This window comes from Strongylocentrotus purpuratus, unplaced genomic scaffold (assembly GCF_000002235.5).
Source record: "Strongylocentrotus purpuratus isolate Spur 01 unplaced genomic scaffold, Spur_5.0 spur5_scaffold_2, whole genome shotgun sequence".
Lineage (NCBI taxonomy): Eukaryota > Metazoa > Echinodermata > Echinoidea > Camarodonta > Strongylocentrotidae > Strongylocentrotus > Strongylocentrotus purpuratus.
The window spans coordinates 33759714-33870899 of record NW_022145605.1 but is presented as its reverse complement, the minus strand read 5'-3'; the positions used below and the strand labels follow the sequence as shown (position 1 = coordinate 33870899).

General features: G+C 37.7%; 5 protein-coding genes, 1 long non-coding RNA gene and 1 other non-coding gene across 9 annotated transcripts; 5 read left to right on the top strand and 2 right to left on the bottom strand.

The window, feature by feature from the left end:
* Positions 1-8216: 8216 nt before the first annotated feature.
* Positions 8217-40808, top strand: LOC100889723. Its single transcript, XM_030992258.1, has 18 exons — positions 8217-8427; positions 11751-11898; positions 12534-12668; positions 13900-14040; positions 17858-17984; positions 22095-22268; positions 28011-28094; positions 28989-29132; positions 29964-30073; positions 30649-30810; positions 31740-31831; positions 32370-32637; positions 33456-33586; positions 34644-34750; positions 35347-35449; positions 35912-36054; positions 37292-37469; positions 38268-40808. Exons 1-18 carry the CDS (start codon positions 8245-8247, stop codon positions 38391-38393), a joined length of 2556 nt encoding a protein of 851 aa, XP_030848118.1. The 5' UTR covers positions 8217-8244; the 3' UTR covers positions 38394-40808.
* Positions 40809-44588: 3780 nt separating this feature from the next.
* On the top strand, positions 44589-44661 carry TRNAK-UUU. Its single transcript has one exon. It is a non-coding gene; the product is annotated as a tRNA-Lys (tRNA).
* A 1217-nt stretch (positions 44662-45878) lies between these two features.
* Positions 45879-58230, top strand: LOC586291 (developmentally-regulated GTP-binding protein 1). 2 transcript variants are annotated; one of them, XM_030992255.1, is made up of 12 exons: positions 45879-45990; positions 47736-47859; positions 49055-49099; positions 49510-49640; positions 50072-50141; positions 50923-51022; positions 51942-52094; positions 52672-52774; positions 53822-53934; positions 55840-55962; positions 56804-56899; positions 57737-58230. In XM_030992255.1, exons 1-12 carry the CDS (start codon positions 45952-45954, stop codon positions 57741-57743), a joined length of 1104 nt encoding a protein of 367 aa, XP_030848115.1. In that variant the 5' UTR covers positions 45879-45951; the 3' UTR covers positions 57744-58230. The 2 variants fall into 2 exon arrangements, with proteins under 2 accessions (XP_030848115.1, XP_030848116.1); XM_030992256.1 differs by lacking the exon at positions 57737-58230 and having other exon boundaries at positions 56804-56903.
* Positions 58231-65499: 7269 nt separating this feature from the next.
* On the bottom strand, positions 65500-68752 carry LOC105442321 (toll-like receptor 3). Its single transcript, XM_011674306.2, has one exon. The coding sequence runs from the start codon at positions 68519-68521 to the stop codon at positions 65795-65797; it is 2727 nt and encodes a 908-aa protein (XP_011672608.2). The 5' UTR covers positions 68522-68752; the 3' UTR covers positions 65500-65794.
* Positions 68753-70946: 2194 nt separating this feature from the next.
* LOC767501 (AP-1 complex subunit beta-1) lies at positions 70947-96866 on the bottom strand. The gene is made up of 18 exons (XM_030992254.1): positions 96759-96866; positions 93189-93352; positions 91869-92004; positions 91107-91352; positions 90139-90263; positions 88911-89046; positions 84000-84154; positions 82583-82799; positions 81655-81833; positions 80994-81195; positions 79944-80200; positions 79002-79287; positions 77807-77947; positions 76942-77087; positions 74983-75197; positions 74191-74277; positions 73601-73755; positions 70947-73065 (listed from the first exon to the last, which is right to left on the bottom strand). The coding sequence occupies exons 2-18, from the start codon at positions 93329-93331 to the stop codon at positions 72991-72993; spliced, it is 2901 nt and encodes a 966-aa protein (XP_030848114.1). The 5' UTR covers positions 93332-93352; positions 96759-96866; the 3' UTR covers positions 70947-72990.
* A 320-nt stretch (positions 96867-97186) lies between these two features.
* On the top strand, positions 97187-103072 carry LOC755835. 2 transcript variants are annotated; one of them, XM_011674394.2, is made up of 3 exons: positions 97187-97557; positions 99840-100959; positions 102817-103072. In XM_011674394.2, exons 1-3 carry the CDS (start codon positions 97309-97311, stop codon positions 103002-103004), a joined length of 1557 nt encoding a protein of 518 aa, XP_011672696.2. In that variant the 5' UTR covers positions 97187-97308; the 3' UTR covers positions 103005-103072. The 2 variants fall into 2 exon arrangements, with proteins under 2 accessions (XP_011672696.2, XP_001192066.2); XM_001192066.4 differs by having other exon boundaries at positions 97188-97584.
* Positions 103073-104094: 1022 nt separating this feature from the next.
* LOC115926830 lies at positions 104095-108157 on the top strand. Its single transcript, XR_004065286.1, has 2 exons — positions 104095-104337; positions 104620-108157. It is a non-coding gene; the product is annotated as an uncharacterized LOC115926830 (long non-coding RNA).
* Positions 108158-111186: the final 3029 nt, after the last annotated feature.

Here is a 111186-nt window from a genome sequence, read left to right as displayed (position 1 = left end):
GGCATTTCCGCCCATGCACCAGCAGAATGAAAGCGAAACTTGAGCATAAGAAAATGCCACTTGGTAATATTATCATGATCATGGGAGGATCTTTTTTTCCCCTGCCAATTCATCTTTATTAAATCTTAAAATTGAGATTTTATATTCCGACGGGGACACGCCCCCTGGCCACGCCCTTCACCGGGAATCCCCTCTATAAACAGTTCATTGACCTTCGTTTCGCGTCCACCCATCCGTTCTATTTTTGGATCCGGGCTAACTCGGCCCACGGGACTACTCGGCCCAGCTGGAAAAACTGGGCCGAGATGTCCCGACCTGATTACTCGATCGAGAGATACCAATGTGTATATGTTTGTGCTCTTTGTGACTTAATAATGCCCTTTCCAACCTAAATCTTTAATGGAATTGTGTTAAATGATACTAATGAAGACAATCTATGACTTATCTTTAGGTTAAATGACCCAAAAAATGACATTTCGGACAATTTACTCACAGCTCGCAATCCGCATTGCCGCACGTACATTAAATGTGCGTTGTATCTACTCGGACCACTGAAATTCGAGCAGTGTTTTTGTCGGTAAATCACTGCAAAAATATCATTTTTATCTCGTATGAAGGTCTATTTTTTATTCCTGACACAGATTTCATTATTGAGAAGTCGAATATAGTACATTTTAGACGAGATGGTTGATGTTTGTTCACATTCTTTCGTCCTGGCCGTAAATTAGCAGACTACTGTCTAGTGCTACCGCAGCAGCTCAGCTCAGTGTGCAGCTAGCCGTACAGCGCCGCCGGCCGGGTCGGCGGGGGAATTCACTGACTCGTACCGGGCCGCTGCACTGCATTGCATGATTGTACTGCCCAATTTGATCGAGTGATGTGAGTATAACTAATCAAACTAGATCTATATCTACTGTATTATCATTATTCATTCCGAGTAGAATATCCAATTTGATTTAGTGAGTAAACTAGACCTATATCTACTGTAGCTACATCAGACATTATCATATTCTAGTCATTCAGAGTAGAATATCCCCGGTGGGGTCACCATGGTCACTCCCCTGCGAAGAGTGACACGTATGACCGTTACCACCAATGCATATAACCCCCTTTTGCGGTCAATTTCAAGGACATTTTGTGAAATTTAACCCCCTTTTTTACGTCAAAACTAGGACAAAATCGTACTTTGGAATACCCCTATTTATAAGATTGTAAGGACACTTTCGCAAATTTACCCCTATTTACCATATTTCAAGGACAAGACTCGGCTCCGAGAATTTTTCTTCCCGGTTTTCTCTTTTCCCTTCCCGGTTTTCTCTTTTCCCTTTTCCTGACCCCTATTTATCAATTTCGGGGACACCTGTGCCCCCCTATTTTCTTTATTTCGAGTAATATTTTGTCCGCGGACATTGCTTGAAATTGACCCCTTTTTCCGCGATTTTGGTAACGGTCATGCGGTCCGGAAGTCACATTGAGTGACCCCACCGGGAGAATATCCGATTAATGAAGGAATGGAATTTTTCTTTTTTCATAATCAGATAATCATATTTTACTCCTAAAAGTTAGAGACTTGATAAATAGCTAGATCTAACGTAAGGGCCTAGCCTAGTACTCTAAGCAGGGGCAAAATAAGGTGATTCTTCAGCTCACTGAAGAATCGCCTTCTTATTTTTTTGGAGGGGGCTGCTTCAAAAAAATTCTACGAAAAGAAGGTATTGGCTTCAAGTTTTTTGTATAAATAATGCAGCCCCCACCACCCCCCCCCCCCAGGGCGCGACAAACCCGCTTGCCCGACGTCCCGGGGCAACCAAATTGAGCCGTCGGGCAAGTAAATCAAATTATCACTTGCCCGATTCGGGCAAGTGATACTTTTACAGTAATTTCCTAGTGTCCAAGAACTCTACCATTCACCCGTCAACTTCTTACCCGTCGTCAAAATCCAGAAGCAAAAAAGCGATCGTTCCGATTTCGAAAAAACTTCACAGACAGCTAGCCAGCTCAGCTAGCTCAGCGCGCATGCAACAATGACACTTCAAGCCATGAATGCCGCTCCGCCTCCACGCACGGCCGGCCGTGAGCTAGCTAGAGACAGCTAGCGCGATCGTACCAGCTGCGAGCTTATTCGCGCTCTCTCTCTCTAGCTCTGCAGGCCGCACCGACAGGCCTTTGCTATTCTCTGATTGCCGATTGGTTGAATCACGCCAAATATGACGTCATTATTCTAGGGAAATGAACACGTGCGAATCGGAATGGAATAAACAACAGGGATTTTCTAGTAAGTACAAAAAGTCAAATGTTTGATATTTATTCATAATGACTGTTAATGATTGTGAACATATTATTTAAAACTCGCTGCTCATATAAATCAGATGAATGTGAATCTGATTATTTATGGAGAATCAATCAAATGCGTTTTTTAACCTTCAACCATCCTTTGTTGACCATTTTCTTTGACGGTTTTTGTGCTAAACGGTTAACCGTTAAAAGTATACGGGCGGTTTCGTTTAACCGTTTAATAATAATCTGAAAAAGTGAAAATACAGTATTTGTAATAGTGCTGTAGCTCGGAACCCCGCTGGTCTTCAGACTGTCGGGCTGAGCATTCCCAGCCCCGGACTATGGCACAAATTGGGTCATCCTGATAAACAGAGACCAGTAATAAACAACATAAAACATGTCTTATTATTCCTCATCTGAATTTGATATCATGATTAACCTTGCAAAGTTACTCTGTGAAGATAGCTGATCTGTGACGTGTTTATATATGCCTTTGCAATGCAATGTTTGCACATGTCAGGGAGAGAGCTCCCTGCATGTATCATTGCCATATGAAATTATGTGGAAGTGTGTATCACACACCCAAGACACACCCTGCAATGAGCTGATCCAAGTTAGTGACCAATCAGGAAGGTTCTCTAGCTATGTGGGTGGAGTTTGATACCAGCATAAATTACAGGTTGGTGACCGCGCGTGCTTTCACCGTACCCAGTTCAGTGGGAGGTCAAGAAGCCACGCCCACATGTGTGCATGTGACAAGCATGAGCTCTCCATCTGTGTGTATGTACAGTGTATTTGGGCGCCGGAGGTTTGTGTGTACATGTGTGTGTGACTGAGAGAGCATGCATGGGCTAGCATGTCCCTGCATGTCCCTGCATGGACGAGGCAGGGACACGAGAGAGTAAAGAAGTAAAACAAGTGAGACTAGATAGAAAGGGTGGCTGTGTTAATCGGCTGAATTGAAGAATGATCAAAAACTTAAATTACTCACAATATCCAAGACTTTGTTTATTGATATTTCTAAAACTTCAATTATTATTGTTATCAATATTTTTGTATTTTATTTATATATGAACATTATTTTAGGGGGCGAGTCGGCAAGGGATGGATATTAATATTGAGAGAGAGAGAGAGAGAGAGACTCGGGGGAGAAGGGATGTGAGAGGAACTGACCATCGAATGTGTAAACATTTAGAAAGTTGTGAGCTGAGAGTGCAGTAATAAGAAAAGGTGCATGAGCGATGAACACATTGCAGAGAGAAGGGAATAAAGAGGGTGAGAAAAGAGAGAAGGGGGCTGGTTGTTTTATTGTTTACAAATTCATTCATGGGGATTACTGCTGCCAGAAAGCTGGCGCGCAGCGGCCAGGGTGTAACATTACACTGCGGTTTCTTTGATTATCTTTATCATCGGCTATTAGCACATTCCAATATGTATGCAAATAACGGTTAACCGGAGCGAGAAATGCTAAACGGTTTTGATGAATGCGGTCGGATAACCGTCGGTTAAACGGTTTGACTCAGGCCTAATATTAGGTTATTATTCAGTACAGTTACACTGTACATGTATGTGCATTAATTTGCTATCTAAAACACTAACTTATCATTACGAGATAATAAATGCTTTAACCTCGAGTCCTTTTTCGCTTTAAAGTTTTGGGCAAGTGGAAATATTGTTTGGGCAAGTAAATTGAAAACCCACTTGCCCGACAGGGCAAGTGGTGAAAAAAATTCTTGTAGCACCCTGCCCCCCCCCCGAAACAAACCAAAAAATCCTCTTTTTGTTCCCTTTTTCTGGGAATCAAAGAGATATATACAAAGCAAAGCAATTAAGACATGATATTGCAATGACGTGCCGGTGCATGGAGGGGCAGGGGCAGAGGCGGCCCTCCCGGGGGGTGGGGGCAGGGGGGCACAGTGCCCCCCCCCCACTTTTTCAGATACCCCAAAAGTGCCCCTTTTTACATAGAAAAAGTGCCCCTTTAATTTTGTAAAAAGTGCCCCTTTTCCTTTGACAAGTGCCCCTATTACTTAGTAAAAGTGCCCCTTCCCCCTTTTCACCTCTGACGAGTGCCCTTTTTTATTTTTGACACGTGCCCCTTTTCCTTCGGCATGTTCCCATTTTCCTTTGCAATAAGTGTCCATTTTCCATTCTCATAAATCTTGAAATAATCTTGAATAGGTGCCCTTTTTAATCTTTTTTTCAAACATGTCCTCATTTTTATTTAATTGTTCTAACTTTGTTTATTTATTTAGGTTTTTGTAACTTGCATATATGAAATAATACGTAAAAATGCACAACACAAGGAATGGTGTGGCGTGTCATCTGTACTGGTTTCTGCATGTTACAATTTTTTTTTGGGGGGGGGGGGCTGGGGGTTAACAGATTTATAACTGATATCTGTGTACCTGTATAAATATGTATACTATAAATAAATAATAAATAAAAAAACAAAATTGCATTACCACAACGTGGCATAAAATTAATACACGATTACACCTGCTTATCATTTGTTATTATGAGTCTGCTTAACGTCATATTGTTGGAATTTGTATCTTGGAGTCGTAAACAAATAATGTTTATTGTTATTATGTGTGTTTTTCAAACACGTCCTCAATTTTATTTAATTTTTTTAACTTTGTTTATTTATTTAGGTTTTTTTTGCCTTGTAACTTGCATATATGAAATAATACGTACCAATACCACAACACAAGGAATGGTGTGGCGTGTCATCTGCATGTTACAATTTTTTTTGGGGGGGGGGGGCTGGGGGTTAACAAATTTATATCTGATTTTGTGTACCTGTAAATATGTACATACTATAAATAAATAATGAATACAAAAATAAAATTGCATTTCCACAACGTGGCATAATACATAATGGAGACAATGTTGATGATGTAAGGGATGGAGATGATGAGAGGGATTGGTGAGGGATGGAGATGATGAGAGGAATGGAGACGATATTGATAATGAAAGGGATGGAGACAATGTGAGGGATGGAGGTGATGAGAGGGATGGAGACAATGTGAGGGATGGAGATGATGAGAGGGATGGAGACGATGTGAGGGATGGAGAATTGGAGATGATGAGAGGGATGGAGACAATTTTGATGATGTAAGGGATGAAGACGATATTGATGATTAGAGGGATGGAGATGTCTCCATCCCTCCCGTCTCCATCCCTCTCATCGTCTCCATCCCTCTCACCATCTCCATCCCTCCCATCATCTTCATCCCTCACACTGTCTCCATCCCTCACACCGTCTCCATCCCTCACACCGTCTCCATCCCTCTCATCATCTTCATTCCTCACACCGTCTCAATCCCTCACCAATCCCTCTCATCAACAGCGTCTTCATCCCTTTCATCATCAACATTGTCTCCTTCCCTCTCATCACCTCCATCCCTCACCAATCCCTCTCATCATCTCCATCCCTCTCATTGTCTCCATCCCTCTCATCATCTCCATCCCTCTCATCATCTCCATCCCTCTCATCTCCATCCCTCTCATCATGTCCATCCCTCTCATCATGTCCATCCCTCTCACCATCTCCATCCCTCTCATCATCTCCATCCCTCTCATCATCTCCATCCCTCTCATCATGTCCATCCCTCTCACCATCTCCATCCCTCTCACCATCTCCATCCCTCTCATCATCTCCATCCCTCTCACAATCTCCATCCCTCTCACCATCTCCATCCCTCTCACCATGTCCATCCCTCTCATCATCTCCATCCCTCTCATCATCTCCATCCCTCTCATCATCTCCATCCCTCTCATCATCTCCATCCCTCTCACCATCTCCATCCCTCTCACCATCTCCATCCCTCTCACCATCTCCATCCCTCTCATCATCTCCATCCCTCTCATCATCTCCATCCCTCTCATCATCTCCATCCCTCTCACCATCTCCATCCCTCTCATCTTCTCCATCCCTCTCATCATCTCCATCCCTCTCACCATCTCCATCCCTCTCATCATCTCCATCCCTCTCATCATCTCCATCCCTCTCATCATCTCCATCCCTCTCACCATCTCCATCCCTCTCACCATCTCCATCCCTCTCATCATCTCCATCCCTCTCACCATCTCCATCCCTCTCATCATCTCCATCCCTCTCACCATCTCCATCCCTCTCATCATCTCCATCCCTCTCACCATCTCCATCCCTCTCATCTTCTCCATCCCTCTCATCATCTCCATCCCTCTCATCATCTCCATCCCTCTCATCATCTCCATCCCTCTCATCATCTCCATCCCTCTCACCATCTCCATCCCTCTCACCATCTCCATCCCTCTCACCAGAAAAATGCAGCTGTTATAGACCTCTAGATCAAAAGTATATTATTGTTACAAGGGAAATCAACTTTATTCTTTGTAATGCCTGTGTTTTTAAAAGCACGAAAATCATGAAAAATTATAATTTCATTTCAATATATATTATTGTTACAAGGGAAATCAACTTTATTCTTTGTAATGACTGTGTTTATAAAAGCACGAAAATCATGAAAAATTACAATTTCATTTCATTTTAGATCTAGAAATCATGATGGGAAAAAGTGTGGCGAGTTGTCCGAAAAGGCTGTGACGAGTTGTCCAGGGTATTGTGGCGGGTTGTCCAGGGTATTGCGGCGGGTTGTCCAGGGTATTGTGGCGGGATGTCCAGGGTATTGTGGCGGGTTGTCCTGGGGCGGGTTGTCTTTGTGGCGAGTTGTCTGGACCCCGATTCGTTGTACCGTTCTCGACTCTTTATCCTTATCTGAATTCAGTTCCGCCCCCCCCCCTTCCCGCGCGGAAGCTTTGATGTTTCATTAAATAATTAGAGAAAGAAGATGATTCATTGTACCGTTCTCGACTCTTAATCCTTTTTTTTCCTACGTCCTCTTCCTTTTTCTTTTTTCTTTCTTTTTTTTTTGGGGGGGGAGGGGGGCGACCACCCCCACTGCTCCCCCCTCCCTGGCTACGCGCCTGCCCCTCCAAAATAAAAAAAAAGAAGGCGATTCTTCAGCTCACTTCTCTTACAGTACTAGGCTAGGCCCTTACGAGAGATCTAGCTATTTATCAAGTCTTTAACTTTTAGGAGTATAAAAATATGATTATCTGATTATGAAAAAAGAAAAATTCCATTCCTTCATTAATCGGATATTCTACTCTGAATGACTAGAATATGATAATGATGTAGCTACAGTAGATATAGGTCTAGTTTACTCACTAAATCAAATTGGATATTCTACTCGGAATGAATAATGATAATACAGTAGATAGAGATCTAGTTTGATTAGTTATACTCACACATCACTCGATCAAATTGGGCAGTACAATCATGCAATGCAGTGCAGCAGCCCGGCACGAGTCAGTGAATTCCCCCGCCGACCCGGCCGGCGGCGCTGTACGGCTAGCTGCACACACACTGAGCTGAGCTGCTGCGGTAGCACTAGGCAGTAGTCTGCTAATTTACGGCCAGGACTAAAGAATGTGAACAAACATCAACCATCTCGTCTAAAATGTACTATATTCGACTTCTCAATAATGAAATCTGTGTCAGGAATAAAAAATAGACCTTCATACGAGATAAAAATGATATTTTTGCAGTGATTTACCGACAAAAACACTGCTCGAATTTCAGTGGTCCGAGTAGATACAACGCACATTTAATGTACGTGCGGCAATGCGGATTGCGAGCTGTGAGTAAATTGTCCGAAATGTCATTTTTTTGTCATTTTACCTAAAGATAAGTTATAGATTGTCTTCATTGGTATCATTTAACACAATTCCATTAAAGATTTAGGTTGGAAATGGCATTATTAAGTCACAAAGAGCACAAACATATACACATTGGTATCTCTCGATCGAGTAATCAAGTCGGGACATCTCGGCCCAGTTTTTCCAGCTGGGCCGAGTAGTCCCGTGGGCCGAGTTAGCCCGACTCCCTATTTTTGTGATAGCCCTGCCTCCGAAACTGCGATGATGGCACAGGAAGACGAACTGGAAGATGAGTGTTGGGTCACCGTCATTGTCTTTAACCGACATCAGAAGAAATGTCTTCTCGTCAGAGATGAGCAAGAGAAATGTGAGTGGTGGTTGCCTCATGAGAAATTGGCTGTAGATTCGGCGAGTTTCGTCAAAACGGCAGGTGCCTTATTACAGGTAAGATTTACTCAGTCCCAGTCACTGCATTTTGTGTGTGGGAAGATTCGATTGATGTTTTCTTCTTCTCCCGCTGTAATAAAGATGTACACATAGATCTACTCAATACCATTATAACTAGCTGTTATATAAATAGACTACATCTTATTTTCTTTAAACAATAGGGGAAGTCAGCCTTTGTATGAGTAATGGAAGGCTCCTTACTCCTATCATGTCATGGATTGATTACCATCAAGGGTAGAGTGCCCAGTATTCAGTCACTTAAGGCCATGTAAAATTGATTTCATGTTGATCGTCCCCGCCCGCTTCCTTTTTGGGGGCCGCCTCCTATTTTTTGTTATTTGTTTTTTTTTTTTTTTTTTTGAATTTTTTTTTTTTTTGAATTTTTTTTTTTTTGAATTTTTTTTTGAAAGAAAAAAAACATGAAAAACACTGCTAAAATGGCTCTATTTCTGATTTAAAAAAAAAAAATTGTCGGCGGCCATCTTGAAAAAAAATAGCCTCGACTGTCAGGGAAAATGTACCGAGCGGCCATTTTGAGCGGCCATTTTGGAATATCAAATATCAAATAACATGGTACACCCTCCTCCTCTTTTTCAAAAAATCTGGACGATCAACATGTAATCAATTTTACATGGCCTAAGGGGAAATCACTAATATTTTGAATTTTTACCTCTTTAATTTGGCAATCTACCCATCAAAAGAAAAGAAATTTATTCCTCTAACAGGATTTTATAGTCACTTAAAATATATAATAATGATATAGGCCTAAGCAAAATACTTCCGAAAGAAGACGGGGCATTTTTCTGCCCAGAATTCGGTCGCGCCGATTAGAATTCGGTCACGCGATTTTGTGCATGGTATCTACGTTGCCAAGGAGGGAAGCGTATTTGCAACTATTTTTACACAATTGCTTGATAAAGCACTGAATGTCAATACGTTGACCGAATACTGGCCGAGCGATACCGCATGGCAAGGGTATCGTATAAATACTGTACCTCTCGCACATTGGCAAGTGCGTCATTTGCAAATTCACTGCGATGTGGTGAACACGGAAGGGATTCTCTTCACACACATACTAAATTCATTGCGACAGCACACGTAGTTGTTTCGCAATAGACTTCTACATATGGCTATGCATGTTAGCGCATGTGCTAAGAGAACGCGGAAGTGCAGAAAGTTGTGCGACACTGACCAATTTCGAGCTAAGTTGGAGATCTTTCCGGGGCTCTAAATCTGATTTAATTTTGAGAGTTAAGAAAAGTTGTTCAGCTGCCTGATTTGTGCAAGTTTCGTGGCTCTTAAATTATTTTTTAAATTACAGCTGTTGAAACGGCTGTCTGACCAAATACTGGGCGCGCTACCCAATTTATTATTTGTTTAAACAAACTTTTGTCATTTGTTTCCCTAATTGGCTTTTAAAAGTTTTTGTCTTATTTTTATTCTGAGCCCATTGTGTGTGATGTAAATGTTGAGAGACAGTAATATGAATTATGATATATATTAAATTCAAATGTTTTCATTCATATTACCATTTAAATTTTTATGAGGCCCTATTTAATTACTCGTACAACGGTGAACAGTATTGACCTCGTACCCGAATTAGCGCTAAATCATACAATTTTTCACACACATCCTGCACATCTCATGTGTAAAACGAATGAGAGAAAAGAAGAGAAATGTACAATGAATAAGAAGCGGGACTTCGCCAGGACCAACAATAGATTTCCAATTAGAATTTGTTTTAACATTGGCAATTGAATTCAATGATTGTATTTTGCTGCTATTTACAGTAGGTGTCATCAATTGTCACTAAATTGCCGACTTTGAGTGAGTTCTAATGAGTTTTGCACAGTGTAAATTTGAGAATCATAGATGGTGTCTGAAATTTTGTTTCATTAAAGCCCCTTTGCACTAGTTTGCCAGGAGGGATTAGACCTCCCTGCATGGTCATTGACAGGTGGTTATCTCATCAAATCAGCTCTCATTTAACATAAGAAAAAGGGAATCATGGGCAACCAATGGGTACCGCTTAGGCATTGTTTGCTACATGTACCTGTATATAGAGGGTGCAAGTAGCTACGAGTAGTGCAGTCCCACTTTAAACACAAACTATAGCTTACACTATGCCTTTAATGAGTGAGCTATAAATAGGTCAAAGTAAAAATAGTTTCCTGTCCAAACCAAAATAAATGGAGGATGCTGGCTTTTTTGTATTCAACAAGTCCAGTTGATGTAAACATAGTGCGTGAGATTCAACACCTGGAAAAAAAAGGATATTTTAGAGAGCATGCATGGATACATGTATTCTCCGGATAATAACAAATAATATTTAATTTTTATATAGCGCTTAATACAAATGTCTCTAAGCGCTTTACAAATATACTATGACCCCGGTCATTGGATTCAGTGCTTGCCCGCACACGGATGACTTCGATATAGTTCATTATGATCTTTGAGAGATTGCTGAATGCTGGTACTGTGGTAGTGGAAATCTTAAGGATTTACATCATTTTATTGTTTTGTCACAAAGAGAAAGAAGAAAAAAGAAATCCTTAGCATGTCTCAGCTGAAACAGATGCATTTGGAGACAAGAACTTAGAGATTTTTATTTTTTTTTAATTTGGCCTACTGTGTAATAATTATTATCTTCTGAGTCTATTCAGAAACATGCAGAGTAAACATTGTAATCAAATTGGGAAAGGTTTTAAGCAGCGATGATTCATGATAATGAGTCCATTATACCATCTACATGTATCTCCACTCGAGTAGAGCCGGCATGCAACTATCATACAAAGCATTGCAGGCTAAACACGTTAGTGCTCACAGCCTCAACAAGACATGCATCGTTTGATTTATGATCCAATGAAGCTCCACTATCCTTGTTTTTATTTTGATAAATGGGGGTCATTGTAAGATTGGTTCTTGCTTGCAAATGAAGTCTGAGGGACTCTGAGTTTAGATGACTTACTTGAGCATGCACAAAGAGTATTAAACGCAACTTTACCTCTAAGGTATACATGTACATGTAAATGAGCAATGCTGCGATCGTATTGCACGTTTCTCAATGAAAAAACTCTTGAAATACATGTTCATGTATTTATAGTTTCAATAAATTGTTGTACTTGTAATTGTATTTATTTATTTAACTATAAAACAACATCAACTGAAAACAATAATAGCATATCAATTTAAAACAGTAAATAAAATTATGGTTCGGAACACCGAAAAGCAAAATGCTTGTATCATAGTATCCTTTGTTGAGGCATTTCATCAACAAAGTTTTCAATGTCCATTTTCTGAATCTTCCCCATCTCGTTAAGGACCTACCGGTGCAGGCAACATTGGAAAGTGTGTTGAAGGTCACCTTCTCGGTTGTGAATAAACCAGACTTTCAGAGGGAACTCAGAAAGAAGAGGATCTTTGTTATCAGTCTTCTTGCTTCAGTTGAAAACACAGATGATGTACAAGGTACGAATACTCTATATTCAGTTCTAGCATACCCCCCCCCTATTCAAGTCAACCATGAGTTCTGAAAATAGAAAACTCATTGAAATAAAACTTGAAGAAAACATTGACTTTGTTTCCATGTGCAAATAAAGTTTTTTTCTCCATTATGGCCAGATTTTGCAAGGATTTTAAGCAAATGAATTGTTAGTTAAATCTTGGAAATGCAGTAGAGTAGGATTGGCTATGCTATATATGAATTAATCTATTGTCATCACCATTATTATCATCATTGTTATTACTATTTTTGTTGTTGTTGTTGTTGCTGCTGTTTTTTTATTTTTTTTATAGCCAGATTATTTTACAATCAAATATAAAAACATTCAAATAACAATAATAGTACCGGTATGTAATATAATTGATTTACATAAAGAATGACAACTTAAATACACACAAATAGAAAATGCATAGTTGAAAGCTTGAAAGTATCGAGGTAAGTAAAAAAATAATCAAGATAAATGCAGAGGCCAACTGTTGTTATTATGATCATTATTGTAATTATGATTATTATGATCATTATTATTATTAGTAGTAGTAGTATTGTTATTATTATTATTTTCATTATTAATTATGTTGACTATTAATTGTTGTTATTACAGCTGTCCCACTATCCCCCACCAATGATGCAAAGTGTGCACAGAAGTGGGCGACCTTAGAGGAAGTGAAAAGCCTCGTATTGAACGGTGACCTCCGGGGAAGGGAACCTTTGGAACTCATGGAGGTCATAGAGAAAGGTGAGAAGGTCCCTCAGATAGGATGTAAAACTGTGATGCAAATGATATTCATTGTGGAGTGTCTGAAAGAATCTACTACACTATGCCAGGGCTTGACAAAAACAGGGGCCTGGTGCACAAGGCCCCCAACTTTTGTTTGGACCCTCCCCCTCCAAAATTTGTGAAATTCAAACAGGGGCATAATGTAATTATGTATGCATACATGTAGAGACCCTAAGAATGTCAGATCAGGGGGGTGTTTCACAAAGATCCTAAGTAGAACTTAACTCTAAGTTGGACTTAAAAATTATGGACAGCCATTGGAGTCTTAATATTCAAAAGCAGAAATTCAAGTATTTTAGACTTTTTATAAATTCCACATCCAGAACATGAAATCTCCGTGATGATAGAAAATATGAATGATTTGAATAAACAATTAATGCCTTTCAAAATAACTTTTACAAAATATTTTCAAAGATGCTAATGGCTTTCCATAATTTTTAAGTCCAACTTAGAGATAAGTTCAACTTAGAGATAAGTTCAACTTAGGATCTTTGTGAAACACGCCCCAGAACTATCTATAGTGAAAAAGTTAAAGAAGAGTCTTGATTAAGCTTTTATAAGTTATTTCATTTCAAAAGCCAGTTTTATTAGTGGTTATATAAGTTCCATACATGTGTACACAAAAGCCATAGACTATTTACATTATTTACAATAGTGTGATAAAGGTATGCCTAAAATTGTAATACATACATGTATATTCACGAGTCTACCGTTAAAGCATATTATTGATTCATGTACATATAAGTGTGTCTTTTAATGCAAAATACCCTATTTATCTATCACATTCACATGTAAGAATAATGTCTTTTGCAGATATGATATAAAAAATGTCTTCTCATTTTCAGGTGCATTTAGGGGTCTACAAAAAATTGGGGGGGGGGGGGGGGGGGCAAAGGAAATAATTAGAGGGACTTGATTTTGTTATGTTCTCACGATATGCCACATGGACTGCCAAAAAATGGAGGGGGGGGGGGGGGGGGGAGAGGCATATGCCCTTGTCTTGCCTACTTTCTACCACTGTTTAAAGAACTTCAATTAAGATCTTTATGTAATAAATTACAGTAATATAGTACAGTGTTTGAATATACATGTAATTGAAGCCATTTCATGGACCAGCCTTGAATGAGAATGATTTTTATTTTAAAGAGCAATTTTTTGTAACATTTCTTTAATTTTGTTTTTGTTTCAGGAATGGAATATCCACTGTCATTACTCAAGGAAAGGAGCTTACTTCAACTCTCTAATGATAAAGAGAGTGGTACTCACCATCATTCAGGGACAATGTCTGCATTCAAGCAGATGTTAGAAGCTGTCAAGTTTGGCCCAGAAGGTGAGTGTTTACCAGTCTCATGTTGATCAGCTTTCAATAATATCCAGCACTGTTAAATAAGAAAGAAAAAAAAACATACAAAAAAAAAAAAAAAATTAACGAACCAACCCCCGAAATGGTCATTTACTTTAATGCCGGTAGTGTTATAAAGCTAACTTTCAATTTCAAGATATTTTTTTAAGGGATTGGGTAACTTTGTATCAAATTCTGAAACAAAATCCTGGATTTAGCTCATGCACAATGATAATTATAAACTTTTAAGTCAGTCAAGAACCCCATGACTTTTACGAGCCGATCGCCTGTCTGATTATCAAGATATTTATGATAGGAAATCAAAATTTCAAAATTTGTTTTTATAACACTACAGTCTATTGGGGAAAGTATGTATTTGCTTTTTTGTTCATATTTGGACTGTCTAAATATTACCATGTGAAACAGAATTGTGTACACGATAACAATTCACAGTAATTAATTGAAAATTTTGTCTACTGAACTTACACAAAATGTATGCACCATTGAACAAGTTGTAAATTAAATATGATACAGTACATGTATTTTAGTAAGTTAAACAGATGCAGTCCCTCTTTGAAAATTAGAATAGAAATTAGAAAACACTTTACTTTTGGTGTCTACTGTCTAGACAAGCCTGTAGATTGCCCCAAAGCTAATTTAATATTGTAGAGGGTCGGTGCAATAAAGCATTAAGCCACTGTCCTTCTCTTTCATGAAAATGAATCCATTATAGAGTGGTGAAGTGTGACGTCATCAAAAAATCAATTTTTTTTGTTGAAATTTCTCAGTTTTTTTCTTCATTTTCCGAAAGAGCATCGAAAATAATGTCCAAGTGTCGAAAAACAATTTAATATGTTAAGTACTGGCTGAGATATAACCATCCAAAAAAAGATTTCCTATAGGAACTCAGTGTTATTTTGCTCTGGTTCATAACATTAGGGAAATGTTAATTTCTGATATTTTTTAGTACAGAGGAAATTGGAGTTAACCTCGCAAGATACGTCACAAAGTTGCCAATTTTGTGTTTCGCAAATCCATAACTTTCTTATTTTTGATCGAATTTGCTCAAACTTTCACTGACCTATTCCTCTAATTTTGATGCTTCTATTGAAACCTACTTAATATCAGGGTGGACTTCCCTTTTAACAGTGATTACATTCAAGTTCAATTCAAGTCGATTCCAGTCAATTCAATTCAATTCAATGTCATTCAGTTTGATTCTATTAAATTCTGTTCAATTCAATCCTAACTTTTGTTATGTGTGTTTTTCTTGAAAAAACACACTTGTGGGTTAATAGCGCTGTGTTGCACCAATGCCCTTTAATTGACTGCTCCAAAGTTAATTACCCGCTCCAAAGTTAATTACCCACTACTGTGTACATGTGTCAATAACTGCTCCTGGATTGAAACGCTATTAATACTCATTCACACGTGAGGCTATGAACTGCCTTGAAATCCATCGGCACAAAAAAATAAAATGACATCAAACAATATTTACATTTCTCTTTAGTGAATACTCTCAAGGCTTGTCTATATCTGCATTTTGGGGGTTGTTGTATAACGTGTTAAATGAATAGCAGCCATGTACAACAATAGATCTTACGTATTCATTGAACTTTGTGAGATACAGACATGAGATGTTTATTACACATACATCATTTAAAAAAAATCATACTTCAGGGGTGGATTTTACGATTTCATTTGTTTCGATGTCTTTGCCTGTAGTTGCATGCTTAGCAAATACTGATGAAACGCCAGAATGTGAGAAAAATGAACGATTTGTGCTTGCGGTGTGAATGCAGCTTTTGTGTGTGTGAACAATGCATTATCGTCGTGTTTGAATATTAGGTTTCACACGAGGTCTGTTTGTTATGTTGTTATGGTGATCAATGTCAACAATTTACAATTTTCATCGTGAATTTTCTTCATAGTTGATAGATTTCACAATTGATTAGCTTCCTGTGTTAGATTTGGTTTCAGCTGTCTAAATTTTAATGTTGTTCTTCAGACATTATTATGTTTGGACTGAGCTTGTATAATTTCTCCTTGAAATCCAGAATGGATTAATGAAAATGTAATACCTCTGCCCAGTAAGAGAAAGTGAACTAATAGAAAGAGAGAAAGAAATTTGGAAACAGAGAGAGATAGACAGATAGACATATAGACTGAGAGAGAGAGAGAGAGAGAGAGAGAGAGATAGGGAGAGAGAGAGAGAGAGAGAGAGAGAGATAGGGAGATAGGGAGGGAGAGTGAGAGAGAGAGAGATAGAGAGATAGGGAGAGAGCGAGATAGAGAGAGATAGAGAGAGAGAGATAGAGAGAGAGATAGGGAGAGAGAGAGGGAGACTGAGAGAGAGAGAGAGAGAGAGAGAGAGAGATATGAGACCTGACTACATAGAATTATAGTCTCTTCTGCAAAGGGATAGAAGAAGGGGGGAGGGCAGGGACATTTTTATAGAATTATTTGCAAAATGACTAATATGATGTGCTTGCCTATTCTTTTTTATATTCTGTGTCTTTATGTCACTCTTGTCTCCTCTCTGGCCTAATTCTAATGGGAACTGCTCACATACAAAGAGAAAGAAAAGAAGCAGTAGGAACCAAAAAAGAGTGGTATCCCTTTTAAAAGAAATTGACTGAAAGGCTATCAGTCCCCAAAAGACCGGTTCAAGCATTGGACCAAAAATATCCACACATCTTTTGAAAATTGAAAAGTACCACTTGGTCCATTTTAGAAGAGAAACAAAAATCAAAACTGATAAAAATGCTTCATGAATATAGGCTTGTTTACTATTTTACTTCCACCCATGTATCATTAAATAATGACATATAATATTCATGAGGACATGTTGTATGTGCCTTAACTCTTTATCTGTATGTTTTCCTGTGTTATTTATTGTGGTAGAATTCCGATGGTATATGGCTCAGGAACATGGAATGTTAAGACAGTAGAAAAACATATCATGAGGAGACCAGAAAGAGCCACGGTACAGAAGATATGTGGTGTGAAATTGTCCGATAGAAAGAACAAAAGTGAGCCCATGGAAAGGATGGGTCTGCGGATGTCTGCCAAACTGGGGTTGAAGTGGTAAAAAGTGGATTGAGATGGATGGGTCATGTGTTGAGAAGGGAAGATGATGGACCTGTGAAAAGAGCTTGGGATCTGGAAGTGGATGGCATTTAAAGAGGATAAGGAAAACCAAATATTTCATTGAAGATATGGCGAAAGAAAGAAAGCAGTGAGGTTGGTCTAAATGAGGAGGATGCTCGAGACAAGAAGAATTTAGTGAAGGGAGGGAGTTTCATCATGGCGCAAAACTCCTCCTAAGACGGTAAATGCTGACTTTAATAAATAATTATCATGATAATGATGATAATGCCACAAAATTAATCTCCCTGTTTGACTTCGTTTTTATCATGGAACAGATATGCCAGGGAGATGTGACGAAAGGCTTCAACATTTAACTGTTCCCAGTTCAAGACTAATCTATACTTGTCTTAAAAGGGTTCTCATGGAACTAATCTAGACCAGAAATGGGTATCGGTAATCTTGCATTTGAAGCCTTTGTGTCAGACAAAGCGATCCTTCCGTCAATAGATGCCCACTGTTTTATGCAGAATTGCATATGTGGCAAATGAGCGATAGTGCAGAGAGGCAAGCGGGTAATCGAAGTGTTAATATCTGCAGATTGTATCTCTATGAAGTGGCTTCTTATGATGATGTTTCTGGTAAAAGTTATATGATTAATAACTCTAGAAATCATCATTAATTTTACATCTCCTTCCTACTCAATCATATGTTGTAGAACAGAGCTACCTCCTAGCTGTGTACTGTGAGCGGTGTTCCCCTTGTCAGTCTATGAGCCAAGCAGTCTTTACAGAGTATATGTGTGAGAAGGGACTCCCACCAGTCTCTGGTCCAAATCTATTCAGGTAAGAGTAATGTATTGTTGAGCTTCCAATGATAATGATAATATGCAGTTCTTGTATAGCGCATAATACATTATATGCACTTCCAAAGAGCTTTGGAAATTATTACCCTCGCTTTAGCTCCGGCAGCCGTTATCAGAGCACAGTGCATTTCAAGGGATCCTACCGGTACCTATTTACCTCACCTTGGTCAAGTGTGGCAAATGTAGATTAATGGATCTGATGGGGAGAGGGGGGGGGGGGGGGGAGGCAAGGGGCACATTCAAAACTCAATCTGCCACATCTATAATTAAAGGACACCTCACCGCAAGGAATAATTTCAATTATTCTGAAAGGTTTGTTGTATTCTTACCCATTAATCTACAAGATTTCCCAGCAAAGTGTATGCGAGAGGTATAAAGAAAAATATCTCTAGCATAATGTATAGTTTGTCAGGCATTAATCACCATTTCCTCGATGACGTGACATATACTATTCGTAGCCGTTTGTTGAGTAAATGTATTCAAATTTATGGATGCTTCCTTCCCATTATCATGAAAATGGCTTTGGCCATGTCATGGGAAAAGGCCAAGAATATATTATATGTCCCTTGTACATTTTTTGTAAGGAATACAGGGAATAATTTTCCTGGTATCGCATCGCAATTTGCTATGCATTTTTGCATGACTGCTATACAAAATATCTTTTGTATAGCAGTTTTCTTCCATAGAAATGTACAGAATTTCATTTGAAATATTTATCCATCGGCTGAAATTGCTAATAAAAAAATTTGAGGAAAATTATTCCCTGGAATATTGTACATCATTATGCAGGAATGAATTAATGTCATCTTTCAGCATATACCGATACCTATTCTTTAGGGTGAGGTATCCTTTAATTACATGTAGAGTATTTTTTTGAAAATGTGCTTATATTGTCTGTTCCCCTGCTTGTGAATACGTTTGCTACATATTAGCTACATAGATTTCCTTCCAGTCCAGTGCATTTTCTAAAAACATGTCACTCAAAATGTATCTCCTTCTGACGTAAATGTAGAAACTGCTTGTTAGATATTGAAAATAGAGTATTGTATTGGTTTGGTTTATTGAGATAAAGCAAATCATTGAACATGCAGCTAAACAGCTAGAGTTGTTCAATTTACAGAGTAAAAAGGACACGGCTTAAAAATACATTGATAACACATTAAAAGATACTGACATCTGAACAGGTATTGTGTGTATCTACATGAGATTTACAAGTTTCATTGACAACATAAAATAGCCATTTGTTTTGAGTAAACCAGAAATTTGAGAATGAATAATTTACAGGCTTATTGCAACAATGACGGAGTAGGTTAGCCCACAAAGACTGATAGGGATAGTGATCTCTAAACCATAAAAGATATGAAGGTTCCCAGTTAAATTTTTTGTATTATAAATTTGTTGTATTATTTAATGCAAATAATGAAAAAAAGTGGGTAAAAGAGAGAAATGATGAAAAGAGAAAAACGTTGTAAATTAACATTACTTATATATATATATGTCTTGATCAAATCACGATACATAATTATACATGTAGGTTATAAAGTGAAAAAATGAATGCCCCCGGGGTTGTATTAGAAAGTAGACAAAACTTGAATGTTTCATTATCAATTTTTGAGTGTTCATTAAAAAATATTTTGATGAGAAAAGCTTTCAGTGAGTACAAAGGCACACATGCATTCATGTGGACATAAAATGAATCACCATGGAAACCAGTTAAAGGTATGTAATAAAGAAACCCAGACATAAAATAGAGACCAGTCTTAAAGCATGCATGCATATCATAATCGAGGAGGAATGTGGGAATTGAAAAATACTATGAGAAAAGAAATTTGTTGCATTGGCTGTATTCGTACATTCACATAATGCCCTTTCCAATAAAAGGAGTGCTGAGATAATGCTTGAATAAACATGCATATGTACGTGCGTACACTTCAAGCCAAGAGTTATCACACAGCAGATGAAACCATCTCGGTGAATACACTTCAGTTTTCATCTAAAGAGGAGGGAGCATTGAGTGAAAGTGCAAATACGGAAACCATGGCAACGTGTTGTATCATGACTTGGATTCTGAAGGGAAAATATGATATTTTTCCCTCCTCAGTCACCTTTGCTTTAATACTGTCTGACTATTTTCACTAGAAAAGTGATGTGGATATTGTAATGCAACAAATGGTTTTGAGTAAAGGTTCTAACTGTTTTCTCATTTCATATGAAACGTACACAGTGAAAACCTAATGACTGCTCAAGGGAGACAAAGAGAGTGGTCTTTGTAGGCAGGGGGTCTCTAAATGTATAGGTTTCTTTAGCAATCTTTCAATAAATTTTTTTTACATGGGAAACAGTTATTGCGGTCTTGGTTGCTAAAGCAGAGTTATTACATTACTTGTAAAAAAAATCAATGGTTCAATACACAAACAGTGAAACCTTCTTTAGTAACAACCTGTATAGAAAGACCACCTGCTCATACTGACCTAATTTTTAGCTTTTAGTGCTGGGATTATCAAGTGCATATTATTTTTTCGGATAGATGTCTTTTTTTTCTTCATTTAATATCATAGTTTGCCTTTTAAAAGTCATTTTAATGCCTAAATTACCCTCCTTTTCATCGGAGAGGCGCCTGCAGTGACCTCAAATGTGTCATCACCTAAACTGGGCTTTTTCCTGAGCGCTCTGAGTCATCATTTTTAAAGCTAGATTCCAGAATTATTGATGATTCCTAAGAAAAATCATTGTCATGTTCGGAATCTCCGTCAAAATTATTCTTTTTTTTTCATTTCTTAGCCTGTTTTGGTTAGAATGGCCCTAAAAGGCAATCTAACCTTTGTAAAAATTTCATCTGTATGAAAGCATGCAGATAAATAAGAGAAACATAATGAAAAATTAATTATGACTGTTTGAAATAGAGAAACTGTCTATGCAAACGCAAATTGCCAATTTGATCCCTAGATTGTTATATTCAAGGACAACTTTTCCCCCTTTGTGTGTATAGACTAGAGAAATAAATTTGCCTTCTCCATTGGGGCACTAGTCAAAATATATTGTGGGTAGCATATTATTGAAGGTTCTATAAAAGTAAAAACACTCCTGTGTCATACAATTTGAAAGTTTTTTTAGTCATTTTGTGTTTGAAACAAATGGTAAATTTGCCTTGCACCTCATCACAATGACACTGCCAATTCAGGGGGGAGGGGGTAGGAGAGGGGAGCAAGAGAGTATTTTCTATTCTCATTTCTTAATGGATGGAAGAAGTTGATAAATGTGACATGACAGAATTGCCCTTTATTATGCATGCAGTCGGGATGTGTAATGTCCTTGCAATATTTTGACAAGACAAATCGCTTCCTCCCCTTTATGATGAGAAAGATGCTGCATTAATCTCTGTCACTCTCTGAAAGTTATGATGGTGAACCGTGAAAGTGTTTTTTTTTTTACTTGAACAAAAGGTACCTTTTTATTATAATACTTGTATTAAATATGCAGGAAGAAAAAACATGTACATTTAAATGGCACATTGACTTGTCATGAAATATTAATTTACGTTGAAAGTTGAAAAAAGCTCAAACCTAATTTTCATAGTGTCTTGTTGTAGGCTGCAATGTAATCACTGTCATGGGGATTGAATTGAATTGAACCGGTAAATGATGTACTATCTTGATTACTCTAAAAATGTACCCAAATTTTCATTCAGATACCGGTATGCAAAATGGGAAGTCAATTCACATAATTATATCAACAACTACATAAAGCCTTTTGCGTTCCAGAAGCATCTTTAAGTGACATTCTATTATTCTATTAAGTACTATGTCATGTCCAAATGTAGCTTATAACAGGTCTATAAATTAATTATTATTTATAATCAGGGTTGATTTGGTGTACCATTTCTTGGTCTTCAGGGCTTTTGATTCAAAGAGACAAGGTTACCTAGATCCTGAATACTTCATCAACTGTCCTATGACCCTGTAACCCTCAGCACTTGTCTTTTTAAAGGCAGTTTATGATACTCTGTCATGTTTTAAAAGGGTTTATGTCAGTCATTAATTATACTCATTGTAATCAGGATTAAATTGGTGTACCATTTCATGTCATTCAGGGCTTTCGATTCAAAGAGACAAGGTTACCTAGATCCTGAAGACTTCATCAATGGTCTTGCGGCCATGCAACCCTCTGCACCCCACGGAGGCCTTCCTGCAGAGCTGCGATGTCGCTACATCTTCAGGTACTATGACCAAAACAGGCATGGCAAGATGGAGTTTACAGGATTCAAGTAAGATTTTATCTCTCCTCTCTCTCTCTCCTTTCCTAGCTATCTCACTCTTTTTCTCTTTCTCTTTCTCTTTCTCTATCTCTTCCTCTTCCCCCCTCTCTCTCTATTATAAATATTATTTATTTAGAGCCAAAAGAGTGCCAATTCATTAAAAGTAATAAGAAATTTAAATTATCAGTGCCCTTTTTATTCCAAAACAGATGATATACATTATATGAATTCATCTTTATATCAAAGGCACAGGATATAAATACAAGCCAATAATTTACAAAATAAGTAAATTGTGTGATTGGAATTCTTTAAGCATCTATTGAAAGCTGAATTATTTCAATTGAATGCAGTTTAAAAATGGTTTCTCAGACACCCTATTTGCATCGTATGCCAGTGTTGTGTCGTGACATTTTGTAAGCTTCCAAGATCAATACTGCTACCTTTCAATGGGAAGTCGCCTGCATGTAGTTACAATAGCTTGCGAGAATGCGTGTCAATTCGCACGCACTCGGTCAGAAAATTTGGTATGATTTGATTAAACGGAGAAAACCCAAGTGCCAAGAGAATGGGTGTGAGGTGGAGAAGGATATATTAATAGAAATTTATAGGGATTGCTGTTGACGTATTGTATCTTTGGATAGTTGATTCATTGTGTTGTGCTTTCTATGTACATGGTTTTTGCTACTTTGTAAGAGTTGCATGCAACTTGTTATGTGCAGATTCATGGAACTATCAATAGTGTAGTTAAAGCTAAACTTTAGTACTGGTAATGCGATTGCATTGTGAAAGAAAAGGTGTGAAAGGATCAGAAACAGTTGATCATGTAGCATGTAAGTATTGGTGTGCACTGCAAGGTTCTGGAGTCATCAAAATCATAATAAATTTGACCGAGTCTTGTAAAGTAACAAACACTCACATAGAAAGCTATATATGGGACAACACACATCGTGTCGGGGATGGTACTACCTTGGTTTCCTTGTCTTTCTATGCTCATTACTCAGCCAGTATACATTTTCTTCCAAAATTGTTTGGCACATGTCATTTATTTGTAATCTTGAACATTCAGTGTAAGTTTCGTTTGATTCTGTGAGAATTAATTTTTTTTTTTTACCAGTACTGGAGTTTATCTTTAATCACTACACTGTTTTAAACTTAATCATTCCCTCACAATTTTCTCCTTTCTCTTTCTCTTTCTCTTTCTCTCTTCCTCTTTCTCTCTTCCTCTTTCTCTCTTCCTCTTTCTCTCTTTCTCCATTTCTCTTCCTCTTTCTCTCTTCCTCTTTCTCTCTTCCTCTTTTTCTCTTTCTCTTTCTCTCTTCCTCTTTCTCTCTTTCTCTTTCTCTCTTCCTCTTTCTCTCTTCCTCTTTCTCTCTTCCTCTTTTTCTCTTTCTCTTTCTCTCTTCCTCTTTCTCTCTTCCTCTTTCTCTCTTCCTCTTTTTCTCTTCCTCTTTCTCTCTTCCTCTTTCTCTCTTCCTCTTTTTCTCTTCCTCTTTCTCTCTTCCTCTTTCTCTCTTCCTCTTTCTCTCTTCCTCTTTCTCTCTTCCTCTTTTTCTCTTTCTCTTTCTCTCTTCCTCTTTCTCTCTTCCTCTTTCTCTCTTCATCTTTTTCTCTTTCTCTTTCTCTCTTCCTCTTTCTCTCTTCCTCTTTCTCTCTTCCTCTTTCTCTCTTCCTCTTTTTCTCTTTCTCTTTCTCTCTTCCTCTTTCTCTCTTCCTCTTTTTCTCTCCTCTTTCTCTCTTCCTCTTTCTCTCTTCCTCTTTCTCTCTTCCTCTTTCTCTCTTTCTCTTTCTCTCTTCCTCTTTCTCTCTTCCTCTTTTTCTCTTCCTCTTTCTCTCTTCCTCTTTCTCTCTTTCTCTATATCTCTCTTCCTCTTTCTCTCTTTCTCTATATCTCTTTTCCTCTTTCTCTCTTTCTCTATATCTCTTTTCCTCCCCTCTCCCCATTTTCTCCTCTCCATCTCTGTCCTTCTGTCTTTCTCTCTCTCTAATCAAACGATTACACACACCACATAATTTATCTTTTCATCTCTTTTATGCAGAATTTCTTCTCTCTCCCACTCTATATACACAAAAACAAGTCCCTCTGTCTGTCTCTCTCTCTCTCTCTTTCACACACACACACACACACACATAGTAGTTTCTTACTTTATATTTCTACCTCTATCTATCTTTAACACTATCTCTTTCTTTGTTGTGTGTCTTATGTGTTTCTCTTTCTCCATATTCTCCTCTCTGTCTCTCTCCCTCTCTCACTGTGTCTCTCTCCCCTCCCTCTCACTGTTTCTCTCTCTTCCCCCCTCTCGCTCTCTCTCTCTCTTCCCCCCTCTCTCTCTCTCTCTCTCTCTCTGTTTCTTTCTCTCTCTGTCTCTCTGTCTCTCCTCTCTCATGATATCACATGCTCCAACAATATTTGCTTTGCAATCAACTTCTAATATTATTTCAGTTCCTTACGTCAGCCCTAGAGTTAGACCCAAGACTATACCAAAACCTAACCCTAAACGTAGTGTAAACCCTAATCACACAAATGACTCTCTTGACTGTGGTATAGAATCTTGTCTATATTTTTTTACTGTAGCAATTTCACTCTCAATTGATGAAACCTGCTTTTATACTACTGTTTCCTGACCAATGGAAGATGGTCTGAGATCCAGTGTAACAAACACACATTCAAAATGGATTATAATTTTTCTTGGGCTGTCACTAAAGGTCTGTTCACACAATTGCATTTATTTTTCTGTTTATCTCAAGTTAAACTTAGGGTTGAATTTATCTGTAAGTTGGACTTAACAATTATGGAAAGCTGTCATCATCTTTGAAAATATTTGGTAAAAGTTATTTTAAAAGGCATAAAATGTTGATTCAAATCATTCATATTTACCATCAAGGAGATTTCATGTTCATGATGTGGAATTTCTGAAAAGTCTAAAATACTTGAATTTCTGCTTTTGAATGTATTTCATTCTAAGGCTATAAATGGCTCTCCATAATTGTTAAGTCCAACTTAAGGTTAAGTTCTACTTTGGATCTTTATGAAACACCCCCCCCCCCCCCAGGAGTCAAATTAATTTTTTGTCCACGGGGGCTCTTCCCCCCCAAAAAGAGCCCCCGTGAGCCTTTTCACGGGGGCTCTTTTAGTACTGACGGGGCTCTATTTTATACAAATATCCATTGAATTGGTACCTACGATACTCCTCAAATATTTGCTATTTCATCATTATCATTTCAATCAGCATTTTCCCTCTTACAAATTTACAAGCTACATGTACATAGCTGTTACTGGCCTGTGTATATAATATATACGCATACAACACTGATCTTTATGATGTCTTTCATGTGACATATCTTCTTCTCCCCTTGCAAACGAGAAAGAAAACAAGGTCATTAAAAGGGATTAAGCGACAAATAATGATTGTGATTCAGATTGATGCGAATATTTGTTTGAATAAGCACTGCTATTCACCCGAATCTTCTTTGTACAAAAAACTTTTACAAATCTCATCCATGCTTTCTGAGTTGTGACGTTCCATTCAATGTAAAATACTCATTATAGAATACACTTCTCCTAATCTGAAAGTGATCTTACAACACAGTGGCAGATTTGCATGGCTGAGATTTGTAAAAGTCGTTTTTACAAAGAAGATTCTGGTGAAAAGCATTGCTTATTAAAATAAATCCTTGCATCAATTTGAATCACAATGATTATTTGTCACATGATCCTTTTATTAAATAACCTTGTTTTCTTTTTTGTTTGCAGGGGGAGAAGAAGCTATGTCACGTTAAGAAATCATAAAGATCAGTTGTATTATGCGTATATACATATGATACCAGAACAAATGTTGATTATCAGAATGTCATTTTGAAATACCTCTATACAAATACCACATTGTCTTTAGCCCGTATCAGTATTAGTATGATCCAATATAAAGCTATTAATCTTTATTTACTTCAGTATAATGCTTTTCCTTAAAAATAGTTTTGCTATTTTTTTAGGGTTGAGACGCTAAGAAATGGTTTCAAATGTACATTACACGAACCCTGAACCATTGCAAAATGATGGTGGTCTCTCTCTCTCCCTCTCTCTCTCTTTATTTTAATCATGCATTATCAACTACATATAAAGCAGCAACCAAAAACTTAGGGTTATCTGAGATAGGTGAAAGTAAGAGTAAGAGAAAGTCATGCTAAAACGGCGCTTCACTCCCCCCCCCCCCCTGAAAAAAATCAAATAGATTAGTAGTCCTCCTCTCCAGCATCTCCCCCCCCCCCCCCCCCCCCCCCCCCCGCTTTAATGTCACATTTTCACTTTGCAGCCCAAGGGGGCCGGGAGGAGGGGGTTAAACCCCCTAACCCCCCCCCCCCCCTAGATCTGCCCAAGTTACCATATCATTCCACGACATCTTGGTCTTCCTCTTCTTCTCAATACGGACTTTTAGATTTGCGTAGACGTGGACGTGTTACGTCCTTTTAAGGCACTGGCAGCCACACGTCACGTCCTTTTAAGCACTGGCACTGCCTTAAAGGTACTATGTCCCTTTTGCAGCCAACCTCAAATGCTGTAGAACTTTGCAGGAATTATGAATATGTCATGTATGTCCTATCTGTGAAATTTAAACTTTAGCATTGTCCTCATATTCAAATTATGCAAGGAAAACCGTTTACTTGCTAGACTTCACTGTCAGACACTATTGAGTGACTGACTGGCTTTTTTTCTTCTTTTGTAATAACATACATGAAAAGAGTTGTAAAGGGTACATGAGTATTTGTCTACATCAATAACCCACTTCTTGTGATGGCCAAGATTAAACTGATTGAATCTTTGCGTAGCATAAAACGTATGACCATTCGGTACAATTGTCTGAAAATCAAGACTATTACTTTTGGGCTCTATAGCCCTAAAGTCGATTTGACAACTAATAGTCGTTATTTTCCCACTTGAAGACATTTTCAAGCCCCACCTTTTTTAGGGAAGTTCTATATTAGTATTATCTTTCAAATGCAGTTGGAATTTAACTTTTTCATTTTTTTGGCCTGCAAATGGGACATAGTCCCTTTAAAAGGAGGTCACACGTTGCAGTCCACGTTCTCATCGTGCAAATCTAAAAGTCCCTGGTCGAGTTTCATTATTTGCTGGTCATTTGAAATCACCAGATTTCAGCGGGTTAACGCTTTCACAACGAAAAACTTCTCCATGACCATGTTTCTGCCCTTGCGCGATCGCCTCCAGCTCCAGCAGACATGGCGCGGCAGCGTGCACACGTACCGCTACTAACGGCGCAGTAGGCCTATAACCACTGATGACGGCAGCACTGCACTGCGAGCTGAATCGGTAATAACTAGGCCTACTCATAAAACGAGAAATCTTGCACGCTAATCTAAGTTCCATTTCATTGGTTTAAGGTTTGAAAATTGAAGCTCAATATTGTGTTAAAGTTATAACAGAAAAGATAATCCTTATTTTATAATTCCACGGGGGCGATTTTTAATTTTGCAATCGCCCCCATGAGCAACCTGACGGGGGCGATTATGTAGCTCACGGGGGCGAATTGCCCACCGCCCCTGTGTATTTTGAGCGCTGCCCCCCCCCCCCCCCCCCCCCCCCCCCGCCATGTGTTATAAGATACAGGAATGTGAAGCATGATATTGCTTTGTAAAAAAAAAACAAACACCCTGCCATGGTTGACTGTGCTATGTATGAACGAGCCTTTGAACTTTTTTACTTATACTTTTTTTTTCTTCCCATATTTGTATTTTCAGACAGATGGTATCGGATATCAGACAACTCAAGGGTCAGCCTATTGATCCAAAGACACTTCAGAAAGAAGCAGAGACTTTAGCAAAGTAAGTATTATTTTTTAATTTGCTGAAAAAAATCCCAATAAACAATTCAATACCATAATTTGGTTTCATTTATATAGCCAAGTTAGCCACAACAGTGTTAATTATACTGCCCTCTTGCAGGCAATGCAATTATTATCACCACAGCATTGCCAGTTATCCAATCAATATAGAGCTGTTTCATAAAAATTTGTTATCAATAACAAGTTATAATAAATGTTTGTATACATGTATATTAAACAATAAACATGATGAATATTTTCATTCTTTTTGACGGACAAAAAATAAGAGGAGCTTGGTAGGTTTCTGTGCTTGATGAAAGTTACTTTCATTGTTTCACATGCAGGGATAGATGCTAATGGAGAGGGGGGGGGGGGGGGTCCAAAACACTTTTTTGTATGTCAGAGACTTATGTGGCGTTGCAAGAAAGTTGCAAGAAATTGCAAATCCCCCAAATCCAGCGTATTCTTGCGATTAATTGCAACTCAATTTTCTTGCAATGCCCCATTAGTAGGAGAGATAGAGGGAGAGGGGAGAAGAAAGCTAAATCTAGTTAACTTAATTTAATTGTTAAAACTTAATCCTAACAAAATCCTAGGAAATTTAGGAGACTAGTGGGGCGTTGCAAGAAAATTGAGTTGCAATCAATTGCAAATATCAGTTGCAAATTTGGCAATTTGCAATCAATCGCAATTTTCTTGCTATGCCCCATTAGTGTGTATTAAATCCCACTTTTTCCCCCTTGTTAATCTTTTTTTTTTTTTTTGCTTTCTTGCTTGTCAGACATTTTAGGGGCAATTGAACCCCCACTTTAACAAAATCCTTGAGCTGCCTTTGATAATGCCAGTAACATCCCCCCTCCCCCCCCCCATCTCTTGTTGTTCATTCCTTGTACAGGGTGTTTGGTAATGAGCATAAAGTGTCACTCACCCTGATGGACTTCTTGAGTGCTGTTGGTCAGCTCAAATTCCGAGGAACCTCAGCCTTGTTCCGGCTTCCTCAGTCCAGTATACCAGATAAATGGGGCTTTGCTGCAGATGAGTAAGTCATACATGTTTGTTTGTTTGTATGTTTGTTTGATTTTATTTCTGCATTCAAAAACATACACATTCAAACTCAAATTACCAAATTCGAACAATAACTAATACAATGAATAACATGTTTACAAAAGTAATTAAATAGAAAATCATGTACAATTATATCATACAATAAATTATATGAAGCATACAAATAAGATAAGAAATATATATAGTAAATATTTTTCAATAAATTAGAGAGGTAATTTAGAAGGCAGGAGACCACCATCGTGTACTTGCTCATTAAGATTCTTTTATTTGTAGTGCACGTTCACTATTTCTTCAATTGATGAAAGTTCTCTCTTTCTTTCTCTCTCTCTGTCTGTCTCTCTCTCTCTCTCTCTCTCCCTCTCCTTTGATGCGATATTTCCATATTTGTGTATTTTCTTCTTTATCCTTCATTTCTCCTTTTCTTCTGTCACATTCATTTCTCACCTCTCCTTAGCTCAGCTATTTAATGAGTTTGTGTCAATATACACTAAAAGCAATATCTAACTTATTTTATTCAATCAAAATACTCTGGTAGGAGATCTAAAACTTTTAAAAAGAGGGAAACTTCTCTTTTAGCATATTTAATAATTTGTCTGGCAGAATCTTCCATCCTGCTTTTACAAGCTGTTTGTGACTATTTGGAATAAAATTTAACCATTTTTATGTTTTTACAAAAAAAGAAAGAGATTTAATAGTACCTTCGATACCACTCTGCACTAAATGAGCATGTAAATGCTTTCTTTTACCCAACATTCATCTATTCCTTTCATTATTTTTCTTTTCTCATTCTTTCCCCCATCATCAGGTCTCCTTCTGAGTCTGGAGAGGAGAGTGGCGGTGAGAAGAGTCAGTCAGTCAAGAAACAGAAGAGAACTCACAGTGTTAGCATGAAGTTTGGTAGCCAGCCAAGTGATTGTAAGTACACTCTTACTCCCAATTCAGACTAGTAGAAGTCATTGGTGTATAGTTCAGGGGAGGCACGTACCCAGGGCAGGCAGCCCTTGAAGAGGGCACACCCCACTCCCCCCCCCCCAAAAAAAAGGGGGTAACGTCCCCGAGAGCCAGTATAGAAACAGCTATGCTTTGTCCATATATCAGCAGTCCATATATCTTTTATAAACCGAATTTACAAAAAAATCCACAAAGAACTCTTACCTTATCCTTTTCTTGAGCAATGTCTGTAAATGTTCACTGGAAAGTTGCCTGAATTTTACGATCATTCAGGAATCGCACACGTCACACTGCAGTGTATGGTATCCGCGCTCGCACAAAGAAACTTCTTACCTTACGTGGCCCCTTACCCGGGGCAACGGGCATCTTTCTCATTAACTATTGACCGTTAGGCAGGCATGGCTAAAATCACGACTCCAATTTCTACCAATCAGATGACTAGATTGATTCAACATACTAAAGAGAGGTATATAATTCTATTTAGCCTCTAGCCTTAAATATTCTGATAATCCCCATTTCTCTTTCTTTTCCTCTCTCAGTGTGTGCATCTGGTGACAGTGAGACCGATTCTGTAGCAGCCATTTTCAAATCTCCGGAGGTCAAAAGGTCAATAGGTCAAGAGTATGAGCTAGCGACGCATGCTGTCAAGGTCAAGAGAAGCGGGACGCTTGCGGACGTCAGAACATTATGGGAACTAGCAGGTACATGAATGTTTGAGTATACTTATGATATACAGCAGTAAGTGCATTAGTAAGAATTACCCACAGAAGGTACCTTTGGAAAAGTCTAACACGCCCGAGGCGACAGTCGAGGGCGTTTGGACTGTTTTGAAGGTAGTGTGGGTAATTTTTTTAATGCCTGAACCATAATGTGTATTATTTGTTTTATAAGATGATATTTTTTTTGTTTTATAAAATGATGTTTTATAACATGATTTTACTAATGACCGGTCATTAGTATTTGCTAAAGACCAGTCATTAGTAAAAATTAAGTGCCTGGTCTTGTGTACGTTCTCAACCAATCATTTGATTAGGATCCACTTCATCGTCTTATAATATAAATTAACCATGGCAAGGAGAGCATGATTTTTGTTCTATTTCTCTAGAATTATATATAGTTGGATTGAAATTCATGAAATCATAGTCACTATATTTTATTTCATTTCTTTTGAAATGGCCTCCCCCGAAACAGCATTGTTCATGTCCAGTTAGCCATGTATAAGAGTCATGAAATTAATCTGATTTATATAAAGAAAATGTATTTATGGATGTTTCCCAAATGATCAGCCTTTCCTGTGATTATAATAGTTAAGAGTGAAAGTTATTCAGGGGGGGGGGGGGGGGGAGTGAAGTGCTTTTTAACATTATGTCCTCTAGGCCTTTCCTTCTAGCAAGGGTTCTTACTGTTCAATAATCTTATTCAAATTTGCAAACATTAAACATGATTTTTCTGAAAAGATAATTTATTGATGTTAAAGTGAATATTTAATATGTTAAATAACTGTGTCATCTGCACCATGATGGGCATACTTTTGAATGTAAACCATAGGGAATTAATAAATGATAAATCGTGACGTAAATGGAAGTTTTGGACTGTATATTGCAAGTAGAAATATCACTTACATATCTAGATACCGGAGCTGTCTCGAACAGCGTAGGACCTCATCTTGACGGCGACAAGAATAGGATGCAGAGAATATCGTCAGTGGACTCATTTAACCAGGTCAGCTTGTCTCCTTTCTCTATCATATGATCACATCATCATGACCACTGTCAGTTGTTCGACACAGTTATTTCTTTTCTGGGGACCTAGTGGCCTAGTACCAGAGCGAAGATTTAAAAATGCTTGTAACCTGAATAATATTGGCTTCATTGCAAAGGGAATGTTACAATCTTCCTAGTAGTTCATATTTACTTTTCAAAAATTGTTGCAGAATTGACTAACCTGCTATGAAAAGTGATAAAATTGCTCCCCATAACCATGTTACCATAACCCTACTATTGATGAAATAAAGCCTGTAGCAAGCAGTCTTGGCACGAGCAAATATCGGGGCAACCCAGTGACCCCACTATCATCATTTCTTATTGCAATACCGTATTTAAAAAGGGGCATAATACACATACACATGTACTAATGTATGTGCTATAAGGCATTAAGATGTGAGGTGTAGTATGCTTGAGTATATGATTCAAAGATGTGGTCATTGTGAACAGGCCTTCATTCTTGCATTGATGTAGATATGAATAATTTCATCTTTCAGAGATCCCATCCCAACGAGATGCTGACAGGTCTTCGTTACTTTGAGCGTTCCGTCAAAGGCAGTCCTGTTGTTGATGGTGGTGGTGACGGGGAGACCAATGCGGGCAGGGCCAATGCAGCCCCCATCAAGGCTAAGGACAACTTCAGCTGGGGGACGGTGGAGATGCTGTCCCTGGCCAAGTGTCTGCTAGCCCTGTGTCGGGAGGCTCAGAGGGTACTAGCCAATGAACCTAGACTTATCAAACTGAATGCACCAACATATATCTTAGGTAATTTTGATAGGCCTGTTTGTTTCATAATAGACCTGGGGGGTGTTTCATAAAGCTGTTCGTAAAGTTGCGCATGACTTTACGAACGACTTGTATATGAAAAGCCAAATGCGATGCTCAATCATTATTGATTATTATTTATTAAGATTAAACTGTGCAGATGTAGATTAACATAACCAATATCAATGCAAAGTATATTTTTTGCCATAATTTAATTGAGGTTATTGGAAATATCAGAAAAAAATTTGGGCATCCTATCTGGCACTTCATATACAAGTCGTTCGTAAAGTCATGCGTAACTTTACAAATTGTTTATGAAATACCCCCCTGTTTTGTTAGTCCTCAGTATGGTACAACTGTCTGTGACTCCTACGTAGGATCATGGCTTATGAAAGGGTAATGATAATATGAATCTAGATTTATATAGCGCTTAATACAGAGCACCGCCTCTAAGTGCTTTACAGATATTATTACCCCGATCATCGGATTCAAGCACAATTTGCACCATCGCCACTCCCTGGGGAGTATTCCTACCATGGTCAATATAAGGTCCTCTAGGTAATTTACTAAACACAAGTGCTTTTGTCATCCAACCGGATCCCCATTTCTCTCTTGGGTGGCAAAGTGAGTGGCAAATGTAGATTAATGCCATGCCAAAGGACATATATGCAATGCCATGTTAGTGGCATGTCAACAGCAAAAATTGTGCTGCTAGAAGTGCAAGTAAATACCATTCATCAAGCTACATGCATGTATTTTGAATTACACTTTCTTGCTTTTATCCATGTTTTCTTTTGCAATGTATTTGTTTATTGAAGGTGATCTCCATGGTAACTTCCATGATCTGGTCTGTTTTGAGAAGGCTCTCTGGAGGATGGGGCCTCTCCTGACGCCCTGCTCGTTCCTGTTTCTCGGTGACTACGTAGACAGAGGGGAACATGGCGTAGAGGTAAGAAACATTGCATGTGAAATTCAGAGGCGTAGCCAGGATATTTTGTTGTTGGGAGGAGGGTGGGGGTGGGGGGTCCTTCTGCATGGAAAGGGATAGGCAACACACACAAAATCGGATTGATAATTGGCATTTCTGTTTCTTTTAAACTTCCAGCAACAACAAAAAAATATTGCAGTCTGAAAAGATGTTTATTGATGCTGTAGAAAAGATGTACTGGTAATTGATCTTTGTCCCAGAAGTAAATCGATTGAAATCAATTATAGGAAGTTATGAAATACATCAAGAAAATTTCTAGCGATTTTTCATTTGTACAAACATAATGAAATAAAACAAATTTAAAATTATCCATTCATTGAGCAACTTGTTTATTTTTCAATTTGACTTATTCTTATTTTTTTTTAATTTAGTAATTCAGACATCAAAATGAAGCAAATGATGTGTGAATGAAATCTATACCATGGAAGGCGGTTTAAAAAAAGATACAACTTCTTTTTTAACTACACATGTAGTTGTGTATCTAATTGATTTCTACAATTTATATGCTATATTAACCATGTCGCTGGAGCCATTGTGGTTATTATTTTAACTATGGACCTATGGTATGAGAGTCCTGGGGGGTGTTTCACACAGGTCCTAAGTCGAACTTAACTCTAAGTTGGACTTAAACATTGTGGAGAGCCATTTGTAGCCTTAAAATGAAATATATTCAAAAGCAAAAATTCAAGTATTTTTTTGATTTTTCAAAAATTCCTCATCAAAAACATGAAATCTCCTTGATAATAGAAAATATGAATGAATTTAATCAACATTTTATGCCTTATAATTTACAAAATATTTCAAAGATGCTTATGGCTTTCCATAATTGATAAGTCCAATTAGAGATAAGTTCAACTTAGGATCTCTGTAAAATATCCCCCTAGACTTTCCCCGATTTTACACAATACTCCACAACTACTTTCCTATGATGCAGTACGGTATTTCTGCCCATTGGTAATGATCACGAACAGATAAACCTCTAATTCTGTGCTTTTTTTTTACATGATCTTCATGACAGGTGATAGCGTATCTCTTTTCTCAGAAGATACTTGCTCCGGATAAGTTCTTCATGATCAGAGGCAACCACGAGCTGAGGCCTGTGCAAAAGATGTTCCATTTTGAAGCGTAAGTGTATATGTCCAAGCAGTGGAGTCTAGTCATTAAAGGGAAATACAGCATTGATTGCAACTTACTGAAGAAAAAAGCAGAAAAATCAGAGAAGCTTACTGCATTGCGAAAGTGTGAATGAAATCGGACAAAACATGAGAAAGTTATGAACTTGTGAAAGTTTCAATTACTATAGGTATGGCTCTTCAAAGTGGTTGAATCGTCTTACTGGGGGAAGTTTGAATGAAATTGGACAAAACATGAGAAAATATGAATTTTTGAAACTTTGGGCCAATCAAGGTATGGCTCTTCAAAGTAGTTGAATTGGTAATGTGTCTGTGATGAAGTAGCGGACAACTTCTACAATACAATACATACACATGTACTGCAAGTCTAATTACCTGTCAGTAAAAGTAACTTGTGAGTAGGCTAGTCAACAAACCCATCATATGCGCGTGCACAGAATATGGCTTGCAATGATCCCAAGTCGAGCGTGGGTGTAGACCTGGGTTCTTATGTTATATCCTTTTTTCTCCTAACTTCTTAACCATTAATCCATTGAACCCCTTGGATTGAAGAAAAAAAAAAATCAATATTTTATTGTTTTTTTTCAGGGAGTGTACTCAGAAGTTTGGAGCTACCATAGGTCAGCAGGTTTGGGAGGCGATCAACTGTTGCTTTGATGCCATGCCGATAGCTGCTGTAGTAGATAACAAGGTGAAATCTATGAATTGTAGCGAAGAACCTTGACTTCAGTGTAACATATGTCTTTTTCTTATATCGGGAAGATAAAAAATAATAAATGTGCACTGTTGTACAGATTTTTCTTCTCTGTATTAAAAACATATTTTGATAAAGTATTATGATGAGAGTGTTGAATGAATTTTGAAACCTAAACCCTGTTTTAGTAATTCACTTTTTTCATGCCTCGTGTCATATGTGCTGTTTTGAAATACATGTACCATTATGGCCTTACATTACACAAAATAGAAGTATTACCGGTATGATATGGGTACAGAAATAGTAGAATTGCAGTGTTTCATATTACAGTCAAATATGATTTTGATTTTCTATAAAAAAGGAACAATATGAAAGTGCTTGCAATTATTTGGAATGTAAGATTGTGATTGCTCACTGGGTCACATGACATTCACTCTGTCTTTCATGTCGATGATCTAGATATTTTGTACGCATGGAGGAGTACCGAACTCTGAGGGCGGTGTTTGCTCGTTAGCTGAAATCAACAAGATACCGGTTCCTCTCAAAGATCCTGAGAACGAGAGTCAGCTGGCATGGGAACTCATGTGGAATGATCCTCTCAAGTAAGAAACCGGTTTTAGATGATGAAGACGATGATGGTGAGGATGGTAATGAGGCGATGAGGATGATGATAAGGATGGTGATAATTGCAGTTGATGATGATGATGGTGATGATGATGATGATGGTGATGATGATGATGATGATGATGATGGCGATGATGATGATGATGATGATGATGATGATGAAAGTGATGGTGATGATGATGATGATGATGAGGATGATGATGATGATGGTGATATTGATGATGTTCATGATGATCATTGAAGTTGATGATTATGATGGTGATGATGATGATGATGATGTTGATGATGATGATGATGATGATGATGATAGTGGTGATGTTGATGATGATAATGATGATGATAATTGCAGTTGATGATTATGATGGTGATGATGATAGTGGTGATGTTGATGATGATGATGATGATGATGATGATGATGATAGTGGTGATGTTGATGATGATAATGCTGATAATTGCAGTTGATGATGATGATGATGATGATGATGATGATGATAGTGGTGATGATGATGATGATGATGATGATGATGTTGATGATGATGATGATGATGATAGTGGTGATGTTGATGATGATAATGATGATGATAATTGCAGTTGATGATTATGATGGTGATGATGATAGTGGTGATGTTGATGATGATAATGATGATGATAATTGCAGTTGATGATTATTATGATGATGGTGATGATCATCATTACAATGCTAAGGATGTTGATGATGATGATGATGGTGGTGATTTAGGTGATGGTGGTGGGGAGTGTGATGATGATGCTCATAACGATCATGGTGATGATGAAGTAGATGATGATGGTTGCAATGATGATGATTACGGCAAGGAAGATAAACAAAATTATACAGAAAATTATGATGAGATCATGAGACTGATCTGATATGGGATGAGAATAATAGAAATAAGAATGATAGTACTTTTGATGATCATAGTAAGGTGATGATGTTAAATAGGATATAAAGGATAATGTTGAATAATATTGTGATGAACAACACCAACAGTAGCAATAATAATAATAGTAAACTTGTTGCCAGGTACCCATTTACACCTGGGTGGAGAGTGGCAAATGTGGATTAATGTCTTGCCAGATGATGTTGCTGAGATTGAACCCTCAAGTCTTGGATTGAGAGTGCAGTTAGTGAACCACTGTACCAAGACACCTCCACATTGTTTCTCAATTTTTCTCATATGAATTTTTTCTGTGCAGGAGAGAGTTCTTGGATGAGAATCAGATGTCAGAGATAAAATCCAACAATGGCTTCGTGTTTAACAGTCGTCGCGGAACAGGTCACATGTTCAGCTGTGATGCTCTTGAGAGGTTCCTGCAGGTCAACAATCTTTCCCATGTGATACGAGCGCATGAAGTACAGCAAGCAGGATTCCAGGTGCGTATTAATTAACCCCTTCCATCCCGACCCCTGCAAGCCCGCCCAAGATTCCAAATTTGAATAATCCATGTTTTCGCAAATTGGTGGTTGTGGTTGTTATCTTACCTGACTGCTAAGAGAGTATAAATGCTTGTAAGTAAGCAACCTGACGGCCGACGGCTTTAGGTCCTCTCCGGGGACCTGGTTATGAGGATTAATGCCTTACCAAAGGGCATTAGCACATCGCCTTGGTTTCGAATCCGGGTCACCGGATTACGAGACCACTGCTCTACCGACTGAGCTATCGCGCCAAATGGAGACTTTCGGTATTAAACACCATGTGGTTAACCTGAAAATGAACCAGTCACCTAAAAAAATAATTTGTTTATGGCTAGAGTAGATAAAAATCAACCTGTAATAAATTTGCCCGGCATTCTATAAGCCTGCAGATAAGGAGTATGTAGAAGGTGAAGAATAACGTAAAAAATGCAATTTCAATTTCCAATTTTACTTATATGGTCCTTATTTTACAAGTAACTACAAGCATACCAGAGTGATGTAATATATTTATGTACTCACGTTAAATGAAAATACTTGAGTATTATTCTAATCATTATATGCCTTGTAAACAAAGCTGACAATGTGTAACATCGAAAAACTGAACTGAAGTGAATTTTTTAAATGTTTTAACATCATTTGGTTTTTCTTTTATGCCTCTTTCCCACCCCCCCCCCTCCCTCGTTTTATTTCATGCTTAAATATTTTGAACGTCTGACAATCCTTCTTTCTTTTCCTTATCTTTATACATGTATTTAGGTTCAGCAGAAAGGCAAACTACTGACTGTTTTTTCATCGTCGCATTACTGTGGAGGTTCGAACGAGGCAGCGTGTATCTTGGTTGACAGACACAAGCTAAGAACAATAAGACTCGATACATCATGATAGAGACAATCTATGGACTATAGAGTACAATTTTTGTTGTGAGCCTATGCTATGTGGACTGGAAAGCATGATGCCTTGTGATCCTGATACAGGTGTGTAAGAGTAAGATGCAACAGTCAGGCTTGATACATTTTGAAAGAAAGAAGCAATGGACTATAAAGTAAGATTCTTTGTTATAAGCCCATCCTATATGGAGTAGGTAATTGGTGCTTCAAATGTGAGCCTGGTAAGCGCAAAATTTGATGTCAGGCTTGATCGATACATCACGAAAGACACAACCTATAGGCTGTAAATTATGATACTTTGTTATATAAGTCCATGCTATTACTTTTTAGAATTTCTCAATTTGAACTTCATTTTCCAAAAGAGCATTGTAATGTTATATGAACCAGAGCAAAATAACACTGAGTTCCTAGAGGAAATCTATTTATTCAGATGGTCATATCTCAGCCAATACTTAACATATTCAATTGGTTTTTGACATTTTGACATTATTTTTGATGCTCTTTCGGAAAGTGAAGTTAAAATTGATAAATTATAAAAATAGTTTGTTGATGACGTCACACATCACCACTCTATATGGGCTAGAAAGCTTGATGCATTGTGAGGGGTGCAAACTGGGATCCTAATGAGAGCAAGATCGATGCAACAATAATAAAGGCTTGAAACGTTATGAATGACATTAGCTACGGACTAAAGGTTGAATTTATGATGATCCCAAGTTAGGATCTAGAAAACCCGTTACCGGTATATCATGTGGTAGGCACAAACCATAATCTTGAAAAGTGCAAGATGCAACAAGACGGCTTGAGACATTATGAAGGAATCAAGTTCTGGGCCCCTTTTCCTGAAAATTGTTATCATGAACAACTACCACAGATCTATGACAAATATGCTTTTACCCAATCAATTGTAAGGATATCAGTAGGTTATCGCAATCATTGTATCTTCTTATTGATAGCCCAAGTTAAGAAATAGAGAGGCATCCCGACCTTCTTTGTCAAAACTATGCAGTCCTGAGACTACAGTTGACATCCAGAACTCAAATCCTCCCCATCTTTCTCATTCTCTGTTTTCATTGTTGAACAAGAATGTCTTGCAGATGCACATGTTCGTCAACATTTGAATGGCTACTTCATCTATTTTTGCAATTTTCTCAAGCAAACCTTCTAATGGTTAAATGAATGTGCCCTTCCAAGCAAGATGGATGGTTCAAAACTTGATCCTAATTGATTCTGATAGACTATAAATTTATCTTTAATTTGAAATATATTTAATTATATTTTATTGATTGTTTATATAAACAATTTTGAGGTACAATAAAGAGTGTCCCCCTTTTTGGGGTATCTTTTATTGCTGAGTGTATTTACTCGGCGCTTGGAGTAAACCAACACCATACATTTACTGTAATAGGGAGTTGCTTTTCCCAATCAAATGGTTTAATGGATGTGCCCATCCGAGCAAGATCGATGGTTCGAAACTTGATTCTAATTGATTTTGATAGAGTATAAATTATCTTTAATTTGAAATATATTTAATTCTATTTTATTGATTGTTTATATGAAAAATTTTGAACACTAAAGAGTGTCCCCCCTTTTTTTTTTTTTTTTTGTTGCCGAGTGTATTGACGCGCTTGGAGTAAACCTTAGGGAGTTGCCCATTTTGAATGGTCTATTTGTTACTACACTACATGTAGTTTAAAAAACACTATCCATGTTGGTGTGAAGCTGAATGGCATTAATATTTCAAATATGCGGTAAAAAGTATGGTAACACCAAGAAGTCTATTATTAGAGTTGTAACATTTTTTTAACATGATTATTTAACTACAGTGTGTTTAGATGTTTTTAATTACTTTTATATGTGATTATAAAAAAATATATCATGACAGTCTTAATATTTTAGTCTTAATATTTAGACTGACATTTAATTATTGTTGAAGATTGTTGAAATGTTATGTAACTATTACATACATGTAGATCATTGTCACCCTTTCCAAAATCTTTTTTTTTTGTAAAAAAGGATGTGCAATATTACTTAAAACTATTGTTTGTTCCTTTTATAGTCTTGGGAGATTTTGAAATATACCTTTTCAGTTATTTGCTTATTTATATGTACATTTTGTTTGAAAGTTAGTTGAAAAGAATTTATTTTGATATTTAGCCGAGCTGATTATTCTTTAGTGTTCATGTGGTATATGCGCATCAGTTTTATTATATTTTATGACTTTGAAATCCTGTTTTGACAACATACATGTAATTCGTTTTTATCGAGCCAGGGGGCTATTAACAAATTGCCTACTGGAACCAAGCTACCCTGTATAAAGCTTATGGTAATAAATGAATTCAGTAGTCAGCGGGTTACCTCTGTGTAAAATGACATGAGTTAACACCCTCCTGGCTCCAAAGAGACAACATCGATTAACACAGCACCTGAACAACTTATGATATTTTTTCTTTATACATTTATTTCTTTTAAAATTTGATGTTTTATCACTCATATAGTGACATTTTTGGAGGTTTTGTAGAGACTTTGATACAGTTTTTTTTTACTGAAATCATATTGCTTGTACCTTTGTAAGTCAGTCAGAAGAAAAATAAATATTTTCTGCAGTATACAGGAATACTGCAACAGGTACTGTGAGAAGTGTTTGGTGGTAGAGGAGTCTTGTCAGAGTAGAAGCTGTTTTGATTATAAATACATGTATTTGTTCAAAGTTTATGATGTATAGGAGATCTTGGAAGGTTTGGCTGCATGGTGTACTTGCTCTTGTACCAATGGGAAAGAAATTGCAAACTTAAACCCCAAAATGTGTACAATAAAATAGTGAATATTCATTTAACACCATGTTGCCAATTTGAAGGTTTTGATGATGAGCTGCAATTAAATCTCTCTTATTGGAGAACAGCTGCACGTACTGCATTGGAAATAGAGTCAAACTTTTCAATTATTTTTGTTCGTTGTGCTCATGTATGATGTGTAATTCCTATCATTCTGGATCAAAAGAAAATGCAAAACATCACGAAATGGAGAGGCTGTATAGCTATAGAGTGGTGAAGTGTAACGTCATCAAAAATCTATTTTTAGAATTTCACAATTGGCTGAGATATGACCATCTGAATGAATATATTTCCCATAGGAACTCAGTGTCATATGCTCTGGCTCCTAACCATTAGGAGCCAGAGCATATAACACTGAGTTCCTAGGACATCTTTTTATTCAGATGGTCATATCTCAGCCAATACTTAACATATTCAATTGGTTTTCGACCTTTGGACATTATTTTGATGCTCTTTCGGAAAATGAAGAAAAATTGAGAAATTCTAAAAATAGATTTTTATGACGTCACAGCTTCGGTACTCTATGGGGTACTAGTATGGGAAAACCAGTGTAAACAATAATATGTATGAAGAATATATCAGTATTATAAGCATTGTTATAGTAATGCACAAGTGCGCTTGATAAATTCTCTAAATTAGAATACTTGCAGAGGCTTAGAATCAAAGCTTTCACAATGTTGTGCCTTGCTCAAGTCTATCAATACGGTATATCTAATATGGTGCTTTCTCTGTAGAATCTGATGAATGGTACAAGTTTATTATATCGGTACATGTTTATCATTGTACCAGTGTTTGCTGTCTTTCGCTATGTCAGCAAAGCCTTTGACAAATCAAACTTGTATTTGAGAACTCTTTACATATATCATTCTAAAGCTTCACATACTAGTAAGTTAATGTACTGTACTTCATTGTTTGGATGAGAGTTTTCACTTGTTTGAATGCATTTTCAAATGAATCATTACTGTATTTTTATGTCACCAGGTGCACGTACATGCTCATCATGAACAAATTTTGTAAATTGTGTGAAATCTCGGTCACATAGATTCATTATCATTATTGCTATTTTTTGTGTTCGTCTTTTTAAAGAAGCACCACAATCTGGATGTTGAAGATATATGATAAAGGTTTTGCTACTGATGGAATGAATTAGTAGTAATGGTGATTTTGACATTTGTATGAATTTATCCCTGAAATTAATAAGCAATCAAAGCAATACAATTCCTGTAAAATCTCTTTATTTATAATTTTGTTTCTACTTTATCTTGGCAAGGGGTGGGAGGGGGGGGGGGGGGCTATTTTTCAGGCAAAAACCCTGTCAGTCATTGTGCGAGACAGTGTCTGCATTGTGATACTATGCTGAGGGCATATTGCTCAGGCTCTGAATCTTGGCTGCTCTTTGACACAGCAATTTATAGCTCTAGACTGACGGAAAGTAGGCTCTGCTCTTTGCTTTAAGAATCGTGAAAAGTATCAAATTTGAATCTGTGCCTGCAGAATACCACCACCCCCCCCCCCCCCCTGGGGGTGGGGCTTCTCAAAGGGAATTATAATTTGGATACATAATGATAAATAATCAAGCTTGATAATGAAAAAGCACGTTTTGAATGTAATTTTACTTACTGAAAGAATATATTATGTGCTCTCGTTTCTAGTCATTTGCAACAAGTGTAGCTTTTGAAATAATTATGCAACACCTCATTCAAATGCCATATGTGCATAATACATGTGTACTGTAAAACCAGAAACTCTTGCATGCGTGAAATGCTTGCAAGTTTCATGAGTGGTTCAGATTTGCGAAAGTTTTGTACTGCGAAGTAATTGAATCACAATTGACAGAGGACCAATTTTTTTACGATTTGTGCAAGTTTCTTACTGTGAAAATTGATGCCCTTAACAATTTGCAAAAGTTAAGGGCCTGTATTCAATAAACTTCTTAAGAACTTTTTTAAATTGTTTTGCTAAGAGAAAAGTCTTAGCAAAAATGTGTGTTCTCTAAAAGCATTGTCGAGGGCTAAGAATTTTGTTGTATCTGTCGTCTAACTTAAGGCAAAGTGCTTACCATGTTTAAAATATGGCTAAGGCAACTTTCTAAAGCTAGACAAATTCTAGACCTTTCTCTTAGACTTAAGAAGAATGTCTTAGAAGTTTATTGAATACAGGCCCAGGTGTCAAAACTATCTGGTTTTATGGTACAGCACTTTTGAGTGTTCGATAAATCTTCTTAACTAGTACTCATCATGAAACTCACTATTGATACTTATATTGATTCACCAATTGGTCATCTTTTGATAATTTTTGTGTGCTAAAGGCAAATTTTCCTGTGAAAAGAATAAAACTCAGACGCAATTTTTAATGATTGAGTTGATGAATTTTTCATTTTTTTGTTTGCAGGATATGAATTTAGTTTAGTTTTACCTGCAAGAAAATGTGTATCTATAGGTGAAGTCTATGCATGATTTTAATAAAAAAGCAACTCATGTTTTGAAAATTAAGCTGATAGAGTTGTAAGCAATCAAACACAAATTGGTATCACTTGGTTTGCAAGATTTGCTCTCCGGCCATTATTCTGTATAGCAATAAAGTTTATCTTGGTAGTTGATAAGTTAAGGAATCATTGGCGTATCAAGGGGGGGGGGGGATTGGGTGTTCAAACTTCCCCTTGGCAAACGGCGTGTTTTAGGTGTTGAATCAAACACCCCCCCCCCCCCCCTTGGAGAAAGGGGGATATTTTAGAATTTTTAAAGACACCCTTTTTTTGTGTGTTTCGGGTGTTTTCAAATGGGGGAAAAAAATGTGTCTGATTCTTTCATTTCCTTTTTGAGATCGCCTTTTTTTGTTGCTCAAGGAGGTGGGGGGGGGGGGGGGTGGATTTTGAGAAGGAAAATAAAAAGAAGTGTTCACTCCCCCCCCCCCCCCCCCCCTGTTGAGCCCCCCAAAAATTGACCCCAGAACCAAAGGCTACATCAATAAACAAACAAGTTTTTGCCAAAAAATCTTTTGTCCCGTCAGTCACGCTTTTATAAAATGCCAACCCTGCATTTCATAATATATAGTAGCTTGGCTCTATTCCCTAAATAATTCTTGTGCAAAAAGAGAGAGAGAGAGAGAGAATGAGAGAGAGAGAGAGAGAGAACGGAGAGAGAGAGAGAGAGAAAAGGAGAGAGAGAGAGAGAGAGAGAGAAGGAGAAAGAAAGACAGAGAGAGAGAGATATACACACATATATATATATATATATATATATATATATATATAGGGGGGTGGGGGAGGGGAGTGAAAGTAGCATGAAGAATATCACATTTTGTGTATGATTGGTATAGGCGATAAAATGTTCTTACATAACTTAACATACGCCGATGCCCAGTTAGCTCAGTCGGTAGAGCATCTGACTTTTAATCAGAGGGTCGCGGGTTTAAGTCCCTCATCGGGCGAGAGTTAATTTTTTTTAATTTTTGTTTTATATGGCGCTTATAGAGACTTCTATGGTAAGCACTTATGAAATAAGCATCGTCTTCATGAGTATCATCATGGCTTGCCATATGCAATGAGTCTCACGCACCTCCCTGGTGGGAACAAATGGAAAAAGTGGCTCCCATACACGCCGCGGGTATCATACGCTGATCAAAAAATCGAGCTGGAAATAAGTTATCCATTCTTTCTTTCTTTCTAATTGTCTTCCTTCCTTCTCTTATTTTTGTTTATTTTGTATGGTCTTGAAACGCTATTATTATTGTTATTATTTTTTTTTGGGGGGGGGGGCGGGGCGGAGGTGGGGGGGGGGGGGCTGGGGTCTCTAATGAAAAGATTATGCACATTGCAGATTATAGTGTTTACAATAAATCTCTGCTATGAAATGCAGACTCTTAATCTGTAAAGAAGAAGAAGAAGATAGAAGAAATAGAAGATATAGAGGAAATAGAAGATATAGAGGATATAGAAGATAGAAGATCGAAGTCGAAGAAGAAGAAGTAGAAGAAGAAGAAGAAGAAGAAGAAGAAGAAGAAGAAGAAGAAGAAGAGAAGAAGAAGAAGAAGAAGAAGAAGAAGAAGAAGAAGAAGAAGAAAAAGAAAAAGAAAAAGAAAAAGAAAAAAAAAAAGAAGAAGAAGAAGAAGAAGAAGAAGAAGAAGAAGATAGAAGATAATAGAAGATATAGAGGATATAGAGGATATAGAAGATGGAAGATAGAAGAAGAAGATGAAGATCGATCGAGGATCGGAGAAGAAGAAGAAGAAGAAGAAGAAGAAGAAGAAGAAGAAGAAGAAGAAGAAGAAGAAGAAGAAGCCAAGAAGAAGCCAAGAAGAAGAAGAAGAAGAAGAAGAAGAGAGAAGAAGAAGAAGAAGAAGAAGAAGAAGAAGAAGAAGAAGAAGAAGAAGAAGAAGAAGAAGAAGAAGAAGAAGAAGATCGAAGAATAAGATCGAAGAATTAGAAGGAGGAAGAAGATCGAAGAAGAAGGAAGAAGAAGATAGAAGACATTGAAAATATAAAAAATATAGAACTTTTATATAGTTTTTTTTTCTCTTCTCGTTTGTACCTACATCGAGCGAGCGCGCCCGCGCGCGCTCCATCTTCAGTCCGCGCATGCGCAGTAGATTGCCACACTGACTGAAATTACTGTAGGCCTAACGCATTCTCGGAGGCTGCGTCGGAGCGATAGTCCACTAATTGAACGTAACTTACGTTACTGTTTTGGTTTAAGTCTGCTTGGTCACTAAGATATCAGGATGGGAATTTTGGAAAGGATTTCTGAAATCGAGGCAGAGGTTTGTAATTGATTTCTGAATTGATTTAACTTAATTTGACATATGTTTTCTATCATGCCTGTTCATTCATTTTTTGCCTTGTCCCATCAATTCACTTTTACGTGTTGATCATAATCATCTGTGCAGTCTCGATATGGAGTCAGAATTCGGAAGTCTTCCGATATCGGCAGTATTCATGGCCAGCACTAGACTTAGGAATTCGGCATCGCATGAGTGTGTGTGTGTGTGTCTATAAAATATGCAATTATAAACAAGGAAGGAATGAAGAATAGCCTCGTAAAAACGTGGACAAATCGCGTCCTAAAAAATAAGAATCATCCACATTTTCACACCACACCACAATATCCTCGTTTAGTTGCTGAAAAGGCTTTTGACGAGTACCAGCACAGACGTAGATCTAGACGTAGACGTTTTTTTTTTTTTCTTAGGCGCTCTGCGGGTAGGGTTCCTGATCCACTGCGCACTGTCAATGCGAAAAACGAATTCCGTGTAATAAAATGGCCCCAGTTCATTCACCGTCTACTTTTACTAGATTTTGGGGTTTTTCCGTCTTCCTGAGGATTAAGGATTTATCATTCATAATGTGAAAGTCTCTGTGTTGCTTCAATGAGAAATGCATCATGGAACATCATCGTGGAATCTGTTTTTGGCATCGCCAATGCGCGGATTGTTAAGAGTCTTTCGCGAAAATGCGGACGATCCTTATTCTCGGACTAGCACCCCTAGTACTGCTATACCAATCGACTTGAAGGTTTGTCTTTGTGTTACGAAGAAAATCCGTGAATGGAAATGCGAGCCTGATTGCGCCCTGCCAGCTGCAGCATGGGCAATTTGCTACACCAGGAGTGTGGTTGTCCATGGTGCAATACACTGAACAGACAGGCATATTCTTTAAAATATTCTTTAAAAATCTAATTCGGAATGGAAATACAACGAGCATGGTATCAATGTTGCAACAAGAAGGTGAAATCAACTGCGTACCTGGCGTTAGTAAGACCGCTTCTCGAGTATGCATCGTCAGCTTGGGATCCCTCTACCAAGCAGAATATCAAGTCCCTAGAACGTGTCCAACGACAAGCAGCCAGATTCTGTACTAGCAACTACAGTAGAGAAGAAGGCACAGTCACCAAGGAGAAACCAGAGACTCAGCATGTTATACAAAATGAAGAATGGACTGGTCGACATTCCTTTGTATGACTATGTACAACTGAATCCCAGGGAAACCAGGGGGAACAACCAGAAGTTCCTACAACTTCGCCACAAAGCTAGAGCCTACCAGGACTCCTTTTTTGTGTCAACCATCAAGGACTGGAATAACCTCCCAACCTCCATAGTAAACAGCCCATCATTAACCACTTTTAAGAACAATTTACTTAAACATTCCCAATAATTTGATTAGAGTCAACCCACACACAGCGTGCTCTGTCTACAAATACGTTAGCGTGGATGTGTCTGGAAAGGACATTTTGCTGACCAAATCATACAGACAGAATGTAATCAAGCAGTCGCAGGCTTAAAAAATCACACTCATCATAGGTTTACCGTTATGGTAAAATATGCAAATGATATGAGTATGACCTCATACTTTCTGAACCCAGGCAATTCTGTCTATTAAGGCCACCCAAGGGAATCCCAAAAAGTGGTCTTTTTTGACAGGTGGCCTTTGCAGACAGGTTTGACTGGAACTTCCAGAAAGTTTCCATTTCAATGCATGACCAGTATTCTACTTCATCTTGAATTGACAGATGGCCCGAACCCAGAAGAACAAGGCTACCAGTGGGCATCTGGGTATGCTCAAAGCCAAGCTAGCCAAGCTGAGAAGAGAACTCATCACTCCTAAAGGAGGTGGAGGAGGAGGGGCAGGAGAAGGTGAGTATCAACTTAAACTTATAAAGAGTAGGGGGGGGGGGGGGTTCACAAGCAAATATTTCAGCATGTAAAATTGGAACATCATGGAAGGAGTACAGGGAATAATTTTCCTGGTATCGCATCACAATTTGCTATGCATTTTTGCATGACTGCTATACATAATATCTTTTGTGTAGCAGTTTTCTTCCATAGAAATGTACAGAATTTCACTTTAAATATTTATCCATCAGCTGAAATTGCTAATCAAAAAATTTGAGGAAAATTATTCCCTGGAGTATGTAGCGATGCGAAGCATGAAGTCCCTTGTGGTTGGGCTCCAGAGCTTGCTTAAGTTAAGGGCTGTAAGGATGTGAGATGCACTCTGGTGCAATCTAATACATATCGTGTAGGTATTCCTCAAGATATTTTCTGTTTTAAAACATAACTCTGATACAAATTATTATTTCACATAATTATTTGATGAATATATGTTAAAAATGGGAGTCTTGAATATATTGATTTCATTATTTTCTAAAACAGAAATGAAATGGGGGTCTTCTTTAGCTTGCATTTGCGATATGGTATCCTTTGCAAATTTTGATTCGCTCGTCGCAAAATCAACCTCCATTTTTATCAATTTTATGAACATCATTAGTAACACTTTATCATGTAAATTTGGATATTTGTATCATTTGTGCTACCACTTTCTTTGATATTTTACTTTTTCAAACAGTTTGAGTTAAATTAAGCCTAATGATCTCTTTTGGTAATTCAGGATAAAATCTGATAGATCGTGAGTAAGTCTATACTTTAAAGCCAATAATATTGAAATCATGAATTTGTCACTTGTCATGGATTTGTTAAACGGGTTGTCCGCTTCCTGACATTTACGTAGGTCGCGGACAAATATATGACTGTCATGGAGTTGGTTTCATGGAACAAACTCTTGTATAGGAAGACAACCTCCCTATAAAGACCGCATTTTTGTTCTTTTGTTTCTAAAGCTAGGAATCTTTCTAGTATTAAAGGCTGCAGGTTTGATTACAACATCGAGAAAGAGACTCAGATATGTCACGGTAAATCGCTATTTGGTCTGATATCAGGTTGTTCCATGGCTTTTCATCTAAACCTACTTCCAATGCTGAGTGCGGAATACAATAAAAACATTGTTAATCATGACAGAAATTGAAAAATCTTGTTTCTTGTTTATCCACAGGATTCGATGTTGCCAAGACTGGAGATGCTAGAATAGGCTTCGTCGGTAAGATGCATTGCAAAGCATTGTTCACAAAGAATGTTTTATTATCTGAAGTTGATATTTCGTAAAATTTGTTTAGTACATTACATTTTAAAGGAATCTTAATTGGATTTTGCTCAATTTTAAGCCTCCTCTGTTGATTACCTAGTGTTTAAAATAAAGAGCTACTGGTCATGTAAGTTTTGCATTCCAGCCCTTAGATGTAAAACACTCTCTATTTGTGTTGAACAGTAGTATCATACTTAATCAAATTCTTTTGATTAGTAATTCAATATCATTAACTGTGAGAATATGAATGGAATCACAGACCCATAGTTTAGGAAATACTCCTTATCTAATCATTCCAGAAATGATTCATAGTGTTTTTTCATTATTTTAACACTTGTTTGTTTATTTCCTTTTGTTTTTGCTAGGGTTTCCTTCGGTGGGCAAGTCTACCCTTCTAAGTAACTTGGCTGGTGTGTACTCTGAGGTGGCCGCATACGAGTTCACCACACTCACCACTGTACCTGGTGTTATCAGATACAAGGGAGCTAAGATTCAGGTAGGTTATCAACTAGTCTGAAATCCAAAATTCAAATGTTCACACTCCAATGGGAGGCCCGTCTTCTGCTAGCTACAATAGCACCTGTAACAACAACAATATCCATAACCCAATGATCTAATTGATGTGCAATGCAGAGTTTGCAGAGTACCAAGTTATCTCAACTCCATTGTTATAAACCTGGAAATCCTGAGCCAAGCCGAACTGATTCAAACATACTGGCAGAAGAGAATCGATTCTCAACGTGTACCCTTCATTTTTCTCCATCCCTTCGCATCCACCAAACGCCCTTCTTGTCCAGATAGCTGATATCTCAAAATATGTTATAATTATTGCGTGTTTACTCTTTTAAATCAATTTCTGACTAGAGCTGTGTTCATTTTTCTTTCATAATGATATTCTTTTAATCCACATATCTTTGTTTTGTTTAGTTACTTGATTTACCTGGTATCATTGAGGGAGCCAAGGATGGAAAAGGAAGAGGACGACAGGTCATTGCAGGTGAATTTTCTATTCTTTTAATTTCTTATTCTTTACACAGTCTTTCCACTAGACAAGTGGACAACTTAATTCTATTCTTTGGCTACTGTACACATTTAAATTTCAGTTTTGTAGCACATTTATAAAGTAAAGCAGCAATTTTTCAATGGTCTTTTCATCACTGTTGTTCAATTTTCATTTTAATTTCCATTTGGTAGCTTGTTTAGATGAAGTAGCAATTTTTCAACGATCTTTATGCTAGTATAGTATGAAAGATATAAGAACAGAACCTGATTATGTGGAAGAATTTGATAGTAATATAGCAGTATTTTTTGTTTTGATCATTACAAAAATGCTTAGTGGAAGGCCCTGTTTTAAATTTGTGTCAGATTTGTAAACTTGAACAACGGTGTCAACAGCAGCAATAATAAATGTATTGAATGATTCTAGGACAATACCCCCTGGAAAACTGCACTTTCTTTGATTACTACAAAAAAACGAATTCTCAACTTCTAGCCTAAACCAAAAACTTAATCTCAAACTAACCCTAAAACTAATCTAAAACCCAACTGCATCCTTAAACATGTGTATTAAAAAAAACATAAAGTAATTGTTGTTAGGAAAAATGTGGGAGCATTCTTAAAGGAGTAGCTTTGTTAACCATAAGGTAATAATTTCAGAAGTAATTGTCGTAGGAGACAGTTTTTAAAGGTGTAGTAAAATTGATATACAGTGAGAGATGTACTGAAGTTAAAGGAGAGTAGTTTAAACCCCGAATGTCATCCTTTCTTTTTGTTTCCAGTGGCAAGGACCTGCAGTCTGATCCTGATCGTACTCGATGTTCTCAAACCCCTCAAGCATAAGAAACTGATTGAACACGAGCTGGAAGGCTTCGGCATCAGGTATGTTCAGAGGATAAAGAATTATGCTCCCTCTGTTGTTCTTACCCATTCAATTAGAGTAATTTCCCACATACTCACAAGTTTTTTTTCTGTTTATCAATAGTATATTTAAACGTGCAGCATCTCTTAATAGAAATAACATTTGTAGCTTGTATTTGTAATGTAGTTTCGCCTAATGGCACCCCTATCATACAGAACAAAATATTCTGGGTGATTGGTTCCCTTTAAGTTTGAAGCACCAATGTACATTTTGATGTTTCATCAGCTATGTGAGAGTGAACAATAATAATTGGTGCCACTTTGACGAGGCCCAGCTGACTTGTTTAGATCTTAACCCGTTGTATGCCGGAGCCGAGTAGTCCCTGTATCAGGCCTATCGGGTCAAGATGATTAACGCAAAATCCAACAAAATAGACAAACTACTCTACAAGAAAGCAGAAAAATCAGAGAAGCAAACTGATAAGAACGTTATGAAGATTTGAAAGTTGTAATCACTATACGTATTGGCACTTCAAATTGGCTTGAGCGTTAATGTTGATGTGATGTAGTGCCGTACTACTGTTCCCATCCGTTCCAACATATAAAATGACTTAAATATGAATTTTCCGAAAATTCATTGCTCAGGAGGGTCTATTTCTTTAGAGGACCCATAATAATATGCTATCTGTAATATATTTTGAGTAGTGCTCCAAGGGAGAAGGAACTTACGATAAACATGGAAATTAATATTTTTACACACAGCAAATGGTGGGAGAGTTATCCACGTCCTACGTCCTAATCCACTGACCAAGCTACCAATTAGAGATTCACATAGACTTAGTGATCTCATATTTCAAACATTCATAAATTCCTGTCCGATTTATTTCAAACTTTTGCCATGCTGTTTCTGTTATATTTCAACGTGATCTTTGATTTGCAGGTTGAACAAGAAGCCACCGAACATAGGATACAAGAGGAAGGACAAGGGAGGAATCAACTTGACCTCTACCTGCATCCAGTCAGTGCTTGACCTTGATACTGTCAAGACCGTCTTATCAGAGTACAAGATACACAATGCTGATATCACTTTGAGGTAAGGTACACCATAGACATACCGGTAACCTGATACTGTGCAACGTATATCTGTGGTAACAATTGCCTCGTGGACAATTCTAAAACTAGTCGTATTTTCAAATGGTTTCAACACTTTTCCTTTCCCCTAAACCTACCCTAAGACACAGTCACTGTCCAATCATGAAGAAAAGAAAGAAAAAGAAAACCCTGATATTGTACAACATAAAGCTGTAATAACAACTGCTTCATGGATAATTCTTAAACTAGTCCAATTTTCATCTACACCAGAAATTTCCCCTTCCTTCCCCTCCCCCTAAATATACCCTAAGATACAGTAACTGTCCAATCATGAAGAAAAGAAAGAAAAAGTAAACCTTGATATTGTACAACATAAAGCTGTAATAAAAATTGCTTCATGGATAATTCTAAAGTTAGTCCAATTTTCAACTTCAAAACTGGACCCAACACTTTTCCTTTCCCCTTCCCCTACGCCTACCCTAAGATACATTAACTGTCCAAGCATAGTAAAGAAGAAAAAAAAAGGATATATGCTACATCCCCTGTACATTGTCTTTCTTATTTGTTGTTTATTTCAGATCTGATTGTATCGTGGATGACCTGATTGATGTGATTGAAGGAAATAGAGTCTACGTCCCATGTATCTACGTACTCAACAAAATTGATCAGATCTCTATTGAGGTAAGTATTCTCTTATTTTGTGTGATATGATTAATAAAACAGAGATTATATCCCATGTATCTACATGTATGTACTCAACAAAATTGATCAGATCTCTATTGAGGTAAGTCTTCTCTTATATTGTGATGTAATGTTATAGAAGGAAACTGAGTGTACATCCCATGTATCTATGTACTTGGCAGAATTGATCAGATCTCTATTGAGGCAAGCCATCTTTCAATCAAGACGATCATTTTAAGGGTTCAATTGATCATCTCTTTTCTTCCAACTGGCAAATTGGCAACACTTGAAGAAAAAAATTCTGTGTTACATATTCTTGACAAAAATGTCTTCTTTCTAACAGGGTTTATAAACTCCAGCAAGGCTGATGTCAGACTGACAAGGGCATGAACTAAAAGTTACACAAACCCAAACGGCCAAGAATTGGTGGGTTTGGACTTGTAGCGTCAGTTTGGTGGTACAAATGGGGTATTACATGAGCTGATACTGTGGAAGATTTTAGAAATTGCCAATTTGGATTCTGAAGTTGTCAACTGTGTTGCCAACGTTTAGACTTTTAATCCTTGATTTTCTGTACAAAATCCTAGGGTGTCAGATAGCATACAATATAGCAGAAAATTATGCATCCAAGTAAAAGAACATTTTAAAAGTCTAATATATCTTTCCAGGGGGTGTTTCACAAAGACTAAGATTGGCTTTAAGTTAGACTTAACTATGGCAGACGTTCAGGCCACTGTTTGCTCTCACCATTATGATCTTTAGATAATACTTTTTCCTTCAATAGTGAATTATCAAAAAATATAAACTCTGTAGATTTGTGACCATGATTTGTACGTCCCTTGAGAGACCAATGCCAGTAAATGGTGAGAGCAAACAGTGGCATGAAGGGCCTGCCATAGTTAAGTCCAACTTGAAGCTGATCTTACTCTTTGTGAAACACCCCCCTAGATCTAATTGCAATAGAATGTTGTTCCAAGGTTACAAGCAGCATGAGAGGTAAATTTAATCTTTGTTTAATTTCTGTATTAAATCTCCACACGATTCCAGGAATTGGACGTCATCTACAAGATCCCTCACTGTGTTCCAATCTCCGCCCATCACAAATGGAACTTTGACGACTTGCTGGAAAAGATCTGGGACTACTTGAGCCTGATCAGAATGTAAGTTGTGTTAGCATCAATCTAACTGTATCTGTATGTAGCTTTCATGTTCATGGAGGTAGGTGCTCAAGTGCTTTGATGATAATTGCTCCAGGCATTATTTTTTACAAAGATGTAGGATTAGGGTCAGGTTTAGAGTTGCTATAAGGTGTTGATTAGGTTTAGGGCGTTTTCGTAAAGTAACCAAATCTATGCATGTGACTTTGTGAAGCACCTCATACAAATTATTTCATTCACCTGTTTAACAAATTAATTTCTCTCAACAGTCAGAATTCAAATTGCATACATTAAAGGTAATACAAAGTTTTGGGAATTTTTGAAAATTGGATGGTGGTGATTCTTTTCAATTTCGATATATTTGGATGCCCCTGTGGATGCAATATAAGCACTAGAAAATTTAGCCCCTAAAACACTTCTGCTTTCGAGAAAAATTAAATATAAAAATTTACCGGTGCTCCCGGTAAATTTTGATAAATTTCAAATAGCGCCGTACGGCCGTACAATGGTAGCTGCGACCATGAAAATTTCAGAATATGTAGTTGTGATATATAATTTCCAAACAGGAATAGCTAATCGGTCGATTTTAGTCAATAAACATTGTTTTATAGCTTAATTAATATCTTGACCTTGAGAGGGAGCTATACAACATAAAGAGTTTATTATTTATAATTTCATAACTTAAGAATCGATTTCAAACGTGACAACGATCACTGAATATTGTAGGGTCGCATATGCTTTCAATATGTTCATTTGAACCAAATTCATGACCCCATACTAAAACTTTGTATTACCTTTAATGGTTGCTAGGTAGGACAAACATTATGGGTTGACCTGCTTTACAATACGTAATATATGCAATTCTGACTTTTGAAGTCCAATTACTTGTAACAGGTAATTGAAATAATTTGTATCGCTGCACTAAGTATAAACTTGGTGCCATTACGAAAATGCACTATTTAGTACACATGACGTGACCCTTAACCATAACACACGTAACCGGTGTGTTGGCTCAGTCAGTAGAGCGTCCGCCTCACAACCAGGAGGTTGTGGGTTCGAACTCCGGCCACGTCATACCAAAAGACGTTAAAAGACGGGAGTTGCTGCTACCTTGTTTGGCTTTCAACAATAAGGGACAGAGCATCGTCGATCTGGCGCTGCTCAGTGGCTGCCAGGCTCACGATCAATTGGGCAAAAAGAATTTCCATTTTCGGTTTAACTAAAAGGTACTATGTCCCATTTGCAGCCCCAAAAATGAAAAGGTTAAATTCTAACGGCATTTGAAAGATAATACTTATTTAGAACTTCCCTAAAAAAAGGGGGGGGGGGGGGCTTGAAAATGTCTTTTAAGTGGGAAAATAACGACAATTATTTGTCGAATCGACTTGGGAGCTATAGAGCCAGTAAGTAACAGTCTGATTTTCAGACCATTGTACCGAATGGTTTTATGCTGCGCAAAGATTCAATCAGTTTAATTTTGGCCATTACAAGAAGTGGGTTATTGATGTAGACATATGCTCATGTACCCTTTACAGCTCATTTTATGTATGTTATTACCAAAGAAGAAAACAAAGCCAGTCAGTCACTCAATAGTGTCTGACAGTGAAGTCTAGCAAGTAAACGTTTTTCCTTGCATAATTGAATATTAGGACACTGATAACGTTTAAATTTCACAGATAGGACATACATGACATATTCATAATTCCTGCAAAGTTCTACAGACTTTGACGTTGGCTGCAAAAGGGACATAGTATCTTTAAAAAAATTTGGAGTGGACTTTGAAAGATTATTATTATTATTATTATTATCTGCCCATGCGCAGATTGTGTATCCACGAACTGGCTAATAAATTGCCATTCAACAATGGTCACCTCTTATCGTGATGTCATGTTTTTCATCTTTGATCAGATACACCAAGCCTAAGGGTCAGCTGCCGGACTACGAGAGCCCCGTCGTACTCAAAAGTGATATCTGTAACGTGGAAGACTTCTGCAACAATCTACACAAGAGCATCCTCAAAGAACTCAAATAGTAAGAAAACCAGCAGACCTGCCTGCCATTTTGTCGTATTTCGTACCATTTTTCAATGGCAAATTGCCCATTCTGTCCAGTAAAGTATCCTACAAGCATCTCACATCGGCAATTCGGGGATGTTCATCGGTTCATGAAACTCATCAAAATCATGCATATTCAACCAATGATACATAAAATCTTTTTTTTTCTCCCTGTTTGTAGGAACTGTGTAAGAGGCATTGAACTGCGTAACAGTCCTTGTTTTGGGATTAAAGAATACAGTTTTTGAACTCCAGAGGTTGGCAGGTCTGAAAGAATCGCAAGACCTCTAGTCAATCTCAAGTTTGCAGTCCCTATCTCATATGTACATACATTGATATCAGTTGCAAATGTTAAAGTTGCGTTTGATTTTAACTCTTTTATCAGACAGGGCCCAGCTGTTCCATAATTCCCCCCCCCCCAAAAAAAAAGAAAATCATAGTCATTTGCACTTGCCATGGTAGATTGTTCAGCATCGTGATCGTCTGTAAAACTGGCGCCTGGCTACTGGCTAGAATGCTCCCCTTGGAGTGGAGAATGTACTGTTGTGAGTGGGCAAGCCTGAACCTGGTGACCAGAGTAATAATGATATCTGTAAGGTGCTTAGGAACATCAAAAGATGTATTATGCACTACATGTATGTAAACCCAGTACGAATTATTAATATTGTGCGAAATATTACCATTGTTGAGGAGTGATTTCTTCAATAATATGAAGTCAACTGTAAACATGTCCATTATTGTTCAGGAAGAAAAACACAGTTTGGTTGTTTCTCTTTATTGTACCTATGTTATGTTTTATTTTCTATTTACTCCCTTAGTGCGCTGGTATGGGGCTCATCCGTTAAACACACTCCCCAGAAGGTCGGTAGAGAGCATACACTCAAGGACGAAGATGTCATTCAGATTGTCAAAAAGTGAGTAGATTGTACATTTGTGGCTTCAAACTACCATCTTAAATCTTTATTTAACAAAATTTGTTTAAGCTTAATTAATTTTTATGTCTAAGATTGTGAAGAGGCATCTACATCGGATGTATCCTAAGTATTGTTTTCCTTTATATCCTATTCATAATATCCTGCTCAAAAGAGATGAATGTTGTTTTTTTACCATTGACCAATGAATGATAGACCAAATGGGTAGTAGACTTATTGGAGATTAGACCAAATTACTATTTATAGCCTAAATGGTCATTAGACCAAATGATAAGTAGACAAAATGAATATTAGACCATGTGGTCAATGTGGATAGTAGACGAACTGGTTGTAGACCAAACGGCAATTCACCTTTCAAAATCAATACTGGTACATGTAAACCAACTTGGATGATCATTGGTATGCATGTATTTTCAATACAATACCACATTGGGAGGTAGGTATAGTGCCAAGCCAATAACAATGCAATTTTTGGGGTTTTTGAAGATCGGTTTCTTCTTTTAAATGATTCATATATTTGATGCAGCAGGTCACATTTTGATATTAAGTTTTTATGTAAGATAAGTTAATGTCTGTTTCTATGTGAATATGGATTTTCATTTTGAATTTTGAAGAAATGGAATCAGAGACTTCAAATATAAGACAGATGAAACTTGGGAGGAAACTGTTTTTAGAGTGAGATTATTGCATTGCTTCATGATAAACCTAACTTATTTTCGTTAACTCTCTCTCCCTCTCTCTCTCTCCATCTCTCTCTCTTTCTCTCTCTCTCTCTCTCTCTCTACCTATCTCTCCCTCTCACTCTCTCTCTCACTCTAGGGTATGAACATAATGCTCACTGTGACACCAATCATCTACTTCAAGACTCCTACAACAAAGCTTACAACAAAGTAAAGATATATTTCACCTGACACTTGCAGACTGCTCATATATCTTCTTTTGGTTAATGAAATGGTTAACAATTTTTTTTATGAAGGCTAATTTAAAGGGTCAAAGAACCCTAATCATTGCATGCATATCATCAACTGAGGGCCAGAAGAGGCATTAAAGAGAAAGGTTGAGTTCTGGGAAGAGGTGAAAAATAATTTGTGATCATTATATCATGCAAGTGTGGAAGAACATCAGATAAAAAATGATCCCTTAAAAGCATGGCTCTTCAAATGCCTTAATATTCGAAAAATTGCGTGTAACATCATATAAATCGGGTCAGATTTTCATGCCACATGTTCGTGTAGTCCCATATACATCTTTCTGTGTACAGTGCTTGTAACTTTACCAAGACTGGGTCAAATTTCTTATCATTTTGATGCTACCAGAACCTTGCAGTACACACCGATGCTTATATGCTACATGATCAACCTTTTCTAAGCGATTCCACAATGTTTCTTTCACAATGCAATCGCAAGACCAGAACCCAACTTTATCTTTAAAGGTCGAAGAACCCTACGGTAATCATTATGTGTATATCATCAACTTAGAGCTAAAAGGGTGTTAAATCTGTGTTAAAGGGTGTAATTAAACACTTTTCTTGTTCTACGCAGACAACATCTTTTTTTAATAACAGCTCTCCTTGGGTCATTTGAAAACAAAATTATAGAATATATTTTGAAGTGTACTATCATTCAGCAGGGTCATGTGATGACGGAGATGATTCATGCAAATGGTTGCTACCTCCTCTTAGATTTATAACAGTGGTATATTAACAGAGAGGTACGACCATGCTATAAATCAGGTATCCTAAACACTATTCCATGACTTATTTGCTTGATTGATTATCGTAAATGGGTTTAGATATATGCAGTACTTCACACACACACACACTTTTATGATTAGAGATAAGCTTAATTAGAGGCTATTACAAAGTTTACTGGGTCATTAGTACCGACTTCTTATGGGTTATTGGATGATAGGAGGGATGATGACTACCCCCCACTCCATAAATCTGATAATTTTCAAGATAAACTCGTAAATATTCTAGTTCTTTGTTTTATGCTGTCATACAGAAGGAGTATTTTGGCAGTAGATGATTTATCTTCCGATCAAGTCATTGTGTTTCTTTTGAGCCTGAAGGCTATTAACTATGTTTTAAAGTACATGTATACAAGTTAAAGGTTTTAGGTTACTTGGTGCCTCTGATTCTAAACAAAATCCTGGATTTAGCTCATGATGCAATCCTAATTATAAACCTTTAGGTCAGAAATGAATCCCATGACTTTTACAAGCCCATCGCATGTTTGATTATCAAAATATTTATGATTGAAATTCGAAATTTCAAAAAACGTTTTTCCATGAAAATAAGACATTAGGCAATCTTTTTAAAATCTTCCAACGCTTACATTTTTGGAATGGTATATAGAGCCAATTCATTGCTTTGTGACGATTTACATTCACCTAATACATAATTGAATTGTTATTTAAAAAAAAATTGTAGTTGGGAGAATTAAGGAGTCAATCAGGTCAATATTTCCCAATTGTTATCATTAATAATGACCTGTTTTCACTCGAACTTTCAGATTATCTTTACTTGTACATCTAGCATTGAAGTCACTACCTTAGCACCATTTTCTCTCATCTGAACAATGTTACCAAGTCCCTTTAATGATCTCCTGCATCTTCACAGATGACTTGGAGTAGGGCCAACATGAAATATATATTATTTTTTTTGGTTGTTTTCTGTATCATGAGATAAGAGAGGAAGGAAATGGCTACATGTGTTTTACCAAAAATGCTGATAAGAGGTGCATGACATATCACTGTGGTTGACAAATCCATGAATTCTGTACATGTTGAAATTCTAGAAGGAAATCCGAATCTTGACATGCATGCCTTTTCTTAGACAGTCACATGTATTATTGCCAGATGCATGTGTTTTTTTTGTTATTGCTGTGTGGGACGAAAGAGGGAAAAGAGAGTAGATTGTTTCCACTTCTATTACCCCTTGCACAGGAAGGGACATTCTGATTATTAGTGTGTCATTATTTGCTAAAAGCTAAAGCTCAACCGAAACTGCTGCTGATGTAATGCCAGTATAATGCCATTCTCTGTTACTAGTTGAACCTCTCGGATTTGAATGGGTTGCCAATATTAAGGTGTTGTCCCGCCATATGTTAATGCTATCAATACAGAAAGTGGAATTGCACAATCGGTCTTGTTCGACCACATTGTTGTAGCAACAAAAAAAGCTTAGATATACATTGTCTAGTTATTGTAATGCTTTTATTTCCCCATGCTATTTACTTTTAAGAGCAATGTGGGTTGATTTAAATTTTGTTAATGTTTAAAAAGACCAATGTTGATTGATTTAACCAGGGAGATATGAGTTTAAACTCACATCTCCCTGATTTAACTACCGGTATGTAATTGTTTCATTAAGGGAAATCAGTATGGTAATTTCCGCATGATTTAATTTAAAGGGCACCATAAGTAGTGATATTTTCATTTTCTTCTTTAATAATTCTTGGGGAGGGGGGCAGGGGTTCGATTGAATTATGTGGAGTTATTTTTCATAAAAAGATAAGTCAATAAGAATAATTAAATATTTCCTTCATGTGCTTATAACTGCTTTTAAGATGGGCATTGAAATTTTGATTGTCAATAAAAGTTTATAACACATGTACAAGTAATAATGACATTTGATCTTTCATTCTTGTGAGTATCAATCAGTGAATTGCAGGGCTGAATTGCATGGAGTTTACAAAGTAAAATCACACACACTGACAGAAACATGTCTTACACATCTGTACATATCGTACTCTTACACATCTGTACATATCATAGTCATACTCATAGTCATATAATCATACAATAACATGAAGAAGAGAGAGAGTGTGTGTGTGATAGAGAGAGAGAGAGAGAGAGAGAGAGAGAGAGAGAAGGGTGAGGGAGAGACGAGAAAGAAAGGAGAGATAGAGAAACAACGATATTGAGGCAGAGGTGTGACAGTCTTTAAGAAGAAGAGATTGTAAATTGAATAATAATTGTGTTAATAAATGATTTAACAATTAATCGTCTGTTATGCCACTTGATATATTTTAGATGACATAATTGCAGAAATAATTGTCTCAAGCGGAGGTAAAGTGTAGGGGAAATAGAAGGGAATCAACGAGAGGGGACAGCAAGGAGGAAGTGAAACAGAAGAGAGAGAGAGAGAGAGAGAAATGCGTTTTCATAGAAGACCCTATATGCATCATAGTCCCAATTATCACAACATTCCATGTAGCTTGCTATGTTATGAGAGTATAGGCCCCCAGCTCGACATGTGTTTTTGGTTTGATTATACCCATATGGTTGCATTATGACATATGGAAAAAAGGAAGAATCAACTAAATATCCGTTAATTATTGTTTGAACTGGTGATTTTGTAATACTTGATAATAATGATACCAAGCTATAAACATATAAACTCTGATAAGGATATATAAAGAGAATTACACTTATTTTGGGGGGGGGGGCAATTAGGTTTGCGGTTACACCACATAATCTTTTGACAGGGTTATAAAAGTTCCCAATCATACTCGATCTGATAAAAGGTTGTATACCTTATATGATCGTCTTCAGGATACCTTCGTTGGGATGCACTTCGTAAAGACTTCTTTTCTTATCTTCTGTTATATGTTACTATGTATTGATGTTTTTGATGATGTTCATATTGTTCACGTAGTTTGTATCTTCGTATTGTTACGATGCATTTGAATAAAACGGAATAAAAATAAATGAATAAACAAAATTCGCCGGCCGACCGACATTATACATCAGCATCTCATCGGAGTAATTCAAACTTTTGCATTGATAAGTACACGAGGATCGAGCGAGAATACCGACACAGCTGACCCAACATATATATGCGTATCTTTCTTGCTCTCTCGACGAGACGATCGACTCCACCCAACAACCCCCTCTCTCTTTTACTCCCACTCCTCCTCTCTTATGCTCTTACTCCCCCTCTCCTCTCTTTCATCTCTCCGTTTCTTTTGTTTAATTTTCTCTCTTTTTTTGTTCCTTTTCTTTCTTTTCCTCTCTTTATTTCTTTTCTTTTCCCCTTTTCTCTCTCTTTTCTCTTTTCCTTTTTTCTTTTTCTTTCTTCTCTCCTCTTTCATTTCTTTTCTTTCTTTTCTTTTCTGTTTCTTTCCCTCCCTCTTTTCTCTTTTTCCCGACGGCAGCGCAATTTTACCGACAAAATCCTGATAGGTGGGGGGGGGGGGGGGAGGGTACGTGTCGCATCCCACCCCCCCCCCCTTTAGCGACGCCCCTGCCCGCAGTTGCAATTAGCGTGGTATTTGGTCGAGAACATCCTGATAAATATTAGTCTTGTTTCCAAAATATCCCGCTATTTGGGAAATAGCGGGCTAATTTGCACCTGTCCGAGCTAGTTTGTGATGAGCGTATCGGTCTGGTGTAGACGCAATTTCGAGCTTAATATCCCGAGTCTGAAATTAGCGGGTTATTTGGCAAAATCGAGCTGATGAGGTCAGGCCTATGTGTAAAAGATCTGTGGATATTTGGGGGGTTATTTGTACAATTGTTGTCTCCGAAGTGGCTTAGATATATACTATAAATTGTAATGATGTTGTGTTTTTTTTAATCAATACAAAAAACAACATTTTTTTAAAGGCAGATTTATTTCTGCATTTATTAACAAAATAAAAATGGAATATACAAAGAACATATTTTTCAATAAAATTGAAATAAGAAAACAATGAAATTAGAACAGTTATACAACCATAATATATAAATGTGACAATAATTTGACCATATTATTATACTAATAAATAAATGCAGTAGACCAACCATCTCTTTTCATCAGGTTTAATCTGTACCTTAAACAAAATAAAATATTTAAACAAATGTGTATACCCTTACATGTTGACTTCATTTCAATGTCAAAAATCGAACCAGAAAAATGGCAATAAACATGTTTTTTCAATAGCTCGATGGCATACTAGTACTTGAATACATATTAAAATGTTCTTTGGTAGTTTTTGTGTATAATAATATTACAACGATGGGAAGTTTAACGCACATTATAATTCAATTTACAAATAGTATACCACGCAAATGGTAAAAATATATATGAGAATGTATATGCGTTAATATTATAATTTCGAGGGGGCACACATTATACAAAATGTATTACTGATTTCCGTCGTTCAAGTTTAGTTCTTGACCATTTTCTTTAAATTCTACGAATGGTCTGCAAATTTGAGGGAAATTACGTTAAGGAGAATATAAGTTCATATTGCATAGACAAACAATAAATCGAATGCCCTTTACATCGGTATATTACTGCTACCCTAGTGGATTTAAGAAATGTACATAATAATGCATTTAAATCATTAAGATTCATTCACTTAAGGTGTACAGCTGCACCAATTAGGTTTTGCAACTTACAATAGTTGTAGCATGGTTTATCTTAAACTTAATGGTCCGCATCCTACTAAATAATTTAGTTAAACCTGACCAAAGAAAACTTAGACTTTGGACTACTTTCCTTCGTTCAACCACCTTTAAACGAAAGCTGAAGCCCAGTGTCGGGTATAAAGTTTAGTAGAATATACGGGCAGTTGACTTTCAAAGTGACAGCATAGTAAACAGAGAGTCTGAAGAGGGTATTTGCTTTCCAGATATACCTTACTTATAAGTGTCTGTCGTCTTCGATTACTAAACAACAATGTGTTTTTTTTTCAGTTCAAGATAGTGAATAGAATTCTTTATAGGAAAGGTGCTTTGTTAAGATTAAAATGAGTTACAGATAACTTAGGTACATTCTGTAATAACAGTGTAGAAACAATTATACTTAATTTTGTTACTGTATTCATTCAAACGAAACATGGTCAAAACTTGAGTATTGGCTGTCCCGTAATAATCTACTTATTAAGTTTAGAAATCAAAATAAGTTGTTTGGGTTTCACGGTAATAATAACAGTGCCCTCAACTGTAGTATGGTTATAGTAAGGAAAGAAATATTTGCAGCCAAATGCAAACAGTGTTTGCCAGTTTTTGAACACATAATATCAGCTAATAAAGTGTTATTATAACATCGAATATTATAATATATATAAAACAAATCTGAAAGAAAAGAAATTTTATGAAAAAAGTGGTTACTTTTTGCAAAGTGTTTCTGATTGTTTATTTCTTCTAAGATCATTTTGCCATCTAAATCTGTGATATTTAAAAAAAAAGTGAACTTCAATGTGTAACTGATATCTATACATGTATTTTCTTGTCATATCTTGAATGGCCAAGAATATTATTTTGAAATTCTGCATGTATAAATCAATTTGTATACATAATAATTATGTGAACGATATTATTTAATAAAGGATCCATGTGGAAGGGGAAAAAACAACAACAATGTTTTGAAGAAGTCACTTAAATAAAATTCACTTTTGACGATTATATCTGCCTCTTGACGTCATCAAACTGTTGATTACGGTTCTTTATTTCATTTAACCGCTGATCATAGATATAAAAATGAAAACGGATGATGGCTTTGTAAGATAAAGTTCCCACTACGATAAATAGTTAATTGTTTGGCGGCCTACATTTCGAATTAATCATCTTAATCTCATTGACGTGACGACATGGTAGAGTAGTTTTATTTTTGTTTGATGATTTATTACTCTATAAATAAAGAATAATGAGTTCAATACTTCTTTCATAATAATCTCTTATCTCATACCAAATATGCATCGTGGCTTTTATCACGTACAAATAAAAATAAAATCTTGGTTATATTGATATTTTGACAAATATTTTAAAAGAAAAATTAAAACAGTAGTGCTCATGCTATCACCCAAAATAAAGAGAAAGTTAAATTACATTTCCATCGATCTACGTGGCCGTACAATCACGCTGAGTTCTATTAAGATTTAAATAAAATATCATCAAAGTACTGAAGTTGAGTTGGATAGCACTGGCTATCAAAGTACTTTTACGAATTTTGTAAACGGGACGTACTTTGTACGTTTACATGAGAATATAAGATATAAGTTCATATTACATAGACACACAATAAATATAATGCCCATTACATCGGTAGTTTACTGCTTCTTACTGCTACCCATATAGATTTAAGAAATATATATAATAATGCATTTAAATCATTGAGATTCATTAAGGTGTACAGTGTGCACCAAATAGGTTTTGCAACTTATAATAGTTGTAGGGGGGGGGGGGGTAAGCGGACACTTTTTTTTTTTTTTGGTCTCGAAATTTGAAAAAAATTTTATTTTTTTTATTTTTTTATTTATTTTATTTAAAAACAAAAAACAAACAAACAAAAACAAAAACAAAAAAAGCAAAGGGGGGGGGGGGGGGGGGGGGAAGACACTTTTTTTTTTTTTGGTCCCGAAATTTGAAAATTTGACATTTTTTTTCGTTGGGGGGGGGGGGGGGTAAGGTCACTTTACGTTAGCCGTGGGCATAATTTTTTTTTTTTTTAATTTATTTAAAGAAAAAAACAAAACAAAACAAAAAAACAAAAAAACAAAGGGGGGGGGGGTTTAGTTTTTTTAGGGGGGTTTACACACATAAAAATACCAAAGGGGGGGTTTGAACCCCCAACCCCCCCCCCCCCCCTGCGTACGCCCCTGCCGTCGATCTATACGTGGCCGTACAATCACGCTAAGTTCTATTAAGTTATAAATAAAATATCATCAAAGTACTGAAGTTGAGTTGGAAAGCACTGTCTATCAAAGTACTTTACGAATTTGGTAAACGGGACGTTACTCTGTACTTTTACATTAAATACTAGTAGAGCATTTTACTTTTATATTTTAATATACACATAGTCTGTGTACAGTGTACCGCATTTCCCCCTGTTCCGGTAAAAATGTTTAACGTTTTGATTTACTGTATGTTTCCTTTTTTCTCTTCAATTTACACTGGAATCGTGTTATCACACAGCATATTGACTTCTAGAGATTTGAGCAGCTGTTCTTTGAAATATTCCCGCCCTGCTTCGTCGTCTGTCCACCTCAAGTAAGGCTTATTCTTACTCAAGAACACTCGAACTAGAAATGGAAGATCTTTGTCTTCGATATGCTCCAAGAATACGATGATCACCTTCTCGACTTGCGTTTCGTTCACGTGTTCAAGCGCTAGGCGAAACTTTGTTGTAAACCATTCATCTCGAATAGACGCGTTGCTGAGAAGAAGCACCGTCTTGTAACTGTGAACGACGGAGTAGTGGACCGCGTCCAAATAGTACATGCCGGGGATCAAATCTTCATCTCCAAAGACCATGTCGGTATGGAGATCTTTCTCCGGGAAATGGTCCCCGATAACAGGTTTGAGGTAGTCGTCGACCCACGGCTGATCGTCGGCGGCGAACATGACGTTGGTGTGATACTCGTAGTCGTCGGCATCACGCGCTTTGTATAGTCTGTATCCGAACAACGACAGCTTTAGCATGAACAATCTATATCGGATCCAATATCTGTAGTGAACTGACAAACCCATACAGACTATGATTACGATAAGGAGCGAGGGGAGGCTTATGATTAAAGCGATGTTGGGTCCACAGTAGGAAGCTGGTTCGAAATCGGCAATGCGTTCTCCAACGACATCTTCAAACGAAGCAGGTGAACAAAGAGTGCGCCTTTCACCGATCAACGAGGCATTCGTGACTTTCAACCAATCAGAGAAGGGCTCTAATGCGCATGTGCACGCTAACGGGTTTCCTTGGAGATCTAACGTTCTCAGCTCGGACAGATGCGACATGGAGTCGCCTGCTATAAATGTTATCGCATTGTTCGGAAGAGTAATGTACCGGAGTGATATTGTGTTTTTGAAAATAGCACTACCGAGTGATGTCAGTGAATTCCCAGCTGCGGAAAACGTTTCCAAATGTTTAAGATTCCATAACAAATTTGTAGGCAAATCAGAAATACTGTTCATGTCAAATGATAGCGAGGTTAAATTGATCAAATCGGTGAAAAGGTTCGCTTTGATTGACTGTAATCCACAACCATTGAAAGATAGAAATAACAGAGAGGTTAGGTTCTCAAACGTTTTTTCGGGAATGTTAATAATTTTCGGATTGTCGTCGAGCCGAATTTCTCTCAGATGCGTATTTTGGGAGAACATAGAAACTTGATAATAATCATTCCACAAATCTCCGGACTGGATACTATTTCCAGACAAATCGATGCTTTCCAGGTACCGTAGATCAGTAAGGAAGTTCCCAGGCAGGGCTAGACGCAGGTCTGCGTTCCGAAAATTAAGACTCCTTATATTTGGGACGAACTGAAACGTTCCATGTAAAATACTACCCACTTTTGTTTGAGACAGATCCAACTTTTCGAGTCGGTGCAAGCCATTCAATGCCTTGATGTTCAAATACGTGATTGGATTCGAGTGCAGGTCAAGTGAGGTCAAATTCTCCAAGCCGAGAAAAACGTTCGCTGGAATATTATCCAATCGGTTTTTCGCCAGTTTTAAAGTGTGCAGTCGAGTGACATTCCAGCGAGTATTATGAGTCAATGATTGGAGCTCTAATATCTGATTGTTTTCCAGGTTAACCTCCTCGAGTGCAGTCATTTCGCGAAATGCTGTGGTGCCAATGTGATAGATGGAATTATCAGCCAATGACATGTTCCGCACACCATTAAGAAGTATTGTCCAGGGGGGTATGGAGGTAAACTCATTTGCAGAAGCCCCAAAGTAATCTATCGTTTTATTTTTGAGAAATATGAAATTTGTTGGATCTTTTGAATTCATCAAAGAAGCACGAAGCTCTATCGATCGCAGCATATCGTTCTTCCGCATACCGTAAAATAAACTTGCAATCCCAACTTCACTCAAAGGATTATAACTCATATCCAATGCTTGAACTTTTAAAAAAATCACTGCTCTGTAATCGACCAATACAATGTTATTTCCTCCAAGAAACAAGCTAGACAGTGTACTATTTTCCAAAAACTGAAAATTTACCTGCCTCATTACGAGAATGTTGTTTCTACTCAGGCTGACGATGGACCCGTTCGTAAGATTTGGAAACCGTTCGCAGTATGGCAAATTAATATTATTTAAAAATAGCAAAAGCTTACTCAGACGTTTTAAGGGCAGAAGGGTCTTGCAGGGAATCGTGTCGAAACGGTTGTGACCTAGATTGAGCTCGGTCAATTTGGTGTTTGTGACGAACAGATTGTCCGGTAGACTGGAAAGCGAGTTCCCGGACAGGTCGAGCACCTCTAAATCACATAGACCGTCAAACGCCAAACTCTCAACATCAGTAAGCTCAGACGAATCGACATACAGCTCCCTTAACTGGGTAAGATTGGCGAAACTATCATTTCGCAGCCGATAAAGCAGATTGAAGCCCAGATAAAGAGTTTCTGTTTCGGGTGGAATATTATAAGGAACTGCGGTGAGATTTCGTTCACTGCAGTTGACAAATTTCCGCCATTTTTGGAAATCACACACTTCAGCTGCATCCACGGGCGTCATCGATGGCGATGATGATGGCCAGTAGATCACCGACTCGTGTTCGTATTCGTCGTCCAGGTCCACTTCATCATCCTGGTCGTAGGGTTGTTCGTTATAGTCGATGGATCGCACGATAACGGCAAAGAAAATGACAAACATCAAACATTTAATCGCCATCCTGCATGAAAAGTGGACTGTTAAAAAGTCTATATATTAACCAAGCAGATGATTGAGAGAGAATAACGCAAGACTAAGAGGGAAAACGAAGTGTTGCAATATCGTTTGGACATGTTCTGCAAGTGATGACAATGAAAGGCACGCTCATTCCTTCGCTTCGAACTTTTCTGTCCCACTCCCGGATGTGAGTTCATCGATCAGCCTTCCGCTTGATGTGCAAACAGCTTGGTGATACCACACTACAAGAAGAAGAAAAAAATGCTCGGCAGGCGGGGGCGGTTTCAACGGATTTAGAAAGTGGGGGGGGGGGGGGGGGGGCGAGGGTTGCACACCAAATGCGTCGATTTCGGGGATAGAAGTGACTCCTCAATTTCGGAATTTATTCCCTATTTCATGTCTTAGCTATCGAGATGTTAATTCTAATTTATGTTTTATCCTCGACGTAAGCTTGATCGACATAGGGCGTATATAGGCTATACCTACATATGCAGTACGTAGTTAGGTCAAGGAGTTGGAATGGAAAAGACCATCCTTCTCCGACGACAAACTTATCTCTCTTGGGGCTCTTTCAATAATCTACCATTGTATTCCTGCCAGTATAAAATAATGTTACTATTTTATAGTGCATGGAAATAAATGATTTGATTCGAAACAAGAAGTTATTCGAACAAAATACAGATAAGAGATATGAGACAATTCGTCTGGACCTACTACTTGATCTTCGTCATCACTGGTATTCATGCATAATTTGCCTGTATTTATGCATCAGCTAGCCTCCCCCCCCCCCCTCTCAATCTCTCTCTTTACAGTTTTTACACCATAATTTACTCCTCCCACGAAGCTACCCGTATATGGTTACTATATGTACCATGGATGTACGTAGGTGGTAACATGATTAAACATGATAAAACATCAGATAATTCGTTTAGCTTGACCTACTACTTGATCTTCGTCATCAATCGAAAGACATCAATGGTAATCTCTCTTTCTTTCCCAAACCCCTCCCCTCTCCCCCTCCCCATCTTTCCTCTCTCTCTCTCATCTCTCTCTGTCTCTCTGTGCCTCTCTCCCCCCCCCCTCTCTCTCTCTTCCTCATTCTCTCCGCTTCTCTTTCTCTCTCTTTACTCTCCATTCACTTCTACCACGAAGTTACTACATGTTTCTCCACGCTTCCTATAGCTACCCGTATACTATACCACACACGTGACAGCCCGCGTATGATCTCGCGGTTTAGGGTTTCCTTAGACTGCATGGAGGTTAGTAAAATCAGGAAATCGTGTCAGGTGCGTCAAGGTCATAAGACTGCCATCTTGCATTTCACAGGAAGCCTTTCCTTTATATGTTTAGGAAACAAACTCAGAACATCAAGAAATAAAACAAGGCTAATTAATCCCTTTAAACGCTAGCTAGCATACGAAATTACGGACAAAGTATTTAAATATATGTTTAAGTTTTATTTTTTAAGCAGTTTGAGCTAGATTTATATACAATGAAATAGAACATATTGCCTCCCTGCCTTCAATAATAAGGAGCCGATGTAAAAGGGCATATTTAACAAGAAGAATATATTGGACCGGGGCTAAAGCCAAGTCTTTCCCGACATAGCAACAATAACATATGAACGCGATACTCTCGCTAGGGTCTTAATTGCGGTAAAACCGTATTGTCGTTTAATCATCACATATAACTCTCTATCCATATTTGTATTTCATTCTGAAGCAATGAAGTGTTTAAATATTTTGTTTATAAAGGGAAAATGCAAAAAGAAAGAGAGAGATAAAGAGAGAGAGAGAGAGAGAGAGAGAGGGAGGGAGGGAGAGAGAGAGAGAGAGAGAGGGAGAGAGAGAGAGAGAGAGAGAGAGAGTGAGAGATAGAGAGAGATCAGCGAATGGAGTGGTTTATTTCAAAGAGGGTTCATCAAACATTTGACCCCATACTTCCTCCCATTTGTGCTAAGTAAATATCCAGATACCACAGCTGACAGAGCGTTAATCATTTTCCTATTAACGTGTCTACAGTATCTAACTTGCCCAAGTTGTAGGTTTGAATGAATGAATGTTTGAATGCTGAGTACTATTGGTACTATCCTGCACTCATTACTCTCTGCCTTGTAAAACATGTCGACATTGTTACTACGACTCTCTAAAATCCTTTCTTCTTCTCTTACCCCTTCTCTGTCTCTCCCTCTCTCTCTTTCCCTCTGTCTTTCTTTTTGTCTACTCTATATCTCTCTCTAGCTATTTTGAAAATGTTGGTACAAAGTAACAATGAATTATCTATATTTGTAATAGAATACTGGACTCATATACAATAATCCATATGATTTAGAAATAAAAGTGCCTAATTCTCAGAAAAGGCAGATGATACACATGACTGGTAAACCAAAATATAGTTAAGAACAAGTAAGCAAACAAACAAACAAAAATACTTCTTCAATACTTTATAACAAGACCACTATAAAGAATGAATTATGTTGAATGGGAGTACATTAGTACATATATATATTTAATTAATGACTATTATCTCAATGCTTACATACTTTTCTTTTGACCATTTCATGATTAATCCATACAACATAATTTGATCTTGAAATGTGACATACAACAGAAAGCCAATCTTAAGATTATCATATTCTAAATAAAGTAATTCCAGCCCATATAAGGAATGATAAAGTTGCTGGATATTCTATATTCATCAACGGAACCTTTCATACAGTAATTACTTAAATACCACTGATAAGCAACAAAACACGCTACATGTGCTTGCAAGGCTTCATACTGGGGTTGTAACTGTAGAAATGATTAAAAAAAACTAGTTTTGATCCCTCTATTTGGTTTGGTGAAATACAATCATTTATTGTATTTCAAATCTGACCGTGTATCATGTAGCACAGTTTAATATTTGAATACCAATGCAAATGCATAATAAGAGGGCATACCGCAAGTCCGTAACTGAATCTTGTTCTTCAGAGGTCATCTGCTGTGATCGAATACACAAGGCCTTTCCCAGAATCAAGTCACAGATCACAAAAGAGGGTTGCTACGTTCTCATTTTACATATAATCAGACTTGTTGACTAAAGATGCTCTCAATTATGATCTGAGATCCTGAAACTGGATACTCCTGTTTACACAGGCGGCAACTACACAAGGGGCTCAAGTAACGTTACTTTACAAGCTATAAGACAACCCATTAACAGAAATGACGCAATTAACCTTTATCTAATAGGGTATTTATAAATGTAATAAACAAAATCTGCTGGTAAGAATTAGTCTTTGCCTGTAGTCCTCAGTTACTTGATATAGAATTGTTAGTTATGTATTGGGGGGGGGGGGGGGGCACATGCCCCCGGGCAACAGTGATGAACTTCACTTTTGTGCACCCTGATCCACTTGCTGCTCCCTTATCTCTTTGCATGCGTTTGTTCATTCTTATTACGTACTTGTCTCTTGCCATGCTGTATTGTATTTGTGCTTTTTTTTATGAATGGTTGAATAAATAATAATAATAACAATATATTCTCTATCAATAAGACTGGGTGACAATCATAGATAATACAGACTTTTACAGTAAGTCTGTACTTCTGTTGAGTATTCATGAGAGGAGGTTATTATACTTCAACAAGGACAGCTGTTATATATCAATTTCTCCTGCTATGAGCCAGGAAAAACGGGTTTTCCCCACACTACTCATAGGTAAAAGGGGGGGGGGGGGGGGGGGTTAAAAAGTGATACTGATCTTTGACCCAATGAATAGCCATGCGATATTTCCAATGTGCTTAACAAACACTTCAGGCTAACATTATGCATTTGACTACAAAAGAAGTATTTGCTCACAGCTACATGTATACCACAACTTTTAACTTTGCTCTCATCGAAATGCTAGGAAATGATAAGGGCGATAACGACAATGATTTGTCCTGCACAAGAATAACCTAGGACATAATGTGGCGTGAACAAACATTTGAAGGTAAACCTATGCTGTGTACCACATGTATTTGCTCACAGTTGTACCATAAACTTTAAATTTGATATGAATGAGATGCTACAGAGTACTTCAACATAACACTGAACATGCTAGGAAATGATAAGGACTTCAATATAACAACGACAATAATCTTTTAAGTTAAACCTATGCTGCGTACTGCACGGCTTCCGGTATTTGCTCACAGTTGTACCGTAACCTTTAAATTTGATATTAATGAGAATTAATGAGATACTACAAAGTACTTCAACATAACACTGAAGATGCTAGGAAATGATAAGGGCTTCAATATAACAACGACAATAATTTTAAAGTTAAACCTATGCTGAGTACCGCATGGCTCCAAGTGGTTGCTCACAGCTGTACCGTTACCTTTAAATTTGATATGACTAAGATGCTACAAAGTACTTCAACATAACACTGAACAGACTGTTGATAAATGGTTGACAAGGGGACTTTGATAAGAGATTTGTTTCAGATGACTAGCTAGTTCTGCATGATTTCAGTGTATGCTTTCTGGATGTCCTGCACCACGTCCATGGCTCGTGTCTTGAGTGAGAGCTGCAAAGGAGAGAGAGATGGAATACAAGGAGTTTCATTTGCAAGACTTATGATAACGGTACTATGTCCCATTTGCAGGCCAAAAAATGAAAAGGTTAATTCCAATGGCATTTGGAAGATAATCCTAATTTAGATCTTTGACCTTGTGACATCAAAATCTAATCAATTCATTGACTTAGCAAGATACACACATGTCTTGAGTTTGATGGTAATCTGTCCAACAATTCTAATAATAATGCGATCATAAGCTATTTTTGCATACATAATGAGAACTGTGACCTTTGACCTTGTGACCCCACAATCTAATCAATTCATTGGCTCTGCAAGGTACATACATGACCTAAGTTTGGCAGGAATCCATCAATCGGTTCTTGAGATAACGCAATGACGAGAACGGGACGTATGGACGGACAACCCAAAAACATTATGCCTCCGGCTACATGTAACAGAGGCATAAAAATATATACAACCCTACACACCCCTTTGTCGACCGAAAATACAAAAATTAAAATTCCTATTCATGAGAAAAACTTACCTGGATTGTGGGGTTGCCTGGAACAACTTTAAGCTCTGCGAGGACCCAGATTCCATTGGTCAGCTTGAGTGATTGGTAGAGCATATCTTGACCATCCACTGTCCGCTTGGCCACTGTGAAGATATTATTCTGCTGTAGTCTGTTGGTTGCTTGGTCTGTCAAGGGATAAATAAATAATGGTGGACATTAGATGGGGCAATTACAAGCATGGGCCTCGATCCTTACTTATTACCTATTGTTCAGGGGGGGGGGGATGACTGAATAGATCATCCTTCCATGAAAAATAGGTATCAATTACAGATCTATGCCCATGATTACAAGTCATAAGAGCAATTCAAGGTTGTCCTGTAGTCCCCCAAAATACCCTTGTCCAGCTTTTGCTGGGTTATATCACATGTGCAAGTTTGGTTGAGTCAGGGTCTACGACATGACTACCTTATTAAATACCATATCAAATCTACTGGGAATTTGTAAATAACTACAAATGATTTTCAAAATATTTATAATGATGATTGCCTTTAATCATTCGATCATTTATTGGAAATTAATTACAAGCAACAATTGAAATGATTGATGTGATGATTTCTTACCTGATGACATACTGCAGTTGGTGATTTGAGCCTGAACCTCGTTGCTGGGAGGAATGTCCTTCCATGTGGCTAGGAATACCTTTCGATCTGAAGAAAGAGTAATCAGATAAGTTTCAATTTTATCCCTTTAAAGAATATATTTCAATACAGGTACAACAACAACGATGATGATTGTGAGGAATATATGGGGATAATGATGATGATAATGATGGTTGTGGTGATGATAATGGTGGTGATGATGATAGTGATGTTGATGATGGTGGTGGTGGTGATGATGGTGGTAATAATGGTGAGGATGATGACAGTGAAGATGGCGATGATGATGAGGTTGATGTTGATGATGATAATGATGGTTGTGGTGATGATAATGGTGGTGATGATGATAGTGATGATGATAATGATGGTTGTGGTGATGATAATAATGGTGAGGATGATGATTATGATAATGATGATAATTATGAGAATAAAATGATCATGTAGTGCCTCTAAAAAGATAAAAATCTTTGAGTGACCGGTTTTACCATACTCATTTCCCCCAATAGACTGTAGTGTTATTATAGCTGTTAGGAAAACAACAAATTAAATTTCAATTTCCAATCGTAAATATCTTGATAATCAGACAGGCGATCGGCTTGTAAAAGTCATGGGTTCTTGACTGACCTAAAGGTTTATAATTATCATTGCAGCATGAGCTAAATCCAGGATTTTGTTTCAGAATCTGAGACAAAGTTATCAGATCCCTTTAATACTTGAACACATCCCCCTAAACAACAAATTTGAGCTGGATCTTACCCATCTGCCCATCTTCGACGAAGAGGACGTTGATGGGGATGGTGGCGCTGAAGTAGAAGACATCGATGCAGTTCTTGACGGCAACCTGGATGTTCATGAGAGGGTCCATTCTCTGGATGGCCCCTCTGGTGTTGAGTGCTAGACACGTATCAATGGACTGGTTTGCACTCAAGGGGGTCGGGATTGTCAGGGCTGTCAAGGGTTGCAGGCCAAAGCTACGGAAAAGAACACAAAAGTAAGATAAGGGTTATTAAGATAATAACAAAAGGAAGACACTTTTGTTATAGCCCCTCTGCACTAGTTTGGCATGGAGGGATTAGACCTCCCTGCAAGGTCACTGACAAGTGGCAGGTGGTTATCTCATCAAATCTGCTCTCAATTAACATAAGAAAAAGGGCATCATGGGGGATCAACAGGTACCGCTTAGGCATTGTTGGCTGTATAGAGGGCACAAGTATTTATAAGTAGTGCAGTGGGGCTTTAAGGGGTAGACTCTTAATGATGGACTGGTTAGGACTTGGAGGGCTAGGGATTGTAAGGGCTGCTATGGGTGATGAACCCAAGCTATAGGAAGACAGGAGGAACTAGATGGAATTTTGACTGCGTGCAGTCGAAAATGATGCCTCCGCCATAGAGCAATTTAAACAAGTTTGGAGTTTAAATCTCCAGTGGTTCTTGAGATATCATGATAACAATCTCAATGTATGGAATTTCATAAGTTGACCTCTGTGACCCTTGACCTTTGACCTACGTGCTCCAAAATCTAATCAGATTGTCTTCCTATGGTGATACACACTATCATTAAGTTTGAAGTTTAAATCTCCAGTGGTTCTTGAGATATTATAATATGGTGATACATACTATCATTAAGTTTGAAGTGAAAATTCTCCAGTGGTTCTTGAGATATCGCGATAACGATCTCAATGTATGGAATTTCATAAGTTGACCTCTGTGACCCTTGACCTTTGACCTACGTGCTCCAAAATCTAATCAGATTGTCTTCCTATGGTGATACACACTATCATTAAGTTTGAAGTTTTTACATCTCCAGTGATTCTTGAGATATCATGATAACAATCTCAATGTATGGAATTTCATAAGTTGACCTCTATGACTCTTGACCTTTGACCTACGTGCTCCAAAATGTAATCAGATTGTTTTCCTATAGTGATACACACTATCACTAAGTTTGAAGTTTAAATCTCCAGTGGTTCTTGAGATATCATGATAACAATCTCAATGTATGGAATTTCATAAGTTGACCTCTGTGACCCTTGACCTTTGACATACGTGCTCCAAAATCTAATCAGATCGTCTTCCTATGGTGATACATACTATCCTTAAGTTTGAAGTTTAAATCTCAAATGGTTCTTGAGATATTGTGATAACGGTCAAACGGGACAGACGTACGGACGTACGGACAGACAACCCGAAAACATGATGCCTCCGGCACCACCTTCGGTGGCGGAGGCATAAAAAGGGGAAAAGGATTATTAATTTCAGTTTAGTTGGAAAACACTGGTGTCTAATCGTTTCATCCTTGTATGTTCATACTTACTTGATCCAAGTTTGGTTAAAATTGATTCAAAGGTTCTCACGTTTTTACAGTAACAAAACGCGGGATGGTTGGAAGTATGATTACTTGATACAAAGAAGAAGACCACACAGATCAAAGGATTATATTGAGGGTTCAGTGACACAAAGGCATAACTCCATATTTTGCCAAAATGAGTATTTGATAACAAAATGTTCAGAAAATGTGGGCTTTCCAAGAAACACAGACTTAACTCCACCCAACACCCCATTGAAGTAAATGCCTAGCGAAACATACATACTTAACTCCTTTAGGCCCAAGAGCTCAGTGACACATAAACCACTTTTTCTCAAAATGGCCAAAATGAAGTTCCGTCTTTGTGTCACTGACCCCTCAATATGTGGTGTACGAAGGCTCCTACCCACCTATTTTTGTTGAACTGAACAGCGAATCCCGTCATGGGCTGCATGGCTTTGTTGTGGAATGTCATGCTCATCTGAGGTTTGCCTTGCTTCCTGTTGAAGGTACCCATGATCTCTAAACCTTTACCTTTGCTGGCTGGTAACCATGCCTACAAGAACAACAAAGATACATTAAATGATGATGATGACGATTTAGAGCATATCATACAGAACATATTCCACAGTGTACGTGGCACCATATTCTGTTTTAACCCTATGTTAACCGGGGGGAGGGGGGGGGGGGTCAATTTGCCCTTCTCTGTAGTAATTTAGCGACTACTCCGGAACCGCGGCAGATGTACAGTTTTCCTTCATGACTTTTTTTTCTTTCGAGTCTAATGCATCTTTTAAAACAGTTTTTGCGAAAATCGGACGTATAATAGTTACAAAGACATGTAACCTTTTGTCTTTGCATGTCAGCCCAAAAATCGCTCATTTTTGTGATTTGTGTACAAAACATATTGAAATATCATTTTTCCTAAAAAGAGATAAAACATTGCTTATTTGCTCTTGTTTAAAGTTTAGGTGTTTGTTTTGGGGTAAAAAATAGTTGAATTGTAGTTAGAAATGAAATAAAACAGCAAAAACAATGAAATACATAAGAAATTATCAAAACAGGAGATAACATAAGGAATAACCTGGCTCTTCCAAATTTTTTTTTGGTATTATTATTCCAAATAATAATAATAATGAATATATGTAGTAAAAAAGAATGCTTAGATATAAATAATATATGATTTATTAGTAAAAATGTGCATTTTATGCCCTTACTTGCATAAATTAGGGGAGGGGAGGGGGAGGTTGTAGCAGAGGGGCATGCACGACTTACCTGTTTAGCAGGGGTGTAGACCTCTGATGTTCCGCTTGTCATCCCAAAGATATCCCCGAGAGCAGCCATGTTGGCACCCCCGGCCCCTGGGGGTGGTGCTGCTCCAGCTGCTGCTGCTGTAGGGGTGGGGTTACCCATGATCTGTGGCAGGAGGAGATGTGATGAAAGACAAATTTTAAAATGTCAATTCATTATTTTACTTGAAGGGAAAGTCCAAGGTATTAGGTCATTCAGTGTACCATACATGACTGAGTATCGTGGAGTTCTGGGTCCTGTAACACGAAAAGGTATAATTCATTGTGTCTCCTAAAACCTGCAGCTTAGTTTTAACACTTTCAATCAGTCATAACTTTACAAAATAACTAGTATTACTGTCCTACTTTTGGTCTTTATGACGGTTCTACGCGTGGTCCGTATTACCAGGCTCCTTTACTAAACAAAATGTACAAGAATACACGAAATAACGAAACTAAACGCTGAACTTGTAGTTTGTAGAAGCCATGTTAAGTCGTTGTTTGTTGTTGTTTTAGTCTTAAAGGCATGTGTCATTCAATTATGAATATTTACGCCGTTCAAAAAATTGACACAGTTCCAGACAGGGTGTCTACATAAATCATTTGACTGTTTTGTGTGTATTTTCTGGCCAGCCCGGTTCTCAAAGTGTACAAGTAGTCTTGTACCAAGACTTCTCTCTGGAGCATATTTACATCTTGTCACAATAGTAACTTACAATTAATTTTCTATCTAACACTTTGATACAATGCATGGCAAGATATGATTATAGCAAGATTGGAGATAACATTTCATAATTGATTGCAATTTCAGTTTATGTTACGGGGCCGTGGGGTGGTATGTTTATTTGTGGACCATCCTGCAGTGGTTATATTAATCAAGGGGGGGGGGGTTCACAAAGATCCTAAGTTGAACTTATCTCTAAGTTGGACTTAACAATTATAGAGAGCCATTTGCATCTTTGAAAATATTTTGTAAAAGTTATTCAAAAAGGCATTCAATGTTGATTTCATGTTCTTGATGAGGAATTTATAATAAGTCTAAAATACTTTAATTTTTGCTTTTGAATATATTTTATTTCAAGGCTACAAATGGCTCTCCATAATGTTTAAGTCCAACTTAGAGATAAAATCAATTTAAAATCTGTGTGAAACACCCCCCATAGTGGTTATATAAGTCTTACCAAGCTCTCCATGTTGTCTCCCAGGAGGTCCATAGCACCACCACCGGTGGTCTCTGGTTGTGGGGCGCCACCGAACGCACCCATGTTCATACCCATGCCCATACCACCCATGTTCGGCTGCTGCTGCGGTGGCTGCTGCACCATGCCGCTGTCTCCCAGGTCGATGCTGAGCAGGTCTCCGATCAGGTCGCCACCAGAGTGCTGCTGCTGCTGGGGTATGACCGTGGTCTCTGGGATGGCGGAGCTCGGTGCCGTTTCAGTCTCGGGTGAGGCGGAGCCAGAGCTCCTGCAAGTAGGGAAAGGAGTATGATAGATGAAATACAATATTTTTATGAACACATGCATACATGTATTCAGAAATGTAAAGAAGGAAGAGAGATGTGCTATGCAAATCATGCGAATGTTGATTTATAGAGCACTTTTTCCTGATTGCTTTCATTACCCCAGCTTAAGCCGAGCTATCGAGCATTTAAAGAACTTCTTTTTTCTGTGTACCCATTTACTTCATCTGGGTGGAAAGCGGCAAATTTGCCATGGGATGTTAATCAGGGATGCCAGTTAGAAATAATCAGAGTGCCTGAAAATCGCCAAGAATGAGCTATTTTATCCACAAAAAAGCTTAAACTATGGTCTGAAAATAACTCGCCAGGGCCTGAATTCAGGCTATTGCCTGAAAACTGGCATCCCTGACTAAAATGATTTATGATAATAATGTTCATATTATATTTATTCTTGGGAACCTACAAAAACAAGCTATGCTTTCCAGTAGGTTCCTGTTTCATTTTATAATTTTGATCTTACTTTGTCAACTGTATTCTTTATTGTGCAAACAATATTATTATATGAAATGAATAAATAAAATCAATCAATCAATGGCGTGGCAGGGATTTTCACAACACCGCAAGGAGCATGGCAACTCTATGTTGACTGTACTATACTCACCCTGGAGCACGAGTGGGGAGGAACCGCCTGGTGGCGGTGCGGCCTTCCACAAAGGCACTGGGTGGCTTGTGGTAGACCGAGGCCAGACTGCCGATGTAGCAGATGAGTTCGTCCAGGAGGGTTGGCTCGATGAGATCGGTCTCCTCTGAGATGAGAGGCTTCTCAGCGAGCACCACGTCCTTGGCTGCAGCCGGGTCGGTCGACAACAGACGCCAGTAGATGTAGCCACGGTCACGCAGGTCAGGGTTATCACATTCCTGGAAAGAACAGCAAGGTATTTTGAAGTAATGCAAAGAAGCAAAAGAGCAACCTCAAGCAGATGTATAATCCCTTCCCACTGATATCTCAATGGTACATACACATATTCTGGGTATTGGTGCTAATGCTATATTTTGTAAACAAATTTCCATATTCCATTGTGTTTTAATTCTCCTCTCTAAATTACTTCGTCTCTACTGCTACGGTTTTTTCTTCTACAATACTTATTTTTCCAGGAACCTATAGTATACAAGCACTGCTTTTTAATAGGTTTTCACATTTCACTAAATCTTTTATATGAATTGAGAATCATTGAATTCAGAATTGAAAACCATTTATACTACATGACGTATGTCTATATTTTTTGTAAAATGTGGAACAATCAAAACTTGAATATACAAGCAAATCAATTAAATTCATAACAATTGCAATTCACCATGTAACCACTTGGAACTCAGCAATTCAAACGAATTAGGACTACGGCCATCCCATCTCAATGATATCTGCATAATACATACACACAAATCAATAAAATTCAGAATTCACAACAATGAGGATTCGCCGTGTATCTGCTTGGAACATTGATCTACATTTGCCACACTCAACCCAGGTGATGTAAATGGGTACCTGGCAGGAATTAATTCTTTGAAATGCTAGAGCGTCGTATTGGCAGCACAGCTAAAGCCAGGGTAATAATCTCGAAGTTTGGAAGCGTTTAGTGATTGTAATAAGCCCAATATACAAACTGAGTATTATTATTATTATATCAAATGAAACAAGACCAGGACTAACCTGTGTAGCCAGACTGAGCACATTCTGGACGAGTTCCTGGGTATCCTGAGGCCTCTTCAAGAAGAGCTTGACGATGGAGGTGAGGAGCTGAAGCTGTACTTGGGTGTTCTCATCGTGGAACCCTTCCACAAAGCTCTCCAGGAGCTCCTCGGCGTTGTCGATACGTTCGGCATACTCACCGAGGATCCAGATCATGGAAGCTCTGAATAGAGGCAAGCAAAGGAACAAAATTACCAATTTATGTACCTTATTTTTTCTAAAGCGTGACAAGTTTATGACACGCAAGCATGGGTTCTCATGGGGAATTTGACACTGTTTACCAATCACCGACAGTGGACTCCACTTTTACGACTGACTGGTCTCATGTAATGCCCTGCATCCTCCATCAACTGCCTGATCAGGGCCCATTGCACAAAACTTACCATTGATGGTTACTACCATCGAAACCTTGATTTTGATTGGCTGTTGAGCCCTATTACAGTAATATGGTAGTTGCCATTGATGGCAAAGTTACTATAAATGGTAAGTTTTATGCAACAGGCCCAGGAAACCCCATCATAATCAATTTCTCACGTCCAAATACCATACACGAGACTTTTATAGACTAGGCTCCATTAAATTTCACTTGATTTTGATAAAGGGCACTCTTGCTGGGACATACCTTGCTTCGGGTTCATCCAAAGAGTCCAGGTTCTCACAGAGAGTAGCGATGATGCTCTCATACTTGTTGGGGTACTTGCGGAAGATATCCTTGATGACGACAATGGCCTCCTGGACGACATAGTTGACCTTGGTCTGGATGAGGTCAAGCAGTGTGCTTACGCATCGCTCAGCAGACACCTGGAAGGAGATAAAGAATAAAATATGAAGGTCTGATGGGTTCAGATATAATAGACCAGTTTGATGATAGCACATGTACCAAAGACCTCCACTTATACAAAGATCTTTGAAACATGGAGAAGTCCCACTTTGTGCATTTGTTCAATGCCCGATGGCATGGAAAACTTCCGGACAAAGTTCCACATTTTCATCAGGTTTTTGTTATTATTATTACGCCTGGCCTAAACTATACCCAAACTTAAAATTATTGATAACATTCATAACATGAACAGATTTCTCACTGATATTCAAACTACACTGATACTCAAACTGTTTTCTAAAAATAAATCTTGCAATGAGAATCGGTTCTAACCCATTGCCTATATAGGAAGCGGGTGGTTTCTGTATAGACCAGTTCACGGTTAGCACATTACTGCAATGACCCCGAATATCCACAGATCTTCAAAACATGAAGACGTCCCACTTTGTACATTTTGAAATAATCACTCCTACAGCGATATATAGATAGCCTTTGTTTTCCCCTTTTCAAAGAATACTTCCACCTGTGTATCATGGAGTGCACTGAATGTGCATGAATGAATAATGATCACATAACTTTCATGAGCACGCATCCAGTATTACGTCTCCGTGTATTTCAAAATTTGTTCTGCAATGACCTTTATCTGCTCATGCTCAGACTGCAACCGTGAACTGGCTTATTAAGCCTATGGGAATAAGAGAATTCAGTAGCCAATGGGTCAAGTACGTACGTCTACTTTGATGGCGCAACGTCCGATGGCGCGGACGGACTTGCGGACGAAGTCCACATCGACTTCAGTGGCGTACTCCTTGAGCTCGGCCAGGACCTGCGCGATATTGCTCTGGGAGGCGAGACGGATCATGATGTCCAGCTTCTCCAGCTTGACGTAGATCGGGTCATTGTACTTGACGAAGAACACTTTCATCTCCTCTTTCAGGATGTCCGGTCTGGTGGGCGAGAATGATTGACAGGAGTGAACTCAAAATGCGCCAACTTATATGTTTGCACTTGAATATATAATTTTCCTTAAAATCTTGGCCTTGGTTTAAAGAGAGTTACCATTGATCTGGACTGACTGCAAGTCCTCTCTCAGATATTGCAAACTTACAAACTCCTATCTGTTTTGTAACGAGGTTGTCTGATATCAAGTTGTGATTAATTTGAAGAAATTACAACTGTTTATGATATGGGGCCCTTGTATCTTTCACTTAATCACTTAATGGGGATCTTAAGGTACACATTTTTAAATGCATGGGATGTCAAATTCACTATTTAACTGCTTTTCTTTGTTTTTTCCTTTGAAATTCGCCAATATCTCATTAAAGAGCATAGTCAATTATCATATACGCAATTCAACGGGATGCATTTAAACTTGTTCTCATACGCTTTTGTTGAATACACAAAATGGAAATCAACCATGACCCCATGAGCACCAAAAAGGTGTGAACTGTGTGACAGTATCACGTTAATGTCCTTCAGGCTCTCAACAGACGTTACATCACATATTGATTATTGTCTACCTAGAGAGTGTAAACTCTGTGTAAAGTAAGGTCGAACCTGTTTTTTAAGGAGGAGCAACGAAAATGGAGGAAGTAGCCATTGTAGATAGGTTGCCTTTTTGGCGAGGTCCTACAAAACATATTTCTTTCTCAAGGGAGACAGAATTCATGGCTCCTGCAGACCGGTGGCCTTGACACGGAGGTGACCACTAAAGGCCTGTCTTCATCAGCTCAAATTTGCCAAATAGCCTGTTATTTTTGATTTGGGAAATAATCCTGAAGTTACAAATCGCATCTACATCAGCTCGAGATTGACCTTGAAACTTGAAACTCGTTTCAAGATATTTTGCTCAGCATTTGCGCAAAGTGTGAGTCTTCAGGCTGGTGAAAATGCACTGGACAAATAGCCGGATATTTTGCCTAATAGTGGGATATTTTGCAAACTAGGATTATCTTGACCAAATATCCCGCTAATTGCAACTTCGGGCTGATGAAAACGCAAATTAACTGGATAATTTGCGATCAGGATAGTTCAAATAGCAGGATATTTGGCAATCTCGAGCTGATGAAGACAGGTCTTTTGACAGGTCTTTTGACAGGTCTTTTGACAGGTCTTTTGACAGGTCTGACCGTATATGAATTCCCTACCTCTTCTGGACGATGAGGTTGATGTTCCTAAGAGCGACGTATTGCACTTCCGGTTCAGCAGAGAGGAGGGTGACTAGGGGCGGGGCAAGCTTCTTGGTAAGAGCAACCACGTACTCCCCAGAGGGTGGCATCAACTCCATGAACTTCATCAGAACCTGTAGCAAGGAATAATATAAAGGATACTCATCATAAACCGTGTGATACATTTGATTGTGATATGATTTGATTCATTTACTTCTCTTTATGATCTTTTTTCCAGATTTAATTTACAAACTGATTAACTTACATTATAGTATTATCATGAAACAATCAAAGGGTTGTTTTACAATCAGGGTACACAATAGAAAAACTCACTTTGATGGCCATTAAAACAAAAACAATGAACAGCAAAGGAAAATCTTCCTTAGTCAACTATTTGGCACCGTTAGATCAACCTACAACAGTGAAGAAATTGTTTGAAACAAGCAACTACTTTACAAAATATGTAATTATATGCCATTTTTTCACATTTTCGCTGTCTCGTTTCATTTTTTGCAAAGTTTGAACATGCGCATATCTGACATACGTACCCCAAATACATTATCAACTATCAGAATTATCTCTTCCAACAGGTCTATGTTAGATCTGAATAGGGTGTAAGATTTTGTCAAATCTACAAATTTTGACTTTGCACCATAAATGAGGTGCAAAAGGGGTCAAAAATGTCCTCTCCGAAACCAGTGTAATAATTTTAAGTAAGACTGCACTCCATGAATTGTTTTTTCCTCCTTGAAAAGAGTCACTAATATCCTACAAAATTATGATATTAACATTTCCCACACTTACTCAGTTTTTGGTAAATGCGCGTTTCAAATTTGTTTGTCGGGGCGGGGTCAAAAAGTGTCCTCTCCGAAAAGGTGACATTTTTATCAGCACTCCTTCAAGAAGAGCCACATTTTGAAACCACCTTATGTTATTAGTAGACCTAACATTGTTTTATCATGTGCAATAGATAATGTTTATTTTGTTTAATATTCACACTGATTTTGAAGGTGTCAAACAAAATGTCCTCTCCGACCCATAATCAGTAGATGGATAAATGACTGTAATTACAGTCTACAAAGTGCATGAATTTACAAAAACTAGCCTGATTTTAATTCATGTTGAGGTGGGTATTACAATCTAACATCTTCCTGTTATTTAATGGGAGGTTTTTTAATTCTATCCATTCACAAGCTACTTTCACCCCCTATAATTCCATGATGTAATGTATATCTGGAAGAATTAAGACTTTCCATCCATTTAATTGCATTTATTGTGTGTGTTTATACCTTTCCATGTAATCAGTACTGTTATTCAACTATACAATGATGAATTGAGACTATGATTACCATCTATATACAAAGTCTCTTTGGTTTCGGAGAGGACAGTAGTTTTTTGACATATTTACATACTTCCATCATGAGTCTTCATATTCAGGTTTATCACATAGAACAAGTAGGTAATTTGTTGCTGTTATACTATCGGGTGTGGGGATGCTATGTCTAGTCTATACACATTTCTGGTGGTAGAGATTTTGTGGTGGAAGAGATTGATACATCAAGTGAAGATGCAGTGAAATCTGGTCCACTTTACATTTATATCATCAAGTTCATGAATCATATACCGTACTTATATAGCGCATATCACAATATGTATCTATGCGCTGTAAGAAAGGGTAAGAAGGAAAGGTGGATAGAGTAACATAAGAAGACTGAGATATGCTCAACATACTTCCTCCCGTTAACATTTGAAAGTATTTTTGAAAAGAAATGTTTTAAGACGCGCCTTAAAATTGTCAACAGTATCACAGTTTTTTAAAAGATTTTCTGGAAATTTATTCCAAAGTACGGCCGATGCAACCTGAAAAGAGCGAGACACGTAGAATTTAGTAGGCCTGTAACCGATCATTGGATCGGGGCCAATCGTTTGCCGATCAGGTGCGATCGGATAATAATTTCTGATCGCGAATCAATAAAAATGATCAGAAAACAAATCGGCAGAATTTTTTATTTTTTATTTTATTTTTGTATTTGTTAATGCCAACATTTTTCAAGGTTTTGGCTATCAAATGCTATTTAAAAAAAATGCATAGCTAGGATTATTTTGTCATTTGGAGTTGTTGTAGACCGTGTTTGTTGATATTTAGTGCCTTTTCATGACTTTGAAATTAATAATATTGGTCTAAGAGAAGAGGCAAAACATGCGGGCCGCCATCTTGGATTATAATGCATGCTTAAGTTGGTACTGTTCTGGGGTGAAGGTTTCGCATAAATAAAATAGATTTTTCAACCACTATATCATAGTATTTTTTAATCAGTGAGTTACAATTGTTACCCTATTATTACATGTATATCTATTTATATCCCACATACTAAGAATCTTGAAATCTGATCGATCTTAACGAGGTCACATGATCAATGATAGATAAGAACTATCTCCCTGCGATAGGACTTTTGTACAATAATTTTTTGCTGCTGCCCCACTTGCCCATTGAATAAGCGTAACGCGAAATGTCAATGTCAATGTGGCAAATGAGCGTGCATCGACTTTATTACATGTATGCATGTTGCGCTTTGTAAAATCTAGCCGAAGCTAAACTGTCTGCAGAATCAGTTCTTTTAATTATGTAAAATTCACTTTAAATAGACCTTTTTGCCGATGTGGGATATAAAACAAATGTTAGCCTCCTTTACTCGGGCAATGGATACAAAATATCATCGCCTCGGTGGTCTCGGGGCTACATGTACCATCATCCCTCGCCATGCGGCTCGGGTTGATAGTAGCCCGAGATCACCTTGGCGATGATAGTTTGTACCATTACCCTCGTAGTCGGTTAATATTTGCTTACTATCTCTATCATGCTATAGTTCATCCAGACGTTGGACAAAGCCCTCCTCACAACATTTCCGTTCTCTTCTGTCTATATAGCTATCCTAGTTCAAGGGGCCATTCCCATGTATGATGTTAGGTACCCTATTATACTTTTCACCAAATGTAATTTTACCTTCTCGGCTATGATTTACCCTCATTGTACAGTAAAGGTTTAATTAAATTAAAAAGTCTTTCAATTAAAGCTTGGTGCATGAGAAATGTACAACTCCGCCTGGTACATCACATTTTAAAGAAAATGGCAGCGCCCAGCCGCCCATGTCATGTTAAAAGGCATTACATCAAGAAATATTCATTAATATATCTCTTGTACACGTTCGTATGATTTATTGTACGTGTACATCAAAAGGCAGGAATTCATCTCATACAATGATTGCAATGGACTTTCAGTAAGTCCTCAGTTGCATTAAGAGAAAACTACTTTGTAGTTTGTAGAGAACATTGTAGGCATTGTACAGTATATTGTATGGCATATAAATCTGCCAGTCTAGATGTTTAGTTGGTAGAGTCATATGAGGGGCATGCCCAAAACTTATTTTCATGAGACATAACAGTTCTGTCTAAGATTCTACATAAGTTGCACACACATAGTATCGTTGTGTTTATAAGGAAAGATAGATTACGAGCACAAACCAATCATATGTCAAAAAATAATGTCCTCTCCGAATGTTAATGTAAAGCTTGTTAAATCTCCAAAACACTACATGTATGGTTAACTATTCCTAAAAACTTATAACTATAGAATCACAGTATTGTCCAGGTAACTTCTGAAAATATTTAGTTCAATGTGAATCCAGTTTTTAGTACCAGTAAGTCTTAAAGGGAGGGAGAAGATAATTTTTCTACGAAAGGTGATTGAAGATATATATGCAGATCTAAAATGGGTGCTAACAAGGATAAAATATGTTCTAATAAACCTTACATATTTCCAGTTTCATTTATGCCATGAAATAATGAATCATAATTGCATCAGGCAGTTCCAACTGCATATCAAAAATAATGTCCTCTCCGAACTAAAAATTGTCCTCTCCGAACAATTTTTTGACGCCACATATTTCAAGAACCATCTATCCTTTTATTCTGGAAGTTGGTATGTAAAAGCACCCTTACCATGTGTAGCTGTGCAGTACAGAATTAAGGGTCAAACTGCTCTGTGTTTTTTTTTATCAGTAACTTCATGCTGTTAGTCCATCATTTTGTGGTATGAAAAGATGCAAAACTGAATTTTTCATGAATAAAACCATTATGCACTTGAAAAATTGAGTTGTATTTTGACTCCATATCATCAAATGATCAAACTATGTCATTCACATTCACCCAAAGAAACAATAAATATTTTCTTTCTGCATAATGTCATCAGGTGACACTTGACCCTATTTTTTTCATTAAGGATATGTTTCATGCTTGAAAAAAAAAAGTTTGACACTTGTAGCCCTGAAACTTTACAGACTTTACAAGTAACTTGTATACAACACACAAACAAAAATTCAGACGAATCAAAGGAACTTTTTTTTTCACCCCAAGTGAGACAAAGTGTGTACCCTGAACTAGATGAAACTTCGACTGCGCGCAGTTGAAAGTGTTGCCTCCGTCATACAGCAATTTTACAAACCAAACGGAAGAAATTTTTCAAATTCAAGTTCGGTTGTAATCCATGTACAGGATCTCAGAATATCGTGATTACAAGCTATTTCCCATATACATGTATGATCCTTTGATCTTTTACCTTATGACCCTAAAATCGAATTAGTTCATTGGATCCGCATGAAGCATACATGTCCTGAGTTTGAAAGTAATCCATCCGTCTGTTCTAATGATATTCTAATAAGCTATTATAATTAGCCCCATGCCCTTTGACCACATGACCCCGAAATCTACTTCATGGCACTCCTTGCAGTTACTCCCCTCACCTACCACCCAGTAGCTTCCTGAATGAGCTGCCAAAGGGATTACTCAACCAAGTACCAAGGGACTGCACTGAACTGTTTCCTGTGAACGTACCTTTACAGCTGAGAGGACCACAGCAGCGTTGGCATGGGCTAGACGAGGGGTGACCCGTTCACATATACTCTGAGCTTCCTTCTCATCCTTGGGGCTAAAGTTAGCCAGCGAGTCCAAGATGAAGATTTGACCCCATCTAAAAAAAAAATCAAAAGAACTTATGGAACAGATGGTATTGGATCATACCTGGCAGACATCCATAGCAAAAATTTAATTTGAAATCTCTCAGGCCAAAATGATATATATTGTATTTTACATGCTTTTGTACATTTTTTTCTTCTTCAGAAAACAAGAGAAATAGAGGGTTCATAACACTACTTAAAAGTCAGAAAAATATGAATCGCTTGCAGCTATGTTGGGTACTATCACTTCTTTTCCTGTCTGTTCTAAGATAACTTGTACACAGATGGTGCCACTACAAGATAAAATGTTCCCATATCTATACAAAACAGTGACCAAAAAATCAAATGTTTCATAAGTATTAGTAGATACAGGGATTAGACAGAAAACTTTAAAATATATTTACGTAAAAGGACACGTTTTCCTTGCATTTAAATTCTAAATTTGAGCAATATTTGTTACCCCATCTTGCTTAAAGGGACTCTATAACATTGTTCAGATGATATAAAAATGCTGCTAAGGTAGTGAGGTCAATGCTAGATTTACAATTAATGATAATCTTCAAGTTTAGTTTTTTATTTTCTTCTTCCCCATCTTGAAATCAGCAGAGGAATCTCATCCCTGTAAATTGTAGACTCTATGGATATATACATGCGCTTACATGTAATCCACTCGGGGACCTACGACTCAAAGCCCAAATTAAGTTCTAGGTCATGAGGATTACCACCTTACCAAAAGGCAGTGGCACTGTCAGTTACGAGACCACTGCAATATCGCTGAACTACAATATCACTGACCATTCGCAGGCCTAAGTGCACTTTCGCATCAGGCTTTTAAAATGATTACAACTACAGTAGATGTAGACCTACTACTTGGCATGGGGAGATGAGGACTTTGTTTTGCAATTTTATTTTCAATTTCATCTTACCAATGCTAAATAATTTCTGCATCAGTTGAATTACAATATGTATTTTAGTTTTGTATATATCTCTCTATATTTTTTATTTGTTTGTAAATTGAACATTTTCAGCCTACGAGCTGCTTGTTTGATGTGATTTTGCAATAAACCAAACCAATTCAATTCAATTCAATTCAAATAGTTACTCACTCAGTGCACTCGTTGAGGGCAGTGAGAAGCTTGTTGATGGTCTGCGAGTTGAGTTCAAAGAGAGTGCTTCCTGTTGGTGAGGCATCGTTAATCTCAGACAGAGCAGCCACTGCATTGGCAACGACCTATGGTGTGATGGAAAGAGAAAAATCAATGAAATGTCCCATTCTTGCAGTGAATAAGAAACAAACAAACAAAAACGAAAAGCATACAAACATACAGAAGAGAGAAAAACAAAACAAATATATATTATCTTTTCCATACAGATGTTAAGAGAGTAAAGTCTTGTTCACACATATTGCAGTGAACTGCTTCAAAACCCAGATTAGCAAACTTGTTTCTTTTTTAATCCAAAAGATATGTATATAAATGAGAAGAGAAAAATTAAAGTGCGAAAGAATGACAAACTAGAGCACAAAACATAACTTTCATAATATGAATATTTTTGATTAATTAAAAAAAAAAAAAAATCAGAATGAAACTCTAGAAAACTGCTGACCCTAAGTGGTAGCATTCGTAGTATTCCAAGAATCGGTCATGTGACTGATAATATGTGAGCATGGGCAATATTGAAACTAGTTTTGAAAATCAATGTTTGTGAGAAAAACAGCTGTGGAGGAGTTATTGTAGAATTGTTAGACATCAGTCATACAAACTGACCTATAACACTGGAAAATCTACTAGACGTGTTGTAGTCTAGTGGATAAGTTGTCGGACTATGGATCACAAGGTCCGTGGTTCGAGTCCCCCACTGCACTAATGACCTTTGGCAAGATATTAATCTACATTTGCCACTCTCCACACAGGTGTTAAATGGGTACTGGCAGGAAGGAATTCCTTGAATGCTGTGAGTGCAGAAATCGGCTGCCTAGCAGTGCCGGGTTAATAGTTGGAGCGCCTTGAGCATGGATATGTGCGCTATATAAATATCCAATATTATTATTATTATTATAATTATTATTTCTCACCATAGGATTGGATGCGGTGAGCAGGTCACGCAGCAGATCAATGAATCCCTGATCCTCTACCAGCACCGGGTTGATGTCGTACAGCTTGGCCACGCACACAGCAGCCGTCTTCTGCACGTATGGATCCTCGTCCTTTAGGCACTTGCGCAGCGGCTCGCAGAGGTACTCTGTGATCTTGTCCACGCGGATGCAGCCCATGGTGCGCACGGCCAGAGCACGGATCAAAGGGTTAGGGTCCTCACAGTCCTTTAGACGAACACAAGGATAATAATTAAAAATAATCAATAAAAATGTTGATGATTTTGACAATATTCACTGACTATGAAAAAACACCCTTCTCCCAAATCCTGCAAAATAATATGAATGTTCCACTTTATACATGTATTTGAATTGAAGATATTTAAAAACATGTTATAAAACATAATAAAATTGATCGCATCGGGTTGATAGAAGGGCCGGTATGAACACCACCTTGGGAGGGATAATTCCCGCCATTATCCTCATGAGAAATCAATATTTGTTTACTAATGACCGGTCAATAGTAAAATCATGTTTTAAAACATTATTCTTTTAAACAAATGAAACATCATCTTATAAAACAAATAATACACATTATTTTGTTCAGGCATTAATAAATTACCCTCACTCGGCACCTTCGAAACAGTCCAAACACACTCGGCTATCACCTTGGGCGTGTTAGACAGTTCCAAAGGTACCTTGTATGGGTAGTTCTTACTAATGCCCTCACTGCTGTACCCATACCTTAACAAATGTGTTGACAGCCATGATGGCCATGTCTGGCTGACTCTTGGCATAATTCATCAGGTAGAGATAGACCAGTTTCTTCAGCTCAAGGTTGTCAGTCTGCATGCAGTTCACCACATCTGGAAACAGAGAGCTATCAACAGACATGGAAAAAACATAAAGGTAAAAATTGGTATTGCTTTAAGACATTACACGATGGCCTCTTAGAGAGGAGGTTTAGTTCTGGGAAGAGGTGAAAAATAGTTTGTGAGCATTATCATTGTTGTATGCACATGTGGAAAACATCAGATAAAAGTTGTTTCCTGAAAAGGATGGCTCTTCAAATGCCTTAATATTCTAAATGTGGCATGTAACATCGTAAAAATGGGGATAGATTTTTATGCCACATGTTTGTGACGTGTAGTCCCATATACAAATTTCTTAGTCATTTTGAGGATTCCAGAACCCTGTAGTACACACCAATACTTATATGCTAGATGATCAACCTTTTCTGATCGATTCCACAACGTTTCTTTCACAATGCCGTCGCATGACCAGAACTCAACTCAACTCAACAATAAATATCAACACATAGCTGAATGTGCAAAGTGAAATTCAAGCTGACAATGACATGAAAAACTTGTTTTGGGCAAGGTACTTAATTCCCTCACATGCTCAGTTTGTACATCAAAGAATCGGATGATATTCAGTTGAGACATACATGTATCCTAATATTACATTTCTGTATCTGACATATCATTGCACCTCTACTACCGGAAGAATCCAGGGTACGAGAGGAAGAAGTCAGAGGGATTGATCTATGCACCACTATACCACCACCACACAATGCAATCAATGTGTGGTAGCCGGCTTAATTGGATGCAACATTGTTACACATCGTCCCATATTTGAGAGCAAATGACTTACTCCATCTTTATCAAACCCCAGTTTGTACATTAAGACAATGGTCTGTAATTTGAACAGTGAAAAATCTAATTGCCTCGCCCTCGTAAGAGGCACATTTCAAGACTCTATGATTCATGAAGAAGAAAAAACATACTGTATATAGCTGCTAGTCTGTACTTAATTATAACAGGTGAGTTAACTTCATGTCATCAGTTTACTTTCGACAAAGAATAGTGCATGTGATGTTAATGCAGGGTTGAAATATTCCACAGAACTATTTCACAGGAGGTCTGGATAAAACTTCAAATTATATACAATGGCTTCATAATCTACTGAAGGTTTAATTCTGTCCTTGTCTTTTTTTTCATTCAGCAATTCTTAAAAACCCCAGCATGCCCAAAGGGAGAACGATTGTACTTGACGATTGCTCACCTGACATCTTTTCCGACTGTCATGCTTGCAATGACTTTCTTCACGGCTTCTTTCTTCTTCTCTTTCTTATCGCTGTTGAGATCCGCTTTCAGCTCGTAGATCTCTCCCTTCTTCGTCGTGGTGAAGTACTTGGAATCCGACATTTTGATAGGATTTCACTCAACCTAGAAGTAAAAATCAAAATTTAATGTATAATGACGATTATGATGTGTTTAAAAACATATCACTGCACTGTCGAAAATGGATTTTACATGCGTGCTGAGCACTGAGTGCATGTACAAGTACAATGTATGTGTAGTTTCATACTGCGCCTCTTGCAGTACAGCCACAGGTACTTATAATTGCTTGAAAATCGTGATGGATCACTCTTTCACAGATTATTGTCAGTAAACAAGTCACAATCAAAGCCGGCATGAGCAGCCCACACAGCGCCAGCCACGTCAAATAGATCGGAAGTGACTTAGCCACCAAACTATCTCAGTGTGCATTTGAAATGGTGCCTGAAGCCCAGAACGTAACTAACAAGCATTTTTAATTGCCAATATTGGCGATAGCGAGAATTTAGTGACACTTCCAGAGTTCCAACGGCAACCCATGCAATTTTACACTAATTAGAAATCTCTTGATTGAACAGTAGGGGCGCTAGTCCGAGAAAAAGGATCGTCCACAGAAACAAGGATATATCCATTCTAAACATTGACAAATCGCTTCCTAAAAAATAAGGATTGTCTGCATTTTTGTGGACGATCCTTGACCTTATAATTATATTATCGATCAGCTCGTTGGCGATGCGAAAAACAAATTCCTGGATGATGCTCCACGATTTATTTCTCACTTATGCAACACAGAGACTTTCACGTTATGAACAATATATCCTTGGCTTGGGAAGACAGACAACCTTTAAAAGTAGACGTTGAACTGGGGGTAATTTCAATTTTGCATTGCCAGCGCGCGGATAGGGAACCCTAACACCCACAGAGTGCCGAGGAAAAAAAAATCCTTATTTTTAGGACGCTATTTATCCTTGTTTATGCGGACGATCCTCATTCTCAGAGCAGCGCGGCGCCCTAGGCCTAGGCCTAGACAGAAATAACCGTCTGATATGGGTTATTTCTTTAATAAAACTGACATTTGTTGACATTCCCCATATACAGACGGTACTACAGAGATCTCGTACCGTGGAGGTAATGTAGAGCCACAGTGGAACATCTTTTCGTTCCCGACATTTTCTCCCCGATTTTCTGATTTCTAAATCAGATGTAAATTAGGTTGGTATGTCATTTGTCCTAATTACAGTTATTAAAATTTGATAACTTAATATCAAATGCATAATTTACGGACTTACTTATATGAATTATCCAATTTGTATCTCAGAACTGTGAAACAGTACGTTCATGCACTCGAACATACACTGTAGAGCTATATGACCCGGCGGCCGATATATTTCCGGGTCAACCTACCAAACATAGCCAATGGCCAATCAGAGCACTCGTTTTGTGGGTATTCGATGGTCAAGCCAAGATGACTCGTACGTAGCTACGGTAGCTATTGAACGTTCGAAAAGAAAAAAATGAATATCCATCAACTAGAACCAAGATGGCTGACAACGGAGTTAGTTGACTACGAGACTTTCTCGGATTAATCATTAATTTAGGATCTAAATAAGCAAGCTACCGTAAGTCAAATAAGCTATATATATGTCATTTTTAATTAGACTCTAATTATTGTAATATTGCAGCATGTATGAGGATGTAAAGAGTGAAAAGCTTGTTGCATATCTCATTCATCGCGGTCCTACCGAACCGAACCGAACCATTGGTTCCGTACAGTCCCGATAGGACAAACTTCAGTCTCTATAATCGGAGGTCTAGTGGAGCTAGACGTAGTCTCAGTGGAACAACCGACGATTAGAGAGACTGAAGCTTTTGGTCTAGCCTAGGCCTAGACCGAATTTTCCGTCTCTTTCGTTCGTTAGCCTCTTATTGGGGTAGGGTCGGCTCTCTCTTTAGAGACCGAAACAGACTATCCCGCGAAATGTGTAGGGTTATGTGGGCAAATCAGTACACCAAACTTGCAAAACTTATCCCCGAATTACTCCTTTCACAAATTCACAGGATGCATATCCGATGCATTTTATATTGTAAATTAGGTTGAAACTTAACTACTTCGGTTCCACTTACCAATTTGACTGAAATAATCCGTTTAATGGTCCATTTTTAGGAAATTATGGGTCAAAATCGATATCCATGATAAAAATCTCGCAGCGGGCGTTTAAACTCTCGCTGCGCATGACGTCATCTAAATCTCATCCCTTCTAGTCTACGCCGAAGGCAAAATGATTATAACGGAAAAACTGTGCATGTCATTACAAACTCGTCGCTCGTGTACAGTTTTCCGTTATAATCATTTTGCCTTCGGCGTAGACTAGAAGGGATGAGATTTAGATGACGTCATGCGCAGCGAGAGTTTAAACGCCCGCTGCAAGATTTTATCATGGATATCGATTTTGACCCATAATTTCCTAAAAATGGACCATTAAACGGATTATTTCAGTCAAATTGGTAAGTGGAACCGAAGTAGTTAAGTTTCAACCTAATTTACAATATAAAATGCATCAGATATGCATCCTGTGAAAGGAGTAATTCGGGGATAAGTTTTGCAAGTTTGGTGTACTGATTTAGCCACATAACCCTACACATTTCGCGGGATAGTCTGTTTCGGTCTCTAAAGAGAGAGCCGACCCTACCCCAATAAGAGGCTAACAAACGAAAGAGACGGAAAATTCGGTCTAGCCTAGGCCCTACTGAGTACTGTTGATATGGTTGAAACTTGAAAGTAAGCAAAGAAAGGAGCAAACTGCAGTTGAACTTGAATGTGCACGCCCAACATCTAGACAACAGACTTCAGACACGCATAGATCTACACCAACTACCATCCCAAATTCGACACTTCCGAAATTGTCACAGACACAGTCAAACTCTGAAGACTTCCGAATTCTGAGACTGAGCTTGAGCTTGAGCCACTCCAGCAAAGCATAGAGAGTCAATGTTAATGCGTATTGACCTCTAGCACTGCACTACGTGTTAATAGGCAGCATTTGAATACATGAATAGTCAATACACTCACAACACAGAGATGCACACAATCATGCCGATGCGGCTGATACTACCTGGTCGTCAAGTTTGACAATGGACTCCCAATTTAAATTTGTTTAAATTCTTTTTCACATCGGAAAGTTGAAAAATTATATTTTACTGCTATTTAGGTGTCATCAATCGTCATTAAATTACCGATTTTTAGTGAAATCAGTTTAGTTTTGTACAGTGGTGTTTGAAATGTTGAGAATCAATAGCAAAGCTTTTGTTGATACACAGCCAGGATAGTAATGCACCTATGTGTGAGCTGAGCGGTGTTCGCTATCGCGTTCGCGAGTTGACAGAGAGAAATTGAGTAAACTAAATCATGGGCTGGGAAAAAAAGTCGCTAGATCTACATCGAAATTCAATATTTCAAGTGGATATAAGTACGGATACTAAATGTAGAAAATATACATATCGAAAGAAAACTCACAAATATCTTGAAATTATGAATTAAACAAGTACTTCTGGTTATGGTTGGAGTAGCTAGCAGAGCCTCCTCCCTCTTTTTGTGGTCTTTTCGTTAAGACTCGATCATTTAAACGATTTTTTAAAAATTCAATTACAAGATTTAGTATTTTTTTTATAATGAAAACTTACGTTTTAAAATATTAATAATGTAATTACAAATTTAATGTTTGTAATGAATGAACACAATTAGTTTATTCTTTTAATTAAAGGTCTACAATTTACTATCAAACTAAATATTTCGCTCAGAGTATATATGCACCGAACAATAATATTTTTCATCGCAACCTTGTAGCAGCGAAATGTGTACAGATGACACCACAGCTCGAAGTGGACGTGTTGACGACGTGCATTGCATGAACGTATACGGTATACGTGGTGTACAGCAGCAGCATGCACGGTGCGGTACGGTACGGTACGGTAATCTGAGTGCGTCATTTTGCGATGGATCGAGAGACTTTCGTCCGGTCGTCAGTGAACAACAAGAGGTTTGAGACTTAAAAAACTGTGTGACAATGTATTGTGCTAGGATGAAATGTCACATCAACTTTGATCCTGGTGGCAAAAATCCACTGCTGCTGGTTTCAGTTGTTTTGATCATGTTAATCGTGGGTATTTTACAATTTGGTGAAGTGCAATGTTCTACAGCTACGGGCGATGAGAGGGGGCAGCGACGCCCAGAGTTCCCCGACACCAGCCACGCTCAAAACAGCTACGGGGATAGATCCACTGCGGCTCCGAGTGGTTCCACTTCCAAGTTCAATGTTCGTGACTACAATATTTTGGAATTGGTAAATTTCGATGTGTATCAAACAAATACATTAGTATTACAGGGCTCCTCCTTGTTATGTTAGGCTCTGTTCATTATGATTATGGCAAAAGCCAAAATTGAGTGAAGTGAATTTGAAGAAGGAAAAAAATGAATGAAACTTGAAGTTGAAAGAAAGTAAAATGCACACTAGTCTACTAAAGATTATTCTTTGGGGATGATGTTTCCTTTAAAGTGACTCTGTAACTTTATTGGAGGTTGATGAAAAAACTGCATACTTTTTGTTAGACCGAATTTTCCGTCTCTTTCGTTCGTTAGCCTCTTAAGAGTCTTATTGGGGTAGGGTCGGCTCTCTCTTTAGAGACCGAAACAGACTATCCCGCAAAATGTGTAGGGTTATGTGGGCAAATCAGCACACCAAACTTGCAAAACTTATCCCCGAATTACTCCTTTCACAGGATGCATATCCGATGCATTTTATATTGTAAATTAGGTTGAAACTTAACTACTTCGGTTCCACTTACCAACTTGACTGAAATAATCCGTTTAATGGTCCATTTTTAGGAAATTATGGGTCAAAATCGATATCCATGATAAAAATCTTGCAGCGGGCGTTTAAACTCTCGCTGCGCATGACGTCATCTATTCTTTCTTCTTCTTGATTTGTTTTTGTTTGGCAATCAGTCACAGTTGACTATTTTTGCCACACACTATTTTATGAATTATTTATATATATATACATATATGTACAATTTCATGTCATAAATGACTATTTTTAGGATTCTTTCTCTTTCCATCCTCTTTCCTTCCTCTTTTTTTCTTTTTAGACTCTATAACTTTTTTTTAGAGAGAAAATTCAATAAATTAATAATTTTGGAAAGAGACGACGGCCTAGCAAGTTGTGAATGAAAAACGCCTATAAACTAAAACTAAACGTACGTACTTGTGTTTACGCGCACGTGCGCGTTCAAATATCACCTCACGTATGCACATGTGTACTTCGCACTTACCCCCACCCTTTTCAAAATGCCATCTTACCAGTCTTTGAGGTATATTTCGCAGACTTTCGGTTTTAACCTAGGTCACTCCGGCATAGGTGAGGGGGTGCCAGCTAGCATGTGATATTGGAGGTGATCACCGAATTGTTAGAAAAAGTAAATGGTCAAATTAGTTACAAGTATTGTGGGCTTTGTTGGTGCAAGAAAAAGGAAAAGAGAAGATAAGAAGAAAAAAAAAAAAAAAAAAAAAAAAAAAAAAAAAACCTCAACAACAATTTAATTGTTTTGATACAGCCGCTTTGTTCTTAAAACGAAGCGAACTATTGCTTTTTGTTTAACTATTTCTGAAAGTTTAAGTAGTGTCATGATTTCCTGTGGATGTGATAAATCAGTTTCTACGAGTAACATAGCTCTTTCTATTATGTACTTTGGGCATTCAGTGAGAAAGTGGTCTAAATCTCATCCCTTCTAGTCTACGCCGAAGGCAAAATGATTATAACGGAAAAACTGTGCATGTCATTACAAACTCGTCGCTCGTGTACAGTTTTCCGTTATAATCATTTTGCCTTCGGCGTAGACTAGAAGGGATGAGATTTAGATGACGTCATGCGCAGCGAGAGTTTAAACGCCCGCTGCAAGATTTTTATCATGTATATCGATTTTGACCCATAATTTCCTAAAAATGGACCATTAAACGGATTATTTCAGTCAAGTTGGTAAGTGGAACTGAAGTAGTTAAGTTTCAACCTAATTTACAATATAAAATGCATCGGATATGCATCCTGTGAAAGGAGTAATTCGGGGATAAGTTTTGCAAGTTTGGTGTGCTGATTTGCCCACATAACCCTACACATTTCGCGGGATAGTCTGTTTCGGTCTCTAAAGAGAGAGCCGACCCTACCCCAATAAGAGGCTAACGAACGAAAGAGACGGAAAATTCGGTCTAACTTTTTGTATGAAATGTTAGTTATTATATTCCGTTTACTGTGGTGGTGTGACCAAAGTTCGCTATCTCAAGAATTGGTAAGATTTCAAAAATGTGATATCACCAAGGAAAGAGGAAGTAAAATTACTCAGAGTTGAAATTTTCTTTGGGATTGGGTTTGAAATTGTGAAAATATTGACAAAAGCTCTGCAAATTTTGCAGTCGTTTGGTTTTGCGTCCGTTCAGAAAAATTATCAACTTCCCGATAAGGGTCTAGAAATCATCATTTTAAGACCAGATATTCTCAAAATTGTAATTAATTTATTCTTATTGTATGTTCTTAATGATTTGTAGATATCTGGACAGACCAACCTCTTAAACGATGACGTACTGCGGTTTAAGCCGGATGAATTTACAGGACATTCTGAAGAACAAGCAAAAACCAGTCTTTCAGCCCTTATCAACATATGGAGAAAGCTATTGAACAAGTCTTTGACTAATGATCTTGCAGCTGACAAACCTTTACACAAAAATGAGTTTATTCATGAAAATCAAAGAACAAAGAGCATCCATGTTGAAGATGAAATGAAAGAACTGAAGCTCAGAGGCAGAGAGGAGGAACCAGAATCTTTAATTGAGAAGAAGCCGTTCAGTATTCATAAGAATGACATTCAGGAAGGAGACGATTCGAGCAGGTCTCATCAGTCTGGTGGTTCAATTTCTAATGTTGGAACTGATGAACACAGACATTTAGTGAAGAGAGAAGCGGGTAAGAATGAACCCGAAAATGGAACCTTGACAACTGAAAACCTTCCTGCCACAAACCCTCAGGGTGATACTAATGCTTCCGTTAAAGACACCCCAAGTGAAAGTGATAAGCAGACTGACTCGAAGACAGTCGGCACGCTACCAAAAAGCACCTCCTCTTCAAGGACTCAAACAACAGTACCTGGGACTACAACTCAGAAACCACAAACCTCTCTCCCAAGTATTTCAACTACAGTACAGCAAGTCATAACTACACTTTCACAGAAGACTTCCTCTAGGACTTCACCAACAGTTCCCCTTCAGGAGCGTCCAACACCTACAACCTCCAAGAGGGAAACAGTCAAGTCACACACCTCGCAGATACATGTACAAGGTACTGAGGCTAGTCCAAAAACTACAACCTCCAAGAAGGAAACGGTCAAGGCACACACCTCGCGGATACAAGGTACGGAGGAGAGTCCAACAACAGATGCTGCTGTGATTGAAGAGAGCAATGCTTCCTGCGACGGTGTGCAGTGCTACGCGTCCCGTCTCCCCTATCACTGGACGTCTGATGCGTCATGGGCGCTGGCCAGTATGGTGTTTCTCCTGAGTATACTCACATTCTTTGTGCTGTACACTGGATTATGGAAGAAGCGCAACCCGATGAGTTTCCCTCTCGATAGTAGCCTGCCGCCCGACCCAAACCCGAGAATCAATATAGCAGGTGAGTTTTATCTTGTTGAAGCCATTTTCTTTTCTTTTTTCTTCTTTTTTTGGTCGTTGAAAGAAACAAGATTTAGTTTATATAAATTATACATGTTCATGTACATGTATCCTTTCTTACATGTAGATTTAAAAAAAAAGATTTTAAGATGGGCAGCAGTAAACAAACCTTATTCAAACCCGAAAATCTGTACAACAGCTTTAAAGATAAACTGTAACTGTACATTATAACTGTGTGATTAGTCATTAATTTTTTCCACTGCTAAATTGTGAAATGTAGCAGAACCTAAAGTATACAGTGTAGCAAATCAGAGATTTGAGCATTGTTTCAATTTTTAAAAGAAAATTCGGATAAGAAATGGGGTCCATCCGCTGTACGTTATCAGTGGCTTCAGCGCTATTTGATTGCACGATTAAATGATTACTGAGACTGAGTGGGGCTATGTTTACTGTTTGTGATTCTTTGTACTGAATTTCTTTGTACAATGTTTTCTTGTGTACACCTACATGTATGACATACAGGGAACACTCTTTATAACGAGGTCCTTGGGACCAAGGAAATATGTAGGAATCTTGTTATATCAGGGTTAAAAAAAAACAAAGGATAAATAGAAATGGTAACAGCAGTCATTTTGTTATAAAAGAAACATTTATCAGATCTCATTATACCAATGTTTCACTGCAGGAGAAAAATTTGACAATGTTCTGTATTCCAGAGCTACATGTACCATCAAAAGTACAATACAAACCGGAATCGGAAATGGCAAATATATTCATGACAGACTTGCTGGTACAGTAACATATAAAAAAAGCTATAAAATTGATTACTAGTTTATATCTTTTTTAAAAAAAAGGGGGGGGGGGGAGGATGAGGAGGAGAGGGTTGTGGTAGTTGATATTCTCTATTTCAATTTTCATCCACAATTGCAAATTTATGTCTTTGGGGGTTATTTTGACATGAATCTTTTAGAAAAGTTCTATCATCTATAATCAACAATGAACAATTGCTTAAAGACCGGCTGTACTATTTCAGCCAGAACGGATTAGACCACCGAGCGAGGTCACTGTGACAGGTGGCTATCTCATTAACTCAGCTCTCAATTAACATTTTATAAGAAAAAGATGATCATGGGGGACCAACCGGCACTGATTGTGGAAGTTTTCTAGGTAGAGGGAGCAAATAGCTACAAGTAGTACTGTGTGGCTTTAAAAGAAGTTTTAAATGGCTCAATATTAGTCCTTTTCTCACCCCATCCTCTTAATTTGCTCAGATTAATTTTTTTACCTGTCAAAAAAAATAAAAATAATAATAACAAGGTTGGCCAATATAAAGGGAGCAGGAAGATACACCTATAGGATAAAACTACATTTTCTGTAGAAATCAACTTAGAAATCAATTAAACTAGTCCTTACATTTGTTCCAGTGATTCAACACTTGCTCTAGTGATTCAACACTTGCTCTAGTGATTCAACACTTGCTCTGGGCTTATTTCATTTAATGTGTAGGTCTGTAAGGGTTACATGTACATGTACATGTAGGGTTGCAATTGAGCTTTAGGTTAGGCCTAAGGTAGGAAACTAACCGCAGGAACATACACTGTGATCAGGCCTTAAATTTCAATATTTTTAGGGCAAGGCCACTTTTCTGTAGGGCACATTCCTACATGTATATTACAGCACAAATAGGAAGAATTGGAAAGGGCACGCAAAATCTCCAAGGCCAATGAGAGGGGCATTGAGACCAATCAAAGGGGCATTGAGGCCATGGCCTTAGTGGCCTTGGATTAATTTAAGCCCTGTACATGTACATGTATGTTGTACAAACTTTTATTTCCTGTCACTTGCTGTCACGTTGCAGAGCTCCTGAAAACGAGACTAGCTATGATACCCAAACACCTTCGAGGCAAACGTCAGATGCACAGGAAGCGCATGAATGGCAGGAGATACGAAGAGCTCCCTCTCCACCAATCAAACGGCACCTGCAACGATGAGGAGCTGGACTACTTTGAAGATGACGAAGAGGACGATTTGTACTTACGAGATTAGAATACAGTGTGACTGCTTGTTTGTTTTCTCTTCTGTATTTTCAGGGATAATATTCTGGAAACTACAAGTTATCATTACGGTATGTTTAATAGTGAGAAGCAGGTTTAATAGGCCGGGTAAAATTACACAGGAAAAAACTTATTATTATTACTTTCGCAGATGTCTTTCTTAACAACACTGTAGCATATATACAGATGCTGCCAGCTACATTGATCTCCACTGATTTTGATTAATTTTGACAATTAAAATATACTTTTATGAAAATCAAAATTAAAGTATTTTTCACAATGTCGCCCCTGATTCCCAAACCATATCTCTTATTAACCAAAGAGATTTATTTTTTAAAGTCAGTACAGTTTTAAAAAACATTTAAAGAAAGGGACAGTTTAATGGTCCTCATGAGTTTTGTGATAATGCATCAATATTAAGGAAATGCTGCATGCCTGGCAAAACGGTGAGGAGTGAATTTTCTTAGCAAATTTCATTAATTCTTAAACCAGAGACTTTCCTGTGCATGAAATGTTTGTGAATTCTGCGAAGGGGACTACACATTCATGTGGCATGGGAGTGTGTTTGCAGCACTCCACATACCGGTAGCTATTTCATGTCCTATTTCAAATATATGAGGGCACTCAAAGAGCCATCTTAAAGATAAACTTTAGTACTGGTAATGCGATTGCATTGTGAAATAAAAGGTGTGGAAAGGATCAGAAACAGTTGATCATGTAGCATGTAAGTATTGGTGTGCACTGCAAGGTTCTGGAGTCATCAAAATCATAATAAATTTGACCGAGTCTTGGTAAAGTAACAAGCACTCACATAGAAAGCTATATATGGGACAACACACATGGTGTCGGGGCTAGTACTACCTTGATTTCCTTGTCTTTCTATGCTCATTACTCAGCCAGTATACATTTTCTTCCAAAATTGTTTGGCACATGTCATTTATTTGTAATCTTGAACATTCAGTGTAAGTTTCGTTTGATTCTGTGAGAATTAATTAATTTTTTTTTTACCAGTACTGGAGTTTATCTTTAATCCTTTCAGGTAAATACTTTGTCTACAAAGTACAGTAGAACCTTGTTCTAACATACCCCTTTACACCTAGGAAATTACCTTGTACATGTATGTACATGTAGTCAAACCTGTCTATAGCAACCGCCCAAGGGAAACACAAAAAGTGGTCTTTGTATACAGGTTCCTTTTGTACATGTTTCAATGAGAAACCATTTCCAAGGGAAACAAAAATGGGGGCTTTTTAGACAGGTGGTCTTTGTAGAGTAGCGGGCTTGACACACTAACAGGTGTCCATGACACAGTGTACAGTTTGTAGGTGCCCAATATCTGGGCCCAACAGTTCTAACATACCCCTTTACACCTAGGAAATTACCTTGTACATGTATGTACATGTAGTCAAACCTGTCTATAGCAACCGCCCAAGGGAAACACAGAAAGGGGTCTTTGTATACAGGTTCCTTTAGTACATGTTTCAATGAGAAACCATTTCCAAGGGAAACAAAAATACATGTGGGCTTTTTAGACAGGTGGTCTTTGTAGAGTAGCAGGCTTGACAGACACACTAACAGGTGTCCATGACACAGTGTACAGTTTGTAGGTGCCCAAAATCTGGGCCCAACAGTTTAAACATGTTTACATACCTGGATGTTTCGTTCAATCCGGACGTGCTTCCACAAAAGATAAAAGATAATGTGGAGCCCTGTATATTGTATCAAAAACAATAGCAGACAAAAAAAATTGGTTCAGTGACATTAATCCGTGTTATTATTGTTCTAAATTCCACTGTATGTCTATCAGTTTTTTCCTAACGTAGAAACAGATTAACTCATTGTGAATGTTATTCCTACGCAAAATATTTAAAGGAAAACATTTTAAGATGAACCAAATAAGAGTTTTTACCCATACTTGATTAAGGACTGAAAAATAATTCATGAAAAATTACAAGAGTTTGTCAACTTTGTAGTGGCACAGAGCAGGTAACAATTGCATTGTACCTCAAGTCCATTTTGTAAGGTGTTGCAACCTACAACTGACATTTATGAGAGTATGTAAGCATTATTCAAAATTAAAGAATTAACATCTCTTACATCTCAGTGAATACAAGAAGCAAAGCAGTGTGCAATCATAAATGTACATACCCTTAGATAGAAAATAGCCTGTAATATTAAAGTATGAAAGATTTTGATGATAATAATTTGAATCAAGCGCATGTAACAGTTGTACAGTGTACATGTGAATATTTTAAATAGAAGTGCCAAAAATTGTGTGATAGATAGGTAACTATTTCATTATGTGTAAATCTGTAATGATGTACATGATGTACAGGGTGTATAGCAGGGTGGAAAAAGGCGCATACAATGTACTATTATAAGCTGTCTAAAAAATTATACTTAACGAATGATGACAAATGTCATTGACAACATTTGCGTACAAAATATGGTATGTACTCTGTTCCTATTAGTGGTATAAGCATTTTGAATTAGGTCCATTCTATTTATTACAACGTACATGTGTACATATATTGTCCAGATGTATTTGCAGTCGTTTACCAGAGCTCAAGGTGCACTTTAAGTTTGGCTTTCGAAGTATTTAACACATGATTGTGACCTTACTGATAACAGTAAATATTGCTTCTGAAAGGTTAATGATAAAAATATAGTACTTACATGTTGTATGTACTTGTAATAAAGATGTATTCACAAACTGGTAAAAATGACGTTTAAACTAATTCTACAAATAATGCCTGTATATGTCTTTGTAAAAGATGAGAATTTACCAGGTCACAGTGATAATTCCATCTGCTATCTTGATTCTGAAATACAAGATTTGTGTACCATTGATCACCATATTTAAAGGGATAGTTGAGTTTTGTTGCAAAGGGCTCTACACAAAATAATTTGTTTGTGAGATAACGAAAAACTGAAAAGTGCCAAATTTGAACAAATATACAATTTAAATGACAAAATCATCTTTCTTTGATCAAAATTGGTTCAGAGACGGCTGAGATGTCCATAAATATAACAATTTATAATATTTATGACCAGTGTCCCACAAATATTCAGTGATTTGAAACCAGCTGTTGAAAAACGAGATAGCGCCTTAAACTTATACGTTTTATTCCAGCCAATGCCAATGAATATTGGCTTTTTGTTGGATTTTTGTGATGGTTATAATACGCACAATGAGCCGGCCTGTGTATTGTTAAAGTTAATTAATTGATTAATTAACGGTCACCATATTTTTAAGTGGAGTTGAATTGTTATGACCGTATTCAATCGAAATTTCACACATTATGTATGGGGTCTAAAATTACCTTCATAGCAATTTTAGGTTCTAAAACGGCACTAGAAATGTCATAAATCAGAATAAGAGCAACAATCATGCACTTTGAAAGCAGTTGCAGTCTTGATCAAGAAATCAACTATCCCTTTAAAAGTCTTATCATGGTAAAGAAATCAGGGATAGAAGTTCAATTGGAAATTGCAATATTGAATAATGTGCCATGTAGACTGCAGGGTAGAACAACTCTAGGGAACATCAACTTTGGTCCAACTGTAAATGATTACTTAATACTTGACCTTACAGCTTGACCTCTTCAATAACCTGGTGGGTACGAAGGTATCATATACTCTGTACCTGTCAGGGTAAATTTATATTGTTGTTATTTTTATCATTATCATCATTATTATCATAATTATCATGTATACGATGATCTAATGTGAATCAGACTTGTTCAATATATTTAGCTTTGTAATGTTCAGGGATAATACCAATATTTGGTGAATCTTTCTGAGCTCATTGCTCACCCTATTTGAACAGCTGACTACATGTACATGCTTATTAACTGTGTACATGCAATTCAGTTGACAACCAATAATTCAACTCAAATACTTCAACACACAAGTTTAAACCCACTTCTGGCTCTAGACAGATGGTATAGTGGTGCACGTACTCTCATGGTAGTCTCCAAGCGCAAACTATAATTTTGTTGACACCTGAACAGAATACACTGTACCATGGTATATTTTTTAATAGTTTAAACATATTTGTGGCTTACATGATCATATTGTTGTCGGTCTCTGGCTTGTGGTTACCGGTATGTCAAAAGTAAGCAGGAATATATGACAGACTTCTCATAGTTCAGCATCTCTAAGCAACATCAAATTCAGGCTTACCCGCACACAATGTATGCACATTCTCCACTCCCTGGGAGCATTCCAGCCAGCCGTCATTCTACAGACGCTCACAATGCTGAGCAAACTACCCATTCAACACGGAGGTGGAGATTGGCAAATGTAGATTAACGTCTTTCCCACAGGACGTTAGTGTTGAGCTGGGATTTGAACCCGTACCTTGTGACCTGCAGTTGGGTGACGTATCCAATAGACCACAAGACCGCTATCAATTATGCGCCATGACTGACAAAGTTTTGTGCCTCTAAACTACTCCATTGGCATATTCATTTTTACTTTGCTGTGATTTTTTCCCTCTTTTAAGCCACATCATTATCATCCTCCGTCTCCCCTTCCACCCCATCTTCATTTGACCTGCTTTTATTTTATATGCATGTAACTCATCTACGTGAATACAACTCGTGTCCGGATGTTATAAAACCACAGACAGAGGCAGATGGTGGAATTGATCACTATGTTTTCTGTAATTGCTTAGATGTGTGTGTGCCATGATTATTCTTTTTTATACTACGTGTAAATGTGTACAGTAAAGCAATATCCTGACTTAGGAAAGAAAATGATCACTGCTTCATACAGAAATCAATATTTTAAATGAATATTCTGTACGTTTATGATGTAAATACATGTTGGGTGTAAACATTTCTGTTCGTAAACAAGAGCTTTATTATAGATGTAAGATAATATACATAAATTATATGACACTTATATATTTGTTTGTGTTCCTCTAAGACACTTCTTTATTCTTTGAATACGATATATCCCATCACTCTCTTTCTCCACCATCCAACTCTCTTTCTGTTACTCAGTTCGCATAATTATATATTCATGCGTGCCTTGTAATTTTGCAGCATTAAAGGGAAACCAAACCTTCAGAGCAAAAAACTCTGAAAGAAAGCAGAAAATAAGAGAAGCAGACTGGTGAAAATTTGAACGAAATCAGACTGGTGAAAATTTGAACGAAATCAGACAAAACAGAGAAAGGAGGTAGGAGGCATTTTTTGGTCCAATTTTTCAGGAAATATTTTGCGCCGACTCAGTTAGCCAGTGAATAAGCCGGGGGGGGGGGGGGGGACCACTATTTTTTTTTTTTTGGACCTAATTCGTGAGATAGGGCTGCCTATTATTTTGTGATACAGTGTATATACATTATAATGAGCAGGAACAGTCATCAATTTAAAATATTGTATTTTAGAAATTTAACAAGCAAAAATGATATATTGTTAACATAAAATAAAATGAAAGAAAATGTGTTCATTCAACATCATGATTGTATATTCTCTTTTCTTATTTTAGTCATCTGAAAGTTTACATATAGCAACAATATGTTGTTGAGGATAAGTGCAGAAATTGAAATTCTCGTAACCAAATAGATAAACTATAGAAGCATTGCGATCCCCCCCCCCCCTCTCTCTCTCTCTCTCTCTTTCTCTCCCTCCCCCTCTCTCTCTCTCTCTCTCTCTCTCTCCCCTCCCCCTCTCTTTCCCCTCTCCCCCTCTCTCTCTCTGTCTCTCTCTCTCCCCTACCCCACTCTCTTTCTCTCTCTCTCTCTCTCTCTCTCTCTCTCTCTCTCTCTCTCGCCACCTTGTGTCTGTAAATAAGAAAGCTGCAGTTTTCACAAATGCTCTATTTTTTGTTGTATTACTATTTTATTTTATTTTCTGTTGTTCTAAAAGCCAAAAAGGAGATTCCCGTTTCCGGTACGTACGTGGACACGTACATGTTGCACTCCGTATCTGGACACCTACCCCCCCCCCCCCCCCCTGGAGAAATCCCCCCCCCCCGGATAACCACCCCAGTCAACTACCCCTATATAGGACAACTACCACCTAGGGCAACCACCCTCTAGGACGGCTACCCCCAGGACCAGGGGCGTCGCTATACTTTTCAGTGGGAGGGGGGGGGGGGGGTGTAGAGGCCAACGATTACCGACAAAAGTAGCCACCAATTACCGACAAAATTAAATTTCCAATATCTACAAAGTCAACTCTATAAACCTGGGGCCGAAGGCTAAATTGTTTTTCCTATGGACTATCTATAGTACTTGCATATGCGCAAAATGGTCATTTTCCTCGACGACATTAATATACGAATTATTTCTTAAATTTAGTCAGCATCATAGCTATATATCTTAATGCAGGCGCGGAGCTAGGATCTTATTTTAGGGAGGGGCGGTAGTGAGCAAGCGAAGCGCGCTCATTAGGGGGTGTCGGTGTTAGGCCTCCCACACGAAGCGTGGAAGCTTAGACGTTTCCTTAAATTATTAGGATTGTACCGTTTTCGACTGGTAATCCTAGGCTGAATGAAGTTTCCCCCCCCCCCCTCCCGCGCGAAGCGCGAAAGCTTTGACGTTTCATTAAATTATTATTAAAAAAAGAAGACGATTTTCTGTACCATTCTCGACTGTTTATCCTTTTCTGAATTCAGTATTCCCCCCGCGCAAAGCGCGGAAGCTTTGACGTTTCATTAAATTATGAGAAAAAGCAGACGATTCGGTGTACTGTTCTCGACTCTTAATCCTAATCTGAATAAAGCTTCCCCCTCCCGCGCGAAGCGCGGAAGTTTTGACGTTTCATTAAATTATTAGAGAAAGAAGACGATTCGTCGTACCGTTTTCGACTCTAAATAAGCCCTATTCATCTGAATTCAGTTTCCCCCTTTCGCGCGAAGCGCGAAAGCTTTTACGTTTCCTCATATCATTAGAGAAAGAACACGATTCGTTGTACCGGTTTCGACTTTTAATAAACCCTATTAATTTTGTCTGAATTCAGTTTCCCCCTAATTAAATTATTAGAGAAAGAACACGATTCGTTGTACCGTTTTCGACTCTAAATGAGCCCTATTAATTTTGTCTGAATTCAGTTTCCCCCTCTCGCGCGAAGCGCGGAAGCTTTGACGTTTCCTTAAATTATTAGAGAAAGAAGACGATTGGTCGTACTGTTCTCGACTCGTCTAAATGAAGTTTTCCCCTTCCGCGCAAAGCGCGAAATTTTTGGCGTTTCATCACAATATAGAGAAAGGAAGACGATTCCTCATACTGTTTTCGAATCTTATTATTATTAAGCCCTATTCATCTAAATTCAGTTTCCCCCTCTCGCGCGAAGCGCGAAAGCTTTGACGTTTCCTCAAATTATTAGAGAAAGAACACGATTCGTTGTAACGTTTTCGACTTAAAGTAAGCCCTATTTGTCTGAATTCAATTTCCCACTTTTGCGCGAAGCGCGGAAGCTTTGACGTTTCCTTGAATTATTAGAGAAAGAAGACGATTCGTTGTACCGTTCTCGATTCGTCTAAATAAAGTTTCCCCTTCCGCGCGAAGCGCGGAATTTTTGGCGTTTCATCACAATATAAAGAAAGGAAAATGATTCGTCGTACCGTTGTTGACTCTTAAACCTTGTTTGAATTTAGTTTCCCCGAAAATTTTAAACCTCTGATTTCTTTAGCTGATATTATAGGAAAGTGAAACTTCGAGAAAATACAAGAATTGTAGTTGTAGTCACTCTCGAAGTCGTCACAGCGGCTAAGAAGTCGCAGTTCGTAGGGAAAAAAACTTGTCGGCCGACCGACAATATACATCTCACCGACTTCAAACTTATGCATTGATGAGGATCGAGCAAGAATACCGACACAGCTGACCCGACACAGCAACATATTTACCCGTGTCTTTCTTGCTCCCTCGCTCCACCCAACAACCCCCTTTTCTCTTTTACTCCCACTCCTCCTCTCTCAGACTCTTACCTCCCCTCTCTCTCCTCTCTTTCATCCCCCGTTTCTTTTGTTTCCCTTTCACTCTTTTTTCTTCTTGTTTTCATTTTCTTTCTTTTCTTTCTTTTCCTTTCTTTCCTCTCCCCCTCTTTTTCTTTTTTCTCTTTCTTTCTTCTCTTTTCTTTCCTTTCTTTTCCTTTCTTTCCTTTCTTTTCCTTTCTTTCTTTTCTTTTCCTTTTCTTTTTTTCTTTTCTTTCCCTTCCCCTCTC

Excerpts from the sequence above, each read along its gene's own strand:
- LOC100889723 (XM_030992258.1), top strand. The coding sequence starts at position 8,245 with ATGATGGCACAGGAAGACGAACTGGAAGATGAGTGTTGGGTCACCGTC. Across the intron at positions 22,269-28,010 it reads ATGGAGTTTACAGGATTCAA|ACAGATGGTATCGGATATCA; the intron begins GTAAGATTTTAT and ends TTGTATTTTCAG. Across the intron at positions 33,587-34,643 it reads GAGGGGAACATGGCGTAGAG|GTGATAGCGTATCTCTTTTC; the intron begins GTAAGAAACATT and ends TCTTCATGACAG.
- LOC586291 (XM_030992255.1), top strand. The coding sequence starts at position 45,952 with ATGGGAATTTTGGAAAGGATTTCTGAAATCGAGGCAGAG. Across the intron at positions 45,991-47,735 it reads TTTCTGAAATCGAGGCAGAG|ATGGCCCGAACCCAGAAGAA; the intron begins GTTTGTAATTGA and ends TTGAATTGACAG. Across the intron at positions 55,963-56,803 it reads ATCCTCAAAGAACTCAAATA|TGCGCTGGTATGGGGCTCAT; the intron begins GTAAGAAAACCA and ends TTACTCCCTTAG.
- LOC105442321 (XM_011674306.2), bottom strand. The coding sequence starts at position 68,521 with ATGGCGATTAAATGTTTGATGTTTGTCATTTTCTTTGCCGTTATCGTG.
- LOC767501 (XM_030992254.1), bottom strand. The coding sequence starts at position 93,331 with ATGTCGGATTCCAAGTACTTCACCACGACGAAGAAGGGAGAGATCTAC. Across the intron at positions 92,005-93,188 it reads ACAGTCGGAAAAGATGTCAG|CTCTCTGTTTCCAGATGTGG; the intron begins GTGAGCAATCGT and ends GTCTGTTGATAG. Across the intron at positions 80,201-80,993 it reads TGCTCAGTCTGGCTACACAG|GAATGTGATAACCCTGACCT; the intron begins GTTAGTCCTGGT and ends TGTTCTTTCCAG.
- LOC755835 (XM_001192066.4), top strand. The coding sequence starts at position 97,309 with ATGTATTGTGCTAGGATGAAATGTCACATCAACTTTGATCCTGGTGGC. Across the intron at positions 97,585-99,839 it reads ACTACAATATTTTGGAATTG|ATATCTGGACAGACCAACCT; the intron begins GTAAATTTCGAT and ends AATGATTTGTAG. Across the intron at positions 100,960-102,816 it reads CCCGAGAATCAATATAGCAG|AGCTCCTGAAAACGAGACTA; the intron begins GTGAGTTTTATC and ends GTCACGTTGCAG.